The sequence below is a fragment of the Rhinolophus ferrumequinum genome, assembly GCF_004115265.2.
Source record: "Rhinolophus ferrumequinum isolate MPI-CBG mRhiFer1 chromosome 15 unlocalized genomic scaffold, mRhiFer1_v1.p scaffold_54_arrow_ctg1_1, whole genome shotgun sequence".
Taxonomy (NCBI): Eukaryota; Metazoa; Chordata; class Mammalia; order Chiroptera; family Rhinolophidae; genus Rhinolophus; species Rhinolophus ferrumequinum.
The window spans coordinates 13,250,008-13,371,903 of NW_022680357.1; the positions used below are offsets into that span (position 1 = coordinate 13,250,008).

The following is a 121,896-nucleotide window of genomic DNA, read 5'->3' on the forward strand; positions in this document are numbered from 1 at the left end:
ATTATTGATTGTATACTCGTACATCTCTCTTCTAACATCTCAGGTTATTCCTAAACACTTTTGGATCAGATTATCTTTTATACCAAAAATAGTTCTTACAGTAAATTTCTATTTACATAGAACTCAATCAAGGACAAGATTGAATAATCAGATCCTCCCCTCCAAAAAATACTATAATTATTTTATGCTGATACTAAAGTTCTGTAAGTATATTTTAAATCATTAAAAAAAAAACAGTGTGTGATTGGTGTGTCCTGTATAGACTAATTTCATTGATGTTTTCTTCTATTTTTGTAATTTCTAAATTAAGTACTTTTTAGTTAATGGTTTTTAGTTTTCAGCATGTTCAGTACCCCACTTCCCAGACATATGAAGTATACAAAATATTTCACTTCCTAAAGAAACATATTGATTGAAGTTTCTGAAAAAAAATGAACAATTTTTCTTCCTATGGAAGGAAGAACTCTATTCCATAGGTTTCCAGGGAAAATAGTAACCCCAAGTTTCACACTGATGTTGTATTTTTAAAAATCAGTGTTTTAAACTAAATCTTTATAGTAATCTTTAAGGTAGACATGAGAAACTTAATACAGTCTTTCAGATTTACTTAGTTTGTCTCACCTGAAAACCAGTGGTTTTAAAAAATATGAATATCTCAAGAAGTTTCAGCAAATTTTACCTAAGAATTGAACCACAATTCTGTTGCTTCCAATGGAGTATTACACAAATTTAAAAATGTGAAGCACTGAAATGTTAATAAATTTATGTTGAGAATTTATATTTAAGAATAATTTAAGAATGTATGCTGAAAAGTTTTAAAGCACGATAAATTTATATAAGTCGTAAGTTAAGTATATTTAACTTCTAAGTACATGATTTATTTGAATTTTACTTTATGTTATTGGGACAATAGTAAGGAAATTCCTAGATAGTTTAATTCTAAAATAATTTGTTACTTGCATTGTTTTAAAAGTAGTTAATACAACAGAAAAGCTATTTCTCAATGCATAAGACAAAATTTGTCATTAAAAAAGTACATCTAGAGTAGCTATGGTAAGTACTACCTGGCAATCTTTTAGATGAGCTTCAGCGTTACTTTTATGACGGAAAAATAGTGTTTACATTTTATATAAAAGTAATTGGGAAAACAGACCTTGTTTATACTGTCCAGGTGAAAATTGATGATTCAAAAAAGCATGATCATCTTTATTCAATAATGTGTTAGTCTGTTCTATAAAGAATAGATAGCACACACATATTTTCCAAATTTTTGCAAATAATACACTTTCAATTTTTAATGCAAGAGTACTTTTGCATTATTTTAGTGTGAGCCATGGAACTTACTCCAAATAGTAATGTTTATCTGTTTGAATGCAGCCATCCTTGGTAAAACACTCTAGACTTTCCAGGATTTAGAACTGAGTAGGAGCCTCCATTCTTCCTCCAGATTTCCGGTTCCATAAGGTGTCACCCCACCTTGTTCTTCTGGCCCTACGTTTGCTCAGGCAAAATCTATAATTCGTTTCTCTTAACAGAATTGAGGTAGACTGGATTTTCAAAGCAACTTTACCTAATATGTGTAGAAAACAAAAGGGAACTTTGGAGCGTATCAAAAGCGTTTGTTTAAAAAAAAAAAAAGCCTTACAGAATAATGATTTCTGATACTCTCATAGTTAGCTCGAACTCGAGGATCACAAATCCTGTCCTAGGTCTCAGGCATTAGGAATATCTCCCCTGTAACTCTAATGACACTGTCCCAACACTCTTTTTTCTGACTCCCTGGTTATCTATAGATAAAGAGATTGAATTTTGGTATTTTCAGATTGTATATAAAATAAGGCCTCCAGGTCAACTCTGTTAATCAAATTAAATATAGATGTTCTCTTTAATTGAGGCAAATTACCCTGAACTACAATTTCTAACTCATCCGTCATTACTATATACTTTCTTTTTTGTCCTTCTTCCAAAGATTGTCATCCTTCAGGGTTCGAAGCTACCAAAAATGTTTTTTTGCTCCATGGGCAATTCACTTTTAGTTCAGTGGAATTTTATGTGAATTTCTATAGAGTGTTTGCCAAAACAAATTGTGTCCAGAACGTGCTATTAATATATTCTGGAGACAGCTTTCATTTGAAATTGGGTTCATCTTCTGAAAGTATTAGAAAGTTAATGGATTTTTTGTGCCTGAAGATTTTAACCTTGCGTTGGCTACATTTAATCTAGTTTTATCCACAATCTTTAGAATATAAAGGGACCAAATCACAAAAAATGCAATGAAAAAAATGATTGAAAATTGTTCTTTTAATTCTCTCAATGGACAATAAGTGAAAGGAGAAATCTGGAGTTTAAAGATAAAGAACAGATAAATATCTGTGAACAGTGGCCAACCAAGTGCATAGAAGAGGATAATAACTGAGTAACATTTTGGGCATGTATTAAAAGCTTATCTTTTCCTAGTTCTCTTCCTTTTGTAACTCTGTGTTTCACTAAATGAACCTTTATTCATCTATATTTTCCTTCTTCTTTCTGTCGAATGACTATACCAACCCCCCTTCCCCGGTTCTTCTCCCTTCCCCTCACCCCAACTATGATTACCTAAACACTCCAGGAAAGCAGAATGACGGTGATGAGGTTAGAGACTGGAACATTTAAGTGACATGACAGCCAAGCTTATAGAAAAGGGGACAGAGAGCCCTCACTGGCGAGAAAAGGAGGAAGGATCAGACCTGGGGAGAATTTTGAAGTGCATAAATTTTCTGGAGGCAGCTCCCATTCGAATTTAGGTTCATCGGAAAGTATTAGAATATTAATGGATTCTTGTGCCTGAAGATTTTGAGTTTGCATTTTCCCTTTCTTTTCAGAGATCCTCTCTTTTCTCTACGTGCCTTTTCCCAGCATCCTCTCTAGCTAGAGTGCTCTATCTCCCAAATTAGTTCTTATTTCTTTGCCTCTCAGAACTCCCATTCCTTTCATGTGGGTGATTTCAGCTAGCTGTAGAAAAGTAGGTTTATTAAGTTAATTTACTTAAATGTGGATGACAGGCTTTCTAGCTGTTTTTATTTTTACTCTTATTTTTTAGTTTTTAAATTGTTAGCATAAATCTGGGTGGAATTTCAGGAACTATTGCTGTTGTGGGATGGGATAGAGAGAACAGGGTGTATTTTTGGCGGAAGATGTCTGATACACTTTACATTGTGCCCATCCACCTCTATTGGATTCAAACCAGCCTGGCAAAGATCATTGCCATGTATGGCCCAGACCCAGAAAATTGTGTTTTCTTAGGGATCCTTATGACTTGTGGACTTTCCACAATGGGTGATCATTGTCTGTTTGTATATTTGTATTTCCTTCTCCACTCTGACCTTCTGGAGGGAAGAATATATTTCTTATTCATATTTGTATCTGAAATATCCAACACAGGGTCCAGCACACAGCAGAAACTCTGTAACACTGTTGAATGCATTACATAGTTTGTGGATTTCTTTTCTGTTGCTTTTTGCCTCTTATCTGGTGCTGAGAAGTCTGGACTGATCACCTGTCCATTTTCATCCCCATATGCAGGCAGCTGTCCTATCAAGCTTGGCACAGCCCAGAATTTCACCTATTCCAGCCCCAGACCCAGAAATTATGTTTTCTTAGGGATGTTTATGACTTGTGGGCTTTGATTCCCCTGGCCCAATTTGCAGATATTCCTCAGAAAACCATTTCTTCACACCTCTCCCCAGCTTTACAAGACTAGATTGTTTGTCTTTGAGAATTGGGTGAAATCATTGTAGTTGGGCCTTTTTCAAGCCACTGAATAACCCTTTGTGATGGTTAATTTTGTGTCAACTTGAATGGGCCACGGGGTGCCCAGATATTTGGTCAAACATTCTAAGTGTGTCTCTGAAAGTGTTTTTGGATGAGATTAACGTTTAAATTGGTAGACTGAGTCAGGCAGATTGCCTCCCCAATGTGGGTGGGTCTCATCCAATCAGTTGAAGGCCTGAATAGAATAAAAGGCTGACCCTCTCCCAAGTAAGAGGATTCTTCCTGCCCTCAAACTAGGATATTGGCTTTTTTCCTGCCTTCAGACTTGAACTGAAACATCGACTCTTCCTGGGTCTCAAGCCTGCTGTCCTTCAGATGAAACTACACTGTCAGTTCTCCTGGTCCTCAGGCCTTCAGACACATGCTGGAAATAAACCATTGGCTCTCCTGGCTCTCCAGCTTGCAACTCACCCTGCAGATATTGGGGCATGCCTCCATATTCACGTGAGCCAATTCCTTACAATAAACCCCTTATACATGCATCCTACTGGTTCTGTTTCCCTGGAGACCTAATACACCCTTGTTTCCTGTATGTTAATATTTCGTAGTTTGTGGTTCATGCAGTGAGTTTGTCTGTGGGCGACGGCCACCAGCTCACATCTGGTACAGAATTACACTGAACTTTACTTTCTAGGACCCCTGAAATCATAATACGTAGGCTGTCACCCACTCCTGTTCCGCAGCCTCTCTCTAGGACGACACATCTATCTGATTTGAAAATGGAAATTCAGCCAGGTAGCCAGATAATTGCCGAGTAAGAGCACCGACTCCATTTTCACTTTAGGGGGACAGTGGATGGAATATGTATGTTGCGAATTCTGTGAATGCTGGGGGCTGAGAATTGATTCCAGTCAAACTGCAAGTCCTTTTGGAGCTGAGAGTACAGTGCTTAATGATGCTTCTTAGTGAAGGACTCAGGCAATGTGGCTGAGACTCTATACCGAGCTCAAATAGTTGGCCAGACAGCTGCCATGTTGAATGTTGCCTTTTTAGTATTCGTGATGAAAAGCTGTATTGGTTCCTTTCCTGATACTTGTGTCAGTGTCCTGTTCCCCTGAACCATGGAGCCAAATGTGGTCTTTTTTCACATTTTGGGTGGAAAGTGTTGTAAGAACAACACCAGTTGTTTCATTTTTAAGTTTAAATGTTATGGATAGTAAATTTGGGGTATAATGTGGTTTAGCGTATCTGAAGAATAAATGAGTTATAGGTAAGTACCGCAGATGACTGTTTTGTGTTACTGGAAGCATGAATATTCTGGGAAATAGGTAAAGGAAATGAGTTTTACATCCTGAAATCTTTTCTAATCATCTTTATTGCAAAGACCGGATTTATGCCTTTACTTTGGATTGAGATCCAAGTTGTCGTTATCTGTTTACACGTGTTCTTTGTTGCTTACTGAATTCTTCTGAATGTTTGGCCTATTTCCTATGTATGTACATACTCATAGAGCTGAAAATTTAGAATTGAAGTCGTTCCCAAGTGACTTCTCAAAAACCATTCTTTCTGAACATAACTAGGGGAAAAATGCATTATTACGATCCTCTTATTAATACCGAGGTGGCAAACTTGAGCTTCAAGTTACTGAAGCTGCTTTTTTCACCATCTCATGTTTGCGCAACTCCTTTGGTCTGGAGTCCACTAATTTCTTCATTTGTGATTTAAATTCTTTCCTACTGTATTGACTGACAGAGATGTCCCCAAGCATATTCAATGACGGAACCAAGGATATGTATTTGCAAAGTATGTTGGATCGTTCTGGAGTTGAGTTCAGCAACCAATTATGAATGTACACGTATATACATCTGTGACTCCAGGTCACATTAGATCTTTCTGTGGTTACCCTTTCTCTATTTACAGCATTTTCATTTTAAATCCCTTTCTGTTGTTTCAATATTATAATCTTACTAACATGGATATAATGGGAATAGTAGGTAGCTGTCAGGAAGTTAATTTGGAGTGTGGGAGATGGAATTCTCTTCCTTGGACACAAAGCTTAATTTGACAGGGATAGAACAAATGAAATAAATTACATGTAGAGTGCAGGGTTCAGGTTTGTTTAGTTTTCCTGCCTCATTCTCTCTGAGTGTCTTCTGTGTAAGGGTAGTAAATTAGAAAATTAAAATAAAAACTACTAAACCAACGTGAAGATATTCCCAGATCATTTCTTCAGTAGCAGGCCTCTAGGTGGAAAAATGGGAGAATGCCCTTAGGGGGACAAATGGATGTCAGTAAAGGTTTGTGTACATTTGGGCTATTTTATTGCTACCAAAAGAATTAGTTTATGCATGCGTTAAATGCCAGTGAGAATGCTTAATACTATTTAGAGGACTTAATAAAGGGACACGAGGTATTAAATTAATATACTGAAAAGTAAGATACAAACCCACCACGCAGAAATTATAATCTGTCCAAGTTTTGCAGACTCTTTTTGCTCCTTAGTGATAAATAATACTAAAGTGAACCACAATTTCCAGGCTTTTGGCCAATAATGGATAGTATTAGAGAATTTCCTGCAGGTGATGTGTGAAATTTTTGAATAGGATTAATGATTGCAAGCAGTTTATTTTATCCTCTGGGCGAAACTGTAAAGAGCAATGTATACATTTGGAATCATTTCTCAACAGTTAGAGCAATTATGCTTTTACCTGAAAAAATGAAAAACTTTGCACTATGTTAAAACAAAGTGTATAAGAGTCAATTGTAAGGCGAAGGCTAGAGGAGGCAATTTTTAAATGTGAATTTGTAGAAAGAATGATGAAAGGTACAGACAAATGTTCAAAGCTAAAAATCAACAATGTATTTATTACTCCCCACTATGCTTCCTCTGCCATAGACTGGTTTCTTCATTGTCCCCTCAGAACAGCTGACATTTGCTTGTGTGTCCCCTTCTAGGATGTGGTGTCCTTGTTTCCTTTTAATTCAAATTTTACTCATTAAACTTTTAGGGGTGTGGGGCTAGGTTGGTGTTTCATTCCTGTGTTGGCACCAGTCTGTGTGGGCTCCAGCCTTCCCCCCGGGGTTAAGGCAAATAGGATTTGTCCACACAGGGCAATTTAGAGGGCTGGGCCATGTCTGAGCCATAGATCTGTCTGTCTGTCTTGCTGGAAAGTAAACATGCAGGCAATGAGAACTGTCATCCATGAAGCTTTTGGACATGGACTGAGGCTGGTGTTGGCCTTGGCAGTGATTCGGGGGATCTGTGGGCCTTGATCTAACTTCTTTTTGGGTGACATCCAGTGTTCACTCTGGAGAAACCGGGGTGGGGGGCCCTTTCAGTGCTGACTCCTCTCCAAGCAGTTTCATCCCCAGCCCCAGGGACCTTTCTCCTCAGTCCTTCTGCTTCCATTTCACCTCCCTCCGTTAAGGAATCTGTGTCCCAGGGCAAGTTAATCTGACTCTTCATTTATTCTTCACAAATCTATTAATCATTGCAGAAATTTTTTGCCCTGAGTCCTTTGGGACTTGACTTTAGATACTCAGACCTAAGTTTTTGGACTGTAAGAGCTATTTAAAAGTCATCCTTCCATGATGGGTTTCCAAAGGCTGTTTTGAAATACAGAAGCTAATAATTGACTGACTTTTGAGTTATCCTGCACCCCCCCCCCCTTTTTTTAACTGTATCTTACTTCCTGTGAACTACTGGGGCTGGGGAAGAGCGATTTATACAATAGATTGTGGTGGGAAACTCCAGTTAACAATCCCGATAGGACCTAGTACTCATTCATTCATTTATCACTTTATTCAACAAATATTTATCGAAGTGAGCACCTACTCTATATCTTAAAGTTGGTTTACAAAGCCCAGCTCCAGCCGCTTTGCCATAAAGCCATCATTGCCTGTCCTGGTTTTTATCACATTTCTTTTCTCCTGACTTTTAGAGCATTTAGAGTCTGTACCACACAATTTAGCACTTAATTCTATATTATTTTGTATTGTGAGCCATCTCATGTATATTCTTTCCTCCTGATAAATCGAAGCTCACTGGAGTTAAGGACTGTGCTTTATATTTCTTCTGTATCGTGCCTGCCCCATGCCTTGCTCAAAGGAGTTCAAGAAATACTTGTTGCTTGACTTCTCTGTAAATGAGTACTGACATCGGCATGCATTGCTTTCAAGCATAGAAACCTCGGGAAGCTGAAGAAAGTTGATTTCTTTGACTTGCTCTCTAGTGAAATAAGTAATATGCCCTTAAACTTCAAGCTTGTGGAGAAGGAATGGGGAGGGGAGGAGAAAGTGTGGGAATTAAGATTGAGGGTCGTGGTTCTCAACTGGGGTGATTTTGCCCTCCAGGTAGGGTTGCCAGATTTAGCAAATAAAAATATAGGACAGTCAGCTCAATTTGAATTTCAGGTAAACAATGAATAATTTTTCTTTGGATAAGTACTTTCCAAATATTGCATTTGGGGCATATGAATAAAAATTACTTGTTGGTTATCTGAAATTCAAATTTAACTGGAAGTTCTATTTTATCTGGCAACCCTACACCTAGGGACATTTGGCCATAGCTGGAGACATTTTTGGTTGTCACAACCTTGGGGGCAAGTGCTACAGGCATGTAGTGGGTGGAGGCCATGCAAGCTGCTAAGCATCCTACAATGCACAGGACGGCCCCCCACAACAGAGAATGATCTGTCCCCAAATGTCAATCATACCAAGTTGAGAAACTTTGTCTTATAGAATATAAAAAACCTAGTTCTAGGATATCTTCTTTTTCAGGCACTCTGAGCACAGTGCTGAGGGTGACCTTTTAAAGGATTTATAAAACCTTTTGAAATTGAAATGTGTATTCACATATACACACTCACAGGTATGGCTTCAAAATTGGAAAAAAAAATCCAGGGAAATCACATGAATAAGTTTAAATGTCTTTAAAACAGGATATAATGCTGGTGAGTGATCTGGAGCTCAATGCATAGAATTGTATCATCTATATTAAATTTAATGTGGGATGCAGGTACATTTTAATATGTTTGACACTACGTAGGGTAATCCTTTAAAAGAAAGAATGTCTGGGTTTTACAAGGATTTAAAAATAGGCCTGTTGAAGTCAGGGAGCATCCAAAATATTGTTTCTGGATTGGTCCATGAAGGGAGAAAGATGAGGTTTCAAGATGTGGAGGACGCTAGAATGTCAGATCCACTCAGAGATCATAGTTGAAATATCCAAGGCAGACTTGGGTGGAAACACAGGCTGACAGGATAATCAAGTACAGAAGTTAGAGGCAAGGGAGAAACAAAGAAAAAGTACCTTTGAATTGTCCTGAATACAAAATAATTTGTTACAAAGTGCTAAAAGTCCTTCCTTCTTTTTCAGTTGTCAAATCCATAAGTCTCCTCTGAGAATAAATCCTTGCAATGGCTCTCCATCGCACTCCGAGGAAAAGCCAAGATTCTCACAATGGTCTGTAGGTCCTATCACAACCCACTGCCTTGAACCTTGGTCCTGATTTCCTACCATTTTTCTCTTTTCCTCACATTCTCCAGGCACACTCTTGCTTTTGAGTCTATTATTAGTCATCTATTGTTGTGTAACAAATTACCCCCAAATGTTATTTAAACAAAAAATGTTTATTGTCTCACAGATTTTCTGTCTATTCCTGGGTCAGGAATCCAGGAGTGGCTTAGCTGGGTGGTTCTCAAGAGGTTATGGTCAAGATGTCTGCTGGGGCTGCAGTCCATGGAGAAGACTTGACTGGGGCGGGAGGATCTGCTTCCAAACTCACTCATACGGCTGTTGGTTGGAGGCCTCAGTTTTTCACCACATGAACCTCTCCAGAGGGTAGCTACCAGTATGGCTTTCCCCGGAGTGAGAGATCCAAGAAAGAGCGCTCGAGAGAACACCAACACATGCCTTTTCAGACTTAGTCTTCAAGTCACATACTTTCACTTACGCCACATTCTATTCTATTTTCTTCTAAATCCAGCCCTCAAGGGCATGAAGACTAGGAGGCATGGATCATTATGGGCTATCTTGGATGCTGGATACCACAGGATCTTCGCACTGTCTCTTTCCTGTGATACCCTCGTGGCCAACTCCCTCAACATTTATTATCTCCTTCAATTCTTTGCTCAAATGTATCTTCTCAATGAGCTTTACCCCTAGCACCCTGGTTAAAATCATCATCAGCTCCCATTTCCCCCTATACTCTCCCAATCCTCTTTACTCTCTGCTCTATTTCTTTATTGCACATAATGTCTTCTACTATCCCATACAGTTTTTTTCTTAATTGCTTATTTTATGTCTCTACTATTCTCTTACACCAGATTCCAGGAGGGCAGGTTCTTTATTTTGCTCACTGATATATCCCAAACTCCCAGAAAAACATCTGGCATATAATGGTTACTCAATAGGAAGGGGAACAGGCCTTTATTGGGGGAACAGTGTGTACTTCCAGGATTTTTTTTCAAAGTCAAGTTGTTGTCCTTTCAATCTTAGTTGTGGAGGGTGCCTTTCAGCTTCAAGTTGTTGTCCTTTCAGTCTTAGTTGTGGAGGGTGCATCTCAGCTCCTGGTCCAGTTGCCGTTGCTAGTTGCAGGGGGCGCAGCCCACCATCCTTTGCAGGAGTCAAACTGGCAACCTTGTGGTTGAGAGGACGCGCTCCAACCAACTGAGCCATCTGGGAGCTCAACGGCAGCTCAGCTCAAGGTGCCGTGTTCAATCTTAGTTGCAGGGGGCGCTGCCCACCATCCCTTGTAGGAGTCGAGGAATTGAACTGGCAACCTTGTGGTTGAAAGCCCGCGCTCCAACCAACTGAGCCATCCGGGAGCAGCTCAGCTCAAGGTGCTGTGTTCAATCTTAGTTGCAGGGGGCAGAGCCCACCATCCCTTGCAGGACTCGAGGAATTGAACTGGCAACCTTGTGGTTGAGAGCCTACTGACCCATGTGGGAATCGAACCAGCAGCCTTCAGAGTTAGGAGCATGGAGCTCTAACCGCCTGAGCCACTGGGCTGGCCCTCAAGAGGTATTTTTGATTGAAGGAATGAATGAACACCATGAAGCAAAAATAGTTTATTTAAAAATTGATTTAAAATTTTCTGATGTCTCAAATGGACAACTGTAGCATGTATCAGAGACTCTTACTCAAAAGGAAAACTGGAACCTAAGCGAGTTCAGCCTTCCACAGGAGAGGAGATAGATAGAAATGAGAGATAAACTAGAAGCTTTTAATAGATGCATGCGGGTGAGAATTTGATGGGACTGATATCCTTATACACTGCTGATGGGAGAATAAATTGAATCATACCCTTTTGGAAAGTAGTACATGTCACCAGCTATAAAGAGAGCGTAGCTTCTAGCACAGTAATCAGTCTCCTGGGAATTTATCCCAAAGACATAATTCAAAAGAAAATGAAAAGACACAGAGAAAAGTTTATCACAATATCAGGACAATGAAAATATGAAGATAATGTATCCAGACAGATCTAGGCGAATGGTACATTACCCCAATGAAATACCGTGTAGCATAGAAAATGACAAGTAGGAAGAATTAAAGAACCCTTGGAGAGTCTATGTGGCCATACAAACGGTTGCGAAACTAGACCCAGGCCTACGAATGACAACAGAGCTTTTTCCTTTTCTGTCCCCAACTGTAGGACGTTCAGTGACCTATGTGCAGTTCTGCTCCAGCAGTAATGATTTTGACAGGCAGGAGAAGTAGGGTGGGAGACCAGGACCTGGAAAGTATAGTTGTTGGGTAGTGGAAAGGGGTGTGTTCATCTTTTATTACAGTAGTTTTTGATTTGGGTATTTTTGACTTTTTTTCTAGTTTCATGTCATTGTGGTCAGAAAAGATGCTTGATATGATTTCAATCTTCTTGAAATTATTGAGGCTTCTTTTGTGGCCTATTATGTCATCTATCTTGGAGGATGTTCCATGTGCACTTGAAAAAAAAAAAGTGTATTCTACGGTTTGGGGATGAAATGTTCTATAAATGTCTATTAAGTAGATCTTGTCTACTGTGACATTTAAGTCCATTATTTCCTTATTAATTTTCTGTCTGGATGATCTATCCATTGATGTGAGTGGGGTATTCAAATCCCCTACTATTGTTATTTTACTTTGGAATTCTTCCTTTATGTCCATTAATAATTGTTTTATATATTTAGGTGCTCCTATGTTGTGTGTGTAGATATTTACAATTGTTATATCCTCTTCTTGGATTTACCCCTTTATAATTATGTCATTCCTTCTTTGTCTTTTTTTACATTTTTTGTTTTAAAGTCTATTTTGTCTGATATGAGCATTGCTACTCCATCTTTCTTTTCATTTCTATTTGTATGGAATATCTTTTTCCATCCCTTCACTTTTAGTCTATGTGTCTTTCAATTTGTAGTGAGTCTCTTGTAAGCAGCATATAGATGGATCATGTTTTTAATCCATTCAGCCATCCGATGTCTTTTTATTGGAGCATTTAATCCATTTACATTTAAAATAATTATAGATAAGTATGTACTGTCCCCTGTTCCTTTCTTCTCTTGATCTCTTCCCTTGTGTTTCGCTGTTTTTCTTTAATGTTTTATTTAGGTTCCTTTCTCTTTGGTTTTTTGTATTAATATATCTTTTGAAGTTCTTTGGTTTGTGGTTACCATGAGGTTTATGTTCATCATTCTTTACCTATAGCAGTCTATTGTAAGCTGAAGGACATTTCAAATATACTCTGTAGGGACTACATTTTTACTCACCTCTCCATGCTTTATGTTATTGATGTCATGTTTTAAATCTTTTTGTTTTGTGCATCTCCTAACTACTTCTTGTGGTTTGAGTTGAGTTTGATACTTTTTTCTTTTGACCTTCATAGTAGCTTTTAAAATGTCTGATTTACTGTATTTATTGAATATTTGGCTTTACCTATGAGGTTTTTCCCTTTCTCATATTTTCTTATTTCTGGTTATGGCCTTTCCTTTTCTGCTTAAAGAAGAATCTTTAACATTTTTTTGTAAAGCTGGTTTAATGGTGATGAACTCCTTTAGTATTTGCTTGTTTGGGACTCTTTCTCTCTCCTTCAATTCTGAATGATAAGCTTGCTGGGTAAATTATTCTAGGCTGTAGGTTCCTTTCTTTCAACACTTTAAAGATTCTCCCTTCTGGCCTGTAAACTTGGATGAGAATTCAGCTGATAGACTTATAGGGTTTCCTTTATATGTAACTCTTGCTTCCTTCAAGATTGGCTCTTTAACTTTTACCATTTTAATTACAGTATGTCTTGGTTGGTCTCTCTTTGGATTTATCTTGTTTGGAATTCTGTGAACCTGAACCTGGATGTCTGTTTCCTTTTCCAAGTTAGGAAAGTTTTCAGCCATTATTTCTTTAAATAAAGTTTCTGTTCCTTTCTCTCCTTCTTCTCCTTTTGAGATCCCTATAATGTGAATGTTGAGCATTTAATGTTACCCCAGAGGTCTGTTAAACGATCCTCATTTTTTAAATTTTATTTTTCTTTCAGCTGTTCTGATTGGTTGATTTCCACTAGGCTGTCTTTCAGGTCATTGACCTGTTTTTCTGTGTTAGCTAATCTCCTGTTGATTCCTTCTCATGTGTTTTTCATTTTAGCTATTGCATTTTTCAGATCTCCTTGGTTCTTTCTTATACTTTCTAACTCTTTATTGAAGTTCTCCCTAAATTCTTCCATTTCACTCTCAAGTTTGGTGAACATCCTTATGACCATTTCTTTGAATTCTTTATCAGGCAAATTACTTATTTCCATTTCCTTAGGGGTTTGTTTCCCTGGGGATTTTTCTTGAGCCTTCGAGAGATATTCCTGTTGTGGAGACAGAGCCCCAAGAAGCAGTTTCCAGGCTCTCGGCCTCACATAGAAAGGTGCTGGCTCAGGTAGTAAATGGCCGTCGACTGTGATCAAATGGCCATCAGCTGTGGCTAGTTGGCCGTCAGCTGTAACCAGTGAGCCATTGGGCACTAATATAACTGCCGTGACTAGGCTAGCAGAAAAAATGGGGGCTAGCAAGAAGATGGTGGCTGAGTCTGCAAGCGGCACAGTGAGGGTTGAGAATTGTGTTGCTCCTGGTTCCTGTGTCTCCAACCCAGCTGCCAGTGAGAGTATAGTGGTATGACTCCCCTACTTATGGCTCCGTGGGTGTTCCTTTTTGGCCTAGCCATATCCTGCGTTTTTGTGTGGGGAGTGGGACCAGAGACCCCACAGGCCGCCCCGCACAACACTTGGCATAGTAGGCAGGATCCCCTGCACTACACATGGTGCAGCGAGCAGGGTACGGTGTCGGCCAAAGCTCCCCGAAGGGCAGTGGAGCAGTTTGTGCATATGAACACTCAGTTGCAGGAAGACCAGGAGGAGCAGCTGCCGGAGATCTGGACCGCGTGGAGGGGTGAAAAGATGTGGACGGTTCCCCAACCAGCAAAGTCCGGAGAAAGCGAAGGTCGTTGCGGCCCCGTGGGCTGGAAAGTGCTTGCTGAGGCAGCCCGGATGCAGGACTTGTAGTCCCAGGAGGAAAGGCTTGCTGAGTCCTCCATGGGAGCTGAGGGTGAGGTCAAGGTCATCCCTCACCCCCAGGACAGCCCTGGCGAATGACTATGGACTATGGGGAATTGCCTTCCATCCCTAATTTAATGGACAGCTTGACTATTTGTTTGGGAACATACCACTATGTAGTAGAACTGGCAGATGTTTGCTATTGTGTCTTGACTGGCCGCCATCGAGAATATGTAAGCACCTTGACTGTGAGCCGCTGTTGTTCCAGCACGGTACCCTGAGAAACCCTGGCTGTGCCCGGGGAGACTAGTGGTACCCTAAGAAGTCCAGGAAGTCTGGCTGTGCCCAGAAGTACTGGTGGTGCCCTGAGAAACCCTGGCCGTGACCAGAGAGCTTGGCTGTGTCCAGGAAATAGCATTCACCTCCAGGCTCCTTGCACAGGGCCCCTCGCGGAAGACGCTTGTGGCGTAGATTGTGAGGCGAGACCCTGTAGGGGTGGAGTGTGGGGACAAAGCCCCAAAAAGCAGTTTCCAGGCTCTCGGCCTCACATAGAAAGGTGCTGGCTCAGGTAGTAAATGGCCATCAACTGTGATCAAATGGCCATCAGCTGTGGCTAGTTGGCCGTCAGCTGTAACCAGTGAGCCATTGGGCACTAATATAACTGCCGTGGCTAGGCTAGCAAAAAAAGGGGGATCTAGCAAGAAGATGGTGGCTGAGTCTGCAAGCGGCACAGTGAGGGTTGAGAATTGTGTGGCTCCTGGTTCCTGTGTCTCCAACCAAGCCGCCAGCGAGAGTATAGTGGTGTGACTCCCCTACCTATGGCTCCGTGGATGTTCTTTTTTGGCCTAGCCATATCCTGCGTTCTTGTGTGGGGAGTGGGACCAGAGACCCCGCAGGCCGCCCCGCACAACACTTGGCGTAGTCGGCAGGATCCCCTGCACTACACCTGTCTTTTCATTTTATTTGAGGTTGATGTTTGTTTATAGAATTAGACGAAATAGCTGTCTTTGCCAGGCTTGGAGAAGTGGCCTCACATAGAAGAGGGCTCTGCACAGCTGTGTATGCCAGGTGGTTTTGGCAGGCCAGTAGGAGCTGAGGGGTACCCTAAAGTGTCCAGGCCACTGGCCTAAGCAGCCAGAGAGGTTCCAGGTGGGGAGGCCATGTGCATGTAGTAATGCCCTGTTGAACTTCTTGCTCCCTTTGTTCAGGCTGAAATGGGCTCAGACATGTGTCCAGGAATGCACTAGTGACCTTTCAGGTAGGCGAGAGCACCTGGGCGGATCCCCCACCCACAGTATGGAGGTAGAGTGGGACACAAATGATGGTGCTCCCCGGCGGCTCGGATCCCGATCCTGGGGAGTTGCCACAGTCCCTGGGGAGCTCTTGCGCCGCCCCCCACCCCCACCAGCCTTCACTGTACAGTCTCTCTCTTGTTTGTCGTGCCAAAAGAGGTCCCGTGTAGAAGCGACCTCTGTGCGCGCTCTACGTGCAGGGTCGTTTGGGGCAGCCGCTTGTTGAGCATGCGCGAGGCGCCTGGAGCACTGCCTGCCGGGAGGCGCCGCTCTGAGCCGTGAGGCCCAGGGGTGTGGTGACACTCTGTTCCTGCTTGCTCCCTTTGGAGGCACAAGGCTCTAGGAAATGTCGCTGGGAATGTGCAGCGGTGACCTTGCAGGTAGGCGGAAGTCCCCAGTCGAGCTCCCGCCGCCCTATGGAAGTTAAGGGGCATGTGAACAATGAGGCCCACCGGCTCCTGAAGAGGGCTTTTCCGGCTTCCGAGCCTCCTCTATTGGCTCTCTTTCTCTTGTTCGCTGTCAGAAGCTGTTCATTCAGGGCTCGGTTGTCTCGCAGGAGTAATTGCTCTCTCTGTCCGTGTGCGTTTGAGTTTGCTCGGGGGACGGGACGGGGCGAGGCCCGAGGCCCGCGTCCTCCTGTGCCGCCGCCATCTTGGACTTCCCTCTGACTTTTTGTTGTAAGTGGGACTCCAAAATGTCACAGCATCAAGTGAGACAGATGTTTTTGTCATTGTCTAGTGAAACTGGCTAGTGTTGACAACACATCTGGGAAATTCCAGTTGTAACGTAAGATTTTGGGACATTAAGCAATTGATTATTCGTCATAGTAATGATGTTGATTCTTTTATGATAGGTTGTGTTGGCAGGGCAGCCTGCCAAAATCTGTTTCCTTTCTTCTAGATTCTGTGTCTTCCATAGAGGTAATAGCTGGATGGTTATGTTGTCAAATTTTACCACAAGTATAAGCAACAGAGAATGTGGTAGGAATGGAAACATAGAGTTAGAAGTCTATACAGTAGTAGAGTAGGTGAGGAGTGATTGTGGTTTGGACTAAAGATTTGTTGAATAGATAAATAAATAATAAGCACCCTTAAAATTTGTGGTGAAGAAATAAATGAGTGAAGTTTCTAGGCCCTTAGGATTTTAAAGAAAATAGTCATGCAGGGTCTGCCATATTTTCAGTGTTTCATAGTGAACGTTTATAACAACCACACAAGCTTTTAGCTGGAGTCAAAGAAATTCCGATAGCAATTCTTGTCTTAGGTTGATTAAAAGTAAGTATTACTTATGGGGGGTGGGAGATGAGGGTAAGGGGGATCAAATATATGGTGATGGAAGGGGAACTGACTCTGGGTGATGAACACACAGTGTAATTTATGGATGATGTGATACAGAATTGCACACCTGAAATCTATGTAATTTTACTAACAATTGTCACCCCAATAAATTTAAAAAATAAAATTAAAAAAAAAAAAGTAAGTATTACTTAGCACATGCAGTTTGAAGGACAGACACGTCTTTCAAAACAGGCTTTTCATTGGTGGAAAATGGCAAAAACTGTCCAAGGATTGGAGAGTCCTGGGTTAAGTAAATGCTGCTCAGATTAATTTAACATTTTTCAAGACTTCAATTTTATTTTCTCCCATACAGACTCCAGGAGCAGGTGCTATTTAAAAAGTGTTTTTCTCTGCTATGCTAGGTGTGAAGCTATAAGCAGTGTGAGGATAAACACTTTCATAAAAGTCCAAAGTCATTCTGGATATAATTTTGGGTGCTAGTGAGAATGACAATCTCAGGATCCAGAAGTCAATGAGTCCTTTTTCAACAATAAACTAGATGTGGTTGCTTCCTTTTTTTTTTTTTTTTTTGATATCACGTCCTAGCCCCCCTCCCCACCAATGGCAAAAATGATGAAATTGCTTTGACATTTTGGATTGGCAGTTGCAAACGAATAGCCAAATCGGGCCCACAGAGTGCTTTTAATGACACCCACAAGGTTTAAAGACTTGAGAATTTTCCTATTAAAAATCTGGGTTTCTGGCCTCTATTGAAAAGTTGGTCAATCTGGTCCCATGGTTGCTGTTGCTATGGTCCTTTAATCAGTGTGATGCCGTTACCTGCTTCAGTAGGTGTTTCACTGTCAATTTCACTCCCTACTTTCTCACAACCTGCCCAGTGTACTCATTTCCATTACCCACCTGGCCCCTGTAGACATTTGAGTTTGCATTCCCTGTTTTCGATGGTACACTGTGCTGGTGACATTGACCAGATGACCACATTTGAATTACAAGCGTAGTTGATAATGCACATAATACAATGAAATGACGTAGTACTGTGACAATATTTCTTGCATCCATCTGTTGGTGTAATGAAGAATCTTGTTGGTCAGAGATGGTCTAATTCCATCTTGCTCACTGTTCAGCACATGTTATATTAATAGTGGTAACATTTGATGTGGTACAGTATGATTCAGCTTTTCTGTTCCTCTTCATGGTAACAACAAATGTTTTCTTTTTGAGTCAGCATTCCCTAGATGCTACTGTGGATCAAAATTAGACCATACATTTTTCAATCACATAAGTATGAGCAGTTAAAATTTTTCTTCATGTTGATTGCGTATGTAGGTCATGTCGTTAGCCCATGTTTTTAGTTCTGTGATCTGTGTATGGCTGCTACAGAGCCGGCGAGGGAAACACAACAGCATAGTCGTCGTTATGCAAGAATCATTGCATCGTAATGAATAGGTAATATTAAATTGGGCTGGTGAGTCATATTACAGTAATCCAATATTTCCCTTGTAAAGTCTCTGAGGGTTATATAAGGAAATCTTTTCTAATAACAAGAAGAGTGATTCTGAGGTATGTGCCTCTCAGCACCTCGGTTTTTATTTACTAGTTCTGTGATCCTGGATAAGGAGCTTAACCTTTCACAACCTCAATTTATTCGGGATAAAATGAGATCATATATGTGAGAGCTTGAAAGACAGTGCCTGGTACATAGTGGGATCAACCAATGTTAGTATCTTCCTCCACCCTCCCTCAAGGGAAAGATGGGTGGTTTAATTTTCTCCTTCAGCTTCTCCATCAGCTTTGGTGCTGTGGCTTTGTGTGTGTGCTTGTTATTTAGGAATCATTTAAACCTGATGTGTATTATTTAGTATTTACTTTTGCTTTAAGATTTAGATTTGCCCCTGTCGTAACAACGTCTAAACCTGTAGAGAATTGTTTTTAAGAGTTTATTTGAGCAAAAACTGAAGATAATTGCTGGGGAGCAAGATCTCACATGCTCTCAATGTTAATATCTTTTTCATTGAGGTTGAGTCTTAAAGTCCACAGAATGATAGATCAGCCTTTCTCTTGAAATTTATTTTCCCATGTAATATCGGATCACATACTGTATGCACAGGTGATTCTTCTTGAATAGATTTAAGGGTGGGGAGAAAAAGATTGATCATCTTCCCTTCCACTCTGAAACAGACCACGATACTTTATTTAGCATTTCTTTTCTTAATTGACCAAAAATTATAGCAGACCCCTAAATATGTTCTGGAAAACATCCCAATTTTAACCCCAGTCTGTAAGTCAGCTATTTCCAGCTTGTTTATCGTATGAATGCTATGGACCAGCAACAGTTTGTTTTCATATACCCTGATGTCATGCAATCCTCTTTTTTTGCCTTGTTGAAATAATTTCTATAACTTCATCACTTTGTATTTTTCATTGTATGTAATCATTAATATTAATTCAATAAATACTTAAGCTGTCTATGTCCTGGGCGCTATGTTAGCCATGAGGAATACCTTGGTATCATGTTTTCCTGAAAATAAGACCTAGCTGGACCATCAGCTCTAATGCGTCTTTCGGAGCAAAAATTAATATGAGACTCGGCCTTATATAAGACTGGGTCTTATATTATATAATATTAATATTATATCTAATATAGTTAATATTAATATTAATTATATTAATATAATAATTTTTGCTCCAAAAGACGTATTTAGAGCTGATTGTTCAGCTAGATCTTATTTTCAGGGAAACGCAGTAGGTAAGAGAAGAACCTTGCTCTCAGTTTGTTTATGGTCTAGTAGACAGGCAGACTTCTAAGCAAATTACAGCTACCACTTATTGTGTGCCCACAAACTGCAGACAAGGTTTGCACTCCACATATAAGGTCTGTGCTACACTGTTTACGTAATGTACTAATGGGCGTGGTATAGTGAATATCTATACCATCTCTCCAGCAATCATTCCAGCCTTCTTCCCTACAGCTCTCAGTTTCTGTTTGGGTAATATCAGGGAAGGGATTCCCCTCCTGGCTCAAGTGGGGGAGCACATGGCCGAGGTTAAGCCAATCAGTGCATTTCCTGCCCCTGGCTACAGTGATTAGTTCAGAGATGGCCTGTGGTGGTCCAATTAGAGTGACTCTCCTAACTTTTGCTGGGAAAACCAGGACAAAGGCATTCTCTCATTTTCTGTTTAGGATGTTAATACACATGTAAGGCCTGGAACTGCTGTAACCATTTTTATTAGCTTGAAGGGCACAGAAAGAGGAGGGTATCACTGAAAGAATCTCAGAGAAACCTTGATGATTTCATACTCTTTGGACCAGCCTATGCCCAAAGTCTGCCTTACCTCTGGACTTTTCTATTACAGTAGTCGGTAGATTCTCTTTATTGTTTAAACTGCTCTGAGTTAGGTTTCCTGTTACCTGACAGAAAGCATCTTAAAGGATACACATGACCTCACAGGAGTTATTAACCCCATTTTTATAGCAGAGGAAACAAAGGTAATTGCTCCTATTATCAAGCTATCAATACATGGCAGAGCTGTGATTTGAACCGAAGTTCAGTTGACTCCAAAACCCACACTCTTTTATATGATTTTGCTTCCGGCAATTCCAATGCACTATGATAAGAGATATATGAAAGATACAGTGATGACCCAAAGAAAGGAGTGTGAGTGTGTGCGTATGTGTGTGTGTGGTGTGTGTGTGGGGGGTGGGCACAGAAATATTCCAGAAGAAGGAATAACATGTTCAGAGGCATGTAGTGACAGGCTCATGGTATATGCCAAATAAATGTTTTCTATTTCATTTTACTTTATGCTTCTGAAAAATTTACATCGCCACAGAATCGTAACCAGAGGGTCCTGGTAACTCTGAGTCCTTGAAGATAACATAGGGACTGAGAGTTACTTTCAAAAAGCTCCATTCTTTTCTTTTCCTGCTATATTCCAACAGGTTGTTTGCTTTGCCTTTTTAATAAAAAATAAGGTGTAATAGACATGCAACATTATATTAGTTTCCGGTGTACAACATAATGATTTGATATTTGGATAGTTTGTGAAGTGATCACCACAATAAGTCTGGTTAACATCCATCAGCACACAGTTACAATTTTTTTCTTGTGTTGAGAGCTTTTAAGGTGACCTACTCTCTTCGCAACTTTCAAATATGCAATACAGTATTAGTAACTATAGTCCCCATTGTGTCCCCAGGACTTCAGTATTTTATAACTGGAAATTTGTACCTTGTGACCCCCTTTACCTATTCCCCCCCCACCCGCCCACCTCTGGCAACCATCAGTCTCTTCTCTGTAGTTATGAGGATAAGCTATCATTCTAAAGCAGAGCTGCACAGATCAATTCAAACATCCCATCTTTACCACTCGCAGGAGCTGTGTCAATTCAGTGTGGCCATGTCATGCTGCATGCTCATCAAGTCCTGTTTCTTTAATATCTCTTTAGTCTGTCCCCTCCTTTTGATTGCACTGCCATTGCTTGTTTCAAGCCCTCATCATTTCTCATGTAAAAGCCTCCCTATTCAAAGTGTGGTCCACGGACCAGAAGCCTGGACATGACTTGTGAACATGTAAGAATCTCAGGTCCCCCTCTCCCCCGCACCATCAGATCACCTGGATCAGAATGTCCATTTTAACACATTAAACTTTAAGAAACACTTAAGTATTTTACCACTAGAGCCTCCCACTGATGTCCCTACCTCTAGTTTGATGTCACTTCCACCCTTCCACGCCACTCTGTCCAGCCCATCGTGTGATCTTTCAGAAGTACTGGCTGTGTCTTTACCTACTTAAAGTCAGTGATTAAAATCAATGGTTCCTTCGTGGTTCCCTGTGGTCTTCTGGGTAATGTTCATATTCCTTTAACCCAAAAGGCAAATGTGGCTCTTTACTGCCTGGCCTGTCTCATCTCTTGCTGGACCTTGATTTGCAGCTGTCTTGCAGCTTGACTACAGAATAACTCAGTGGTGAGCACATGGGCCTTAGTGTCTATAGACGGGTTCAATATCCAGCACCAATGTGACTTTGGAAATCTCCTTTAACCTCACTGAGGCTGTGTGTCTCCATCTGTGTTAAAAAAAAAAAAAAGGGTTTGTGCGTGGGGAGGTGGGTAATAGAAGCTGTCTCATAGGCTTGGATTATGCCCTGAGTCCTGAGCACAGAGGCTGGCATAGAGCAAGATCTCAAAATAATAGCCATTTTCGTTGGATTCCCCCAAACTCATTAGACTCACACATTTGTGCCTTTGCACCTGCTTTTCCAGCTGCCTGGAAACCTTCTACCCTTCACCTGATTAACTCCTATTCATCCCTCAAAACTTAGCTCATCTGTCATCTCTTTATCTAAATCAGTGCTCCTCGGCATTTGTTCTTACTCTTCACAGATGTCGAATTACATACATATTTGATTAACAAAATGGGGAAATCATTTATTAACAAATGCGGCTTATTTCTCAACAGAACCTAGCAAAATATGGTATCCTGGGGAACTAAATGGAACAAGCTCTTGGTTGGGAGCTTTATATTCCTTCTATGAGAATTGCTTTGTGAGATATGATTTTGGGAACCTACCTGCTATTATCTGACAAGAGGGTTCTTTGTTCAAGGAAGTGTGGGAGGGTGGCCGGATGGCTCAATTGGTTAGAGCGCAAACTCTAAACAACAAGGTTGCCGGTTTGATTCCCGCTTGGGATGGTGGGCTGCGACCCTGCAGGTAAGATCGAAAATGGCGACTGGACTTGGAGCTGAGCTGCGACCTCCACAACTAGATTGAAGGACAACGACTGATGGGTCCTGGAAAAACACACTGTTCCCCAATAAAAAAAAAAAAGAAAGTAGGAAGGAAAGAAAGAAATGAGGGAGACACAGGGTTACACAAAGCTGAATAGTTCTCGGAGGTTCTAAGACGCTAATGATCATGGATCTCCAAGAGGGTGATACGTAGTGCCCTAGCCACTTGCATCAGCCCATAGCTTGCCAGCTACTGAGCATGCTGCTTCATGGCTGAACCCTGGCATCTAGCACAGGTAACCCATGCATACCTGGAACAGAATCGGTGCTAAGCAGTATTTGTTGAAGGAGTGTTATATGAGTACTGTGTTGTCCAGAGGAGAGGTCATTTGAGCCCAAATTAGTTCAATGGTCATAGAAATAAAGAGAAAGGGAAAAATTATAGGTTAACAAATTTTGATTTACCTAGGTAATATCAGCAAGATTTGTAGGTCAAAATACAAATTTTCTGGCTTAAATGGCTGGCTGAACAGAGTATCAAAGCTGTGGTAGGGAATACAGAATATAAGTTCTAGAGAACATGCTGAATTTGAGGTACTTCTGAGCCATTTATGCTAGTGGTGCTGTCGATAACAGACAGTTGCCTATACACATCTGGAAATACAGATTTGTGAACAGTTAGCACCTCTTTGCTCACTTTACTATTTAGGTCAACCCTTTTCCAGAGAGGACCTGACCTGTGTAGGTGACGATGGAAAATTGAAGAGTCCAAGATTGGATCTCTTTGTACATAGGAAATATGGATAGGATGCAAGGTGGAACAGCATTGTAGAGAATCTAGAAATCTCAGCCCTGTGCACAAAGAGATGCTATTAAAATCAATTCTACATGAAATAGTCGGGTGATATAAACATAGCTTGTAGCAGTTGTGTTATATGATTATTTCAGTTAGATGCAAATCAGGGAGCATTTACTGGACTTTTGTTTATTCAGTTCATTCATTCATTCAACAAACATTTACTAAGTCTCTACCATGTGCCATTTGATATTCCAGCTCTAATGATTTAAAAATGAATAGAACACATTTGTACTCCATGGGTATACTCATGACAACATGTAAATTATAATAATAAGTTGCAGTGCACACGTCTTGGCATATTCTGGAAAGTGGATTAATAATAGGAACCAAATGTCTTTGCCAATGTGCATATCTTTTGATTCAGCACTTCAAGGAATTCATCTTAAGGAAATGGATATCTCCAAAGCTTTAATTGCAAGATTCTTCTCACAGTTTTGTTGATACTCTCAGGAAGTTGGGAATAATCTGTCCCCCAAACCAAGGAGATTGGTTATGTAAATTATTCTGCAGGCAGCAGGAAGTCAGTGAGGGTTGTTTTTTTTTTTTAGCACAAAAGTGGCGTTTTGTGTGTGTGTGTTTAAAAGGTAATTTTAGAAACTGGAGAATGGCCTCTAGTGGGGAAAGAAAGCCAGAAAAAATGTTTTTTGCAATAGTTTAGGACAAAGATGACACAGAATTAAGCTAGAGCAAGGCAGTGGGAATGGAGAAGACAATTGGCTTTGGAAGAGATTTCCAAGGTAGAATCAGTAGGGTTTGTTGACTGACTATATGTGGGGAAGAGTGAAATACTGGCGAGTAAGGTACTGAGAGAGGATAAATCTGAGATTTCAAATTTAGGAGGAAGCAGGTGTAGGGGGAAATATGAGTGTGATTTTGACCATGTTCAGGCGCAGGTTATAAATCCTCCTGGTTATTGCCATGGTAATCCCTTGAAGAAAGCAAAGTTTTGAGAGGAGATATGGATTGTGGTTAAATGTTTTGGGCTCTGAGACTGGCTGGGTGAGGCTGAATGCAGATTCTGCTGTTTAAGAACAAGCAATTTACTCAACCTCTCTGAGCCGGAAGCCCGATCTCATAGGATACTGCTTGAGTTAAGTAGGGTAAGTCTTACAAAGTGCCCAGTACATGGTAACCGCTCAATACATGTCAGCTTTCAAAAACAGCAAGTGCCGTAATAGAGGGAGATCCCCACGTGCCTTGGGGATTTTTCTCAGACTCCCTCCCCACCCTATACAGGTATGTACTAGCCTTGGCTCCACATGGAATGACATCTTCTCCAGCACTGCCAGGACACCTCATCTCACTCCTTGAGTATTTTGTGCAGAAGTACCAGCTCTCTGCTCTCTTCTAGATACAGGATTTCAATTCCTCAGGCTTAGGCATATATTTCCTCAGCTGCTTTTCTCTCCTCAGCCTCCTTTAAGAGCAACACCCACTGTACTTTCTGAAAATCTCTTTAACTTTATTTTCTCTTCCAAATCCATTTCCCTCTTTTCTCAGTTTTCTCAAGGCTGCTGGACACTTCCAAGAGATACGTGGAAATACACAGGAGAGGGACTAGGGCTGGAAATGGAGATCACAAACCATTGCTGTGGAGGCCACACGAAAGATAGGTTTAAGTAGGTGGAAAATGAGAAGAGAAGATGAAAGGGGATAAAGATTGGAGAAACATAACTGAAGGGGGCGAGCGATGGAGAAAGAGCTGGTGAAGTTGATGGAGAAGGAAGGGCTGGAACAGTAGGAATAGAAACCAGCAGAACCAAAGGAGAGCACTGTCCTGGAATTCAGGTGGGGGAGGAGTTTAGAGTAGGGTCTGGCCCCCGGTGTTATACTTTTTGGGAAACAAATATTGGATGACAACTAAGAAGCTAGAAGAAGCTAGAAGATAAGGAAATAAATAGGCCATTAGGGATCTGAGAGCAGTTTCAGTAGAATGGAGGGGAAGTTACTTGCCCACGGTCACACAACTAATGTAAATGGTAGAGCGAGAGCTGTGGGCCTAGGTGGTCTGTCTCCAGAGCCTGTGTTCTCCATCACTTTCCTCTCCATGCCCACTAAAATGTTAGTAGTGTGTCTTGTGTGTTTGTGCATGTTGGGAACGGATGGCATGTTATTTCATTGTTATAGAAACGAAACACTTAAAACCCAAACTCATATTATATACTGAATTCCGTGTTCATTTCTCCCTAAGTCCGGAGGTTTTTTGACACATTTGGTCTATTCTACCCATCTGTATTTATTTTAGATGCCTAAGAAACACACCCATGTTTGTTGATAAAAACTGTGTCCTAAGGCATTGATCACAAGCTTTACAAACAGAACAAACAAACAACAAACCCCAGTTTGGATGAGAGAAGAGAAATGTGTTGATGCCAGCTGTGCTTGATGAGAGCGTGTGGTTGTGCTCGGGTGTGCGCCTGGCGTATGTAGATGACAGCTGCTTTGCGGAACAGTTGACTAGTCTCCTGACCGTGCAAGAAGCGTGCATCCGGCTCCAATTCTTGTGCATCTCTCACTGCCTCCAGAGACTCGTCATCTATGAAACTGCAAGCTGTCTGCGAACCATCAGTCTAGGAAAGTGTTAATACTGGAGAACGCCAAGCTCCATCGAAGGAGTCTATAAAATTAGGGATATTATTATGACAACTGTCCTGACTACATAGAATTCAATATTCCAGAATTTACCTAAGGATGAGCTTGATATTTTGGTGATTACAGCGCAATACTTAAGCCAACTTTTAACTTCAAGTTATAACAACTATAATAATAAGAAACGGCATTTATTGAATACTCTGTGCTAGGTATGTTATATAAATAACCCAGTGTTATAGGAAAGGAAACTGCTCCATGGAGAGCTCCAGTAGTTGATTTGAGGTGCGGTAGCCACCAAGCTTAGAGTCAGGACTTTCACGGAGGCTTCAGAGCTGTGGTCTTACCCTCTAGAACTTTATCTTATAAATCTTAAAATTAACATTTCTTCTTATGCAAATCATGGTTTCTAGAAGTCTCACTTTTCTGGCGGTATAATACTTCCTATATTTCTTTGCATCACTGGAAGATTTTCCCCCCTCTGCCTGTAGTCTTTTCATTGAAACCCCAATAAAGCCCTCTCTGGTGCTCCACTGTTTCTCTAATCACCGTGCATGACTGACAGGCTGTGATTCACCCGGGATACAAGGCAAAGCACTGTGCTGATTATGGGGGGGCGGGCCATTTAAATGGCCAGCACCTTCATTCCTTCAAACATTTCTGAGTTTCTGAAGGTTTTCCAGGAATCAGAGAGACAGAACCAGTAAACGGTATGCTTTTATCAAAGGATGAGCTCTTAGGAGAAGTTGGGGATATTCAGGGAGGAACACATTTGATGAGGGTAAAAAGAGTTTGAACAATATGAATGCATATCCACGCGCACATTTTTTTCCTTTCTACAAGATCTAAGTCAGAACAAAACACATCACGGGAACAGGAAATGTTCTTTCTGATTATTTTTTCATGAGTACATTTGTAGAATTTAAACTTTTACTATCACTGCCAGATACGGAAGTACAAATAGTCCTACTAACAGTCTATTTGCTAGTCAAATGGCTAATTCAGTAAAACGCCATGATAATGCTGGAGAAAGTACATATTCAGTGGGAAAGAGAAGGGTGGGCGTGGTGGGGTGATGAGTGGGAAGTGTTCTCCGAGCCTAATTTTTTTCTGAGTTGGGCCAATGCAATGGAGCAACTAACTGGGGGATTTCTGGAATCACTGTCACTGTTCTGGAAATTCCAGTCAGCCATGGAACGTCACGTGATGTCCATCAGCACCCAAGCTTGAGTGGACAACCACTGTCAGGTGATGCCAGACCCCGGCCAGGATCCAGACAGGTTTGGACTGTGTGGCAGGCCCCTGGAATGCCCTGTTGGCTAGCTACACAGGCTGGCCCGTCATTTCGTTAACCTCGTGATAATGTGTTGTGATTTAAATGTTTAAGCTCATTGTCATGGTTTATTTTGTTGTTGTTTTTTTGGTAACAGCTTTATTGAGATATAATTCACATGCCCTACAAATCACCCTTTTAAAGGGTACAATTCAATGGCTTTTGGTATATTCCAAGAGTTATACAACCACCAGAAATTTTAGAACGTTGTCACCATCCCCAGTAGAAACCCTATACCCTTTAGCTGTCAGCCCTTTCACCAATCTTTCCTCACCCCCAGCCCTAGGCACCCATTAATCTCTCTTTGTAGATTTGTGTTAGATACACTTTTTCTATGGATACAGATTCTAGACATTCCATCTAAGTGGAATCATATACTATGTGGTCTATAACTGGCATCTTTCACTGAGAGTGTTTTCAAAATTTATCCATGTTGTAGCATGTACCAGGACTTATTGCTTTTTATTAACCAAATAACGTTCCTTTGTAAGGACATGCCACCTTTCATTTATTCACTCATCAGTTAGTGGACATTTGGGTTGTTTCCACATTTCTGACTGTGGTGAATAATGCTGCTGTGAACATTCAGGCACAGGTTTCTGTGTGGATGTATTTTTCATTTCTCTTGGGTATATACCCAGGAGTGGAATTGCTGGATCATATGGTAACTGTGTCACCCTTTTGAGAAACTGCGAGACTGTCTTCCAGAGTGGCTGCACCATCATACATTTCCACCAGCAAAGTATGAGGGTTCCAATTTCTCTACACAATGTCATTTCAATAGGTTTCTGTTTTTGGCTTAGAGACTTCAGTTGGTATATGCCCAAAAGATCAGAACTCAAAACATCAGCCAGAACAATGTAATAATAGTAACAACAACAACAACAATAATAATAATTTTGTATACTTGTATTGAGGCCCTTTATATGCTGTTGTGCATTGTCTCATTTAATCATCACAAAAATCCTCTAGGATAGGTAGTGCCATTCGGATTTTAAAGATGAAGAAAGTGAGGCCTAGAAAGATTGTGACATGTCACACAGGGTCACACAGCTGGCAGGTGGCAGAGTCAGGGCTCAAACTCAGATCCTCCAGATTTTAAAGCCTGTACTTTTGAAAACCATGCTATTCTGATAAGCTCAGTGTCCTATACATTTGAAATTGTCCACATGCTGGATAACGTATCCCATTATCAAGATGATATTGTATTATTTTCCCTTTCAATCAACCAAAATGACAGCTACAAACGTGTCTCGTGTTGGCCCCTGCTGTCCTGACTCTTTGTATCATCCAGTGTCCCTCTGAGTCCTTGGCATTCCCAGCAGAGTGAGGCACGGAGCCAGGATGAGAAGCCAGGGCTGGAAGAGCCACTTAATAATTCCCCGCAGACGCTTACTTCAGCCAGTTATTGAACTTGAAGCATTATCCCTCTCAACTAATGCAAACAGACAGGGTTCTGGGCACTGCAGTGGCAAGGGGTGGTTTTGTCCTCTAGGATTACAGGATTGTGTTACTCACACATTTTTAGAAGCAAAAGGTATTCATTTTCGAATGATAAAGCTACATGCACTCAGGATAGATGTTGGAAAATTCAGAAAACTAAAAATGGAATGGTAATTAATCAAAGATGTCCCCCAAATCTCAACTATTAGAAACAACCACTGTTAATATTTTCATGTACTTACTCCTAGTCTTTTTATTTTCCATGCATTAAAAACATTATTGATTTTTTTTCCTGATTATAAAAGTAATACATATACCATATAGGAACATTGGAGAATTCAAATAAAACATTATTGTTTATCGCAACACTCATGTAGCCCCTGTCAACATTTTGGTGTATGTCATTTCAGCATTTTCTTGTACTGGATATATGTACATGTATGAACATATAACAAAACTGGGATCACAGTATTTTTCATTTAATTTCTACCATTATCATTCTATGAAATAAATGACATGACTGAGGTTACACCACACACTTGACCTTAGCCACAAGATCAAGAACAACAGCCTGTTCTTACAATTTGTATTCTACTTTTCCTCTTATGTTTCGATTAACATTGTGTTACAATGTTTTTCCCAGGGCATTTCCAAACTCTTTGTAAACATCATTTTAAATTAGTATACAGTGCTACTGTACGCATACCATAATTTAGCCATTTCCCTTTTGCAGGATATTAGACTTTTCCTAGTTTTCCCACACTTGATGTAAATTGTAGGAAACACCCTGTGTGTAACTACTTTTTAGTATTTTAAATATTTCTTAGTGTAAATTCCCAGGAGTTGAGTTATTAGATCCAATAGATCTGGCTAGTTTTTGTCTTCCTTTTTTAAAAATCATGAAACGTTTAAACACGCGGAAAAGTAAAGAGAATAACATGACAAAGATCCCTGAGCCCACCAAACATCTTTTTATTCTAAGGGTTACACACCCTTTTATTTACTTCGTTTTTTTATATTGAGATATGATTTCTATATAGTAAAGGGCACACATTTTAAGTGGCTATCTCAATGAATAGTTATATTTATGCCTATATCTCTCCATGTATATATGGATTAGATATATATTTATACACACACATATCCCAGTATATCACCAACAGATCGTACATCTCTAGCTTTTCAATAAGCCATCCCTCATACTGTTTCCTATTTAAATAGAACCTCCCTAAAAGTAACCATTATTCTGACATTTATCACTATAGATAAGTTTTACCTGTTTTTGAGCTTTATATGAATGGAATTATTAAACATGTACTTTTCTGCATCTGGCTTCTTTTGTTGAATACTATGTCTGTAAGATTCATCCATTTGGGTGACCGCCTAACTAAATGGTTAGAGTGCAGTGTTCATAACACCAAGGATGCTGGTTCGATTCCCACGTGGGCCAGTGAGCTGAGCTGCGCCCTCCACAACTAGATTGAAAACGACGACTTGACTTGGAGCTGATGGGTCCTGGAAAAACACACTGTTCTCCCATATTCCCCTATAAAAATTAAAAAAAAAAAATTCATCCATTTTTGTTGGTCTTTTCCACTGCTGTGGCTGTAATCACAGAAGCAAACTATAACGAGTGTTAGCAAGGATGTGGAGAAATTGGATCCCTTGTCCATTGCTGGTAGGAATGTAGAATGGTTCAGTCACTATGGAGAACAATTTAGCAGGTTCTTAAAAAGTGAAACATAGAATAGCCCTATGACCCAGCAGTTTCACACTAAGGTATATAACCTCCAAAATTTAAAACAAGTACTCAAGTATTTGCATACAGATGTTCATAGCAGCACTATTCACAACAGCCGAAAGGTGGAAATGACCCAAATGTCCGTCAGTGGATGCATAGATAAGCAAAATGTCGTGTGTTCACACAATGTAATATTAATTCAGCCATGAAAAGGAGTGAAGAAGTGTACATGCTAAAATGTGAATGAACATTGAAAACAGTATGCTAAGTGAAAGAAGCCAGGCACGAAAAGGTACGTATTGTATGATTCCATTCATGTGAAATATCTAGATAAATGTGGGATAACTGCTTTAATGGGTCTAGGGTCTTCCTTAATGGGTGATGAAATGTTTTGGAACTAGATGGAAGTGGTGATTGTACAACATTGTGAAAGTATAGTGCCACTGAATGGTTCATTTTATGTTATGTGAATTTTCACTGCAATAAAAAAGATAATGTAGTCAAACATTAATATTTTTCTTTAAGGTTTGTGTTTTTGGGTCTTAATTAATATAACCACCCACTGCAAAATAATAAAGGTGTTTTTCCATGTTACAAATTTTTAAAATTTTGCTTTTCTCATTTAGGTCTTTAATACACCTGGAATTTGTGTGTTTGTGCTTTAGAGTATAAGGGTGTAATTTTGATTTTACTTTTCTATTTGGTTAGGCAAATGTCTCGGCACCATTTATTGAACCGTCCATCCTTTCTGTACTGATTTGTAGGGCTTCCTTTGTCATATATCAACTTTCCAAATACGTGGGTCTGTTTTGGGGCTCTCATTTTCTCTTTCTGTCTTAAGACTTTATAATAGGTTTTGATATCTGGTAGTTAAGTTTTCCCTGTGTTGTTTATTTTCTTCACCATTGACTTGTCTATTCCTGGCCTTGTTCTTCCACATAATTTTAGGGTCAGCTTGTCAAAGTTTATGTTTTATTTTATTCTTTACATTTTGATATTTACTAACAAAAAAGGTCCAGAAAAGGATTGGGTCAAAATTACAAAGTGTTAAGGGTTAAAATAAAAGTTGTTTTCCAGTGTATTGTGTCTAGAGGACTATTGAAGGTCTAGACATCAAAGTTTATTTTAAAATCCTATTTCCTATTAAGATTTCAACTGGAATTACACTGTCGAGAGCTGTCATCTTTATGATACTGACTCTTTTGTATCCTTCAACATGGTATATCTATCTCTTCATTTTTTTCAGTTCATTTTGTTTATGTTGCTTAATAGTGCAACATAAAAATAGTTAATTAATTGTCCCAAGTGGCAGAAAATAGTAATTTTCTCCTCAAACTTTCTGGGGTTTTTCTTTTCCCTTTTTTTTTTTGCCATTATGATTATATTTTAAGTTTCATTAATTACCATTTAAATCTAGTTTTGATATCAAGGTCGTACTATCCTCATAAAATGAGCTCTGAAACAAATTTTATAAAAATAGGGATTATCTGTTATTTGGTAAAACTCACCTATAAAACTGTTTGGGCCTGTTGCCTTTGTGGGACTGAGAAGAGAGTAAATGTCTGTCTTAATTCAGTTTTTGTAATGGCTATTTGGTTTGCTTTTTCATTTCTTAAATATATTTTGATAGTTCACTTTTTAAAGAAAATGATCCATTTCGACTTCTTGTATTGGTATTTTGTCTCTTTTTCCTTCTCAGTTTCACTCATGACTGCCTATATTGATGAGTCTTAAGAGGTTTGCCTTTTTTATTAGTGTTTTCCCCTCCCAGCAATCAGCTTTGGGCTTTGTTGAACCTCCATATTGCTCCTTGGTTTTCTGTTTCCTTAATTTATGTTCTTAACATTATTATTCTCTTTTTTCCATTTTACTTAGGTTTTATCTGTTCTTTTTTCTTAAAGTCTTTTGAGTTGAACACTTAACCCATTTTTTTAAAACCATTTTAACCATTTTTAAGTATATGGTTCAGTGGTATTAAATACATTCACGTTGTTGTGTAGCCATCACCACCATCCATCCCCAGAACTCTTTTTATCTTGTAAACCTGCAAATCTAAACCTATTAAACACAAACTCCCTATACTTCCTCCCTCAAACCCCTGGCAACCATCCCACTTTCTGTCTCCATGGATTTGAGTACTCTAAGTACCTCATACAAGTAGAGTCATACAATATTTGTCTTCTTGTGCCTGGTTTATTTCACTCACCATGTTGTTCTCAAATTTCATCCATGTAGCATATTGCAGAATTTCCTTCCTTTTTGAAGCTGAATAGTATGTATAGATTACATTATTCCTATCCATTTATCCTAACCCATTCATTTTTAGTCTTACTTTTTTTTTTTTTAAAGATTTTATTGGGGAAGGGGAACAGGACTTTATTGGGGAACAGTGTGTACTTCCAGGACTTTTTTCCAAGTCAAGCAATCTTAGTTGTGGAGGTTGCCGTTCAGCTTCAAGTTGTTGTCCTTTCAGTCGTAGTTGTGTAGGGCGCAGCTCAGCTCCAGGTCCAGTTGCTGTTGCTAGTTGCAGGGGGCGCAGCCCACCATCCCTTGTGGGAGAGGAACCGGCAACCTTGTGGTTGAGAGGACACGCTCCAACCAACTGAGCCATTCAGGAGCTCAGTGGCAGTTCAGCTCAAGGTGCTGTGTTCAATCTTAGTTGCAAGGGGTGGAGCCCACCATCCCTTGCAGGACTTGGGGAATTGAACTGGCAACTTTGTGGTTGAGAGCCCACTGGCCCATGAGGGAATCGAACTGGCAGCCTTCAGAGTTAGGAGCATGGAGCTCTAACCGCCTTAGCCACCGGACCAGCCCTAGTCTTACATTTTTTTAATGCATACATTTAAGACTATACATTTATTTACATCAAAACTTAAAAGTTTTGGTATATGATACTCTCATGGTTCTCTAGGTCCAAATAATTTATGATTATCATTGTTATTTCCTTTTCCCCTCATGAGCTATTTAGATGTTTTTTATTGATAACTTGTAAAGACTCTTGCTGCCAGTCGCTAAATCATTTACTTAAAGAACTGGGCCATTTTATATTTCCACAAGCCATGTGGATACCAAAAATTGCCCCGGATGACATTTTAAAAACAACAACAAACATACAACCCATGTCCTATAGAGCCTCCACCCTCCCTCCATACAAAATACAACACCTGTTCAGTGTAGGGAGTCAGTATAATAAAGAGACTAAGTCTGGATTCAAGTGCTGACCAGGCTACTTGATAAGTGTGGGACTTTGGACAAATAACACCTTAGTTTCATCCTCTGTAAAATAAGGCCAACAAAACAGTATCTGTTTCACAGAGTTAGTGGAAAGTGTTTAGCACTTAGCTGTGATTCAATAATGTTACTATTTTTTTTCAATGAAGCTTCTTATTTTACTTTGTACTTTTAATGCTACTATGCTTTGTTAGTAAGATAAACCCCTGGGTTTCAAGACACTAAAGATCCATGTTCCAAACAGCTTCGTTATACTTGGGACCAAATATTTCATGTCTCAAGTTCATGCAGACACATACAGTACAGACACAGGCACCTGCAGACAAGAGTATCCCATTTCATTTTTCAAATTACACACACAGATGCAAAGGACAGAGATTCTCACAAGTACCCACACTTAACCAAGCACAGAACCCACAGATCGAAGTCCGCACTCATGCTTCTGCACACTCCCCGCAAAGATGGATCCATCGCCCACAGAGACGCGCTCACAAATTCCACTCAAAACCTAGCAGCCCGCGGACATGTCACTAGTGCCAGCCCCTTGTAAAACATCGTCACCGACTCTAGTATGGGTAGGGGTCTTGTTTCTACTTCCTCTGGATTGGTTCTATTTTAGTTGTTTTTGTTGTTAGAGTTATCACCTACCCTCTTTTCTCTACCCAGCCCCCAAGCCTCCACTGCGCATGCTCCCTGCATCCCTCCCCCTCTTGGGTACCAGTTGGTGCTCCCGAGCCCTGGCGGCGGAAGAGATGGAGCAGCGTCACGAGCGCCCGGCCCCTTAAAACGCTGCTGACTGGAGCCGCCTCCCTCCCTGCAGCCCGCAGCGGGGATGGAGTAAGGGGAGACCCATAGACCTGCCCGCGGGGATCAGCGATGGAGTTAAAGCAATCTTTGTCTGCCCACCTCGAAGCTGAGAAGCCTCTGAGGCGCTATGGGGCGGTGGAGGAGACGGCGTGGAAAGCGGAGGGACTGGGGAGAAGTGAGTACTTCCGAGGAGGGAGGGTACAGTTGGGGATCCGTGCGCTGGAGGGGGTGGTCGCGGGAGTGCAGCGATTGTAGGGAGCGGATCAAGGGGAGCGCCCCCACTCAGGGCTTTCAGCGCGGGGATGCGCAGCCCTGCGACGCCCTCTCCCGCGAACAAAAGGGGGACCCTCTGGGCTGGGCTGCACCCGGAGGCTCGGGAAATCACAAGGCAGCGAGCCGGGAGCCTGGGTGGACTTGGGAGTCGGCTCCGTAAGCTCGCAGCTGGTGCTGGAAAGTACGGTTTTTCCTACAGCCAGGAGAGGAGAGTCGGTTCTGCCCAGGATGCGATAGGACGCTGGGCAGTTGGATCGTTCTTTAAAGCACCGCGTCCCTGAAGAGGGGGGAGTGTCCGCTGTGCCTTTCCCCTCCACCGCGAGGTGCACACCTGAAATGCCTAGCATTTCTTCCCCGCCTTCTCCTGGTTTTCTGGTGGGAGGGAAAGGGTTTGGGGAATATTAACCCTGTGCACACCCTCTCCTTTCTCCCTCGACTCAATCCAAGTCTTTGCATTGGGGACAATCCTAGAAGGCAGCTCTGAAATCGACCGACTGTGTTTGCTCTTCTCTATGGTATTTTGGGGTCAACAACATTTCTAAATAAACCGAGGGTTTTTGTTTTTAACGAATAGGACACAGTAATTGAAACTCCTGAGTGTAGAGGCAGCTGCGGGGGGGAGGGGCGCCAGGGTCACCAGCCCTCTCTGCAAACCCAGGGCACTTCCCAGTGCCCCTGCCCTTGCATTGCTGCTCTAGATGGTGCCTCCTGCTGGGCGGGGAAAAGACCTCTCGCCCTTGTCAAGGACCCTCAGCTTCCTGCCTTGGTGCCGGGTAACCGTGCTCAGCACCAATCTTAGAGCTACGCTGGACCAAAGTGTTGTGAATGTGTTTTTTCATGTCTTTCCCGGGTAGCACATTGTGTGTGTGTGTGTGTGCGTGCGTGTGTGTGCACGCGCGCACTTTCTTCATACCTGTAATGACAAATTCAGAAAATCTTCCTAGAATGAATGGCTCAGCTGTGTTCTGGTTCTCATGGGTTCAAGTTGAAATCACAATCAACTGCCTGAGTTCTTTGCCTGGATCCCACAGTGCTCCCAACCTCTCTCCTTTTCTTTTCTTTCTCCTTTTTAAATCTGGGTCTTTCCCTCTGTTTCATCTTTTCAAAACCCTTCGGCTTTGGTACTTGTGCATGACAGCAGGGCTGAGGGTCTCTGCTTCCTACGAGCTCACAGTGATACCCACAATGGCTGCCTTTTATTGATAGTGTCATGAGCCAGGTCCTGTGTAAGAACTTCAGATGCACCATTTTATTCAATCCCCACGACAACCTGCCGAAGTGAATATCACGACTCCTCTACATAGATGGGAAAACTAGGGTTTGCTAGGTGATGTGACTAAAGTGGCAGGGCCAGGATTCAAACCCTGATCTGTTGGACCCCAGAGCCCTTTTCTGCTTTTAACATGAAGGTTTATTGCTTTCGTGTTTTTAGGAAGCTTTCTAAATCTGTCGAGAGACTCCCACAACACATTCAGTGATTTCATAAGCATGTGGCAGCTCCGTTAGTCTCAGAGGCTCACAGGCTTGAAGGAATGCTAGGTCCAGGCAGAGTAGGAGCTGTGTTCAGAGAAGCCCTGGGTTTGAGTCCTGGCTCTGTCCCCTCGTGACTCTGTGATGACTTCAGGCTCTGAAACGGAGGTAAGAATAGTTACCTACCTTATAGCTTAATTGTGACTATTCAGTAAGATGATGTATACAGAGCTCAAGGTAAGTGCTTAATACATATTGGCAGCTTTGATTATTTTATGACTGCATCTGTAAAAGGAACCTGCTTTTATCCTTTGCAAGGAATTGCATAAAGCAGCACCCTGGACTAAAACTGCAGTGTTGGTCAGTTCCTTAATAATGTCCCTTATAGTTTTTTATTTTCTCACCATTTTATTAGGAAAATGTTGAAACATACAGAAAAATTGCAGTGAACACCCAATTTTTAGCCTTTGAGCTCCTGAAATTTTTGTACTTTTAAGTCTTAGGCTGCAAACTGTTAGAAGTCAGGCAGAAAGGCTTTCTTATCCTCTGTTCTAAGCCATCAAAGACTCTGACTCCTGCTTCCCATTCAAATGCAGGACCACAGTTTCTGATCTGCTTTGGCGTGGATCCCCCAATCTGCTTTTTTTTCCTTTTTACCTATTCAGACTTGAAATCTTCTTAAAGCACTGATCTAGAGTCCCACTTTTGAATTTCAAATCTGGGATTGTTACATTTAGCACGGTTTGCTGTCTGCAACTTGGCATTTTTTGATTAAAAGTAGCTTAATTGGAACTCCCTCGCAACTCCCAGTGGAATCTGTGGATCCATCCCATAACATCTGGGGCCTCCATTTATTTATTAATGAAGTGTGGAAATTAATACTGTTGATTCTGTGGCATAACAATTGTCAAGTCAACATTGCAATGTGTGAAATGCTGGAGAAAAAGAGAGGCCCATTAAAAAGAAGACATGCTCTGTTTAACTTCTACGCATATTTAAATATTGTATGTTGAATACTGAGTGAGTATGTGTTACTGAAAAAGAATAGGGGGAAAAGATTGTGGAACTGGTCGTTTTCAGTTAAGGTTGTATTAACTGCTATCTTTAATTTGAACTATAGTTTTTAGTTAGAAGATATATATAGTAGAGTAGCAAAGAATGGGGGTTTTGAAATCAGGTGAAGTGGGTTCAAACGAGCTCTAACACTTGGTTGCTTTGTAATCCTGGGAAAATTACTGAACCTCTCTGTGCATCAGTTACTTCATCTGTAAAATGGAAGTATGTTGGTTTGAAACCTTGGGAGCTTCCTGGGTTAAATCTGAAACTGGCCTCCATACACCAAGGACAAGGGAAGACTGGAGAAAAAGGTGAACCAGTCCAGAATGGTAGGTGGCACGTTTAATAAGCAAGGGAACTTGCCAACAAGGTTTGTCTTGGGCACCACAAGATGAGTAGATCTCTGTACCCACCTGTCGCGTCCAGTGCAACACAGGCAGTGAGAGAACGAGAAAGGGTGGCGAAGGGTTAAGAAAGAAACAGAAATCAAGAAAGTTTTGAAACAGGGGCCAAGGGTCTCACAGCCTCAAAGGACTGAGCCCCGAATCGGGCCACCTTGTGGCTTTTATTGATGCACATACAAGGAAGTAGCATTGTTTTTTCTAGGGTCTCTGAGTCTCATACACCACACCAGAAAACTGGTTCAAACCAATCACCCTTGCCTGCTGAGAGCCCCATGATGTATTAGTAATTGTTGTTTGTACCTCCCCAGGGAACAAAACTTTTATGCTGAAACTTGCTGAGATGGAGAACTGATGTTATCACATCTAGAAGCACTTCCCAAGCACGCTGTGGGAGGGAATACAGCCACAGAAGCAGAAGTTCTCCTATGACGGGGGAATGGCTGGCTAGTCAAAGACGGGTAAGATTCCTCAAGAGAGGAACGACCTAAGACAGGCACAGTTGCGTGGGGACCACCAGCGCAACACACGAGGTCGATAGTGAGTCTCCTGGTGGTCTCCACGCGACTGTGACTGTCTTAGGTTGTTCCTCCCTTGGGGAATCTTACCCGTCATTGGCTAGCCAGCCATTCTTTGGGGCTAAACAAGGAGACATAAGGTTTAAGCACAAAGGTGAAGAAAAGTCCCTGAAAGGATTAGTCTCACAGACTCTTCTTTCTTTCTGGGGATAGGCATGAGGGGACAGACAGGCAGGCAGCTGCGTGACAACACCCTCCTGCCAAAATCTTACCGTGTTTCCCCAAAAATAAGACCTAACCGGAAAAGAAGTCCTAGCATGATTTTTCAGGATGGCATCCCCTGAACATAAGCCCTAACACATCTTTTGGAGCAAAAATTTAATATAAGACCTGGTCTTATTTTTGGGGACACACAGTAAAAGTGTATACAGAGGCCTTAATGGGGTTCAGGCATGTGTACTGTCCCAATGGTCTCAACAACTTCCTGTCTCAAGGCTGCGTCCTTGGAACAGCTCCTGCTATGGGAACGGGGGCCAGAGCACATTGCAAGCACAGAGGAGAGGAGGGTATGAAGAGCCTCCAGTTGCCCCTGTCCAGCTCGAGGGTCAACCAATGGTCCCGTCCTCTCACTGACCTCCTCGAACAGAATAGTAATAATAAGGACCACTTCCGGCCATTGGGAGGATTAGATGAGATGATGTACCTAATGTATTTAGCACAGTGCCTGGCATACTGGAAGTGCTCAATCAGTGTTGAATGGTTGTCATAATAGACCTAAGTGGATGGTGCCCAGTAGTGCAGGAGGAGATTATTCCAAGCTTGCTAGTCAGTTTTTCCTTGCATCCGTGTGTGTGTGTGTGTGTGTGTGTGTCTGTGTGTGTGTGTAAATACTAGATAATGATTCTGTATATACTGTCTTCTTCCTCATGGGAATTTGTGGGGAATGACTTGTGAACCCTTGAAAACCACCTGGTGTTTTCTCATTTGAGAAAGATTCTAAGCAGTTGTTCCCACCTGCCTTTGACTGCATTTTTCTGCTATCAGTGATTTTTTTTTTCCTTTACTCAGTTGGAAAATGTATAGTGACATTTCAGTGTGGTCAGATATATAAAAATACTGCTTTCAACCAACGGTAATTAACTGAGGAAGACACAAAGACATGCTGCCTTTCGACAAAGCACAGAGCCTTTTCAAAGCACAGTTGGTGGTGGTTGTGGCCACTTCTTGTTAAGTTTGAATGTGCCTTAAAGGATGGTTAAGATTTTGGATGGGGGAAGAAGGGGGGGACATGCCATGAGAGGTCACAGCATTGGCAAAAGCATAGAAGTAGAGATAAATGTGCTGTGAGTAGGAGATTGGAATAAAGTGGAAAGCTCAAACAGCAATCTTACTGTGAGCCCAGGAGAGATGACTGTTATTTAAAAGTCCAGGGATGTGGACTGATTTGCACGCGGATCAATGTTTCAGGTTTAATAAACAGCGTAGAGACTGAAAGAATATGAATTGCTGGCAATCTGTGTAATAGGTTCTTGGGAAAGGTTTTGTGTTACTTTCATCTGTTTGATTAAATATGCTAATTTTATTTTGTTTTGGTATTATGTGTATTTCTTTTTTTCTTATTACAGAAGTAGTACGTACACTTATAAAAATTCAAATTCATCTGACATATAAAAATAAAAGGTGAAAAATGACCGTAATCTGCTTTTCCATCCCCATTTATTCATCCAATAAATCGGTATTCAGTGCAATGTTTTAGGGGCTGTGGATACAATGTGGAGCAAGACAGACAAGGTTCCTGTCCCCATGGAGCTTCTATTTAGGGAAAGGCGAGATGAGCTAGGAGTGAAGGTATCCGATAAGACATAGGCAAACAAATAATGTAGTTCTGGTAATAAACATTACATGGAAATGAATAGAGGAGAGAGATTTCCCATCCGGTGGTCAGGAAATGCTTCTCTAAGGAGGTGACATTTTGCCAAGTAAATGTCAGAGATCCAGGCAGCAAATACAAAGGCTCTTGGTGTGTTAGAGGAAGAGACAGAAGGCCAGGGTGGCTGGAACACAGACAGTTAGGGAAGAGAGTGGCGGTGAATCAGAGAGAAGCCAGACTGGGTGGGGCCTTATAGGTGATAGTTAAAAAAAAAAAAAGTGTGTATTTTATTAACATTTCAGGAGAAGCTGCTGATGATTGTTAAGCCCGAGGCTAACATGAGCTCCTTTTTGTTTTTAAAAGGTCACATGGAAGCTGAATGGAGAGAGAATAAGACCTGAGGGGGCCAGAATTGATCATTGTAATAAATCCTTTGCTGTAGTCCCTGGTTCCTTCCTGATCAGTCCCATTTTGGGTTAGTGAAAGGAGTTTCCTCAGTGTGAAAGGTGTGGCAAGAAGTAAAGGCAGCGGGGGTTGCCTTCTGGGAAACTAAGCACTGGGGTATGGTTTAGGAGACGTTACGGTCTCTGCACTGGGCCTGGACAGGCAACTGGCTAACTTACTGCAGGAACTATCATAGCAGGAATGTGAAGGTTATGAATATAATGGTATCTAATATGTTCTTTGAACAAACCCAGTAATTTACATTTCTTGTTCATAACTTTTAAGTTTCATTTTTGCAAGCATTTCTTCCTTACATGTTAATTGAAGGAAAATCCATTGTGTCTGTTTTTGGTCTCTGATTAATTATTAAACACTTATTAATAATAATAGTAGTTAATGAGTCTTAGCTATGAACTTGAGCTTATTAAATTCTCATAACAAGTCTAGGTATGTGGAATTCTTATTCTCCCTTTTACAGATGGGAAAACTGAGGCCTACGGAGGTTAAGAAACTTGCTAATGGTCGCAAAGCTAGTAGGTGGCAGAGCTGGAGCCCGATTCTAGCCCTCTCTGACTCTAAAGGTCTGTGACTCCTGGCTGCAGAGAAGAGATGGAGTAAGACCCAGCCCCCACTCTTAAGGAGCTTGCAGATTTGGGGAGCGTGGGGACACCATAATTTATAATACCACTACAATGAAACAAACACTAAAGGTCCAGGTGGGAAACGAGAAGAAGGGATTGGCTGTTCCTGCGGGACTCCCACGTGACAGCAAGGAGGAGTGTTTGCTCTGGTCCTGAAGGGTAGGCAGGGTTTCACTACGCGAAGGGCATTTCAGGTGAGCTGCCAGTTTAAATACATCAGCATCGGTGTTGCCCACTCTCACTTTCAGTAGGGTTTAAACAGGTGCAGGGATTCTGGGTTTGGGAGAACTAATAATAATGCTGCTTTACGTTTGTATAGCACTCTGCAATCTACACTTCTGTGTGTTCTAGTTTACTCTTTGTAAGAAAGGGCAAAGAGCAGGAGTTCTCATGCCCCCTTAGAAGTGGAGAAACAGGGTAAGGACTCACCCCAGGGTACGACGAGTAGAGCTGGTAAGGACTGGGCATGGACACAACAGTCCAGGCTGCCCTAGACCAGGGCTTCCCAGGGCATTGTTATTTGAAGAACATATGAACACCAACTGCGTTACAAGATGGTAACAAGAATGTCTAGATTGCCTAAAATCCACATTGGAAAATGACCACAATGCGTGACACTCATTATTGTGTTCATTTTAAATTCCCAAACAGGCAAGTCAGTCATTTGTCTCCTTGTCTATCCACTCACTCATTCACGCATGCATTCAATACATACCGTGTTTCCCCGAAAATAAGACCTAGCCGGACCATCAGCTCGAATGCGTCTTTTAGAGCAAAAATTAATATAAGACTGGGTCTTATAGTAAAATAAGACTTGGTATTATATTATATTATACCCGGTCTTACATTATATTATATAAGACCAGGTGTTATAGTAAAATAAGACTCGGTATTATATTATATTACACCAAGTCTTACAGTAAAAGACCGGGTCTATATTAACTTTTGCTCCCAAAGACGCATTAGAGCTAATGGTCTGGCTAGGTCTGACTTTCAGGGAAACATGGTAGTAACTGACATTATGTGCCAGGTATCCTGCTAAGCCCTTAAGAGTATAGGATCACTTTGAGTAAGATGCATCTAGTGCCTGCCTTCAGGTGATTTCAGATCTGTTGGTAAAGTCAGAACTACTGTATGATCCAACAATCCCATTTCTGGATTGTGGACATCCAAAGGAAATGAAAACGGTATCGAAGTGATATCTGCACCGCCATGTTCATTACAGCGTTATTCCCAATAGCCAAGACATGGAAACAACCTAAGTGTCCATAAATGGATGAATGGTTAAAGAAGATGTCGAATACAGACACACACACACACACACACACACACAGGAATATTATTAAACCATGTGAAAGAAGGAAATCCTGCCATTTGCGACAACATGGATGGACCTGGAGGGCATTATGAGAAGTGAAATAAGTCGAGAAATCCAGGTACTGCATGGTATCACTAATATGTGGAATCTAAACAAGAAAGTTAAAAGTCAACCTATAGGAACAGAGTAGAGAAGTAGTTCCCGGAGTCTAGGGGATGAGAGAAATAGGAAAAGTTGGTACAAAAGGGTACAAACTATCAGTTTTAAGATGAATAAGGTCTGAGCATCTAATATATGACATGGTGACGACAGTGGATAACACTGTATTGTATAATTGAAATTTGCTAAGAGAGCAGACCTTACATGTGATTCTCACACAAACAGAGGTAAATATGTGAGCTGATGGATGTGTTAATTAACTTGATGGGGGAAACTTTTCATAATACATATATCAAATTTAAAGTGTACCACAGTGTACACTTCAAATATCTTAAAATTTTATTTGTCAGTTATACCTCAGTAAAGCTGAAAAAGAAAAAAGGGTCTCCTGGGAGCAGTCCCTGTGTCCAATAAAGAAAACTAAAGGACCAAGAGAGGCTGCTGGCCCCCCCAGTTCCTTCAGAGACACAATTCAGGTCAGTTTGCTGACCCTAATGCCCTCTTAGCTAAATATTGTCCAGAGATTAATTCGGTTGTTTTGCTACAGGCGAGTTTTTGCAGGCCCTTGAGAAGAGGAGTTCTAATAGGGTCAAACCAAGTGTGACGTGCTGACCTGAGGGCAATGATTTAATTTTCTTTCTGCCGGTGCCATGACCACAGAAACCCTGTGTGTCATATTCACTGCTGAATGCTGGGACCCGGCGTCTACCCGGCGTCTACCGCACCGCCCTGCCCGGCACTTAGAAGCCTCTCATCCAATCAGTAGTTGCCGAATGGGGTGGCTGTTAATCCACAAAGACTTAGGTGGGAATGATTTAATCAGGTGTTTCATAAACCTTCAATATCATCAAACTGAAAAATAAAGTTAGCTGGAGTCTTGGTCTCAATCACCTGCCCGTCTCCTGGTTTAGATGGCTTGTTCCTGATGCTATAGTTTGATTAGCATTCTTGCTTCGCTGCTTCGAGGAAAAGACTTGAGATTTTCAGATCCGATACAAAGCAACGGGAATAGGTACCATTATTGCAAACTGGCAGTGCACGGAGAATACTGTGATGGGTGCAGGCTGGGTGAGGTGTTTCACCTGTACCACAGCTCCTCGATTCTTAGATGTCAGGAAAGTCGGGGCCCACCATTCACAGTCAAGCACACCTTTCCAGAACAACAGAAACAAAAACCGGCATGGCCACAGTAAATGTACTGGTCCATTAAAAGGCCTTTTCATTTCGTGCAGAGAACAGAGAGTCGTCTTTGACACTGCTGCTGGAACTGTTGAGTGCCTTTTGGGAAAGCAATTAGGTAGCATCTATTCAAATTTAAAATACTCGTATGCTTTGACCCGGCAGACCAACTCCTGGGGCTCTATCCAATAGAAATAAAAACACCAGTATACAAAGACATATGTGCAAAAGGGAAAAAAAAGACACAGTGTGAGGGCCCATCAGTAGAAGAACAGTTGAATAGATTATTGTTGATTTACTGTGAAATGTTATGGAACCATTAAAAAGAGATAAATAGAACAATAACAGTTGTTTTAGAAGTATTACTGGGGAGAAAAATGAGTTCCACGAAAATATATGTAACAGGATCTCATTTTTGTAACACAAAATTCTCTGTTTCTCTGTCTCTAGCACATATATTGATTCATCCGTGTGTGTGTGTGTGTGTGTGTGTGTGTGTGTGTGTGATTTTATTAGTGTGGAGGAAAACATGGAAGAATGCATTGCAACTTGTTGCCATGGGCTACCTGGGGGAAGGGGAGGGGCACAGGACTGATGTGAGCGGCAGAGAGAGGAGGGGGCAATGGAGAGCCAAGCAAAAAAGGAAATTCAAATATTTAACTAGAAACAATAATCCATTTATCCATTTATGTTAAATTATGTATTTGTGGAATGGGGCAAAGGGCGTGCAAACTTTAGAAATGGTAAAATGTGGGGGAAAAGATACAGTTTCATCTGATTTAATCCTAACCATAAGCCTATAAGACAAAGCATTGTTTATCTGTGTGTGTATCTGTGTATATGTGTGTGTGTGGTGTGTGTTTATGTAAATCCAGAAGCAGGGAGATGAAAATCTTGCCACATTAATCAGTAGAGAAGGGATATGAATCTAGGACTATCTGGTTAAAAAGTTCATACCTTTCCCTTTACAGCTATTTGTAAGCTTCCATCTATATTTAATTCCATTGGCATTTCATAGTTTTAAAAGGCAAAAGTATCTGAAACAGTTTGTGAGGCTCTGTTTGAAATATCTCGGTCACCACAGTGCTGACCCTTCTCATTTAGACCTTGTCTTACTGCAGTTCCCACTGGCCAGCTTTTTCCTGGTGGTTTTCGGGGCTGGGGAATGGAAGCAGTGTCCTCGCCGTAATGCAGGTCTCGGAGATAAATGTGGGAAACCGGCGCCAATGAGCACACGAAGGCACGAGCCGATTGTTCCCTTCACTCGTGCTCTGCTTCTGTGTTTGTACCCGTGTCTTGGTTCAGGGAGTTGTCACAGAAGACCACAAACCGGGTGCCGGTGGCTTATAAGCCACAGGAACTTATTTCTCTCAGTTCCAGAGGCTGGAAGTCCGAGATCAAGGTGCCTGGTTCATGGACTGTCTTGTAGCTGTGTCCTCACGAGGATGAAGCAGCGAGGGAGCTCTCCGGAATCTGTGACAGAGGCACCCACCCCATTTGGGAGGCCCCGCCCACATGACCTACTTACTTCCCAAAGGCCCCACCTCCTAATACCATCACCTGGGGGAGTAGATTTCAATGTATGTATTTAGGGGGGAACATAAACACTTAGTCTTCATCACCCTCCTTAGTCCAGGATAGAATTCAGACAGCTGAAAGCCGGAGATTTGCCCAGTCCCTACTCCAGGGCTGAAATGCTTTCTTAGCAGGTGGCTCTTAAAAGGTGGCTGTCATTTTGACAAGGAACAAAAGTGCTTAAATTATTTCCCTTTTGGTTCCATTTGGTTCTTCCATACCCAGCAGGCCAGGTGAGACCATGTCACCCACACCGTGTTTGCAGGGTTTGTGAGCACTGGATCCAACCATCTGCATCCTGTTCAAATAGACAAAGGGAAGGTGTCCTCAGAGCACATCTGTTGAGGTGAAAGTCACGTACCATAAAATTAACCCTCAGTCATCTTAAAATGTGCAATTCAGTGGCATTTAGTTTCTTTACGGTTTGCAACCATCACCTCTACCTAGTTCCAAGACAGTTCTTCACCCCAAAAGAAAGCCCGGTACCCGTTAAACAGGCCTTCCCCATACACCTTTCCCCCAGTCCCTGGCAACTACTGCTTTTTGTCTCTATGATGGATTTACCTCTTCTGGATGTTTCATATAAATGGAATCACATAATTTATGATCTTTTGTGTCTGGCTGCTTTCACTTAGCCTAATGTTTTTGAGGTTCATCCACATTTTTGTATGCGTCAGAATTTCATTCCTTTTAATGGCTGAATAGTATTCCGTTGATGAATATACCGCATTTCGTTTATTCATTCATCAGTTGATGAGCATTTGGGTTGTTTCTACCTTTTGGCTGTTGTCAATAATGCTGCTGTGTAAACACTGGTGAATATGCATTTGTTTGAGTGCGTGTCTTTTAATTATTTTGGGTCTGTACGTAGGAGTGGAATTCTGAGCCATGCGGTAATTTTATGTTTGACTTTTTGAGGAAGATACAGAGATTTTTTGACTTCCACATTCTCTGGCAGTTCACCCTTTCTCTAATCCTTTTCTTTGTTCTGTCTTCCCTTAAAGTTTATAATTTCAAGTAGATAGAGAAAGAGAGTTTGGGAAGGTGGTTTCTTGTAGTAATTAAGTACAGGGATTCTTAATTAGGAGTCGGGCTGCTAGGGTTCAAAGCTTGCCTCTCCCACTAACTGGTTGATCTTAGGCCAGCTGCGTAACCCCCTGGGGCCTTCATTTATTCCTCTGTAGGTATGATAATAATAATTCCCACCTTACAGGGATGTGTTGAGGACTACGTGTGATAAGGTATGTGTCATGCTTGGCCTAGCGCCTAGCATATCGTCCACACATAAGAATATTTTAGCAATGGTGATACTATAAATAGCTGTATTCGTCTGCTCAGGCAGCCATAACATAATACCATAGGCTGTGTGGCTTCAACACCAGAAATTTATTTCTCACAGTTCTGGAGGCTGGAAGTGCAAGATCACGATACTTGTGAGGGAGGTTTTATTCTAAGGCCTCCTCTCTCGGCTTGTGGGAGGCTGCCTTCTCATTGTGTGCTCACATGACCTCTTGTGCTAGCGCAGGATGGGGGGGGTGGGCAGAGGGGGAGTAAAGGTAAAGGCGGGAGAGAGGGAGGGATGGAGGGAGAGAGAGAGAGAGAGAGAGAGAGAGAGAGAGAGAGAGAGAGAGCGCTCTCTTCTTATAAGGACACTAATCCTATTTGATTAGGGCCCTGCCCTGATGACCTCAGTTAACCTTAATTACCTCCTTAGTTTCTATCTCCAAGTATAATCACATTCGGGGTTAGGGCTTCAGCATATGAATTTTGGGGGACACAATTCAGCCCATAGCAATAGACTTCTTATTTGGGACTGGAAATGGTATTTTAGTGTCTCCGTGTCTTAGGGCTGAAGGGAAATTCGGAGCTCATGTCAACCTTGGCACTATTGACATTGCCATCAGGGCTGGATAATTCTGTCGTTAGGGCCGTCCTGTGCAGCATCCCTGGCCTCCACCCACTGGATGACAAAAGCACTACCACCCCCACCGCCCCTGCCCAGTAGTGACCACCAAAGATGTCTCCAGACATTGCCAGGTGTCCCCTAGATGGGCAAAATTGTGTCCAGTTGAGAACCTCTGATCAGGTCTAATCCTATTTTGCTACAGATAGTCTAGTTTTATGATGCAGACGAGTTCAAAGAATTTTCCTATTTCTTTTCTTTTGGTTCCTAGGATTGTCTCTCTCTCTCTCTCTCTCTCTCTCTCTCTGTCTCTCTCTCTCTCTCTCTCTCACACACACACACACACACACACACGCAGAAAGAGAGAGCACTGGCAATAAAACTGTGTTGGGTGTGCCCAGGATTAAGCTGAGAGAAACATGATTACATGTTCCTGAAGCATAAAGAAATCTCAAGATGCAAAGTGGATTTGACTTTATTCTAGGTATTCCTGCTACGACTTCTACTTACTACAAAGTGAAGTGAAGAAATGGTCACTTTCACTTATAACAAAGCAAATGCTTCAGGAGGGTGAGTAGAAATGCCCTTTAAACAACAGCCCTTAACTCTGCTACCAAAAGGAGAGGGATTTATGTTGGCCCAAAGAACAGTGACTCTAAATTTTCTCTGAAACATTATCTGTGTCCAGGGACTGACCATTTCTTCTTATTACCACTCCAAAGAGTACAGACAATCATGAAACGGACCAAGAAAGCAGAGTACACCAGGTGACAGATGACATCTCAATCTTTGCAAACTGAAGTGAGCACTTTTAGGTGGCAGGGAAAGGGGGAGAATGCCCAGTTCTTTTAGTGTTCTTAGATGAATTTTTTAGTGGAGACGTGTCCTGCTACACATCAGAACTCAGGGATTCTGATGATTCAGGTGTCTCTTCTACCTCTTACGGACTGTGTATATATACGTCTGTCTATGTTGATGTTTAATTGTTTCTATTGCAGCTGTAGAGCATAGGATAAAAATTATTACTGCTGGATATAGTCTAGCCTTGTGCAGTTCCCAAGTCTAGTTGCACATTAGAATCCCCTGAACAGTTTTTGACACAATTAGCCCATTTAACACAATTACCCATCTCCCTCCTGAGTGGATTAGGAACCCCTCACTCGGAGGGCAGTTGATTTTCCCAAGTCCCCAAGCTAGGCAGTTGCAGAAGTAGAACTTAAACCCGTTTATCCTGTATATTCAAAAGCAGCTAAGTAAACAAGTGTTCCCTTCCTAATAGCGGACTATCTTGAGCAGACCACGATGGCCAACACCTGAAAGCTCTCAGGAAAATAAATTATTAAATCCTCAATTGTAAACCTGTCATTACTCTTGGGAAAACAATTCACCCCAAGGGTACTGTTGCCCTAAATCAGTCATCCATTTCTGAATACAAAACATACTGTTCTATTACTATTAGCAACTATGAGTCAAAACTTTGTCATGGATGGAGAGATGCACAACCTGTATTTGGTAGACCAGCTGCGCCATTAATTTAGCTCCTTTGTTGAAGAAAGGAAACACATAATACACTGTATTTAGAAAAGATAATTATCCATTAGCTAATGCATTTTTTCAAAGAAACAGCCTAGTACTATATGAGACCACGTCATTGAAATAGGAGGAAAGGGCCCGAGACAAAAAGGCTTACTTGAGGGAATATGGGAAAAGAATTAATGTATCTTCCTATGTTGCTATTAAAAGATAATTTTCATTAAAAAGGTAAAATCATGGCTCACAAGATATAACAATAAATGGCGTGTTAAAGATTTTATTCTCAATCAATGAGGGAACCGGGTAAATGTGATAACCCATTGAAAAGAATCTGAAGAACAGGCTGATTTAGAGATCAGGATTATTGAAATGAAGGGGCACATGAAAACAAAACTGAGTTTTCCTGAAGGAGAATGAAGTCAGTTGGATCTCCACTAGACAGAAGAGGGTTTGCATATCTACAGGGATTTTTTCTGCATTGTTATCAGTTGCCTCTTACTTACAGAGTTGTAAAAACGCCACAAAGACAATGAGAGACCAGAATCAGATAACCTTGGGGGGGGGGACCTCTAGATTATGCATAGTTTTCCATTGGAGCCTTCCCCACTCCCTCACATTATGTACACACTCTTTCCTGAAGAATTTTCAGACACAGGAAAAGCACCAAGTTCTCAAGAGTTACACCAGGAAAATTATCGTTTAAGCAGAAAATGGCTTCAGACGAAACCTGGTCCATTGAAAGTCTGGGCTTGAAAACATGGAGCCCAGAGGAGACTGAAAATAATGGAAAACTCAGCCCATTACTTATCCAGATGTTCATATCTTGATGCCAAATGTCAGATATTTTATCGATTTTTAAAGCCTCTCCAGATGTTCAGCTTGATTAAAGCTGAGAGTGGGTAAATCCAGCACTTGCTGGTTACCCATTTAGCTGCTCTGCAAACTAAAATTATCATATATATACAAGTACGTATATTACATACATATTTATATATTACTTTTATAATATTTATGTTACAACTTCTGTGTGTGTGTATATATATATATATATATATATATATTTTTTTTTTTTTTTTTTTTTTAAGTTCTAGGTCATTATCATATCCTGTTAACTAACAACCCTGCCCAGTTAACAGATCTGCCTTTCAAAGAAGAGGCTGTTAACACTGGAACGGGCACACACTAGGAATTCAACACGTATTTGCCAGTTGCATAGAGGGCTTTGACTCCTAAGCAACTGAAGAACTGTTGCTTCACTTCCTGGGGAGGTAGGATACTGGGCAGGCAGCTAACAAGCTTCTAGAAATGGTCTGAAAGAAATTACTTGGGCCTCTGTGGGATTGGAATCAGGTATCTCGATTTCCAGTATTTACTCAGCTGCCATTTCTATTATCTAAAAATAAGGCAAAGCAGTTTGAAATTGACTAGTGAGTCTAAACCCCTCTGAGTACGTCCTAGCGTGGCACATGCCGCTGCTCGGTATACAAAGACCTGGTGACTCCACGAAGGAGCACATCAGAGGCAGCGTGTAAAGACAGAAATCCACGTAGTCACTCGCCTTTTTGCTGCATTTATAAAATCAGCCATGTGGATGTTCATTGTCCAATAAAGTGATCTCTCGTAAGACCGTAGGCCTTTTCTCGAAGGCAACGTTTTCTAAACCATGTTCTGAGGAATAGCAGCTGTTAATAGGTTTTCTGAGAAAAAGGGAGGACGGTGGTCAGTAAGTTTGGAAATTGCTGGGTAAAATTTAGTGCTGTAGATTTGACTGTAGTAGGTATCTTTAATAGGCTGATACATATTGTGAATCTCCAAGGGTGTGTAAAGCCTGCCTCCTGCCTCCATTGTACCCTCTCTGCTGTTGAACAGTGTATTTTCTCTCCCCATCTCTCAGCCCATCTCTTCCCTTTTTTACTGTTTAATTGGAGTATAATGCATTCTGCCTCGTCTTCCTCACCCTTCATAACCCACACCTTCCCTCCCTCCCAACTGAACCTTCTTTTCCTCCTCGCTCTACTACGTACCCCTGATGCAGCAAGATTGGCTTCCTTCACATTCTCCTCTCTAAAATGGGCAATATGTACGAACCTTACACAGTTACCGAGAGCATTCAATGAGATAATGCCTGGAGGGCTTTGAACTCCGTACCCAGTGCCTGAGAAGGGCCTGATAAATGTTAGCTGCTGTTCTCGTTACTGTTATTCCCTTCTTGTGCCATTCCACCCTTCTTTCTTCCTTTCTGCTTAAACTTGATCTTACCTTTCCTCTGTGGCAGGTCCCTTCATCTCCCTGCTTCCCCTACTCCCTTTATTTGATATTTGCAATTGATCCGTCCCTTATGTAAAGGAAAGTGCAAATGGAGCTCCAAGTCCCCAATCAGATTATTGCGTCCAAGTCCCCCACCCCCCCCTTAGAAACTCAGTCATTGCCAGAGGTTCCAGCCTCACTCCTGAAGCCCCCACTCCGTCCATTGCACCCCTTCTTTTGCAGAATTCCTTCCATTTCTAGCCTGTTACACTGTCTCCATCCTGTGCAGTATAATGCTTGGTGGCCTGTGATTTGGTTATCACATGGGGACTATCTCACCCCCTCCAACTGATTATCAGCTCCTTTAGAGCAGGGGCCAAGCCTTAACTTCATTTTTAATCTCCCTCGAGCACTTAGGCCCGAGCTCAGCAAACTTTCTGTGCAGGGCAAGAGAGTAAATATTTTAGGCTTTTCGGGCCATACGGTCTCTGCTGAAACGACTCTACTGCCGTAGCCCCAAAGCTGCCATAGGCGAACACCTGAATGAATGGGTGTGTCTGTGTTTAACTTATTTATGGATGCAGAAATTTGAATTTCATATAATTTTCCTTTGTCATGAAATACTATTTTTCTTTTGATTCTTTTTCCAACCATTTGAAAATGTAGAGGCGGTTCTTAGCTCATGGGCCGTATAAAAACTGCAGTCTTGTTGATCCCTGGCCTGGACAAATGACAGGCACATAAAGGTGGTCAGAGCACAGCTGGCTTGGACTGCCATAGGAGAATGGTCTGACTGTGTTTGGCTTTGCTCTGATGCTTGCTTCTTCCTAACCACCAGCTGCTGGCTCTTTGTTCACCGAGCTTGTCCTTTAGCTAGGAGAATGCACTGCCCAAGAGAAAAGTTTGTAGAGTTTGTAGGTATTCATTAGAGAGGATTACTTGCAAGCACCAGAAGTTGACTCTGGGTAACTCAGAGGCTTTCCAAGTGTGAGGCAACCCACTGGTGAGACTTCAGAGCAGTTTCAGGGCTTGGTTGCCACTGGAATTTAAAAAATGAAAAGGAAGGAAACAAAATATAAAGATGCATGTAAGGTATTAAGGGTAAATACAATTTTGTGGAACTTTTATTTCACTTCTGCCTGTGTGTGACTGGATACCGAGTCACTCTGTGTGTGTGTTTTACTATGGATCACATTTAAATAAGTTTGCAAAGCATAGGAGCTTAAGGAGAAAAAAAAATTGCTGGAAGTATGTGGAAATCCTTCCAGAATCAAGGGAAAAGCTAAATATCCAGGCCTTAAAAAAAAAAAAAAAAAAAAAAGAGGGACTGTGACAACTCTCAAGTTCCAGGTGGCATAAAATTCGGGGCTCTGTCACCAAGCTGAATCACCAGGCTGAATCAGCATCCCTGGGTCACTGTGCTCAAAATTCAAATACCCCGAAGAAGACCGAGAGAAAAATCTGTGCATTAACCAGAGTCAATTTCTGTGGCTTGCAAATAATCCTACCTCCTATGTGTAAGCCCCCCCAAAATGAGAACCTGTAGAAGGCAAGCTGAACCCTACAAGCTTTTCCCACATCCTAGTGCCTCCTCCCAATATTGAGCTTTGCAACTGCTCCTGGGAAGTAGACCCTCCCAGTCACAGCACAGGTTCCGTGAGCAAAAAATGGCTGAATGGTAGTTGAAGGGAGCCAAGAGAAGGTCAAAGCCAAACAAAGCCAGGATGTGGCACGTGGATGTTGGTCCAGCTAGATCAGTACCCAGCCCTCCGCTAGGTGTACTCTCCCATGGAGATACTATGGAGGTGCCATGATCAGAGAAAGGACAGTGGGTGCTTGCAGGGTGAATCCCTCTACAGATGACCGCGAGTCATCTTTTCTCACATGTCTCCACTGTCTTAGGGTTCACCTCCCTCCCTATGGACTGAAGAGAGAGTTCTTTTAGAGTTTGAATGGAGGAGCTGTGTGTAGCACAGAGCTGTGTGTAGCTCAGGGCTGGTGAGAAGTAGCAGCTTAAGGGAAAATAATGCTTGACAAATGAGATGTAACTCCTATAATTTGGAGCTACAGTAATGAGAATAGGATGTAACAGGAAGTCTAATCGGATTCAGCAAACACACATTTTGGTTCATTTTGTGCAAATGGCTCTGCAAGGCGCTGAGGAAGGGAAGGAAACTGAGATGAATAAGGCAGATTTGTTTCCTTCAAGGAATTCTCTGTCTGGTGGGGAAGAGAATTACAGAGATGAGGGCACACACCAGCCAATGGGGAAATGCATGAACCAAGTGCAGTGAAGACACAGAGGGAAAAGCAATTAATATGCAGCTATCAATTAGTTTGTTGTGATACATTTCCACTTCACAAATAAGAAGGCATCCTCTCTTCCATTGCAGCCTCACCCGGTCCTCTCCCACTTCTTTACCATGATTTCCTAGGATGGGAAAGCTGTTCTCCTGGGTGCTTTTTCTGGATTCTCTCCTTGCTCACCTGATGAACTCTTTACCACACTTTTAGGTCTCAGATGCCAGTGCCTCAAAAACACTTTCCCTGATCTCTCCCCCAGGAGGCTCAATACCCTTCGCTCTTAGCACACTGTTTCCTTTTCCATCCCATCACTGGTATCTGTTTTCCCTCAATTCCGTTAGAGTGTGGATCCCTCCTGTTTTATTTGCCCAGCACTTGACAGTGCTCAATTAATATCTGTTGAATGAATCAAAGAGTAAGTGAATGTGTTCAATGAGAGACTATACTTGTTAAAAAAAATTCAACTGAGTAAATTTTAAAGATCTTACTGGCTTTATTTAACAATTCATGAATCACGTAGCATCTACTCTAGCAGATAGAAAGGAGCTCCGAAGAGCTGTACAAGCAAGGCAAGAGATTTTATAGGCAGAAGGGAACAGGAACAAAGACGTTATCCTAGGCAAAAAAGTGGGTTGGTTACTGCCAGGTTACTTTCCGTATAGGGGACGGCAGGAATTCATCAGGCGGATTATCTAACTAACGCTGGTCAGGTGATTCCTGATGGGCTGCTTTAAGGTTCCGTTTCTGGGAGAGCTGCTTCTGTGATTAAGTTAAGTCTGGTCTTGGTGATGTGGAGCTTAGCATAAGTGACTCCATCTTGGGCCTGTTGTCTTTTTTAAAACACACTCTATTGAGGCAAGGGAGCTGAGGGTGGTTATTCCGATTAGGATAAGTTAGGCTCTGTCTGCTTAACAAAGGGAGATGCTAACAGCCATGTGGAATCTTGGATTGGATCCTGGGAGAGAAAAAAGATATTAGTGGGAAAACTGGTGTTTTCAAATCAAGCCTGTGGTTTAGTGAACAGTATTGTACCAATGTTAAATTCTTAATTTTGACAAACATTCCATCATTCTCTAAGATGTTAACACTGGGGGAAATTAGGTAGAAAGTGCATGGGAACACTGCACTATTTTTTTTTTAACATTTCTGTAAACCTAAAATGATTCCAAAATAAAAACTTCATTTTAAAAAGGGAGGGACATGGGAAGAGGGCCAACCAGAGGACCTGGTCAGTACAGAAGCTCTTTGATTGAAAGTGTGACTGTTAAAGTCTTTCCCAATCTTTGTTTAGAATGCCTTCCAGAACGCTGTTATAACTCATGGCTTTCTTTCTTTCTTTTTCTTCCTCTTTCTCTTCTTCTTCTTCTCCTCCTCCTCCTTCTCTTTCTTCTCCCCCTTCTCCTCCTTTTCCTTCTCCTTCTCCTCCTCCTCCTCCTTTTCCTTCCCTCCCTCCCTCTGTCTATCAGCTATGTGATATTCAATCCAGAAAGGCTTTTCTGTGCCTAGTAGATTCATTCATGTTTTGTAGGTATGGGTAACACTTAGTCAAGAAGCCAGAGGTAGCCAAAGGGAGCTTTCTATTCCCTTCCAGGTAGCCAAATGTGAGGTGTCACTCACTTTCAAGACTGGAAATGAACAAACAAAAAAACAAGATCTAAAAACAAGAGGAAAAATACTAAAAGATTTTGTTTATTCCCACATACCAAGTTCTATTACCTGATTAAACTCAAGCATATTATGTATTTTCAAGAGAAATATCAGATCCTCCTATTTTTAATCATAATTTAAAAAAAAATATGAAATGCTCTAACTCCTAAAGCCTGACTTGGTGTTAATTGAATAATGGCTAACCCTGTTTCTCCAACACTCTTCGAGCACCTTAATTCAGTCTAGGAACATTTGCTAAGATTCTACTGAATATACAGTACTGTTCCAACAACAGTGGAGATTATCTAAAATACATGAAATCTTGCATCTAGGATCAAAAAACTTGCAGTGTCTTAGAAGACAAATCTTTTGTGATTTTAACAGTGCTTTAAAAATCTCAAAAAAAAAGAGCTTTCAAAATTATTTTCCATTTCTTCATGTTGAAATAGTAAAGGCATGTTTAAGCACATTTTTGCAAAGTGAAGCTATTACAAAATCAGACCACAGCATCAAAACTTAATGACTCATCCTGCTAATACCTAACTGATTTTTTCCTGCTATTTTTTAAACTTGCAATCATTATAAGCCTAGCCATGGCTTATGATTAAATATTAACTGTTTTAGTGCAGAACACAAAAGCCTGAAGTTGCTAACAAGCCCTTCTCAAACCAGCCTTTGGAAAGGTCCAAGAAGAACTGTCAAGTTGCCAGCCCTACCTGCCTCCATTGGGTTGGTTTCTCTCCCCTGGCTCATGTTAAAATCACCTGTGCCTGGACACCAACTCAGTCCAATCAGAGATTCTAATCTCTGGGGATGGGCGTTCGGCTTCTGACCATAAATGATTTTGTGTTAAGCTACAAGATCAAGCTTGCTGCTCTATTGTACTGTGAGCTTGCTAAAGGATTGAGCAGGCGAAATGGAAATTACCATTCAGGAAATTCCATTTGAAAAGCGTCCTTTGGATATAAAACAGTTCAGTTGGTGGAACTGGGTTATAATGAGTCTTTTGTGAGAAATCATTCACATGGGCTCTGTAGCATTAACAATTTCTTGTGATAATGAATAGGGAAAGAGGAGAAAAACATCATCTGAAAAAATACGCAACAAAGGCCATTACTAGGGTGTTCACCCATCCTGGTTTGCCTGGGACTGTCCCAAGTTTAGCATTGAAAAGTTCCACGTCCCAGGAAACCATCCGTTGGTCACCCTTTCATTACTTGTTTTATGGAGATTGCAAGGGTTGAGAAGGCATTCGGTACCCAGTGATGAACACTACAACTGGCCGCCCCCGCCTTATCTACCAGGTGCTGTGATGCTGAGGGTGACTATTCCAGGAACATGGCCCCGGAAGAGAAAAGTGTTTGTATAGAATAATAAGCTGGTGTATTGGCTGCATGATAACCAAATCAACAAAGTAGTGCTAATGCTAACTAGAGATTAAGACAGGAAACAGCTTTCTTGTAAGGAAATGTACCTCCAGAACAGTATTCACAATCAAGGCATGAAACCTGCGTCACGAAGCCAGGAAGCCTCTGGCCCGACTTTGCCACCCGTGTTCTCTGAAAGGGCTATAGTTAACGTCTGACTATTCTTTGTAGCAATTTCTGGCTAATCAAGTTGACATTTTCCTTTCTTTTCAGATGGCTGAACTTAAGAGACTGAAGTAATTTACTGAAATTTATTGCATAGGTACTGTCAGTAAGCTTTTTAAAAAGTCATCTTAAAGTCATACTCATTATAAAAACTCAAACAATGCAGAAGTGTAAAAAGGAAAAGCCATTTCCCACTCTCAAACTGCCATTAGATTGGGTGTATATTTTTCTAGTCTTTTGTTGGACATACATTAATATGCATTTTTTAATAAAAGGGATTATATTATGTGTACTAAACATAGTCTATTTTTCCACTCAAATAATGCATCATGACCATCTTTCTATGTCAATAATACAAAACTACCTCATTCTTTTTGATGATTGCATAATTCTTCCATGTCTGGGTATACCCAACCAATTCCCTATTGATGGACATTTAGGCCAGTTAATGTTTTTGTTCTCATAAATAATGCTACCATAAATATAGTTTTCATTTTTGCACTTCTGTCCCGTTATTTCCTCCGGATAAATTCGTAAAAGTGGAATTACTGAGTTAAAGGCATTCATCTAGGTTTGGAATGTGAGAGATACATATAGTCTTAATTCATTTTATGGGGTTCATTTTGAGACTAAATTAAAACTTCTTCACGTTAAGCAAAAAGATAAATATCATATTGAAGGCCACACGATGTAGTGGGAAAAGTTGCAACAGAGTGGGGACACCTTAGTTCCAGTCCTTGTTCACCCCTAAACTATTTGATCTTCAACACTCTTGCCTCCAGTTGTATCTTGTTTCCTGGATCTTCCAAATAACTGACAGTCATTTTCCACAACGCAAATATGACCTCCCTGCTTAAATCCATCGGGAGTTCACCGTTGTCTTTAGGATAAAGCTAGAGTCCTTAGCTGATCACATCGCAGCCTGTCTTTCTAGCTTCTTCTCCCATCACATGCCCAGTAGGACCTTTAATCCAGCTGCCCCTCACCTCCTTACATTAAGGGTCACAGTTTGTCATGCTTCTAGGTTTGGTTCAGGTTGTTCCCTCCTGGAACACCTGGTTCCCACTTTTGTGACCCCCTAACTCCTACTCATTCATCAATAAATAGCTCAGGCGTCTTGCTTTCTTGGAAGCATTTCCTGACCCCTACAGGGTGAATGGGTATTTCTCCTTTTGGCCTTTGTGGACCTAACATAGTAACGTATGTAACCTCCTTGGTAACGTAGCACTAACCATCCTGCAGGATAATGGCGGACTTTCTTGTCGGGGCCACTCCCCTCTTGTGAGAGCAAAAGCTGTTTGCATCCCCAGTGTCTACCATAGTGTTGGACACGCAGATGTTTGATACTTTGTAGAGCAAAACAATTGATCTGTCAAATAAGTGATTAGATTCAGTGATATGAAATTCTGATGGTAGAAATACCAGTCTTCTCTTCTCGCACTTATCCATTCACCTGTCAGAGTTCATCCCGGGCCCTTTGTGCCCAAAACTTGGTGCTAGGAGCCAGGAATAAAACAGGCCAGAAACAAACCTCACGGGGCTAATCACACAAATAAAAACTATAGTTTCCACCTGTGGCAAGTGCTCTGAAGGAGAAGTCCAGGTAGGGTTGCCAGATAAAGATGGCCAGTTAACTTTGAATTTCAGATTAAACAACAAATAAATATTTTAAGTATAAGTATGTCCCATTGAATAGTTGGGACATACTTATACTAAATTTTTTGTTTGTCTGAAATTAGAGTTAACTAGGCATCCTGTGTTTTTATTTGCTCAACCTGACACCCGTAAGTCCAACGTGCCATTAGATCACAGGGCTGGAGGGCCTGGTCTGGGCTGCAGGAGGGGAGGGTGGTTGGAGAAACTGTGATCTGTGGAACAGAAGACTTCACCTGGCAGAGGAGGGTGTTCCCGGAGGAGGAAACAGTGTGAATAGAAGCAGAAAGCAGCCTGGACAGAGCGCTGGAGAGAAGGCTCCTGGGGCTTGAGCATAGACATTGAATTCACAGAGGTGGAGAGAGGAGAAGCAATTGGAAAATGAATAAATATATCACGTTTTTAAGGAGGGTGCTGTACAAGTAAATGTCAGGTACAGTGACTCAGGGTATTGATTCTAAAAGATTAGTCAGGGGAGATATGCGCTGGACTCACTCCGTCCTTCTGTTGCCAGATGTCAAGTAATTAAGATGTGGAGGCCAGTGTGCCGAGCAGCACAGAATCCTTAAACCACTCAGAGTCATCCCTCAATGAGCCTGCCTTTTCCTGTAAACAAGCAACCTCAGAGTTTCAAAAACTAGACAGGGTTCTGGGAGGCCAGTTTGTTTCCATTTAAACGTAAAGTGCAGAATAACTTGTCTGTCGGAGAGAAACCACTGGGGAAATCTTTCAGTAAACCAGAAGGCTTTGTTTGGGATGTGGATGGAAAGGTGTGGTGAAGAGGACGAGTGAGTGTCCTGGACATGACCTGCTGCTGGAACCAAAGGGTGTCAGGCTACCTGGGCCGAGACCACAGTTACTGTACATCATCAGGCCAATTGTCTGGAGCAGTGGTTCTCAACCAGGGGTGATTTGGTCCCCGGGGACTTTTGGCAACATTTGGAGACATTCTTAATTGTCAACAGCTGGGGTTGAGGGGTTGCTACTGGTCTCTAGTGGGTACGGGCCAGAGATGCTGCTAAACCTCCCACAGAGCACAGGACGGCCCCCCTCTGCCCCAACAAACATGTATTTGGCCCTAAATGCCAGCAGTGCTGAGGGCAAGAAACCTGGGGTGGAGGGGAGACGTCATTCTGAATCCAATGAAGGAACGAGGTCCTATGCTTCCAATAGTAGTATGCGTGGCAGGGCCTTTGAAATACCCTTGAAGGCATTTTTTGAGCCACTGTTACAGCAGAGGGTGCTAAGAGGAAGAATAAATGAGCCTGGAAGCCTGGTGGGAGGATGTGTGAGGTTGGGGAGGGGGCATAAAAAGGTGCTTCTCTTTAATCACCTTTTCTAGCCCCATCATTGAATCCCTGAGCAGCCGGACCTTGGCTTTCACACAGCATCCTCTAAGGTATGTCCATGGTAGCCTTAACAAAGATCATAGTGACTTCTCACCTTAAATATTCCCCATAAAGATGCCACTTCTGGAGACTATACGGTAGTCCCCTGTTATGTGACGTTTCACTTTCCGCAGTTTCAGTTATTTGCGGCCAACCACGATCTGAAAATATTCAATGGAAAATTACAGAAATAAACAATTCATAAGTTTTGAATTGCATCCCTGTCTGTAGAGCCTACTGAAAATCTTGCGTTGTCTCACCCGTGACGTGACTCTCGTCTCCAGGCCACATACGCTGTCCCCCCGACCGTGAGTCGCATAGTAGCAACCTTGGTTATCAAATCTGCCGTGGTATCACCGTGCTTGTGTTCAGGGAGCCCTTATCTTACTTAATAATGGCCCCGAGGTGCACGAGTGGTGATGCTGGCGATGCAGATATGCCAGAGAGAAGCCGGAAAGTGCTCCCGTAAGTGAAAAGGTGAGTCCAGTCCAATAAGGTAGTTTGGGACAGAGAGCGAGACCACATTCACAACTTTTATTACACTATATTACTATAATTGTTCTATTTTGGTATTAGTTATTGTTGTTAACCTCTTACTGTGCCTAATTTATAAATTAAACTTTATCATAAGCTTGTATGTCTAGGAAAAATTAGTATATATAAGTTTCGGTACTATCCGCCATTTCAGGCATCCACTGGGGGGGTCTTGGAAGGTATCCTCCACAGAAAGGGGGGAACTGCTGTATGCAAGGAAAGCCACCCCACCTGTACCCCTTCCCCACCCAGCACTCCCACCCCCACCTCGGCTCCTGTTCCTAGTGATGTAAAGCAGTGAGGCTGTTTCATCCTAGAGCTGAGTCTTCCACATGTGGGTATGACCTAGCCGCACGGAGCAAACTTGGGGTTGTTTCTGGGTGTACTCTTTTTATTTAATTTTATTTTTAATTTCAAGCATAAGACCAGTATAGAGAAACACCTAACATTCTTGTATCCACTGTCCAGATTTGGCCATTGCTAAGATCTTTACTTCAAACCAGTGGTAACACTTTGCGTTAACTACAGTACAATATCACAAGCAGAAAATTGACTTTGATACAATCCACTGACGTTATTCAGACTTCTCCAAATTTGTGTGCACTTGTGTGTGTGTGTGTGTGTGTGTATTTAGTTCTGTACAATTTTATCATATGTTTAGATTTTTGTGACCACACCACAGTCACGATAAGAACAGGTGCATCACAGGGATCCCTCACGTGACTTTAGTAACCACAATTACTTTCCCCTACTCAATTTCTAGCAACCGCTAATTCTCCATTTCCACAATTTTGTCATCTCAAAAACCTTGTATAAATGGAATCAGACAGTATGTAACCTTCTGAGATTATGTTTTTCCAGTCACCATAGTTCTCTTGAAATCTATCCAGGTTGTTGCACATATCACCAGTTTCCTCCTTTGTATTGCTGAATAGTATTCCATAGTATGGATGTACCACAGTTTGTTTCACCCATTGAAGGACATTTAAATTGTTTCCAGTTTGGGGCTATTATGAAGAAAGCTGCTATGAACACATAATTTTTTGTGTGTGAACATAAGTTTTAATTTCTATGGGATGAATACCCAAGAGTGCAATTGCTGAATCGCATGGAAGTACGTATTTAGCTTTATAAGAAACTGCCAAACTATTTCATGCTTCTCCTAAATTGTAAAATTTCTGAGTGTAAAGTTTGCAGTATTCCTGTATTCTTTTACTGGCTACAGAATCTGTAGAGATATTCTCTATTTTATTCCTGATACTGGTGATTTGTGTCTTCTCTCTTTTGATCTTTGTCAGTCTTGTTAAAGGTTTATCAGTTTTGTTGATTTTTTTTTCTGAAGAATTAGATTTTTGTTTCAATGATTTTTCTCTATTGTTTTGCTGTTTTTTGTTTCACTGATTTCTGCTCTTTATTATTTCCTTCTGCAGTTTTTGGATTTATTTTGCTTTTTTTTTTTTTTAGTTTCTTGAGATAGGAACTTAGATTATTGATTTGAGAACTTTCCTCTTTTCCAATGTATTTAGTGCTAGAAATTTCCCTCTTAGCACTACCTTAGCTGTATTTCATGTATTTTGATATTTTGTATATTTGTTTTCATTTGGTTTGTTTTTTTCTTAATTTTCTTTGAGACTTCTTCTTTGACCCAAGGATTATATAGAAGTATGTTGTTTAATTTCCAATTGTTGGGAGATTTTTCTGTTATATTTATGTTACTGATTTTTGGTTTGATTTCATTATGATCAGAGGACATAATTTATGATTTTAAGTCGTTTAAATTTGTTAAGATTTGTTTTTTTGGGTCAGGATATGGTCTATCTTGATTAATGGTCTGTAGGCCTTTGGGAAAAAAAGTGTATTCTGTTGTTGGGTAAAATTTTCTATAAATATCAGTTGAGTTGAGTTAGTTGATAGTGCTATTCACTTATTCTATATCCTTGTTGATTTTCTGTCTAATAAATACTTCTGTCACTGGCTGACAGTGGAGTGTTAAAGTCCCCAACTGTAATTGTGAATTTGTCTATTTATCCTTTCAGTCTATCAGTCGGCGTCATGTAACTCGAGGCTCTGTTTTGGTGCATAAACAGGATTGCTACATCTTTTTGATGGCCTGAGCCTTTTATAATTATATAATGTTCCTCTTGTAATTTCCTTTGCTCTGAAGTCTGACATTAGTATAGCCACTCCTTTTTTTAAAATTGATATTTGTATATCTTTTTTATCATCTTACTTTCAGTCCACCTGTATTGTTATATTTGAAGTGAGTTTCTTGTAAATAACATATTTTTGGATCATGTTTTCTAGTCACTCTACCAATTTTTGTCTTTTAGTTGATATAATTAGACCATTTACATTTTAGATAATTATTGATTATTAGGGTTTAAATCTGTACCCAACTCTACTAGTAATCATTATATTCTTCACTGCCATGCATTCACAGTTAAAAACAAACAAGCACTTGATGAACTTTCTTAGCATTATTAAATTTATTAGCATTGTTAAATTTATTGACTCTTGAACCTTGACTATGTCTTTTAAATATTCTGGATAATGGAATGGAAAGTACACATAAAACACTCCTTCTTTCTTTTTGCATAGAATACCGTTTTTACGTGAAAGAATAACTGACAAACTCTGTTTTTTTTAGGCTTGGGTGTTTGTCAGACAGTTTCTCAAAAATTACTGAAGTGAGCTTGTCACTTCAAGGAAAACAACTGACAGTATTTGTTGCCAGTGATAAAATTTGAGCTTTCAGTAGGCATTAGAATTTTGGAAAACTTGCATCTGTTCTCATGAACTTGACAACTTCCCTGTACAAGACTTTTCTGGTTTGATAGTAATGTGAATTTTGTGATGAAATGTGTCAACATTTGGAAGATTGACATAACTCCATGGACCAGTATATTTTCTAAATGACCAATACGTGATATTACAAGATTATACCTGGTTAAAAGATCTTTTCAAAGAGTAAGGTAGATCAATGGATTTTCAGGTAACAGAGTGTAAAAAGTTCCCTGATACAGTTTCAGATACTACATTGCAACTAACCTTAAGAAAATGACCACTTCTTGAGTCTTGTAGTAAAAAATAAGAATATCCACAATAATATGAAAAAGCTATTAAAATACTTATCCTTTTTCTAACCACATATCTCTGTGAGGCTGAATTTTCTTTATGTACTCCAACCAAATCAACATATCACAACAGACTAAATGTAGAAGCAGATATGGGAATCCAGCCAGACATTTAAAAAGATTTGCAAAAATGCAAAATAATGCTGCTCATTGATTTTGTTTTTTTGTTGTTCTGGGAAAGAGATTTTTATTAAAAATATGTATTCATGTTAACATGTAATTGCAAAGTAATTAAGTAAATAGTTCTAAAACTTCTCAGTTTTAATTTATTATGTAGTAAATATTGATAGATATATAAACAAAAGCTCTCTGTGTCTTCAATTTTTTTAAAAAAGCGATTGAGAACTGTTGATGTATGGCATGAAATCAAGATCTGAGTTTATTTTCTTTTTCCCACATGGATAACCAGTTTCCCCAGTAATGGGTTGTAGTCTGCCCTGCCATGTCTCTTCTGATTTGTAGTAACCTCCTGCCTTTAACACTTTTTCATATGCAGGTGGGTCTGTGCCTAGACTCTCTTTTCCTGTTACATTTTCCTATTTGTCCATCCATATGTTAATTCCACAGTTTCTTAATTACTACTGCACAATATTATCTTGCTATCTGGGGAGAACTGACATTTATGATATGTCTTCTGCCCCAGGACCATGGTATCTATTTGTCTTTATGTTCGTCAATAAAGTGTTTTTTTTCATTTTCTCCTTAAAGATTTCATATATTTTCTTAAATTCATTCCTATAAGAACTTTATAGTTTTATTCAGTATTGTGATTTTTTAATTGAAATTTTTAATTAATACTATAGTATAGGAATCTTATTGTGTTTTTTTCGGTTTTGTTTTTTTGGTGCTAATCTTGTAACCAGAAACTTTACTAAACTCCTTCATTAACTTGAATAGTTTATAGATGCTCTTGAATTTTCTATGTGGACAATCACACAATCTGCAAAGTGATACTATTTTGCTTTTATTTCTTATACTTATTTTTTTCTCCTCTTATTGCACTGGCTCAGCCCTCAAGTGTAATGGCAATAGGAGAAATGTTGCATTTCATCAACTGCCATGACCTACGGAATTTGAATGTCTGATGATGGAGAAAGGTACCTCTTACCGGGTTGAGGTTGTCCAATATAGTGGATAACGCATCTATATAGTGGTTAAGGGCTGGCTTTTGGAGTCAGAGGATCTGAGTTCACATCACAGTTCTATTTTTTTTTCTCCTAACTCTGTGACCTTGGTAATCACTTAACTTCTTATAGCCTTAGTTACTACATCTGTAAAATTAGAAGAAAAGTAGTCAGGAATTTGTAATGTTGTTGTGCAGATTGTATGAAACAAATTGTAACTTTTCTTTTGAAACCATCTACCTTGGAGAAGGCACCTTGACCATTACCGACTTCTTACCTGGGCAGTGGTGGAGTTTGTCAAGGCAACAGTGTGTTTCACTGCTCTTTCCTTCAGGTCAACCATGCAGTTGTCTCTTCTATCTTATGTTGAAGTTCAAGGTAGTGAGTATCCCTACTCTATAAATATTAATGTCTTTGTAAAGGCCATTGAAAGGAAAACACATTTTAGGATAAAGCAAACTTAAAATACTTTCCCCCACAAACACACTATAGTTGTTTGTTAAATCTTGAGAAGTCAGCATCAACTTGAAATACTGAACTTTGAAATTTGTTTGGCCTTTTAGAAAGAGACTTTGGCAATGTTTAACAATAGTTTAAGTGAACCTTTTCTTTGACCCAGGAATTTCACTTTTATGAATCTGTGTTACACAAATATTTGCACAAATTCATGATGACCTCTATGATGGAATTTCATTAGAGGATTGAAATGTGTCTAGTAATGAAAAATCGGAAAGAACCCAAGTGTCCCTCAATAGGGAAGTGGTTCAACTGTGGTAGAGCCTTAGAGAGAAATGCTGTGGAACTATTTGGAAAAGAATGCAGTAGATCTGTTTAGATAGTCATGGAAAGGTCTGTAGGAAATGTCATTAAGTGAAAAACAAGTCGCAGAATATGGAGAGTATGTTCCCATTTCTGTAAAAAAACAAAAATCCCACAACCCAAAAAACAACACAAAACAGCCCTGCATGTGTGCATGTATGTATGCATACCCAACTATTACCAGTGGTTGATTACCTCCAGGGAAAAGAATGGGACTGGTGGACAGGAACTAAGGGGACGCTTTCCTTTTAACGTACTTCTAGATTGTTCAAGATTTTCACAATGAAATGAATTCACATGTTGCTTGTGTGATTGTAAAACATCCTCAGACCCTGAACCAGACCATCTGGGAAAGACAGAGATGTCTCCTTGCAGGATAGAATTCATGACCATTGCTATTGGCAAGCTGCCTGCAGCTCCCCACAAGAATAAAGCAAACCTAAAATACTTTCCCCCTAAGTAGCAGAGTGACCTTGAGTAAAGGGGAAAAGAGGACCAGGCTCTAAGCCCAAGCACTGCCCAGCGGTGTGGGATGATGGTGAGGCAATAGCTTCTCTATCTTTCAGGGGCAAAGTCTGGCCAGCATGTAGATTGAGTTGATGTCAGCACCCAAAACATGAGGGGAGGAGAGATTCTGTCCCTGATGCGTACGACTGGAAGTAGGGAGGGAGAAAACGTCTTGTTGGCCTCCAGAACCATCCAGTGGATGGCATTGAACCTGGTCACCCTCTAGCTACTTGTTGGGGGAGCCCAGCGGGGAGGGCTGAGCCTGGAAGAAGCTGGTTACTGTATGCAGAGCAGCATGGAGCCGAGTCAAGCTGACATTTCAAGGGCACCTGTGGAAGCAGCCCATGACTCACTGCTACCTCCAGTTTCACACGTGGAGGAGGGTATCACTGACAGGGAGCAAAGGGAGGGAACTTCCAGGGGCCGTTATGTAAGAGTCTCCTGTGTCTAAAAAGCAACTCCAAACAAAAAAGCGTCTACAGGATTTAAAAATAGCGTTTATTGCCTGTATTCCTAGTTACAAAATGAGTACATGTGCATTTTAATAATAATTATGGTTACAGTTATTTTATGGAGCATTTGTCCTATGTCAGACACTGTACTTTACGCTTTACATGCATTGTCTCACTTGGTCTTTACGACAGTTTGATGAGAGAGGTCCTGTTATTATCTCCACTTTATGGACATGAAAACTGAGGCAAAAAAATAAATTTAAAAGACTTTAGAAAAAAATCACCCACACTTCTGCCCTCCAAAGTTAGGCAACATCCTGATGCACGTTTTTTCAGTAATTTTTCCATATATTTTTCTATCATGCAGCTAATGTTCAACTATTTTCTATATCAAGCCTTTCTTTTTAGTACTATAGGTAGCTAAAGATGACCTCTTCTGTGGGCAAAGTAGAGACCCTTGTCCGAAGAGGAGCGCAACCCTTCCCTGCTCATGTTCTTTCAGTGGCTCCCTGTCAGCCTCATCCTGGCTGCTGCGTGAAGAATGGATTGTGGGGATTCACGAGCAGAACCATGGCAGCTCTAGCAGTGGTTCAGAGGATGGGCCAGGAGAGGGGCAATGAGATGACACTAAGTGGAAGGATTCAGGAAATGCTTTTGCGGCATGGTTAGAAATCTGCGGATAAGAAAAAGAGGGGAACCTCCAGCCTTGTCTTTTGCCAGTTCCTAAGTCAAATATTACCCTGTAGCCATCCTTGGCTGTCCTCCCTGCCTCACACTGTTAGGACTTTGTGTATGTTTCCACCTCCACCTCGTCTACTTTTCTTCTCTTCTCTCACTTTATCTGCATATCCTTCTCTCCTTTTGCACAGCTGACTCATTCTTTGGATGTCAGCTTAAAGATCACTTCCTCAGGGACAGCTATCTGACCCCTAAACTAGCTGAGGTCTTGATGCCAAAACACATGCCAAAAACCCATGTCCACTTTATTGTTATCGCTGACTTGATTGTCTGTCTTTGAGCTCTGTGAGTGGGCCTGTCTTATCTCGTTCACCTCTATGTCTGCAATACCGGGCCCAGTGCCTGTCACATAACAGGTACTCAATAAACAGTACATGCAAGAATAGCCATTGTCACATTCAACCTGCTGGATAGTGCCAGGTATTTGGAACATGCAATGCTGTGGGCTGTAGGATGACAGTTGCACTACTCAGGGCTCTCAGGTTCAGGCAACAAAGCTAATTCAACTGTCTCATGCTAAAGAAAGAAGTTATCAGCTTATGGCCCTGAATAGACTGAGCAAGCTTCAGGCATGGCTGGATCGAAGGGCTCAAATATGGATGAGTTCAGTTCTGGATCAGCAGGACTCAGTTTCTCCATCTTCTCTATATCCTGCATCCCCCCGTGTTGGCTTCACTTTCAGAAAGGTACTTTTTGTACTTCACTTTCAGAAAGGTACCTTGATCTCAGTAGCTCCAAGCTTGTATTAGCCATCAGCTAGCAATTCCAGCAGAGTAAGAGTACTCTTCTGTAATAGTTTCAATAAAAGTCTTGGGACTGGCTCTCATTGTTCCAACTTGGGTAATTTGCCCAGACCAGAACCAATTACTGTGGCAGAAGAGGTGGTGGTGGAACATTTTCATAGCCAGTTTCTGGGTTACATGCCCAGTCCCCCCAAGGAACATCAGGAAATGGATGCTGGCTGGGGGCGATAAAACAGACGTCATTCAAAGGTCACTGGGCCTGAGGAGCTTGACACTGAGGCCGGAGGCTTGATCCCGACCTTGCCATCAGTTAGTAAATCTCCTGGCCATTCAGGTTCGCACACTGCCCCTCTGTAAATAGGACCATCACACCCGTTTAAATCCCAATTGCTACCAACCCTGGGAAGCCATCACTTTCATCCCACTTGCTTAATTTCTTCAGAGAAGCATTTGGATTGTCCCTGAACCATTTCCATCTTGAGAAATGCGACTTACGAGGAAACTATGTAACTGCATGTTATGTCCATTCCGGTCATTTCAGTAATTGGTTTGAGACACTAGCTCCCCCAGTCCCATCCCAAGCATAAGCTGCCTTTTCCAGCTGTTTCAGCAGAGGGCAATGGGGAAGGGTATTTCTTTGCTTTTCACAAAATGGAAAGGAAGTAAACAAACAACAACAATAAAAACTAAACTGAAGCCTAAAAGCAATTTGATGACACCCAGATTGTCCTGTGCATCATTTTAGTCACATTCAACTAGTCCCTCCTCCTGCAAACCAGTCGTTCTTGGGAGCTGGCCCAGTTAGTGTGTAACTAAGGGCATAATTAGAAATCCAGCAAATCCATTATTTGAGAGGCCCGTGTTGATGATTCAGAGACTATGAAAACGGGATGATTGTTTTGCCCTTAATTGGGCTACCTGCAAGGATTCTTTTGGTTGTAAGTAACTGAAACCCATTCGGTTTACCTAAAGGGATATTGCTTAGGTGTTCTGGGGCTGTATTAGCATTCTCTAGAGAAACCCAGTGGGAGATTTTATATATAAGTTATTATGAGCCCATGTGATTATGGAAGTTGAGAATTCTCACGATCTGCCGTCTGCAAGCTGGAGACCCAGGAGAGCCCATGGGGTAATTCAGTCTGAGTCTGGAGGAAGGCCTGAGAACCAGGGAAGCTGATGATATAAATACCAGTCTGAGGGCAGGAGAGGATGAGATGAGAGAGATGTCCCACTTCAATCAGTAAGATAGGAAAAAAGGGACAAATTCCTCCTTCTTCTGCCTTTTGTTCTATTCAGACCTTCAACAGATTGGATGCTGTCCACCCACACTGGGGAGGGTGATCTACTTTACAGAGTCCACCCATTCAAATGCTAATCTCAGCTGGAAACACCCTCATAAACACACCCAGAAAAATGTTTAATCTGTGAAATATAAAATTAACCACCACAGGGGTAACTCCCAAACCCAGGGGTGGGGTGACATTGGAATTCAGGAATGGATCAGAGCGTGTTGTGTACCTCCACCTCCATTTCTTCTCTGTGTTTTTCTCTTTATGTCTCTTTCATTCTTCTCGCTCACAAAAGAGTGGCTTTCTCTGGTTTTCAGAACTGACTAGCAGCTACCAGGTTTATGTTTTAAGACAACAGTTAGATTGAGGCTGGACTATTAATCTCAGTACCAAAGTCTAAGGGAAGGAGCCTATTGGTTCACTGGGGTCAGATGTCTATAGCCGATCCAATCAGATGTGGGAGACTGGAGAGGGGTGGGAGTTAAGTTATATGAACGTGACCATATGGATAGTTCAGAGAAAATCCATTTCCCAGAAAATGTGGCATTCTAAGTTTTTTTTTTAAGTGCATGTTGTATTGTCTACTAATTAAATTTTAAACTACAGTGAAATCTCATTACCCTTATCGCTTTTAAATAAAGCTGTGATGGCCTTTTCCAGAGCACAGTCCAGTTTAGGGGGCCAGGTTACTGGGGTTTGGATCCTGGTCCCAGTATTTGCTGGCTGTGTGACTTTAAGCAAATTACTTAACCGGCCTCTATGCCTTATTTATTAGTTTTCTCATTTGCCAATATAATAATAATAGTACCCATTTGATATGGTGGTTGGGACCGTTTAATGTGTTAATATAAACAAAAATGCTCAGAACTTTGACTAGCAAATAGTAAAGGTTTAGTAAATAATGGCCATTATTATTCTTACTATAAAGTTCATTTAAATTATGGCTTAGATTATTTCTCAGATTATACAAAAAATAGAAGATACTTGAAAGAGAAGTTTTGTGATTGTGGGACAACACTGCTAAACAACCATGACTAAAATTGAGTACATCCTTGCTGTCATCTTTGGGATTATTACTTGAATTCTAGATGGTATTTTTGTTTTATAACCTTAAAAGCTTCAATAAGGGTTCCTTTTAAACAAGATTGTGTATAATAAGTAATAGCAGTTCTCAGTTTACCTGGCAAGAAAAATCAATCATTTTACTAAATTTATCAGCATAATAAGCTTGGAACTTAAAGCCCTTAATACCCTAGTTTATAAAAGAGAAGTTATGGAATCTCTTTTCCCGGATGGCTAAAGGACCCTTAAGGACAAGGGTCCGAAAACCTTTTCTTAAAGAACTAATAGTAAATATTTTCGTCTTTGAGGCCATATGGTCTCTGTCCCAACTCTTCAACTCTGTTGTGGTGTGAAAGCAGCCCTAGGCAATTCACACACAAATGGCATGGCTGTGTTCCAATAAAGCTTTATTTATGAGCACTGAAATTTGAATTTTGCGTAATTTTCATGTCATGATCTATTCTTTTGCTGTTGTTTCTCCCCCACCCCGCAACCATTTAAAAACGTAAAAACCATCCTCAGCTTACAGGCTGTACAAAAACGTGGTGGTGGACTGGATTAGGCCTTTGGGCTGCAGTTTGCAGACCCTGCTTTAAGGGCTGGTTGTGTTGGCATTCTGACTGTAGGCAGGAGCGAATTAGGGGACTGCCCCGGGTCCCTAGTCCTGTTATCCCAGAGGCATTTTCACCCCTCGCTCCTCCCACATATTTCTCTTTGAAGATGTAGAATGTTTGTGTGACGCTCTTGGTTTTACGCCACAGAAAACTCCAGCCGCTTAAGCAAAAAGAGAATACATTGGGATATTGTTACTCTAGAGGTTACTGGATCAGGGGTCCACAGTACCTCGTCTGATTCTTTCCCATCTCTTGGATCTTTCCGCCTCCATGAAGGTTTGCTCTCAGCGTCCATGTGATGACAGGTCCAAGTGGAGCTGGAAACCAGGAAGGGTTTCTCTTCCCCTAAGAGATGACACAGAAGTTCTGGGCTTGATCACTTGTGTTTTGTTATTGGGCCCCATGCCCACCTGACCCAGCCCCAGTGGCTGGGGAAACAGGACACCACACCTGGGTGAGGTCAGCCCCACCATCCCCAAGACCTGGAAGTGGTGCCCATGTTGGTTCCCCAATGGAAATAGGGATCCTGTTACCAATAAACCGTGAACGGAAGCTGGGAGGCAGAATTGATAAATGTCCCCTCCACGTGGAGAACACCACACTGTGACATTTAGAATCTAAATGTCCTGAACAAAAGGAGTAGAGAAGCTGCCAGGAGCAGGAAATTGCCACTCACACCCCCTCTTCTGGAAGGAATTGCTTATCTTCCCTTTGGCAAAATTTCCTTTGTAGGTTCCAGCTTCTCTTGGAGCAGACCTGGGCTTGGCAAACCCGGAGCTACAGAATGGTTTATTTTTCATTCTCTGTGCAATCGAGGGGCTTGGACTCAGCCCTCGGTTGATTGAAATTCTGTTTAGGTGAACCAGTGACTAATGGTGTGGCCCAGCCACTCACTCCCTGAGGAAAGGCAGGCAGAGCCCAACCTCCTAACTGGGTTCAAAAGAGCTGTTTCCTGCTGTGGGCTCTCCATGATTTCTCTTGGACTTTTCCAAGCTCCTTCCCACACCACAGAGTCTAGCTTTTTCTACCTTTCCCCAAATATAATTTACCCCCTTCAGTTGATCCCATGGTATGCTTCATTTTGGCCCTGTTTTTCTTTTACTCTCAGTGACTCATTCCAGATTCAGGATCTTCCGCGTCCACCACCACCACCATCACCGTTCTCTGCCAAACCAAGACTGTGGCCCTCAGTTACCTGCGTCCACTTTAAGAGATACCACGCAGGTGTGGGGGAGGGAAAAATATGTTTTTCCTCTACCCCTCTTAGGCTCTCTGGCCTGGGCCCTGCAAATTGGGCGGACGAAAGAAATAAATGTCAATAAGAAAAACAAACCGCAGTGTATCAGTCACCGTGTGCCTCGCATGTATGTGTGGGAGCACTCATAAGGGTGGTTAGAACTCGGGCGTATAGAGCATCTTAACAGAAGAACAATACACTTTTAGTGAAGTGACAAGACAAAGGAAAAGGTCTTTGAGTGTCTTACAGGCAGGAAAATACTTGGGGAAACAAATGGAAGATAAGGCCTTAGTTTGTTGTGTAGCTTCCCCTGGTGCTTCAGACTCAGGATCCATAGTTGTTTCTGGTGATTAACTTCTGTCCTTCCTGGTGGAGATGGGAGGGGAGACAGCTTTACAAAGTTAAGTCCGCAGAGAGCTTTCCTCAGATCTGTTCTTTTTTCTTTTTTTTAAATTGCCTTCAGCTCAAAATAATTCTTATGCCAAAGTGGCATATTTTGGGGTGGCATATTCTGTTACTCTTCACAGGGAACCCTCAGGACACAGGGCAGGGTTCAGTGAGGCCCAGGCTGCTGTTTCAGGCCCCACCTTGTGTGTCTGGATGCCTGCCTCCCTGTGACTTGTCTGTCACACCCTAGGCCAGTTGGCCCTTTCTGTGGGAAGAGCCAGCAACCTCAGGACTGTCCCACCCTTTGGAATGATCTACAGAGAATGTGAGCTGCAGGGACAGCTGTGGCTAAGTCGGAAGGAGAAGCAAGCATCTGCAGAACTGCAAAGTGCATTTATTTTATTTTGTATTTTGCATCGCGTTGCAGTTATTGATCGCTTGCTATGACTAGGCCCTTTGCACACATTTTCACGCATTTCATCCTTGAACAACTTTCTGAAGCAATAGCAAGAGGCTGGTCTTCCTACTTCTATGCTTGCTCCCGTAACAGTGTGCTCTCTCACGGGAGACAGTGACTTTTCAAAACGCCATCAGATCTCGTCGCTCCCCTGCTTAAAATTCTTCTGTGAGCCAACCACTGGGAATAAAGTCCAAAATTTTCACCACAGCCTACTGGCCTTGCCTCACTGGGCCCCTTGCTATCTGTCCATCTTGTAACACTCCTCCCTTTTCTGTTTGTTCCACCCACATCAACCTTCTCTCTGTTCTGGAATTTGAAGCTTGTTCCACCTCAAGACTTCTGCATTGCCATTTCCATATGCCTGTAGCATTCTCTCCTTCCTTCTTCCTAAGCCTGCTCCTTTGGGTCATTCAGTGTCAGCTCAAATGTCACTTTCTCAGAGAGGTCTTCTGTGACTCACTGTCTGAAGGAGTCACCCATCAATCCCTTTCTAGCCCATAATCGCATTTTACTGTCTTCATAGTCCTGTCAAATTAAAGGATATTGTTTATCTTTTTATCTCCCACCCACCTTCCCCCCTAAGATGTTTCGTTTCTGTATGCCTAGCTCCTAGAACATTGCCTGGCGCATGGTAGTTATGTTGAATAAACAAAGAACTCTCAAATGACAGGAGGCCACATCATTTGCCCAAGGCCCCACTGAGAAAGGACCACCAAATGGGGCAGAGCCCTGAGCCTTCCAAAGGGATGCAGAGAGAATCCTAATCAGTGCCTATGAAAGTATCCCCACTGGCTGAACCTTTGCCTAGCTTTTGTGCCCAGTTTTTTGTTTTGTTTTATTTTTGGGTTTTTTTCTTTTCTTTTCTTTTCTTTTTTTTTTTGGCACCTTTAGCTTTTTTGAAGCCAGGTTGAACGTGAACACTAAGATTTTGCTTCTCTTGCAGCATTACTGGGGAGCTGGTCCTTGCCACACACCCGGTTCGAGATGGGACACACAGAAGTTCTAGGTTTTTACTCTGCTGCCATCTTCATCTTTTCATGTGGGAATATTTTTTTTCTAACTGTAAAAATAATAGCATGCTCTGCTTTCACAGGGGTGCCGCTGACTCCTCACCTTGCAAGTGTGGGCTGTGCTTCTTAGTGACTTCCTTCCTAAGAGGACAGAAGGGGAAGGCATAGGGGGACAGTGACTTCACTGTGGAGAAACCCAGCAAATGCTCCTCACTTAGCCAGGTGATCCAGGTCAACAACTGCAGTGACAAGTCATCTTCACTGTACGTGCCCTCGCTAGAAAGGGATGAGAAGGGCACTTTACCTCCTGCAAACCCACAACCCCTTTCTAATCATCACAAAAGCATCAGACAAATCCCAGCTAAGGGACATTCTACAAAATCCCTGACGAGTGCTTCTCAACACTGTCAAGTTCGTCATCAAAAACAAGGACAGTCCGAGAAACTGTCATAGCCAAGAGGAGCCTCAGGAGACATGATGACTAAATGTCAGGTGGTCTCTTGGAAATGGGATCCTAGAACAAACAAGGGATGTGAAGGAAAAACCAAGGAAATCCGAACAAAGTATGGACTTGAGTTAATTAAAAAAAAAAAAAAAAAATCCCTGCGTATTTCCAATCCTGATGCTTTTGCCTTTGTGACTGATCTCTCTGTTTAGGGCCACACCCCACTTCTCACGTTGGACTTCCGGTCCAGCATTTCCATTTCCACAGCTGCCTCCCTTCTTGCACCGTGATCCCCTCCCTCTGGCTTCCCAGCTTGCATTCTGTGTTGGTGAACACTGAACTTGGCCCACCCGTGCTAGGAGCTAGCCCATGCACAGGCTTCTTGACTGGTTTTCTCTGACCCGCAAGCATCCCAGAGCACACCCCACACCTCCGCCATTTATCCCCACGCTATACTCTGGTCTCAAACTTCCTGAATGAAAAGAATATTCTCCAAGCACTTTATCTCCCCAGTTAACTTTCCAGCCGGTGAGGGATGAAATGAGCCACATGATTTCCAGGCTAAGCAATTTTTAAAAACTGAAATATTACTTTAGACAGTCCCAATTTATTTTCCTTTAGAGTCCAATCATTTGAGCCCCACTAAGCATGGTTTAAAGCTGCACCATCTGGTTCTCTATCCATCCTTGTGTGACCTGAGCCCTTTGCTTAATTCTGAATTGGTTTGTAAATTGGAAATGTTAGAGAGTCTTAGTAAAGATGCATAAATCACAGCTCAGGATGGATTTATATTTGTGTATATTCATGAAGGCTGAAATTGCAGGGCTAGAGGATATTTTTTTTAAATGAACCTTGAATAATAGGACGAACCTGTAGAAGTGCTGAGAAACATGAGTTGTTTATGCAATTTTAATTGGATAATTATCTTATTATTACATGGTTATCAATTTCCACAGTTTTAATTCCACATTTCTAACCATTCCCACTGAATTAGGAAGAATACTTTGATTCTCTTGTATGATCTCAAAGGACCTCGTAAACCAATCTGAGTCCTTTCTCTTGGGGTTGGTAGAAATATGACAGAGGTTTGGTGACTCACTGAAGGTCACTTAGTACTTTTGGGGAGAGGACTCCAAGTAATGAATAATGACATTACAGATTTTTAAATAAACTGACAGAACTCATGTGTCCTCTTTTTCAAAGCCCTATCCTGGAGGTAACACACACATTATTCAAATGAAAACCTTTCTGGAAATCACCCTGAAAATGCAGTCCCCCTGGGATTTCAGTCTGTGTTGAAATCTTGGGAACACCCATCCTCATGGTGATTGATGAGCCTTTGCTGGAGAGGAAGTTTGATGTTTTGAAACATCAAACTTGCTAGTCATTCTGAGCAAGTTGTGCAAATGCAGTGGGTAATCAAATAATGTGAATATAAAAAAGTGAGTATAAGTGTGTTACACTGCTTTTCTTGGATGGCTCATAAACAGATTTGGAAGCAGTTGTCAAAGAAACGTTTGTTTATTAATACTTTTCCTTTTTTCAGAAAGGATTTAATAATCATATAGGAGTCTAAGAGATGTTTTAAAAGGCTTGAGGAATGTTAGTATTATTAGAAGTATAAACCATCCCACGATGATTCCTTGAAAGTTAGTATTCTAGAATATTTGTTAAAAATTTTTATTTTCATTATCTCAATATCACACCTCCTCCTTTTCTCCTCTCCCCACCAGGCCTCTGCTGGTTTCATGAATGATGCAGGTGGGACCCATGACTTATGGTGCTTATTATTCTACTTAAGAAGGCATGGGATGACGTGGTGTGTGTGAGGTAGGGTGTTCTGGGAAGGGAGGTAAAATTAGAGCAAGAGCCCCCCAGGAGCCGATCTCCTTTGTCTTTTTCCACTCCCACCTTCAACTGTGGTAAAGGTCTGAGGCAGGCTGCTTTCTCTTTTGATGGTCATGGTGACGATGATGGTGATGGTGATGATGATGGTGGTGATGGTGATGGTGATGGTGGTGATGGTGGTGGTGATGGTGGTGATGGTGACGGTGATGATGGTGGTGATGGTGGTGGTGATGGTGATGATGGTGGTGGTGATGATGGTGGTGGTGATGGTGGTGGTGGTGGTGATGATGGTGATGATTGTGATGATGGTGATGGTGGTGATGGTGATGGTGGTGGTGATGGTGATGGTGATGGTGGTGATGGTGATGATGTTGGTGGTGGTGATGGTGGTGGTGATGGTGGTGACGGTGGTGATGGTGGTGATGGTGGTGATGGTGGTGGTGGTGGTGATGGTGGTGGTGGTGATGGTGGTGGTGGTGGTGATGGTGATGATTGTGATGATGGTGGTGGTGATGGTGATGGTGGTGGTGATGGTGATGATGGTGGTGATGGTTATGGTGGTGGTGGTGATGGTGGTGATGGTGATGATGGTGGTGATGGTGATGATGATGGTGGTGGTGATGATGGTGGTGATGGTGATGGTGGTGATGGTGGTGATGATAGTAATGGCGATAGTGAGGAGAATGATTGACACTCACCAAGACCTCTGCTCTTATGAAGTACTAGACTTACACACAATCTCTCATTGAACCCTCGCCACAAGCAATGAGTAGCTTCTATTACCCCCACCTAACAGATGATGGATGCTAAGGGAGGGGAAGGTTGCCTAACCTACTTATCAACTATGCAAATAGTTATTATGGAATGAACAAATATGGCAAACAAGGATTGTTAAGCCTACTTTACAAGTGAGAAAGGGGAAACCTGGAGAATTTAAATACCTTTTCCGGGAGCACAAGCCAGTATGGGCAGAGCCAACATTCCAACTTGGGTCATGCTGTCAGCCAGGTAGGGCTGTGCTGTGGCCGCTGGCACTGAGCTGGGTGGTGTGACAGTGCCCAGTGAAAAGGATGGTAGTCTCACCAATTGGTTTTCCCACCTCCTTCAGGGAATCTCGGTCTCTCTTTCCAGACTGTAGTTTCTCCCCTTGAGGATGCTAATGACTGCTTTCTAGGACCATCCACAGTAGGTTTATTTGGCCTTCTCTATTGTGTAGACTGTACAGGCTGAATAGTGGCCCCCCAAAGATGTCCACACCCTAATCCATGGGACCTGTGAATGTTTTCACCTTATACGGCAAACAGGAGTGAAGGTCTTCCCAGGAATACTACTGAAAAAGTGAGTCTAAACCAATGATTCTCAACCAGGGACAATTTTGTCTCCCAGGTGATATTTGCAAGCGTGTGAGGATGTTTGGTGTCAAAGGGAGATGCTACCAGCACCTAGTGAGTAGAGATCTCAGGGGCTGCTAAATGTCCTGCAGTGCACAGGGCAGCCCACAGCAAAGAACGATCTGTCCCCAAATGTCAGGAGTGCTGAGCGTGAGAAACTCAGATCGGAACAAAGTGCTCAGAGGCTGCTGAGCAGAGTGAGATACAACTCTTGCTTTAGCTTTGTTTCCTGAGCTTTCAGAATTAGCCTTCAGATGGTCTCACATTCTATTCCCTTACCCCCAATTTACAGGTAAGGAAACTGAGGCTAAGAGAAATCAAGTCATTTGCCCAAGGTCAGCGGTTAGAAAGAGACAATTACTTTTGTGACCTCGGACAAGTCAAATGTGGCTGAGAAAATAGAAACTTGGAGACGCTAAAAAATGTGTCCAAAGTCACATTAAAGAATAATAACCATGGCCGTGATTTGGAGCCAAGTCAGTTTCCTCCAGCTGCAAAACCTTCCTTGCAGGATTGATTGTGGAAATAAAGAGGCGTTATGGACAGGAAGGCACTGGGCCCCGGGAGGTTTGCGTGCTCGCAGGGCTCATTGGCATCTTCCTTCACAAGCAGGCCCCAGGGGAATGACGCGTGTGGGAGCATCTGAATTAAAAGCAGCTATTTCATCTTCTTGAGGAGTGGTGACTCATTAAAAGGAGGCGCAGTCCCCATTACATTCCCGTCGTGGTGAGGAGGCGAGAGGCCGGGTGCGGCCCATAGCGAGATATTTGGGGGCTGGAATGAGCTGCTTTCCTCCGTGAATGATTGATGATGCTAAAAGGCTGGGGTGTCACCAGGAGCATTTGAAGTGCCTCAGGATATCCTCTCCCCCGTATTTGGGGCTCTGGTGTTTATTTAAACTCACTGTTGGGTTGATACCAGAAAGACGCGCCTGTGCTCCCTCAGGTTGGTGAGCCAAGGGACTGGGTCCTGGACAGAGGGCCCATGAGGCCCCCTCCGGCCCCTCCTCAGGGCAGCCGTGGGTCTGTCGGAGTTGGAGGACTGCAGTCATACCTAAAGGACCAGAGGAATGGCCCAAATGACCAGAAGTCTGTTGTTCTCCAGATCTGATGATCCTGGTTTTGTTTTCTCCCCCATGTTAGTCTAGCTTCTTCCAGGGAAAGGAACCGTGATGGTATAATAGTAAGAATGATACTCACCGCTCTGTATCATGCCCGGGCACTGCACTGAGCACTTGATGAATTATTTTATTTCATCTCCATGGCAGCAAGCCCGTGAGGCAGGAGTTACTGACCCATTTTACAGAAGAGGAAAGTGAGACTTGGGAATGTTAAGCGATGTGTCCAGAACACGCAATTGGTGGTAGAGCCAGGACTTAAACTGGAATCTGTCTAAATCGAAGGATACTGGTGAGGCAGTGACCACAGAGAGCAATGAAGCAAATTTACTCTCCGACATGTGAGCTTTTTGTTGCTTCTAGGTCAGCTTGATGAGGGCAGGGCTTTTTTCTGTTTTGTTCCTTCCCCATTGCTTAGAGCTATATCTAGTATGAAGCAGGTTTTCAATGCATATTTATTAAATAAATAATAAGAGCAAATATTACACAGAGAGAGTTATGGAGAGAACTTCTGGCACTTATGTAAATTACCTAAGAGATGTGTCTGATTGTCCCCACATTGCAGATGAAGAAACTGAGGCTCAGAGTCATCAACTTATGGGACCAAGATCAGCATGAGCGCCAGCCCCTGAGACCCCCAAATCCATGCTCATAACCACCCCCTTCACTTGCCCTCATTAAGGACGGACCTGGCCGCCATGATGCCCCAGCACACCAACTCTTTTCCTTTTCTCTTTTTTTTCTTTATTTTAAATCTGTCTTGAATAAGTAACACCTGCCATGGTAATATTTCAAACAGCATAGCTAATAAATAGTATTGCACCAACCTCAGCATCTTGGTGATAGTAAAAATGGTGGGAACTTACTAAAGGGCATATGTGGAATCTCGGTAGTATCTTTGCAACTTTCCTGTGAACCTAAGCGAATTCCACCATAAAAAGTGTACTAAGCATTTCAAACAATAGAAAAGGACATGTTAGGTGGAAGGTGATTCTCCCCAACCCTGACCCTTAGTCCCACCCATCCTCCAAGGCAAGCACTGTGGCCCTTCTCGTGTGTGTCCTTCGGACGATGTATTAAAGATGCCCGATACCTAATAGATGCTTGTGGGACTGGAATGAGGAGGTCCACCTTCGTTTCACTGCCTCTGTGATAGGCGCCGGATGGAAACAATGACTCAAAAATGGATGATCCATCTCTGGGTGAAAAACTTGATAAGTGGTTGAGAATTATCCTTCAGGCCTGAGTTCTCATTTAATTTCCAACAAGAATTCAAGAGTTTGGGGTCCTCTGCTGTTTGTCCAGGGACCTCAGAACTGCATCTTGTCATTCCACATCCTGCCCCCCATGCGTATGAGGCTGAACTAAAACCCTTTTAACCCAAAGGGCCGGAATTCTGTTTTCTCTCCTTTTTTCCCAAATATCAACCTTTATCTTTACCAAAGAAGAAAAGCCTCGATTTCGTGGTTTGTCTTAAATTCCTCCTTAATACTTGCTAACTTTCTAGTACTTGCTCATCCACCTTGTTAAGAAAGAAAAATTAGGCTTCAAAATGAGCCTCGAGCAGGCTGCCGTATTTAGCCAGAGTTTTATAACATCACTCTGTTTCCGTTGAATTTATTTTTATGGCTATTTTCTAATTGTGCCAAGTGACAGTAACTTATTATTTATGGAGATGATATGAAATTTCCTTTAAGGTTTTTATTTGAATTTTGTTTTAAAAGTCAGTGTGAAGAAATATTGAGTAGCTCATTGTATAATGTCTCGGTCTGCTCGGGCTGCCGTAACAAAATACCACAGCCTGAGTGGCTTAAGCAACAGGCATTGATTTCTCATAGTTTTGGAGGCTGGAAGTCCAAGGTCAAGGTGCCGGCAGATCCAGTGTTTGATGAGGCCCCTCTTCCTGGTTTGCAGATGGTCCCTTTCTTGTTGTGACCTCACATGGTGGAGAGCAAAGAGAAGAAGTAAGTCTCTTCATCATGGGGGCCCCACCTCATGACCTCATCTGACCCTAATTACCTCTCGATAACCCCGCCTCCTAATACCATCCCACTGGGGCATAGGGTTTCAACATATGCATCTGAGGTGGGGGGACACAAACTTGTAGGTCATAGCAGCAGATGCGTGGCTGTGGTGAATTCTGTGCAGTGACAGGTTTTGGAAACACTGTTCCGTAGCCCTTTGACCTATAGCACGAGCTTCGGAATCAGGCAGACTTGGGTCTGAGTCCCAGCGCTGCCACTCATTGGTTGAGTGATCTTAGCCTGTCACTATGATCTCTCCGAGCTCCATCTATAAAGGGTGGGTGATAATGATAATACCTACCTGCCAAGGTATTTAGGAGTGTGCTGAGACAGTGCTTGGCTCACAGGAAATGCTCAGTATGAGTGAGCTCTAGAGCGTATACCAGGGGTATAAAGTTATGAAGCAGAAACCAAAGCAGGGGCTCTCCAGGGGACTCTGGGCTCAAATGCCAACTGTGGCCGTGGTTGTGGCAGACAGATCAGAGAATGTCTCCTCTCTGGTCTCCCTTCTCACTTATATTGAAATAACAAGTTTCTAGGAGGTTGCCGGCCCTCATTCACATCACTGCCATTGTCCCTGGGTAGCTTTAAATTTCGAGATAAATGACTAAGCCTGCTGGCGTGTTCCCGTCCAGCCCAGTGCTCAGCTCTCGTTTGGTCTTGCTGTGGTGCTCACGAGGCATGCTTCTCCCCGGCGTGGCATTTGGGGATAAAAAGATAGATTTAACTGCCTCTTCCCCCAGAAGTGACTCAACTCCTGGAAGCTCAGTGACAGCAATGGCGGTTGGAGCCCTGGGGATTTCAGTACCTTAGTGTTCACTCTGTCTACACAGCAGCCTGGTAAAGCCTCATGGAGACTGTCTTCTCTCCAGCCCGAAACGCAGTCTGTCTGCTTCCAGGATTTGCCCTCCTCGTAGACATATTCTTTGGCAGCTATTGGATGCCTGCCTTCCAGGAAATTATTGTCAAGACAGTTGCCCTTACTCTAGTTCCATCACATAAATTCACACTAAAAATAAACCCACTGTGTATGATATTCCTTTCTTCATGTCCAGGACCAGCGTTTCTCAGAGTCTGGTTTGAATACCTCCTTCATGGAAGTCCCTGTGGGTAGAGACAGAGAATCTGCCTTTTTAACCAGCTCCCCAGATAATCACCACGCCTGCTAAAGCTTGAGAACAGCTACTGCTCTCCATGTACCTATCATAATAGAGTGTACTCAGTTCTCTCTACTGCTAAGATGATGATGGTACATCTTAAGTGGGGAGACACGTTTAAAATGAACATGATTGATTACAACAAGGGCTTTCGAGTAGGGCAGATCTGGGTGTTAAATCTCAGCCCCATCACTTACTCCTTTTCCTGAGCCTCAACTTGCTCATCTGTGAAATGGGGATGCTACCAGAATTTCCATCCAGGGCTGTTTTGAGAATCCAGTCCTGGCATGTGATAAATGCTCTGTAAATGTTAGCTATTATTGTTAATGGGTAAGCCTCGTGGGTTTTTGTTCCACCTTTAAGCTGGGGAAATTATAGCATCGACCATCTAGGGCAGGGGTTGGGGAATTTTTTCTACAAAGGGCCAGGTAGTAAATATTTGAGGTTTTGTGGGCCATTGTGGTCTGTGTTGCAACTACTCAACTCTGCTGTTGTACAAAAGCGGCCATAAATAATCCATAAATGAATGGGCATGGCTAGTGTTCCAGTAAAACTTTACTTACAAATTCAGGCAGGGGTCTGGATTTGGCTCATGGCTGTAGCTTGCTAGCCCCTGACCTTGGGTGTTGTGAAGATTAAACGAGACGCAGCTTACAATGGACCTGGCATAGAGCAGTCACTACAAGAAAGGATTCTAGGGCCGGCCCGGTGACTCAGGCGGTTGGAGCTCTGTGCTCCTAACTCCGAAGGCTGTTGGTTCAATTCCCACATGGGCCAGTGGGCTCTCAACCACAAGGTTGCCGGTTCAATTCCTCGAGTCCCGCAAGGGATGGTGGGCTCTGCCCCCTGCAACTAAGATTGAACATGGCACCTTGAGCTGAGCTGCCGCTGAGCTCCCAGATGGCTCGGTTGGTTGGAGCGCATCCTTTCCACCACAAGGTTGCTGGTTCAACTCCCACAAGGGATGGTGGGCTGCGCCCTCTGCAACTAGCAACGGCACCTGGACCGGAAGCAGAGCTGTGCCTTCCACAACTAAGATTGAAAGGACAGCAATTTGACTTGGAAAAAGCCCTGGAAGTACACACTGTTCCCCAATAAAGTCCTGTTCCCCTTGCCCAATAAAAAAAAAAAAAGCAAATTTAAAAAGAAAGAAAGGATTCTAATTAATTCACGTCTGATCTGAGGTCTAGGCTTCACTCCTTTGTCCAGGGGAAGGAAAGCATCCATGAGCAAGACTTTTCAACAGAGATGTCAGCCCCATTCTCTGCCCGAAGTCAGAGCTAAGTGTTCATCTCAGCACCTGGCAGTGCCACTGCCTCTACCCTCCCCCATGGATGGAGGTAAAATGCCATTGCATGGGGTGTGATTGTCTTCATCACACACTTACAGAGGAGGAAACTGAGTCACGCGTGGTTAACTAACTCTCCAAGGCCACACAGTGAGGGAGCAGATCTGCTACTCAAAGCCAGGCCATTTGACTCCACAACACCCGCGACCTCCCACCCCAGGTCACCCCCAGCTCGCCACAACCCTATATTGCCCTGCACCCAGAGGTGGTGCTCAGCAAAGCTGGTCCTCTAGCCTGGTGGGAGCCCAGCACACCGTAATGCTCAATTAATATTACTGTTTTCCTCTTGTTCCTTCCTCCTTCCCTTCCTCAAGCCAGGCCTTTGGATTTGTGGAGGGGAAGCAGGTCATTTTGGCTTATGTAATGGATGTGTTAGTGGGTAGGAGATTGAAGGGCATGTCCATTTACCAAAACTCTGACATCTAGCAAACAACTCGAGGTCAGGAGGTTTCCACGTAGCAAAGCAGTCATGCCGGCTTCTGGGACTGGGTGCTATTCTAAGATCCAAGCAGGTAGGAGCTGATTAAAGGAAGTCTGCAAATCACAGTACCTGGGCAGGTGTGCTGGGCCAAGGCTCCAGGTCATAAAAGGAAGACAGGTAGAGAGAAGGCAGCTTTCCAAACCATTGGCTGGGAGGTAAGGAACAAGACAAATGCCAAGTAGCAGAAAGCAGAACTGAGGTGCTGGGGGTGGAAGGAGTCAGCAGACATAGGTGAGGTGCTGCTGGCTTCGGAGTAGAGCAAGGACCTGCAGACCCTAACCTACGTCTCCTTTTTCACCTGGGAAAGGCCTTAGAATAGTGCATCCTTTACAGCCCAAGCATTCCCTCTGGAAATGTGGCCTAAAGGAGACTCTTAGATGCGCGCAGAGATTTAGCTTTGAGAATGCTTGTCACAGGGCCGTTTATAGTGGTGGGGGGGGGGTGTAGAAAACAACCTAAATGTCTGGGGGTTGATAAAATGATTTATAATACAGCCACAAATAGAAAGCTACACAGCCTTTCACAGTGCTGCTGGGGAAGAACATCAAGGATGAGCAAAAATGCTCATGATATGTTAAGTGAAAAGAGCAGGTACTAGTAGGTTGGTGCAAAAGTAGTTGCGGTTTTTGCAATTATTTTTAACCCTTTAAGCTGCAATTACTTTTGCACCAACCTAATAAAATGTGAGACCCTAACTTTATACAGTATGACAAAAACCAGACCTATGGGTATATAATGGTGAATTTGTATGTAGTTGTGTATATACCGGGGGTGCCAAAAAAATGTATACAAGTGGACACTTTGGTCGACGTTGCTCAAGCAGTAGTTCGCCGTAATCAGAAGTATCTGGACGCTGACGGGAACCACTCTGAGCACCTCTTGTCATTGCAGAAGTCAAATGTGACTTGTATTCATCTTTTGTTACAGTATGTATTGAGTATCACAATTGTAATAGTTTTATTCCTTTCTTAAAATGTGTATACTTTTTTTTGGAACCCTCTGTATATGCATATTTTAACTACTAATATTTTCATGTACATATTTTCAGTCTCTAAAAAAAGATACCTGTGAGTATTTACTACTTGTTACAAGTCTGTACCTTAAACAACATCAGTTTTATCCATGACCCCCATTCCCCCCCCCATAGCCATTTCTGCTTTTTATGTGTTTGACTCTCTTGGATTCTACATATAAGTGATATCAGACAGCATTGGCCTTTCTGTCTGACTTGTCTCACTTAACAGAATGTGCTCAAGGTCCATCCATGTTGTCACAAATGTCAGGATGTCCTCCTTTCTCATGGCTGAATAATGTTCCACTGTGTATATATATTACATTTTAAAAATCCATTCATCTATTGATGATCATTTAGGTTGTTTCCATATCTTGGCTATTGTAAATAATGCTGCAATAATATAGGAATACATAAATTTACAATATATGTAAAATGTAATCAATTAAAATACTTGTGTATGTATTATATCTATTCTATACATATAAAAACATATATATTACCGTATATATGTATACCACAGTATAATATATATAATTATATGCATTACCATATATATGAAGAATGTATACCAAAATGTTAATGACAATGTATGTGGTAATATGTATACACACAAATGTACACGTACATATATACTGTATGGACTGCATGTGTATGTCCAAATTCATATGTTATAGCCCTGACACCCAGTATGGCTGATTTGGAAATAAGGACTTTAAAGGAAGTCACTGAGGTTAAATGAGATCAGAAGGGTGGGGCCAGGATCCTATAGGATTAGTGTTCTTATAAGAAGAGATACCAGAGAGCTGTCTCTCTCGGCCTGTGTACAAAGAAGAGGCCATGAGAGCCCCTGGTGAGAAGGTGGCCGTCTACAAACCAGGAAGATAGCCCTCACCAGAAACTGACGCTACCAGACCTGGTCTGCGACTTTCAGTCTCCAGAACTGTTAGGAAATAAGTGTCTGTTATTTAAGCCTCCCAGCTTCTCTTATTTTGTTATGGTAGCCCAAATGAACTAATATACATGCACATATACATACTCGTACATATGCGCATATAGATGTAGTGCCTTTCTCTATATATGATAATATGTACGGTGATATACATGATTATGTATTTTTTATATATGACTATATGTAACTCTATAACTATAAGGCTGGAAGAATGTCCATCAAAATGTAAATAGTGGTTCTCTCTGGGCAGTGTATTTATGGATGACTTTTTATTTTGTCCTTTTTTGACGGTTGGTATTATCTGAATTCTCTATGATAGACTTGTCTTATTTCATATTACTATTAACTTACATTACTTAGTATTCCTTTAAGATAATAATTAACAGTATTGCTATAAAATAATTATTATAAAACTTTCTTCTGCCTCAACTTGGAGGCTGGGACAGGGCAAAGTGTTTGCAGTCAGGGGAGCAGAGATTCAGGAGCCGGGACCAAGCAGAGATTGTCAAGGCCACAGACATAACCTTGATCAGGTTTCGATGAGCCCTCCTGAGCCTCCTCTTGCCATCGTAACAGGGTCCCCATGGAAAATGTGTTGTCCAGTTTCCAAAGGCCTGTCTCACAAACACACGCTTGCAGTGCACACTGAGACCAGTGTGCCTTTGCCGTGTATGAAGGTTGCTGGGTCAAGTCTGTTCCCTGCGACAAGGGAATTCTTGCAAACCTGTGCGGCCTCGAGGTCTTGACATCTGCGTTCCGTGTCTCCTGCACAGATCAGCTGGACATCATCTCCATGGCAGAAACAACCATGATGCCGGAAGAGATCGAACTGGAGATGGCGAAAATCCAGCGTCTCCGGGAAGTTTTGGTCCGACGGGAGTCTGAGCTCAGGTTTATGTGAGTGTCTGGGGAAGCGGCTGAGAAAAGGAAGGGGTGTTCAGGGGGAGAAAAAAAATATCCCATTTGATTCTCACTATTGCCTAGAGAAGTAGGTATCATAATCTTGTGTTTTAAACAAGACCCTGAAGTTGAGATTGAATTCAGGACAATCTGACTCCAAAGCCCAAGCTCTTTCTATGTTACCTGTTAAGAAGAGAAATGGAGCAAGAGAAAGAGAAACAAGCCAGAGGTGGCGCCCTAGCTGACATAGTTAAGGGCACACACTCTGGGTTCAGACAGGCCTGGGATTAGTGGGCTTGGGCAGGTGACTTAGGCTCTCTGAGCTCCAGTTCCCTCAGTTTTAAAATTGGGGAAAATACTAGTACATCTCGCCTGGGATCATGAGCAACCTCAGATTCACATGATTTGAAAATCTGTTGTCTCCAGAAGCACAGCACTCCTGAGGAATTGCAGGTAGTCATTCAAGAAAAACTGTAATTTAAAAAATTGAGTGCTGGCAGATAAGCATCAAGAGTTTAAAAATAAAACAAAAACAGAGAGTTAAAAGGCAGCTTTTCTGGAAAATACCCTACATTGCCTGTAAGCTCCTGACACAACCTCCATTTGAAAAAGCAGCAACATCACACCTTCCAGGCATGCACTAAGTACCTCTCACCCATTCTATCACTGATTTCTCTCAACAGTGGCTGGTTGTGGGATTATCCCATTTTACAGATGACAAGACCGAGGCTCAGAGAAGTTAACCTGCACAGGGCCTCCCAGCTAGTAAATAGGTGAGTTAGGATTCAGACCTAGCTCTCTCTGCTTTCAAAACCCGTAGTCTCACGGCTACATTATATGACCTTCTCTCTCACCCTCTGAAATGGACTGTGATATTAACAGCTGCCATTTATGCAGCTCTCTGCATTGGCCAGACCCTGTGCTAAATGCACATACACGCATGATCTCTTCTCACAGGAACCCTTAGAGGAAAGTTCTAGAACATCCCCACTTTACAGATAAGAAATATCCTCCCATTCATCTGGGAATAAGATAAACCAATACATGAGTGTTCAGAAGCAAGTCCTCCTTCCCCATGGTGTTTGCTTTGTTTTGTTTTTGTTTTTCAAAACAACTTGAAAGATTGGTTCTGTGGGAGAAGTATCAACTCAGACCAGGTGTTCCATTAGGTCAGGTGGTTCCAACAACTGAGGTTGCCAGGATTGGACATGACAACTTTGAGATGCTTAGGGGTTACCCAAGTCGGGGTGAGCGGCAGGGGATTCTGTGTCTGAGTGTGAAGTGCAGGGGAAACCACTGACTTAGACATCGAGACTTGGGACTCCCCTGCATATTGGCAGGTACTGAATTCAAGTAATGGGTACAGTCACCCTGCTTAAATGAGCAGACAACAGTGGTGATCCAAGAATAGGATCTGGGGCATGCCATCCTCCTCCTCTGTATGGATGGAATCGGGTGAAGGGAAACCAATTCTAAAGTTTTGGTGATAAATAAGGGGATAACTGAGAGTTCAGAGGCAGCGAGAAGGTTTGGGATTGTCATAATTTGTGAATAATACTGTATATGTGGAGACTGAAAGTCTGTCTTCTCCATTCTATCTTCAGTGCAAATTCATCAGAGTAATCTATGTTAACAGTATTGGTTTTTATTAACTCTGGTGGATAGTTTTATGATTGTTCTTCCGTTTCTTAATATAAAACATTAGTCAGGATGTACTAACTTCCCCCTTATAGAAGATGATGAAATTAGGACCTGGGTCTTGCTTTTGCATCTGTTTTCTATTTTTCTGTTTCCAATTTTGACGTTTTACATTCTCAAGGAAGATAGTAATTATATTCAGTTCTAAACCTATAACTAAGCCACTGTTCCCATCTAGAGATTGTTTCTAACAGTAAAAACACTTCACGAGCATTTACAGTGCCCTCCCTGTGTTTTAAAAGGAACGAAGACAGAACGTGAATTCTGCTTTCAGGTACCCGAGCCTGCAGGTGCTCACGAGGGGCCTGAGGTGGCTTTTGCTGCTGCAGGAAAAAAGGCTGTCTCTTGGCATTTACTGACCTTTGCATCATGTGCATGTACGTGCGCACACGCACATGCATACACAGTCCCCAGCATCTGGCACACGCCTGGCATATAGCAGGTGCTCAGTGACAAGAATAGCTAACATGTAAGTTCTAGCTCTGGGCCCAGTGCTTCGCTAAGCTCTTGACTTGCGACCTCACTGAATTTCCCCATCATGCCTATGAGTCCGACCACTTAGGGGAAAATGCCAACAGTAGACACTTGAATAAATCAAGTTATCTAAAGGACACAGAAAGATGTCAGTGTAGTCAGGATATAGAGTGGGGCTCAGACATTCTCCAGGGCAGGGGCCAGCTTCCAGGTCCCTCGGAGTTTCACTAGTAGCCTTCAGACAGCAATGGGTGACAATGACAGTTACCCCAGGCCCAGCCCGGTACAGAATGTAGCTTTGCCTGGAGATGCAGCCCCCTCTTCAATCTCAGAGGTGCGTGATGGGCTCGAGGGTGGCCAGGATAGAGACAGATCACAGCCCATTCAGACCTGAACAAAAGCCTCACCCTTCATCTTTAGCCTCCCAGTCTAACAGGCTGTGCACGGACTGTTCTTGAATTCAGTTTCCTGGCTGTTTCTCAGAGCCAGGCCCTCACATAGCTGGAGGTCTGTTGTTCACATGGGTCCTATTCTTGTTTCCATTTTAGAGAAGAGGGAATTAGAGGTTAATAAATTTGCCCAAGGTTGCATTAGCTACTAAGTAGCCAAGCTAGGATGTGCTCTGACTTGAGTAGTTATTAAATGAGTGAATGAGGGGAGGAAGGAAAAAAAGGAAGGCATGGTGGGGAGGGAAGAAAAGAGGGAAGGAGGGAGGGAGGGAAGAGAGGAGTCAGGGAGGGAGGGAGGGAGGGAGGAAGGAAGGAAAGAAGAAAGGAAACTGAACATATCTACGAAGATAATTCCTTAAAGAGTGTAAGCTCTGCGAGGGCAGGAATCTTATCTGTCTTCCTCACAGTTCTAACTTCCCAGCATCCTGAACAGTGCCTGACACTTATTAGGCAATTCATATTGAATGTGCAATAAATTATTCTTTCATACTCCATCCTTACTCCAACAACTTCCTTCACAAACACGAGAGAGAGAGAGAGAGAGAGACCGACCTCCTTGGCATAGAGTAAGAGGGAAACAGAATTTCAGACCGCACTAAGCATTTGCTGGCTCAGGTCGACAGCTCTGAGTGACAGGAATGTGACAGCCCTTGACTGAATCTGTCCCAGTGACCGGTGCTATAATAACCGGGATGAGATTGGTTTTGTCACACCTGCTCCAAAGTAATCAAGTTAATATCGGCAGCTCGGTGCAGACTGTGTGAGTCAGATCGTATTTCACGGTGGAGGGTGTCTTCTCACTTTCACTGTCACCTGTTGTGTCGACTCTTTTAAGAACTAATCTAATGGCTGCTGCCCCAACACCCTTAATGTTTAGCATTATTCTTTCATGGGTTTCCCTTTTCTTCTTTTGCCTTTTCCCCTGGGACTCAGAGCCTCTGCTGGTTCTCTCTGTTTTCTTGCCAGGATGGTGAGGAAGTAGAGGAGGGGTATTTAACCTGTAACCATGGAACTAGTGCGAACTCATAAGAACTGTGCTCAGTGGTCATCTCGGCTCTTGCCTTGGGCAGATGACAGATGCTAAGAACTGCTGTTTACCAAGGGCACTGATATGCCACACACGTGCTGAATGCATTGCGGGCGTTGGCTCGCTTATTTTAGTTAATTAGATCATCACAAGACTCCTGAAGGGGTGGGTTCTGTTCCTTCTGCTTTATGGATGAGGAAGCTGACATTAGAAAGGCAAGACAACTCGTTCGAGGTCCCCAGCTACTCTGAGGCAGAACCAGGGTTTGAACCTGAGGAGTCTGTCCCAGAGGCAGGGCCCTTATCCCTAAGCTAGTTTATTGTGTTTGTTCCCAGCACAACGACCCCTTTTCTCTTTGCCCAGCTCTTCTAGAATGCAAAGACGAACTCCGGGTTGGAGGCCCACAGTCCCACCCTGGGTTTGTCTTGTTCTGTCATCTTGAATTAAACACAGTGGAAATGGAAAGGATTCTACTGAGTCAAGCCTTGGACTTTTCCATACCCTTTCTCCGGAGATAAACGATTTATTTGGAGCTGAAAATGATAAGCTCCAACTTGGAAAGTTGAGGTTTGCAAGTCAGCCTGCTGGGAATTTGCTGTAGTGTCCTGTTCCTATAAGGTGCTCAGGGACCACAGCAGTCCACATTTATGGAGCCCTTAGTGCGGCCCAGCTCTGTGCCAAGCCCTTCACACGCATTACTGCACAACTTATACAGAACTTATAAAAAGTGCTTAGTGTCGGAAGGATGAATACCTGCCCTGCATAAGGCCCACGAGGTCAGGTTCAGAGAAGAGCTGTGAGTGTCCCTGGTGGCCACGTGTCTCCACTCCACATGCTCAGTGCATCTTCTCTCGTTGTCTTCCCTTAGCTTGTCCTCTGGTTTCCAAATTGCTAAGTGGTGTTTAGAGATCTCCCTCTTGAAGTGTGGCCGTTTTATGTGCTTCATTTGAACGAGTCAATAAACCCCTGAGTATCACGAAGCTGCCCAGGAGATAAAGCTTGATGCCTGCTTTGTTCCGTCTTTGGCCCTCTCCGACACCCACCCCCTGGTCCCTCCTGCTGCTGCCCCATCTCTGTGCCTCTCCCCATCCTGTCCTTTGTGGACTGCCACATTGCTCATCCTAATTCCAGCACTGAATCACACCATTAGCTTTTCATAACTCCACCTGCCGCTGCCCGCCTCAGCTCTCCTGCACTGACTGTGCATCCTGGTCCATCCTGGTCCTCCTGCCTATCTGGGTTTCAGATAATTAGGTATCCTCGGCCTCTCAGCAGTGGTGAGGGGTGGTTGTCTGCAATTTACACCCGCTTGCGAGATTTTCATAAAAGGGAGAGTGTCCTCTGTCTCTTGCTCTGGGCAGCGGTGGCTCTTAATCAGCAAGAGTGAGAACTGCAGCAGACAGGGGAGAGGGGCATGTGAAGGGCCACTTTCAGGAGCAGAGTCCTCGAGTTCTAATATTTCCAGAGCCTGGGCTTGGACGCCGGTGACTTCATTTTATTAAGAAGTGCCAAGTGCAGTGAAGAGCTTAGGCCCTGGGATCTGCCAGAGATTCAGGGTGGGGTGGTAGAAAGTGCCTCGGTTGTAAAAAGCACTTCTCGAATACTTGCTTTGCCAGGCAGTGATCTAAGTGTTTTATGCACATTGATTCACTTAATACTCACTACAACCATAAATGCATACAGTCCACCCCTATTTTATAGATAAGGAAACTGAGGTAACTTGCCCAGAGTTGCACAGGTGCCATTAGATAGCAGACAATGATATAGCTCAGGTATTCTGCGTCCAGAGCCATGATCTCAACCATCATGTTATGGGGTCTCTCAACTGGTTTTGAACCCCAGTTATACTTCATACCAACGTGTGTGGCCTGGAGCAGATCTTTTGCCCTGTCCTATCCTCAGTTTTCCCCATCTGTATTATGGGACAACGTTTCCCTGAAAGCATTGTAGCAAGGGATGAAAAGAGAGGACACATATGAAAGTGGGTGGCTCTTTCTGGGAAGTAAGCAAATCAAAACGCCCTTCCCTCCTTTAACTGCTAACACTGTGCTTTGAGGGAGAGTAGGGATCAGGGTGGCTTAGTCATCTCCAGAGAAAACCCAGAAAATGCTCCTCCCCCCTGAGCAGCTGGGGAGTGACTCTCAACCCTCAAGTCCAACTCTGCCCTGAGGCCTTGACTTTTAGTAGTATTATATTTTAAAAATGTTATACACCTGCATTTTTATTTTCCCTTTAATGAGTTGATAATTCTGAAGTGTGTGAGGAAAAGCTTCAAGCCAGGGCAAAATGAAGCATGTGCGTTTTGTGTCAATTGACGACATCTCAGCCATATTCAGGAGTTCTGCGTCCCTCCGGTTGCACTCTGGGTTGTAAATAGCATCTCCTCTGAACAGGTCATCGCTGCAAGAGCCACTGTACATATCAGGTGGGAAGAGATGCCTTTAATTGCAGAAAATCTAAAAAGCAATTTGTCTTGGATAAAACATTTGAGGACTTGGGGAAGAAAGGGAAGAAGGAGGCCTCAAAGGAAGAGGTAAGGGATGGAGAGACTAGAGAGAGGAGGCAGGACGAAGAATGTTTCAGGTTAGACCCCTGAATGGAAGGATGCTCCTGGATGTCTAAGCATACTGGGAGGTAGGAATACCTCCCCGTACGGCGCGGGTAGGGACTTGGGCTGATCCAGTGGAGAAAGACGTGTCCCCACAGGACAAGCTTCTGCTGCTCCAAGATGCCTTTCTCAGCCAGAACAAGCTTCAGGAAAGAAAATTCTTCTCTCTGGGACTCTGTCTTCCCATACATTTATTTCATTCTCTTGGCTCTGCAGATCTCCTCTGAAACTCCCGGGTTCTGGTGAGCTGGGAGGGAAATCACCACATCAGGCTCTTAGCGTGGTTAATATTATGTGTCCACTTGATTGGGCCACGGGATGCTCAGACATCTGGCCAAACGTTATTCTGGGTGAGTCTGTGAGGGTGTTTCTGGGTGAGATTCACACTTGGCTCTGTAGGCTGAGAAAAGCAGACTGCCCTCCCCAATGTGGGTGGGTCTCATCCAATCAGTTGAAGGTCTGAATGGAACAAAACGGCTGAGTACGAGGGAACTCTGCCTGCCTGACTGGGCTGCAAGAGCTGGGACACGGATCTTTTCCTGCCTTTTCCTGCCTTTGGACACGAACTGAAAAATCGATTCTTTTGGGGTCTTGAGCCTACGGGCTTTTAGCCTTGAATGTGCACCACCCTCTCTCTCTTGCATCTCCAGCTTGCCAACTATAGATCCTGGGATGTCTCCTGAATCCTGTGAGTCAATTCCTGATAGTAAGTCTCTTTATATGTACTCATATATATGTATACTGTCGGTTCTGTTTCTCTGGAGAACCCTAATACAGTCCCATTTATTCTCAGAAATTTCAGTCTGGATACTTTATCTGGTTAGCAAAGACCTAGGAGATTGGAGAAAACTGATTAAGAAAGGGAAATTGGCTCACTGCTTTGGAAAAACAGTTTGGCATTTCATTACCTAGGAAAGATGAACACATACTTACTTTACAACCAGCAGTTTCTCTCCTGGGTATTTCCTCGAGCTGGTCTGTATAATTGTGTAGGCATCAGCCTCATGTGGCCGTTTCAATTCATTAAAATTAAATAAAAATTTGAATGCAGTCTTTCAGTCGTCCTCGCCACATTTCAAGTGCTCATTAGTCAGTTTTAGTTAGTGGGTACCCACTGGAAAGCACACATTTTTATAGAACATTTCCACCATCACAGAAAATTCTTTTGAGCAGCCCTGCCCTAAAGAAATTCTCACACATCAGGAGGTATATTCCAGAATGTTCATAACAGCCTTGTTTGTAAAACCAAAGAGCTGGAAACTCAAATGTTTATCAGCAGTAGAAAAGGACACATCAGTTGTGATCTGGCCCTACCCTGGAATACTATACGGCAATGAAAAATGAATGCATTACGGGCATGGACACAGGTGAATCTCAAAAACAAGATGCGGAGCAGAAGATTTATGTGAAGGTCAAAATATGCAAAACTAACAAATATAATTGCACAGGCATCATGTAAGGATGGTAAATTATAAAAAGAAAACCATTAGTACAAACAGCATAGTGCTTAACCTCTGAGGGAATGAGAAAAATATTAATACCAGGGAATGGGGTACACCAGGGTTTCTAAGGATCACCCCCAATCAGGATGATGGGGACATAACTATTTACTTTATTATTCCATAAGATACATATATCTGTATCTCGTTCACAAACACACACACAAACATACACACATGCCCATTTTCCACAATGTTTTCATTGTGGTAAAGTACACCTACCATAAAATGTACCTTGTGAACCATTTGTAAGTGTGCAGATCAGTGGTATTAAGTACATTGGTTTTGTTATGCAGTCACCACCACTATCTGTCTCCAGAACTCTGTTCAACTTGTAAAACTGAAACTCTGTAGCCATTAAACATTTTACTCTTCCCCTAGCGTGGCAGCCACTATTCTACTTTCCATCTCTGTGATTCTGACTACTCCAAATGCTGTAACTGGAATCATACAGTATTTGTCGTTTTGGACACTTACACATGTTTAAGGGGAAAATGGTAAGAAGGGGCGGGGAGAGTGCCATGTCTGATGCCATCAGAGAAATGTTTCAAATACATCCAACTCAGTTTCTCCAAGTACAAGCACGTGATCCCCCTGCAGCCCCCACCCTCCCCCTCCAAACTTAGGAAATGACCCAGAACCACCATCTACCCATCGAACCCCCAAATTCCAAAATTAGACACATCCTTGACCCCTCCCAATTTGTCACCTGCCATATTCAATCCATCCCTAAATTGTATGAGTTTTACCTCCTAACACAGTTTCCCACTGTCCGCTTTTCTCCATCTCTGTGGCCACCACCCAGTTCCACGTTCCCACTTCTGTCTCGGATCTCAATAACCTCCCAGATTTCCACCCTGATGCCCTCCAGACTGGGGGACACGGCAGCCGGAGGGAGCTTCCCAAAATGCAAACCATAGCCCCCAGCTGTAAACACGTTCCAGAATTTGTTAGAATGATGAAGCCTGCGAGGTCTGGTGGGTCCATTCTCCTCTCTTCGTCATCCATTCTACACCAGAGCCCCTATCCCTGCTCTCCACCCCATGGACCCCCACACGCTACAGACGCCTCCTGCCACGGGGGCCCTTGTATCCCTGCTGTTCCCTCTGCCTGGACCCCTTCCTCCCTCTAACCTTCTTTGCCTACTTAACACTTCCTCTCCCTCCAGGACTCAGATCCAAGGTCATTTCCAAAGGGAAGCCTTCCAGGATAGGATGCTCAAAGAGAAATGGAAGGGGGCCGGGGGGAGATTCAAACAGTTTAGCAGCTAAGCCTTGGTGTTTTGGGTCTACATAAGCATGGCTGGCCCTAGTCACTCATTGAAACAATATCCTGATTTACATCTTCCACTTTACTTAATTGGCTGCTATTCACTGATTCATCAGTTATGTAGACCTTTTCTCCTGGAATTCTGGCCCATTCTTGGTTCTCTGTCCTCAGTGCCCTAAAAACCTCAGGGGTTTTGAATTAGATTAGGTCAAGCCAAGACACTCCTGGTTGGGGTTCTGCCAAAGGAAGGACAGCCTGTTTTTTCGTTATTAGATGTCCTGGTCTTTGATAGGGTTGCTTTCTGATAAAAAGAGAAACCTGTACTTGCTCCAAATGAGATTACACTTACATTTGAATTCTAGCGCTGCCATTTATAGGCTGTGTAATCTCAGACAAATGCCTTAACCTCTCTGAACCTCAATTGCCCTATGAACTAGGGATGCACCCCCCTGTCAAATGGGGATGCATTGAATATCTCAAGGGGTGGTTATGTGCAGTAAAACCAGCCCAGTGCTTGCCACAGTGTAAATGCTCATTAAGTGTTACTTTTCTTTAGAAAGAAATCGAGTTTGGAAATTAACAGATACATTCAGAAGAGCAGACATTGGGCCCAGGCTGTCAGTTTTGGGTAGTAGGTTATATAGTTTGATGTGGCAATGAACAGGACAGATAAGGGCTCTGCCCCATTGGAGTCCAAGAGGGGAGAGAAAAGCTGGATGACTCCTGCGTGACAGACGGAAGCTTCAGATGGCTGATGGGGTGGGAGAGCATGTGCTGAGCTGCTACAGTCAGTCTTAAGGTTATCGTTAACTATTAATTTATCTAACATCTCTTGAGCTCGTGGATGTGCCAGGCACACTGCTAATGGATCCTCTGATTTCATCTTCATAGCAACCTGATGAGGCAGATACTATTATGAGCCACATTATACACGTGAGGAAATCGAGTTTCATAGACTTCAAGAGACTTGCCCAAGGTCACTTAGATATGAATTAGTAGGGCTGGGATTCTAGCTCCAGCAGCTGAGCCCAAGACCCAGCTCTGCTGTGTGCACCCAGTGCCAATCATTACCTCCCCACCACCTGCCGCTCCTTAGAGAACCAGTCCCAGGTATGGGGGTTCCCACCTCTCTCAAACCCCTCCTCCAGGCCAGAGCTGATTGGTCTAGATTGGCTCAGTCTGGGCCAATCAGAGTCTGTCTCCTGGGATACAGGGAGATTGGGATGGTTAGGTGATAGATTTGTAAACCAAGACTGTGGATGAGCAGAGAAAGCTGTCTTTGGAGGAAAGGAAGCACAGATACCTCAAGAGCAGCAAACGAGAGAGAATGTGGCCCCAGGAAGCGGAGAATGACCCTGGCCGTCACATTGCTATCCCAGTCCCCAAGCAGCCCAGCTGAACTGGTCCTGTCCACAAGACTCTTTCCAGACCCTGGGAGAAATGCCTCCACCCGTGGTGGAGAAATCCAAAATTCACCACTAAGATGTGTCAGAATTTCCAGGGGGTTCCATTCTCAGGTCTTTTCTACTCCTGGGCTTGGTTTCCTGGGTCCTGAACCCTACTCCATGTGGGTATGAAACTCATATGCTTCACCAGTTTCCATAACAACAAAACAAAATAAAGCCCTATGCTATTCCCATAGGTCATTTGAGGAGTCATGGAAGTAAGGATTATGGAAAGGGGTCCCACTGAGCTCTTCACAGCGAACAATTTAAAATCTATATTTAACGTTTCTGGCTAACAAGGTCCTTTTTACCACCGTGTACCAAGGCAGTTACTTTTTCTTTGCCTTTTTCCATACACAGGGCCCAGTCTCACCACCTTCCTTGTTCTTTTCCTTTGTCTCCCTCCATTTCTGAGTAAGACACTTCCCTCTCCCCATATTATGCAGAGCAATTTCACCCCCTTCTAGGAAGCCATGGCACCAAGAGATTCTTGGGCTCTCAGGAACATAGTTACCCCTGGTGTTCATCAAGGTATGATTCTAAGCAAAAACCATTTCTTCCCCAAGATAAATTTTGGTACCCCTATTTTCTTGCACCTTTACTAAACTATCTTTTTTATCAAGTGAGCTTGAGTAGATTTCTCTTCCTTCTAGTCTGTGCTTCAATGTTCTATTGGAAACCTCGCTATGCTGAGAACTCTGTTTCCCAGAATCCTTTTCCCCATCTGGTTCCAGGTTAAAGGTGGGCCATCTGGGAGGCAGAGGGGAAGCAGCAGTGTTACTCTTTGAGGGCTGCCGTGGTTAGATGTGTGTGTAAGCAGAGAGGGCCACAGAGGTCCTGGCTTGTCCTGACTCTCCTCCACTTCCCATCCGGCGTATCTTCTCTGCCACCAGCCCTGACGACCAGCAGCAGCCCCACATCGTCTAGATGCTTGGCACACAAGGCAACCGCCGCCCTTAGACCCACCCACCTGCTGCCCCTCTGTAGCCCCACCTTGCCAGCTGCACTTGCCTGACTTGTTGGAGCAGCTGGCTGGTGACGCCTCTGCTCCTCACCTCCCTAGCTCCTTCCACGATTGTGGAAGGTCGAAGCTCTAACACGTCCCTCACCCCATAATCCGTGATGATTCTGGCCCCGATTGAGCCCTGACTGGTAGCAGCCAGAGGCTTGAGGTGGTGAAACTTGTCCATTTTGCACATGGCTGGCAGGTCCCCCAAGACCACTAGTTCTCAATTTTGACTCCCCTGGAGTCAAGGAATCACACTGGAATCACCTGGAGAGCTTTAAAAAGGAAATGCTGATGCGTGGGTCTTACTCCCAGAGTCTGATTTAATTTGTTCAGGTGTGGCGTGGCCATTGGGAATTTTCAAAGCAGTTGCGGTGATCCCTCCGACCCCCATTGCACAGACATCCCCCTCACCTCTTCCCCGGGTAAAGTAGAAGAATCCTGGTGTCTGTCCGCTGCTTATAGGTGACTCATCTTACTTTCTTTCCATATTTTATTTCTTGATGAAAATTGACCTCAGATAGAAGGTACAAAATCTGCCCTGGGTTGGCCTGGCTCCTTGCACAGCAATGGGTACCTCTCCCTCCAGTAGCTTAGGATTGTGATCAGAATGAAATGTATGTTTGTGGTCTCCCATGCTGTATGGGAATTCTGATGCCATCTGTTGTCTTCAGCATCACATCCTTTATCAAAATCCATTGATTAAGGCTTTAATTGAACCTGGTGCTGTGTTTACCAAGAAAATTATAATGATGAGCTTTCTGAAAGCTTATAACCAGTGCAGAATTTATAATCGTTGAGCAATGATTGCTTTCTGTTTGCTCCATTGCCCGTCTATTCTTGTTTTCTTTTAAATCTCTCTTTTTTTAAAAAAAAAAACTTTTATTTATTTAAGAGTGTTTTTCCAGGACCCATCAGCTCCAAGTCAAGTGGTTGTTTCAGTCTAGTTGTGGAGGGTTCAGCTCACAGTAGCCCATGTGGGGATCGAACAGGCAACCTTGCTTTTAAGAGCACCGTGCTCTAACCAGCTGAGCTAAACTGCTGCCCCACCCGCCTATTCTTGATCTCTAAAAATCAACACACAGTCTCCTTTTTTATTTTATGTTTTAAAGCAATCAAGCAAGGAAGCCAGGAGTTGGAAGACATGGGATTTCTGAGCATCTTCAGTGAGGGGTTTTGTGGTTAGCATGTAATAATGACAAAGGTGGTTTCTGGAGCCAGACAGTACAGCGATGCACTCCCAGCTCTCCCACTGAATATCTGCACAAACAGGTTCCTTATCTGTACCAGTGGTGCAGTCACAGTTCACCCTTCATAGAGTCGGAGGGAGGAGTAAATGAGATAATGCAGGAAAAGAAGTTACTATAGAGCTCCGCTCCTCTTAAGGACCCCCTGTGTATTAGCCATGAAAATTCTTGGGTACATCTTTCTGCAAACCTATAAAAGTGTTTTGGAGCTAGAGTTTGAGCCAAGACAAAAATCGTCCCTTTATAAAATGAGACCTAAATTTCGCTTTGAAAGCAACACTTTAGAAAACGCCTAAGTAAACTGACAGTTTGGCTTGACATGAGATCTCCCCATATGGAGTCTGGTGAGCTGTACCAGATCATGAAAAGGGGACTCTGTACCCTCTTTACACCTTGAAGACGGTGATTATCTATCCTGCTATTCTCCCACATGCTCGCGCTGCGTCTTAGGCCCGCCCTCAATGGCCTGGAGCTGTTCAGGGGGAAAACTCCATCTGTTCCTAGAACAGTTTACAGTAGGTCTGCTTCAGTCCTTGGGTGCTCTGGTGATTAAATTCCGGGAGCCTTGCTCGGGGCATCGTGTACGGCCTGGAGGAGTCAGCCCTCTGGCCATCTGTTGTCTGCCATCACTGTTTGGCCTTCCCTTTCGTCACATTGAGCCATCTTGAGAAACTTCCAGTTCCTCTCAACTTTCTGCCCTGACACAGTGAACCAGGAACGCGGCCTGGTCGCGGAATACATGCTGTGGCTGAAAGAGGATTAGACTTGGAGCGGGGACCTGGGTGGAGATTTTGGCTGTGTGACCTTAGGAAATTCAGTTGGTCCAGTTTTTCCCAACCAAACAAGGGTACACACTGGGATGATTTTAAGTAGTATTGGGGAAAACATTAATGAAGAACTTATTTTCATGTCTGTTAAGGAAAAATATTGGTTTTCCATTGATGGTGCTGTAAAAAGTTTTATATTAAAATTTGTTATATAAAAAGGGAATCAATGTAAAGAAATATATTGAATAAATAATAGTGGAGAGGGCATGAGACCTAGCAGACATTGCCATGGTGAAATGCAAATGATTGATGGTTAGGAAACACACTGAACATCAGAACCACTTCTGATACAAAAGTGGTTTTCTTCTACCACCAAATATGTGTTGCTTTTCCACACCAATTCTCTGATTCTCTGACCCCAACTGGAGAGCCAGTAATTCAGTTCCATTCTGACACTCTCTTCCTGGAGTCTTGGCCTGATCCTACAAGTTTCAGGGCTCACTCCCACTTCAGCTGCCAGTCTCAAGTCCCAGGCCACCCTCTCTTTTACCCAACCAACTACAAATTCGGGGTTCCCATAAGCTGTAGATTTTTGTCCAGTAGAAAAGCTAACTGTAAAGCTAATGGTTTTATTTCCCTAGAGGCTGTTAACCAGCTTCCTAGCTGACCTAGTAGTCTCATTCTCAGATTGTTACTAAAAAGTGCCCATGAATCCCGGTTCCTTAAATGCTCTTGGAATGAGGTTTACCATCTTACTGGTTCCCTCATGAATGGCTTCAAGTTTTTTCTTGTTTTCACAAGTGTTCATTCTCTATTTGTATGAGTCACATTTTTGAATTTTGAAAATATGCTTCAGCGTGCACCAGGTCCCAGAGGTTTCCCTGTGCCCATAATTTAGTCCAGCGAGCACTCACAGAGAATGTCTGTGAGCCAGGCACTGTGCTGGGCGCTGCAGGGAGGACGAAAACGGGTAGGACTGGACCCTCGAGTCAAGGATTTCACAATTACTTATGGGGAAATAGGAAATATATTAATTAGTTCTTACGCTGTGAGAAAGAGAAAAGCAGCGCCTGGCAGCCAGGACCTGGCCCAGCACTCACAGCGAGGCCAAAGTGTTCTCCTGTTGAACGTCAACAAGTTTGCCAATTGCCAGCATTAGACAAGGCCACTCTGAGACTGTGATCGATCAAGACAACAACAAGACTACGTCACGAGTATGTCTAAAGCAAATAAAGACGTGAACGTTGCCGAAACCACCACAGTGACCAAGCATCTCCATATCTTGGCCCATCTTCTTTCCTATGTTCTTGTCGCTTTACAGGTAAGAATTATTAAGACGCCCTGTCAGAGAATCACCCCACTTCCTGAAAACATCCAAGCCAGAGTAAAGGCCGTCTTCCTTTAAACTGTCCCCCAAGCACACAAAACAAGACCAAATCCTATGATAAGCCCTTTCTAACATCCACTTCCTGATATCTTTCTGTCCAGAATTGAATTAAGGGGCAAGCTAGCCAGGTACCAATCCATAGCTTGTACTACAGACTCCCTAAGGTGACACAAGATGGAGAAACTTGTCCCCATCAGCACTTCCCTCAGAGGATTTGTGTGGTTGGCAGGACCTACTGGGAAGAGAAGGTTGTTTTGGTTAGGATTCTTGGCTGAAAGCAACAGAAATCAACTCTGCCAGACTCGAGTGAAACAGGATTTACTGGAAAGCTAGTGGTGGGGTAGGGTGGGACAGGGGCTCATAGAACCAAAGGGAGTCTAAAGGGCCAGGCCTGGGAAATGGGTAGGAATCAAGCGGGCAGGCCACAGGCCACAGGACCAAACTGGCCCGGACGCCACCACCATTGTCACTGGACACCACAGATCCAACCTCACAATCCGTTCCTCTCTGTGTTATTTACTCGGTGGTCAAGGTCTTGGGCTGGAGTTTCTGGTAGGCTGACCCTGGGAAAGGGGGGGTGCTCCCTGTTTTAAACTTCTCTAATAATGACTGACACAATGAATGAACTCTACAACTAGGATTTGGATACTGAGCAATGGAACATTCCAGCTTTTGTCTGTGACAGGAACAAGACACACACACACACACAAACACCCAAGGGTCCGGTGTGGATAATAATACTAGGTGGTCTCTGAACAGCATTCTAAGTAGGGTAAGTCCTGCTATCTGCAGATTTTTGTTTTTGGGAAGAGGTTTATGCTGAATTGGTGTCAGTGCTGAATTTCATGGAACAGTAAAGGAGAAGCTCCTTGCTGCCTTAATATGGGTGCCCACGTCACACTACTTGGATTAGCACACAGGCTTCACCATTTTACTAGCTGTGTGATTCTGGTTGAGCCACTTAACCTCTCTGAGCTGCAGGATCTTCATCTGTAAAAGAGAGATGATCGCATAATATCTACCTTGAAGGGTTGTTATAACCCTTATACGTATAAATTGAGATAATCTGTACAAAGCACTTAATGCCTAGCACATGGTAAATTCTGAATAAATGGTAGCTAAAATCATCACCATCATCACCACCACCACCACCACTATCACCACCATCACCATCATCATCACCATCATCACCGTCGTCATCATCACCATCATCACAATCACCACCATCACCACCATCACCACCATCATCACCATCATCACATCACCATCGTCATCATCAGCATCATCACCGTCATCATCACCATCACTGTCATCATCACCATCACCATCATTATCACCATCATCGCCATCATCACCATCACCATCATCACCATCATTATCACCATCATCACCATCATCATCACCATCGCCATCACCACCATCATCACCATCATCACCATCACCATCGCCATCATCATCATCACCATCACCACTGATAATCTTTTTCTCACCCAGTGCTCAACTTCTTTTCTAAATAAATGTTGAATAAATATTTAAAGAACGTTGAAGAGGCACCCCCAGATTTGCCCACCTGTTGATTCCAGCCAATGATGTTAAATTTTCAGGAATCTTGCCAGCCCATTGTTAAATCGTTGGGAGCTTGAAACCTGCCATGGTGGGAGTATTTACCCCATGGAATTTGGCAAATGATACAAACCAAGGCTTCTACCCTCTCCCCACTCCCAGCCAGTTGTTAAATTATTTGCCAGCAGCACCACTAATTATAACTACGCTGCCCTGGCTTTGGGTCATCCAACAGAGGATTCTTGCTATTTCTTTGTGGCTCACCAAACCGTAGGATCCTGCTCCCATACAAAGGAGGCCACTGATCAGTGGTGCTAAATAAACATGAGGATGATTTAAGTGTTAATTTACCTATCATCAAAAGCAGATATGTTTCTTTTTTTGTGTTTTTTTTTTAAGTTTTTTTTTTTCATTGGGAAATATTTGGGAACAGTGGGAATATTCAGGGCCCATCAGCGCCAAGTCGTTGTCCTTCAGTCTAGTTTTGGAGGGCGCAGCTCAGCCCCAAGTCCAGTTGCCATTTTCTATCTTTAGTTGCAGGGGGCGCAGCCCAACATCCCATGCGGGAATTGAACCAGCAACCTCGTTGTTAAGAGCTTGTGCTCTAACCATCCGAGCCATCCGGCCGCCCAAAAGCAGATATGTTTCTGATGGTACATGGTGCAGTGAGTCTAGTGGAAATTGTGGGTACAGATTATAGATAGCTCATGGCTTCAGAAAAGGATGCTTGATGCTTGGGGCCTTTGTAGGAGCAGGGCTAAGCTCCTGGGTGGCCCAATCCATAGGGTGTGCTAGAATGGGTGGAGAGAGGGGTGGGGAAGCCTTTCCTGGGGTTTGGCGCTTATAGATTGTGTTTCTAAGCTTTGTTTTCTTATAGGTGCTAGATGTTCAGTTGAAAGGAATGACAGTTTTAGAATTCCTCTATAGGAGGGGTTTTCTGCCAGGAATCTGGTCACAAGGAAGGATGGGGATTTATTTGAAAGCTGCATTTGCAGTAGCAGGCCCACCGTTTTTACTGAGATTGGTTTTCTACCTTTTTTTTTTTTACTTGTACTGTACGCAAAATTGGGGAAAGTGTAATTGCCCATCTCAAAAAACATTTTTAAAACACTGAGGTGGTTTTGACGACTAATGGAAATTATGGGATGAGGCTGAACCCTTTCCCCAAGAAAGTCCACTCCTTGGAACTGCCACAGGTTGAAAGCATTTTAAAAGGCTCTGACTACAAGGACAGGGGTACTGGGGCAGAAGGGGACAACTTGGTACATCTGGGTGGCATCTCTAGCCAGTTTGTTGTCGTGGCAATTGTCAGGGCTCTGGATTCGGACTGTCTTCTTTCAAATCTTGCCTTCATTCCTTGCCAGCTGTGTGGTCTTGGATGATTTACTTAATCTTCTATAAAGTTAGGAATGATGGTACCTGCCTTACAGATTGTGAGAAATAAATGAGATAGTGCTACGTCCCGTGCTCAGATGAATGGTAGTTTTTGTTAGTATCAGCTCGAGAGAGAGATGGATGTAGGAACCAGGAGGGAAGGTTTGGGAGAGGAGACATAGCACCTGCAGGAACTCAGCAGGTATTGGAGAATGAAAGGCACAGGAAGACCCAAATGCTGACAGAGCTCAGAATAGAAACTGTATTGATAGCAGAATCACTTGAATTACAATGGTTAATTGGATTTCTCGGAGGGTGACTCACTGCCTTTTATAGATGCCGTTGCCCTTATGGGGTCTTTGTCATGGGATTTGAAAATTTTCCACCTGCGCTTGTAGTCTTGAGGCCTTGTTTCAATAAAAATCCAGGGCTGTGAGTACCCCATGTCCAACTGCCAGCGTGCCTTCCTCTCTTCCTCATGTGTTTACTGTGATGTGTCAGGCATGGGTGATGTGCTAGAAGCACAGAGGGAAGAGGCAGAGTCCTTTAAAGGGTACGCAGTCTATGTAGGGAGAAACACAAGAGCCTGATGATTATTAGGAGGTGGAGATGTGGAGAAACAGGGAGCTATGACAGCAGGAGGAAGAGGAGGAGCCGTTCCACCTTGGGAGCATCAGGAAGGTTCCAGAAGAGGATGCTCGGGTTGTCTTGAAGGCCACATAGAATTAGTCTGAGACAAAGGAGTTCTGGGGTGGAAGAGGGAGTTGAAGGAAGCTAAGGCTTGAAGGTGGCAGGTCAGGACTCACAAACATGCAGAAGGGCTGCTAGGCCACATGTGAGCTCTGCATCTAGAGATGAGGCTGACAAAACAAGCCACAGAGAGTCTGAAAAAAATTATCCAGATAATACATACATATTGTAAAAAAAAAAAAAAAAAAAAGAATTGTGCAGAGAAGCAAATGAAGGAAATAAAAATTCCTTCACAATAAGAGTTGTAATAGTTTGAGTGGAGTCTTGCTGTCTTTTTCCTTTGCATATGTACTTTGCAAAATTGGATCAGTATTTCTTAACCAGTTTTTTAAAATGTGTTTTTTTCTCTTATCAATAACATCTCTTCTAAACATCATTTTTAATGCCTGTGTAGAATTCCATAATGCATATGTACCATGATTTATTTGAGCAAATCCTCTATTATTGTTGGATGTTTAGATTGCTTCCAGTTGTTTGCTGTATTGCACTAGGCTGTATTACACATAATCATTGCTAAATCGTTACGGTCCCCTTAATTATCTCCTTAGGATGAAATCCTGGAAATGCTATCACTGAAGTTTAAATGTTTTCAAGCCCCTTGAACATATTTTCCCAAATTGTCCCAATTTTCTACTCCCATCACTCCACTGGCCATTTTTATTAATTCTCCGTGAGGCATTTCATTGCAGTCTTTTCAAACTCCCACATCCCTAGAAACTTGTCAACAGAGGGCTCTCCAGTGGGAATGGAGAGGGGCAAGACTAGGAGACTGGCCATTTTTCTAATCACTCCGCCTGCAGAAGACGTCCCTCCTCCCCCAGCACAGAAGAGGCTCCCTGGGCTAATGACTGCTTAGAAAACGAGGCTGAGTTTGAAAGTCTGGCCTCCCTCGTCTTACAGGATTACCAGAGAAAACACAAGACACCCAGTGAGCTCTGAATTTCAGATAAACAACAGATCATTTTTTAGTGTAGTATGTTCCAAATATCGCAGGGAGTATCCTTATGCTAAAAAAGACTTGATATTTATCTGACATGCAAATATAACTGCACGTCCTGTGTTACCATTTGATAAACCTGCCAACCCTGTCACCTTAGTGTCTTATCTCACCCAGTCTGTGTTGGCTGTATTTTCTCAAGGGGACTTTTGAGAAGATAGTGCAAGCTGGCCAGCAATAATTTTTTAATGGTTGTTGAGTTCTTCCTTGTATAGTTGGAAAATTACACATAACCAGTGCCCCATTATTGGGCATTCATATTGTTTTTTCTTCCCTTTTCTTCCCTTCCCCTTTCTTCCTTTTTCCTTCTTTTCCCTTCTCTTTCCTCCCCCGTCCCTCCTCTTTCTCCTCCTCCTCCTCCTTCTTTCTCCCTTTCTCCGTCTGTCTCACCTGGTTGGAGCCTAATCTTCATTCACATCTTTAATTCTCCGCAGGCCACTCAGCCAAGGGCCTCAGGGCTAGGAGTAGGGAAGCCCAAGGCCAGAACCTCTCTCCCCTCCGCAGCTTGCTGAGCCATCCAAGGGGACAACCTGTATGTGTCAGTCTAGGCACTAACTGGCTAGCAATCGTGGGATACAAGTAGAAACTAAGAAATGAAGTCACAAAACTTAGTATTTCCGTCAGTGAAGTGAAGGACGCGCAGGACAAATGCTGTCTCAGAAACTGCCAGATCGCATTAGCGGGTGCCCACAGGAAAACTGTTGGCCAACCTCATATGCCCTGGGCACAGCCCAGATTCTCTGCAGGAGCACGGAGAAGAAGGCAGTGTGGGTTCTGCACCCTCAGGGAAAGCAGCGGGGCCGGGGGCAGCCCTGTTGTCTCGCCATGTGGCCTTGGTAGTGGTCTCGTGGTGTCTCTTGGAAGTGAAAATTGAGTCAGGAAGCCCAGCACACATTTGGCTCTCAATCAGTGTTTTCTGAATGATTGATTTATTGGATGAGTCAGCAGATCAATGATCAGTATTCCCCTCTCTGGGAGTTGATTTCTTTATAGAAAGTGAGAGGTCTTCCAGCTCCAGAAGCTTGGTTAGGCTCGGATTACTTTCCATGGTTCTTTCTGAAGCTCAGGACCCAACATAATTTTTGTACGAAGAGCCGGCTGGTAAAATGTTTAGACTTTGGAGGCCATACGGTCTCTTGTCACAATTACTCAACTCTGCTGTTGTAGCTCGAAAGCAGCCAGAGATAATACGTAAATGAATGGGCATGGCTGTGTTCCAGTAAAACATTATTTATAGACATTGAACTTTTGAATGTCGTATAATTTTAATGTGTCCGGAAATGTTCTTTTTCTTTTGATTTTTTTCCCCTCAACCATTTAAGAAAGGAAAAACCAGTCTTACCTCATAGGTCGTATACCAAAGCAGGCAGTGGGCCAGATTGGGGCCATAATTGATCAATCCCGCTGAAAATTCAAGAGCAAACCCATCTTCCAGGAAGTCCTTTGAGCTCTTTAAACAGAAGTTCGGAGTGAGGATGCTCTTCCTCCTTGGTGCACATAGGATGATCACGTCATGGCTGCCACACTGGCTTTCGTAGACACATTGCCGTGCCACGCTCTCACTCTAGAACCTAAGATGGCTCCCAGGTTGAGTCCTTCATAACCCAGACCTGTATATCACCAACACGTCCTGTTTAGGGGGACTCTTCCAGGGATACCACACCCCTTTCTTCCAGGGATACCACACCCCTTTCTACAGTCAGTATTTGACTGAGCTGCGCTCTCTGCTTGCGTGCCTGTTCCCTTCTCCCTGACGGTTCAGACTGGGCCCCTCCTGTCACTGGCACCTGAAGCTGAGAAGCCTTCCCCCAAACTACTCTGATCTCTGTATTCCCTGAACTCCAACCACCATTTGGGACTTGCAGATCCCCAGCTGAGAGATCAGACTGCCTGGGTTCACGTTCCTGTCACGTACTCTGACCTGAGCAAGTTCCCAACACCCTCCAAGGGATGAGAATAATATGCTCACCTCCCAGCGTTGCTGTGAGAGTTAATTGAGCTGATTTGTGTAAAATGCTTGGCCCAGAGCCTGGTGCTGATCGTACAAAAACATTAATAAATGCCAGCTACGATTATACTTCTGTATTGTTTGACCTTTTTACAGGGAGCCCATATTTATATAACATTTATAAAGACCAAAAGTACCCTTTAAGGTCTAAAACAACACTAAACAATATTGCTGGTAATTTTTTAAAGGTAACTTTTTAATTGACATATACACGCAGAAAAAGGGCAGAAACCCCAAGTGTTCAGCTTGATGAGTTTTTCATTGTTGGTAATTTTCTTTCTAAGATGAATCAAAACAGAGACAATCTAGAAAACACCCCAGCAGAGAGGAGAAGAATCCGTGCTTGAGGGAGGTGACATTCTTTTGGGAACAATGTCACAGCCAGGCCAGGAATGAGAGTCAGCTCACAACCAAGGGAGAAACCAGGTAACGCACACACCATAATCGTGCCACAGGGAGAAAAGTGGCAGCATTGCCTTCAGTGACGCTTGACAAAGGCGTCCCTTTCAGGGATGTGTCACCTGAGCCAGCAGGAGGCACCTCTTTGGTCCCTTGGTCCCTAGCCTGATGCTGAGAGACGACTGAGCTCACAGGCTCCCTGGAAATGTCTCAACACTTCTTCTTCCCCAGGGAAAGTGTTGAAACTCATTAATGCAAGAACACTAAACAGATGTACACATTCATCATTTATTTCAGTGCCATTAGGTTTGAGGAAACTGAAATAGCCCACGAAAGTGAGCCTCATTCTTTGATGCAGGAATGTTGGCTAAGATTGTTCAGGAGTGTCTGCCAGCTGACAGCCCAGCTGCTCACCTCCTTCCCCAGGCCAGAGGGGTGGACGGAAGTAGCCTTTCCTATGGACCTACTATGTGTGCACACAGCACAGGGCTGCCTGCTCCCTACCTTCTGCCTCCCCTGCCGAGAGTTCAGCTCATGAGGGCAGGAGAGGCTTCTGCATTCCTAGAACCTCTGACGGTGGCAGACATAGTAAATGCTCAATAAAAGATGTGCAGAACTAAGGCATATGCACCCCCCCCCCCATGGAGAAGCAGTTTGATAATATGTCTCAGTGGTTGTAGACATGCTGAGCCCTTTGTACTCAGTGGATCCACTTCTGAGAATCTATAGCCCCCACCCCGAATAATCCAACAGAAAGAAAAAGCCTTTCGTGAACTCATGTTCATCCTACAGTGACGAAAATAGCACAAACAACCTAATAAACCCACCTAAGTAATCGAGACAAGGACATAATGAAAAGAGCCCTGAAAAATCTACTTGGTGAAATTCCAGGCAGCCATTGCAAATATTGTTTACAGTAAGATGAGTTAATATTGTAGCAAACACACACAAAACTATAATACGTAGCACAGAATTGTATGTGCACCCCAATTACTGAGATTATAGGAGTGAGCATTCATCCTTTCACACGGTTGGTGGGAATACCGTGCACAATCCCTCTGGAGGGTAATTTGAAAATTCCTATTAAAATGCAATGTTCATGTTACTTGAACCAGCAATTGCATTTCTAGGAATTTATTTTTCTAGAAATTTGTTTATTTTTAGGAATTTATCCTAGAATTGTATCAGGAAACCACCGAAATGTCTAGGAATAGGGGAATAGTTAAATACATCACTGTATATCAAGTTCAAAAAATTGCAGAACGTTTTTGAATAATGGCACTGACGAGATACATGATAGTATAAGCATAAACACTTTTTAAAACTCTGGAGGAATATATACTAAGCTGTTGACAATGATTCTCTCTAAAAGACAGAGGGAGATTTTCTCTGTGCTGTGAATTTCAATAATGTTTAAAAATTTTTAACAACGAAACGAGAAAACACTGAACCTGCAGTGTGAGCTCGCTCATAGAAGCCAACAAGCCAGGCTCATGAAGACTGGCAGGATCACTAGCAAGGTGTTACTATTAGCAGTGACTTGTTTTTCTTCTTTGGGGGGAAAAACGTCTACAAAGAGCCTGAGTGGCCTTTACCAAGGTCAGCTCCCTCCCACAAATCCTCTTTGTTGAAATGGGGCTGGTGGTCAGGGTGTACAATGTTCTGCCCATGTAACCCGCTGTCGGGCGGTGTCCTGTCTCCCCAGGATGGATGACATCCAGCTCTGCAATGACATCATGGACCTGAAGCAGGAGCTGCAGAACTTGGTCGCCATCCCAGGTAACCGTTTGGGACTCCACCTCAGTTAAGCAGCTGCTCAGAGCCCCCAGCCTGTCCCGTCTGTACCCCTTAGGGCTGGACGACAGATTCTCCTCCTCTCCTAGCACGGCCTCGTTGTTGCAATGAAGCCTTCCCTGATTGTGTGATTCAAACACAGCTGTGTGTCAGGCAGACCCAGGTTCAAGTCCTAATTCTGGCCACCTCCTTGACCTCAGACAATCACTTTCTCTCTCTGAGACTCAGTCTCTCGTCCTCTGAAAACAGGGTAGTAACAGTACCTAACTCATTGGGTATAAGTCTCATTGTGATAAATGAAACAATGCAAGCCACGTGCTTAATTTGGTATCTGGTCCAATGTAACAGTTCAGTACATATTAGCATTTGTCACTATCATTATCCTGCTTGAGAACAGATAGAGTTCGGTGGTTACAAGCTCTGACTTTGGAATCAAAGCTAGATCTGTCACTTATTAATGACATGACCTTGGGCAACTTGCTTCACTAAAACAGTTTCTTCATCTGTAAACTGGGACAATAGTGGTATCTACCTCATGGGGCTGTTGTGGGATTGACGGAGGGCAGAAACATGTAAAGCGCTTAGCACAATCCTGTAGTAAGCGCTTAGCACAATCCTGTAGTAAGTGCTTAATAAATTAGTGCTGCTATTATTATTATTAACAGAATTAATGTCTACTCATCCTTCAGGTCATAGCTTATTTGGCCCCTACTCCCAAGAAAGCCTCCCCTGCCCATGCAGGCTGGGTGAGGTGCCCCCCCCAGTGGTTATTCTTATCAAAGTACTTATCAAATAACTGCCTGTTGACTAGTAGACTCATACGTCCTTCTCTAGACTCCCGTGCTCCTTGAGGGCCTGGCAGGTACTAAGAGGAAGGTTTATCAAATTAACCAACACAAGCCTGTTTCAAGAACCTTGCCTTGGCCTTGACCAAAAACAGCACAGGCCAGATAAGCACCCTCCTCCCACTGTCATTGCCTTGGAGGTTTTTGCCATCAGTTCAATAAGTGTATCTCAAGAGGCTGCATTGTTGGTAGGTGCTAGGCTCGCAGTGATGAACAGAAAATGCTTCCCTGCTCTAAGGCGTTCACAGGTTCATAGAAAGAGATGGCCTGACACCCAGTGGATATCTATTATGGAGCTAGAAGTGCAGCACAGCGCGCTGTAGAACACGGCATTGTTCTAAATGCCACGACACTAGGGACATTTGGGGCTGGATACTTCTCTCTTGGGACCGGGGCGCTGTCCTGTGTGCTGTCGGATTTAGCGTGAGTGATCCCTGGCCTTTACACACCACCTGTCAGTAGCAGTCCCCCTCCTTCCCAGTTGCAACAACCAAAAATATCTCCAGAGGTTGCCAAATATCCTCAGTCCAGGGGTGGGTGGGGGGAGGGGTAGTGGAAGGGGGTGCGGGTGGAGTTGGACAAATTGCCCCCTTGTAAGAACCACGACTTTAGGAGTCCAGTGATTTGCGTTTGAATCCAGGATGACCAGCTAGATGACCTTCACGGAACAACGTAATTTCTCTGAGCCTTAAATCCCTTGTTTGTGAAATGAGGTCACCCGTCCATGGTTGTTGTGACTATGCCATGACATAACATAAGATCGCAAATGCAAAGCATAGGATTCTTGTTCGGACAGTAGTGTGTGCAGTGGTAGCAGAACTTTCAGATACCATCGCTTCAACGAGCATGTGCTAGGTGCCAGGCGCTGTGTGGGCCCTGGGAGTATGTGAGCCCGTGGACAGTCCTGACTGGAAGGGGGTGACAGCTAAGGGGCATGGGGTTTCTTTTGGAGGTGATTAAAATGTTCTAAAATGGATTGTAGTGATGGTTACATAACTCTGTGACTAACACTTTGAAATGGTGAGTTGTACGGTACGTAAATTATGTCTCAAAAAGATTGTTACCGCAGAAAGGAAAAGGTCAAACATAAAACAGTTTTAAAAATGGGGAAAGAGAGCCAAGTCTAGACACCACTGCCTAGAAATTCCAATTCGATCCATGTGGGGTGCTGGCATTGGTCATTTATGAAAGCTTGTCATGGGACTGTGATGAGCAGCCCAGGTTGAGGGTCACCAGGCCAGTTCAACACTCTATTTTATAGCCCTTCCCACCAGGAATAGTTGGGTTGGAGGGTACAAAACCCAACCAAGCTGCTGTAAGCACAGAACGAGAAGGTACTAGAAGAACAGTGGAGACTCCTGGCCCCAGGGCTTTGTGTTAGTTTCCTAGGGCCGCCATAGCAAACCCACAAACTCAGTGGTTCAAACAACAGAAATGTGTTCTCACAGTTCTGGAGGCCAGAGTCGGAGATCAAGGTCGGCCTCTGGACGAGGGCCCTTCCTTGCCTCTGCCAGCTTCTGGGGGCCTCCCGTCGTCCTCGATGTTCCTTGGCTTGGAGATGCTTCTTCAAGGTTTCGTCATGGCCTTCTTCTCTCTATGTGTCTCCGTGTGTCCTCTCCTCTTCTTCTAAGGACACCAGTCATTACATCAAGGGCCCATCCTAATGAGTATGACCTCATCTTAACTAATGACATCTGCAAAGATACAATCTCCAAATAGAGTAGACATGAAACCCTCCCAATACAGGCGTGAAGCTCTGCCCAACTCGCAAAAAGAAAAGGAAAGCGGTTGGAACGTTCTTTGACTCTCTCTTTCTCTCTCCCCCTGTCTCTCTCGGGTGCATATTCCATGTTCCATTTTGTCCTGTAGCACATGAGCCAAGGAAGGCCACTCCATCTCCTCTCCATGATCTTCCCACACAAGACCCCAACTCTCAGGGCCTCTGTCCCAGTTTTCAACGTCACCGGAGACTCTGATGGGCCCAACATGCGTTGGCAGGACTTGTGGGAGAAACCGAGGCAAAGGAGATGTGAGAGCATAGCCACTGGGTGGCCAAGGCCACCTCAGGCCAGAGGGGCCCCACGCGGGGTTGTGGCAGCCTCTAGAGCACGTGTGGAAGTAGGTGGGAGTGGGGGGATCTTTGGTCAACACAGTCACGGTGGCCAGGCTGACAGGACCGGGACTCGGGTGAGAAGAATAAAGCGCTCAACTGGAGCACAAAAAAATTCAGTAACCAGGCAAATAATGTTTTAAAATACCAAAATTCATGCCAAAAAATCCACAATGAACAAAATACCAAAAGTTTAAATAAAGAGGAGATGAACACTGATACTTAATGGTTAGAGGCCAGGGATGCTAAAATTTGCAGCGTGGGGACAGGCCCATGTGAAGAACGGGTTCCTCCTCAAATGCCATTACCTGTCCAGCCAAGAAACGCAGGTTGCCAAGGTCATAGGGCCAGTTAGCCGCAGAGCCCAGGCTCTGATGGCCGGCCCCAGGAAACTGGATCACCCCAACCACTGTTGCACATCTCCTTTCCTCTCATGCATTCCTACTCACCTCTCCCCACTTTCTCCCCTGATTCCTTGTTAAGAGTCTCTCTGTGTATTCCCTGGATCACTGCCAGGTTTCTAGATGGACTTAGCTGAATTTACAGGGGAAAATGATGCTCCGGCAACACATCAATAAAAGTGTTAAGGAAAGAGAGCATGGAATGGCCAAGAAAATCACGTTTTGCCAGCCAAGATCAGAAAATAATTCACCAGCTCCCTGATGGTGGGTGCCTGTGATCTGAAAGGACACCTGGGGCCTCCCTGCCTTGAGGGCTTCTCAAGGACAAACCAAGATGTCTCCAACCCCCCAGCCCCCGCCCTAGCACTGGGGATGCTTGGAGCTTGCTGTCCCTTCCCTTTGGGCACAGAAATAGTATCTCCCTCATAGGGTTATTGGGAAGGTTTAAATTAGTGATTCTCGACCAGGAGCGATTTTTGTGCCCCCCCCCCACCCCCAGGGGACATCAGACAATCTGAGGACAGTTTTGGTTGTCATAACTGGGGAGGACATACTACTAGCAAAGAGTGGGTAGAGACCAGGGATGCTGCTAAACATCCTACAGTGCACAGGACACACAACAAAGAGTTACCCAGCAGAATTCTCAATAGTGTCAAGAGTGAGAAACCTAGATTAAATGAGAATGGAAAGCTCATGAGCATATAAATGTAGCCTTCAATTTATTAAGCACTTACCATCTGCCCACTTACGTTGTGAGATTTGCTTTCCATTCATCAAATCAGTATTTGTTCTTTTGTACCTGGTTCAGTAAATATTTAATGTGTAGGGCATTTAATCATTTGTGCCCAGAGTCACACAACTAGGAAGGAGAGAAGCTGGGGCATCAAGCCAGGACCGTCTGGTTCCACAGGGAGGGCTCACAGTTGTAACAGGGGCTACAAGCCAGGGAGACTGGGTGGGAGGCCTCAGCACCGTCCAGGGAAAGGTACTGGTGACCTGGGGAAGGAGATGTCCTGGAGATGAGAAGCACGTTGGAGGGTCACACTGGCAAGCACGTGGAGATGTTAGGAGTCACATGTGTGATGCCAGAAAGCAGTGAGTAAAGTTGGTAAGCTGGCGGTACTCACTAGCAAGTAGGTGGGTGATGTTGGCAAGAAGAGGCCCACGTCACCAAGCAAGTGTTGAAGCCTGTAGGTAGGTGGGTGGAGCCTATGGACAGGTAGGTGGTGCCTGTGAGCAGGGGAGTGGTGCCTGGAACCAGGTGGGTGGGGCCTGCAGGCAGGTGGGAGGTGCTGGCAGGAAAGGTATGTGACACACATAAGCAGATGGCATGGAGACATGGGTAAGTAACTGGTTCGTAAGCTGGCACAGACCACTTTGAGTAGGCACCTTCTCCCGTGAGTTGCTGGGAGGGGCTGCATGAGTGGAGGCTGGGGGATGCCTGAACTAGCGAGAGATAGAAAACAAGGGTGAATAACTTGGGCAGGGAGGTGTGTCAGTTACTGGGGGCCCTGCCAGTCGTTACAGACCCCCTGAGAGAGCTCAGCGAGCAGGGTGCCTTGGAGAGACCATGGGTGCTGTGTTAACTCACCTGCAGAGGGTTGGGACGTGCTCTGTGGTGCTGACGAGAGATTTGGGGAATCCCGCCCACAGGACCCACCAGGGGAGGAATGATGCCACTTTCATCAATGCAGTGAGAGCTGGGAATCCCGGGGCTGTTAGAAATCCCATCCTCCTTTCCACTTCTTCTGGTGAACAGGAGAAGCCTGTTTTCTCTCTTACCCAAATATCATTGTCGCCTCACCTCTGATTCTGCCTCCAGATGGAGAGGAAATTGTCCACACCAGTCCTAGGCGGGCAGATGGACAAGCTGCCCCACGTGTTTTATCTTCTGAAGGGGTCTGAGCAGAGGGAGCCGAAGCGGGATTACGTTTCTGGCCTCCTAGTTTTCTCAGTCCTTATTTCCAGCCCTGGTTCTTTTGTTTTCTCTTTCGTGTTCTAGCCCATGGTACTTGGGACAGAACTAATTCCATTGGCGTGGATGCTTTCCATCTGACAGATTGGTTTGCCCTCGCTATGGAGTATTTTCCTCCTGGCACCCCCACCCAAGCCCTCGGAACCCTCTGTCTTTTGCACGACCCCCTTGCTGCATCATTACCATGCTGAGCGCTCACTGGCTGGGCTTGGTGCTAAGCCACTCACTAGCCTCACTGCACTTAAGCCTCCCTGGGTGTATTTTACAAAGGAAGAAACTGAAGCTTGAAAAGGACAAGTTGCTTCTCCCAGTTCACCCAGCTAGTGAAATGGTAGACAGAGCCAGGATTCCATCTTTGGCCCCGCGGACTCAAGTGCTGTCAGCAGCTCCATTCAGCGTTTCTTTGCTGGTGTTTTCTTCTTCCCAGAAAAAGAAAAAACCAAGCTGCAGAAGCAGAGAGAAGACGAACTGATCCAAAAGATCCACAAACTGGTGCAGAAGAGGGATTTCCTCGTCGATGACGCAGAGGTCGAGCGGCTAAGGTGAGTGGCTGGCGTGTCCCCATGCACCGGGCTGCTGCAGCTCAGCCCTCAGCATCCTTCCAAAGCCATCGTCACAACCTCGTCTATCAGGCATGGCGCTGGTAAACATGCTCCAAACACTGCATCCAAATGAACCCCAACCTTCTAGCCCGAGGACCCGTTTCCCATTCAAGAGAAACCCAAGTCTAGCTCCAAACAGTCTAGCAAAGGCCTGTGGGTCTTAACTGAGTGTCATTCAAGGAGGTGACTAGGGAGAAATTACATCATATTACACATGGCAGAGCTTCCTACACATTCTCTTCCACTTCTAGAAACTTGGTTTCTACAGAAATTCTGCCCCCTGTACAGACTTGCTTCCTTGCCTGTCCTCTCTACTTCCCAGCGTTTTTTTCCTTTCCCGTCTCCTTGGTGGCTCTGATGCCCCTTCAGGGTCTCCTATTCGCAGATGTCCTTGATCTGAACAACCATGGGCCTGGAGCCACGGTGCCTCTGGAGGAGGCAGCATGGGAAAGATGTGAATGTTGATTCTTGAACCTTTTTGTCCCAGAGCAAGCCCTTTGGAGCCCTCCATAAGGAGAGGGGCTCACGGGACTGCTTCTACCCCAGACGGCCACTTCCTCTTTACTCTCTGTGTCCTCCTGGGTCCTCTGAGGCCCTGGGATGTTCCTGGTTTAGCTCAGGCAGGTCTGGCCCACTGAGACTTCCCCTCTGAGACCTGCTACATACCTTGTGGGAGCACCAGTGCGTAGGGCTACTTAAAGGTACAGGGTCAGGTGAGATTTTGCCCAGCCCACTGAACCCCCAGCAGGGAGACTGGGTCCTCAGCCCTCGGGTCTCACACACACCCAGGTACGCATTTACTCCATTGTCGATGTGTGTCTCTGCTTCAGACCAGGTCCATCAAACACAACATACAAACACCATACACGCATACACAAAACATGCACACACCCTCACACATAATATAACACACAAGTACCACCCATACACAACACACAACATACACATGCCACCCACATATCACACATACCAACATGCATGCACCGTCCATACATAACACACAACATACATGCAGTACCCATAAAGCCTGTTACATGGTCCCACACACTTAACCCCTTGCCTCATTTCATCAGTTCCTCAATGTTATCCTTGCTTATTGTACTTTTTCTCTTGTCTTTACACGTCTGTTCACAGGGAGCAAGAAGAAGACAAGGAAATGGCCGATTTCCTGAGAATCAAGTTAAAACCTCTAGACAAAGGAACCAAATCTCCAGCCAGTGAGTGCATGCATTATTTCTTCTCTTCCTCCTATCCAAGAGAAATGGAAATTTAAAAGAGGTCTGGGATCCAGAGAAGGCACAACGAAATGTTTATTAGAGATCAAACTTGGGCCCAGGATGGCAGCCGGCAGGGCCAACTCCATCAGAGTACAGCTGTACAGTGGCCCAGGGCCCCACACTAGAAGGAAGGGTACTGTGTCTGCGTGAATGTTCAGCTATTGCAGTCTTGAAAATCTTAAGAATTGTGAAATAAGGGGCCCCGCATTTTCATCTTGTACTGGGTTCTGCAAACTAGGTTGCCGGTTCTGGCAGCAGTTGTCACTCCCTAATCATACAGGTTGGTGTGTTTCATAGAAGGAGCTGGGTGGCCACTGAGGCAAAAAAGGTGGGAACTGAGGTTCAGGGAGCTCTGGCCTCTGTCGGAGTTGGAGTTTCTGGGGGGAGTGGAGCCAGAAGCAGGCTTCTGAGAACAGTCGCCTCACAAGATACTGAGAGTAAAAAGGGTTTCGTGTGAAATAACGTTTGGGAAATGCTGCATATCTGACCCTGTATATGGAGGGGTCCTCATGTTCATTAGCATATTAAACTGGTAATGGGTCCTGGTGTCAAGGAACAAGTTTCTCTCTGTTGATCCAGTGAGGCCTCTATCAGTTATAAGGAATGGATGCCCAATTCAAACTGTCTCTAGCAAAAAAAAAGGCAGGGAAGAAGAGCAATAAGAACCAGGGCTTCAGGGGCTGGACACTGTTATAACCCTTGCTTTCCTTCCATTTCTCATGTCTGCCCTCTTTGTATGTCAGCTTCATTTTCTCCTACTACACAGGTCTCCTCCATGGGGCCGAAACTCCAGCACCTAAACTTAGCAGCAAGGCAATACCACAGGTCCTCTCTCCTGGTATCTAAATGTATAAATCTCAGGGAAAGATTCTGATTGGTCTTTCTTGGATCACGTTCCCACCTCCTAGGCCCATCACATTATCGAGAGGCTGGGATGCTGTGATTTGCCAGGTCTGTGTCACATACCCACTCCTGTAGCCACAGGGACATGAGCTGTTATCAGAGTAAAAGGGACTAAAAATCTTGCTAGGAAGACAAAACCCAAAAGCTGCCACTGTTGACTATAGCTACAAACCTAGTTTTACCTGATTATCCATTAATATCCTATGAAAATACAGTTGTACAGTGTGGGGCAATTAAAGAAGAGCCATGATCTCTTCTGCAGGCTCCTAAAATCACATGGTACATAAATCCAGGATCCTCGATGGACTGTCGCTTCCATAAAAGGCAAATTAGAAAAACTCCACCTAACCCTGTGGAGAAGGAGTAAGGAAACTTCTTAGGTTGGTGCAAAAGTAATTGTGATTTTCGCAGTTTTAACCTTTTAAACCGCAATTACTTTTGCACCAACCTAATGCATTCCGTATAGTGTTATGGCTAGAAAAAAAGAATTCTTATAAGAAATCAAAACACCAACTTATACCACATGCTAAGTGTGGGGTCCAAATTTACACTACTTATCTGGTTTTAGAATCCCAAGTTGAAAAATTAAAACTAATCTAAAACCAGTGAAATCTCTGGGACCCCAGCAAAGTAAATGCCAAGTTGCTCAATAAGGACCCTTCAGCATGCCATAATACACAGTCCACAGATAAAACAACCCCCTGAAGATGAGCTCTCAATAAAAATTTAAAACTCCTGAAGAATTGAACCACCATGAGAAGAGTCAGTAGATGCAACAAAAAGAGTAAGTCTGTCCTCCCAAGGATGAGAAATAACAGACTTATCTAAATGAGACAATAAGTATATTTAAAATTATTAAAGAGATAAGAGAAGGAATACAACCCAAAATGAAATAGCAGGATGCTATGAAAAAAGAATAGATTTGCAATTAGCTTTCTAAAATAATTATTGTTACTAAAGTAAAAACTGAATGGATTAAATACAGAGACTCAGCTGAAGGGAGGATTCATAAATTGGAAAACAGAGCGGAGGAAATTACCCAGAATGCAGCACAGAGACAAACAGATGAAAAATTTGAAAGAAAGTTATGAAACATGGAAGATAGACTAAGAAGGTCCAACTTATATCTAATAGGCATTCCAGAAGAAGAGATAACAGAGCATGAAAGGAGAATGTATGGGCATTTTCCAGAAATTAAAGACATGAGCCGTCAGACTGAAGTGACTTGAACAAAATTCCCATTTACTCATTCACCAAATACTTCTTGGATGCCAGACCCTGTGATAGGCTTGGCAGATACAGTGACAAGGAAAACTGAATAGGATGAGAGCTAAAACTGTGGCTGGAAGCTGAGGACTGAAAGCCAGTTGGCCCACAGGGAAGTGGGAACTGTCACTAAGTCCCTGTGAAATGCACACCGGCTCTCCACACCACCTGATCTGTGGAGCTGAAGCAAGGCCTGGCCAGGGGTTGGAATGGGACTGGGAGTGCAGGTCAGGGCTCTCCTTACCTCACCTCTCCCTCTCTGCCTTTTTCCCTCTCTCCCTCTACACTCCTACCTTGCTGCAGGCTCCCGAGCCGAGAAGAAAGCAGAGCCCCCACCTAGCAAGCCCACAGTGGCCAAGACCGGGCTGGCACTCATCAAGGATTGCTGTGGGGCCACCCAGTGCAATATCATGTAGCCCTCATGTGGGGCGCCCCCAGGGCCACGGGAACCCCCCTCCCACCCACTTGTCTTCATAGCTCCCATTTCACCAGGGCCCAAGAGCTCTCAAAGGCGGAAGGGGTTGAAGGCAAGCCTGTGACTGCCGCCAGGGGCCGGGGCGTGGCGGGCGGGCCCGGCCGCCCTGTACACAGTGTAGCAATAGGGAGTCCCTCACCGTCGCATGGCCCTCCCCAGAGCATGCTGAACCCAGGAGTCTGTCTCACCGTTTATCCAACCACCAGGAAAGGTCCTCCCTCGAAAACGTACATCTCCACTTCTATCTAGCTGTATCTAAGCCACCATGCGAATGAACTGGGAGGGGCCTGTTGCCGAGGTGTGGATCGTCGTGACTTTTCAACACTCTAGCGCCATGTTGGACACATCCCCCAGCCCCCCTCCTAGCGCTGCTGTCAGGCCTGCCCCAGGCAGGCACAGCTCCCGTCTGCCATCTGTCCTCTCCCAGGGGCTGTGCCCTGGAGGGCTCCACGCAGCCTACCTGCCTTGGAGACACAGAGGGCCCATCTGTAAAGAGGGAGCTCGAGTGTGGTGTCATGGTCACGTCTCTGGTGTCCTCCCCTCCTCTGTCTGGGCACAGGTCACACCAGGAGCGTGTCCATTTGTGTTTGGCTCTCCCTTCCCTTGCATTGGCTGCCCCAGATGTGTGGAGCAGAGGGGATGGGGGCCTGGGCGGGAGCACACCCAGTGCTTGGAAGAGGTGTCAGAGAGCTGGAGGCTCCAACAGCAAGGCAAGGGCAGACAAGAAGGGGAGCCAGAGCAGATGCTGAGCCAGATGCTCTTCACCCATTGGGGGCCACCAGAAGGAGTGCCAGCAGGACCCCACTCACCAGCCTCACACACAGACCTCCGTAAGCAGCAGCGACGGTGGCGGGCGGGAGAGGCGGCCTGACCCAACCGTGTCCCATGATTCAGTGGTGTATTTGAACCAGCCTAACAATTCCACCTGTGTAACTTGATGTATATATGCTACAGCCAGCTCGGCACAGCCCATGTGACCTTTCTGTGTGTGTATGTGTCGTGACCGGCCTGAGTAGTTAGCATAACTCAAGATTTGCTGATGTACAATCATCCATTGAAGAAAATAAAAATGGAAATCACGTACACAGCATTTTTAAAGTTTTTACTTTTTTCTTGACTCTGGAAGTAATCCATGTACATAGTAAATAATTTAAAAAGTCTAGAAAATATATCTTTTTTGGTTTGGGTTTTTTTTTTTTTAACTTTCATAATTCCTCCAACTAGAGGCTACTGACATTTTGGCATATATGCTTTCAGGCTTTTTAAATGCATTTTTTTTATTGATTGGCATCATATTGTACCATTTTATAACCAGCTTTCTTTTTTCACTTAGCATCATATCACTGTCATTCTCCCACATCCTTAAAAGCTCTTTGTAAACATTAAACACTCGTCATAAATATCTAGAATGGCTGCTTAGTAATCATCTTCTTGATATACCGTAATTTATCTATTTCCTCACTACTGGACATTTAGGCTGTTTCTAGTTTTCCAGTATTATAAATAACATCATGATAAACATCCTGGGGCTAAAGTTCCACCTTAAGATAAACTCCTAGAAGTAAAGTTCCTGAGCCATTAATGGGTCGCATTTAAAAAACATATTTGTAAGTCAAAGGTAAATCTGAATGTCTCTCAAGCCACAGCAGCTGTGGAGTTGACACAGAATCTCTCTGAGGACCCCAGCGTTTTCCGTTTTCAGTGGCCCCTCCCACAACGTCTCAGATGTGTTTCTGCGTCTGTCCCAGCTTC

At 43.2% G+C, this 121,896-nt stretch overlaps 2 protein-coding genes across 2 annotated transcripts in view; both read left to right on the top strand.

Moving 5' to 3' along the window:
- Positions 1 to 631, top strand: part of MPV17L (MPV17 mitochondrial inner membrane protein like) — a 7,469-nt gene extending 6,838 nt beyond the window's left edge. The window contains exon 4 of the mRNA XM_033101097.1: positions 1 to 631. This exon is cut by the window's left edge and continues 530 nt beyond it. The gene's annotated coding sequence lies outside the window, so the exon portion shown is untranslated.
- Positions 632 to 34,468: 33,837 nt separating this feature from the next.
- On the top strand, positions 34,469 to 121,503 carry BMERB1 (bMERB domain containing 1). Its single transcript, XM_033101004.1, has 6 exons — positions 34,469 to 34,748; positions 86,403 to 86,526; positions 110,202 to 110,275; positions 116,049 to 116,163; positions 117,358 to 117,440; positions 119,973 to 121,503. Exons 1-6 carry the CDS (start codon positions 34,643 to 34,645, stop codon positions 120,083 to 120,085), a joined length of 615 nt encoding a protein of 204 aa, XP_032956895.1. The 5' UTR covers positions 34,469 to 34,642; the 3' UTR covers positions 120,086 to 121,503.
- The last annotated feature ends 393 nt before the right edge of the window (positions 121,504 to 121,896 follow it).

Bases quoted from the DNA above. Each gene is read 5' to 3' on its own strand.
- BMERB1 (XM_033101004.1), top strand. From the start codon at position 34,643: ATGGAGTTAAAGCAATCTTTGTCTGCCCACCTCGAAGCTGAGAAGCCT. The intron at 110,276-116,048 runs GTAACCGTTTGG...TCTTCTTCCCAG, and splicing joins GAACTTGGTCGCCATCCCAG to AAAAAGAAAAAACCAAGCTG. The intron at 117,441-119,972 runs GTGAGTGCATGC...ACCTTGCTGCAG, and splicing joins AGGAACCAAATCTCCAGCCA to GCTCCCGAGCCGAGAAGAAA.